The 144,179-nt window shown below is 39.8% G+C and overlaps 1 protein-coding gene across 8 annotated transcripts; it reads left to right on the top strand.

Annotated features, from left to right (window-relative positions):
- The first annotated feature begins 38,907 nt into the window (after positions 1–38,907).
- Positions 38,908–109,736, top strand: Wac (WW domain containing adaptor with coiled-coil). 8 transcript variants are annotated; one of them, XM_028873162.2, is made up of 14 exons: positions 38,908–39,144; positions 40,181–40,217; positions 41,677–41,872; positions 80,532–80,638; positions 85,251–85,366; positions 86,369–86,481; positions 91,585–91,893; positions 98,010–98,255; positions 99,335–99,457; positions 100,468–100,616; positions 102,453–102,571; positions 104,020–104,206; positions 104,571–104,698; positions 107,068–109,736. In XM_028873162.2, exons 3-14 carry the CDS (start codon positions 41,734–41,736, stop codon positions 107,135–107,137), a joined length of 1,806 nt encoding a protein of 601 aa, XP_028728995.1. In that variant the 5' UTR covers positions 38,908–39,144; positions 40,181–40,217; positions 41,677–41,733; the 3' UTR covers positions 107,138–109,736. The 8 variants fall into 8 exon arrangements, with proteins under 8 accessions (XP_028728995.1, XP_028728987.1, XP_028728979.1 ...); XM_028873154.2 differs by lacking the exon at positions 38,908–39,144 and adding an exon at positions 39,393–39,779; XM_028873146.2 differs by lacking the exon at positions 38,908–39,144 and adding an exon at positions 39,393–39,779 and having other exon boundaries at positions 41,659–41,872; positions 104,023–104,206.
- Positions 109,737–144,179: the final 34,443 nt, after the last annotated feature.

Raw genomic sequence — 144,179 nt, 5'->3', positions numbered from 1 at the left:
AAACAAATACTCTCTGCTTGTGTCCAAAAAAAGCAAAGCAAAACAAACAAATAAAAAAGAATAATAAACTGAGGGCCTAGGATATGGCTCAGTAGTAGATAATTTGCCTACTATGACTAAGATCCCCAGACTAAAGTAGAAAGTAATCGTGCATTCATTTTTACTCTCCTTAAAACGTTATTATAACAACATTTATTATAATAAATAAATAAATGTAATTATGCTGGGGCTGGGAGAGGTGCATGCTGCTCCAAGACTCCAGGACTCCTACCAATCATACAAGTCTCTTCCACAGATGTGGCAATTGGGACAGAAGACAGCTTATGGGACAGAAATAGTGAGCAAGCAATGAGCACATTCAGAGAGTAAAGAGTTGTTTCCACAATGCTGAGCTTCTCAGAACTCCTAGGGAATGGGAGCAACCTAGATGTCCATCAACAGACAAATGGATAAGAAAATGTGTATGCACAGTGGTAATCAAGACTTTTATAGGAAAATGCATGGAACTGGAAATTACTATATTAAGTTAAAAAAACCTGAATTACCAAATGTTTTCTCTCATATGTGGAGCTTAGACTTCTGTTTGTGAGATGACACTAGAGAAGTGACTGGGAAGGGAGACAGAGGCCTTACCTGGGGGTCAGGGGAACAGGCAGGGTAAAAATGAAAGCAGAAGAGAGAAATGGTGTGTGGGGAGGAGCGGGAGCAAAGGAGGAGGGTAGATGGAGCACCCTCCGCACCAGGAGGACAGTGGGGAAGGAGGTGAGTTAGAACAGAGCCTAATGGTGTGTATGCCTAAAAATGCTAGAATGAAATCCATTATTTTGTATGCTAACTTGAAAAAAGAGACCCTGCTTCTGTGTCTAAACTTGAGAGATGCTGCCTGTGTGCAGAGTCTCTAATGCTGCAAAAAACACCACTCAGAGGAAGAGATAATTGCCGTGTCTCAGAAAACATAAATTGAGTATGAACATTTTTCAAATGTAAGAATCAGCTTTGAGGTTGGGGATAAGTTGGTGCACTGCTTGCCTAACAAGCACAAAGCCCTGGGTTCGATCCCCAGCATGGAATAAACCAGGCAGGTGGGGGATTTCTTAATCTCAGCACTTGGGGGTGGAGGAAGAATGATAAAGAGTTAAAGGAGTGGGTTCTAAGGCCCACCTGGGAAACATGTGGCCCTGTTTCAGACACACACACACACACACACACACACACACACACACCAGCCAGCCTTCCTGGCTAGGGTATAGTCTGGGCTAGAGTGTTTGCATATTGTATAACATGCACATTGCCTTCGACTTAATCGTTAGCCCCTAATAACAACAGCAAAGGAGGAGGAGAAGGAAGAGGAGGAGGAAGGAGGAAGGAAGGGGAAGAGGAAGGGCAGGGGAGAGGAAAAGGACAAAACCCAAAAAGAATAGTAAAGATCAACAAAATTCCCTCTATTAAAAAAAAAAAAAAAAGTGTTGCTTGTCAGGCATAGTAGTACAAACCCGTAATCCCAGCACTTGGGAGATAGAAGCAAGGGGGGGGGGGGGAGATGAGGAGTTCCACATTAGCAAATGTGAGGCCAGCCAACACTACAGGAGAGCAAAATGACAACAATAAACAAACAAACAAATCCAAAACAAAAACCTGAGATCCTGTCCATTGACTTAACGTTTTGTATTGCACCAAGTATTGCTTTGCAAAAAGAAGTTTGCAGAAAAAAGTCTGAATTGCAAAATGAGGTGAAGGGATCAGAACTCTGTCTGGGAAGTACGCAGCCGCTGCTAGGACATTGCTGTGACTCTGGCCATGTGCAATTGCGTGATTCATGAGGTGGACAACTGGTGCTACTGTTTGGCGGTAAGCCGCTGGCACAACAGGCCTCGGGCCTTCCCTTTCTGTTCCAACACGCTTTTGTACTAATTTCTAGAGTTGGGAAAGCCCAGCCTAATATGGGGACACAGAGGAGACAGGTTTGGATGTAGTCCTGGCTGATCTGGAACTCATAAGCTTTCCTGCCTCTGCCTCCCAAGTGCTAGGATTACTGGTATTCACTGCCATGTCCAGCCAGTCTTTCTTAATGTGTAAGTAATAACAACTACAATATGCAAATTGCGTAGAATACTGTGGTTGTATGAGCAGAAACCAGTTATCTTGAGAATCTGTGCTGTGTATCGGATTATCCATTTTTATTGTGATATGGCCAGACATCATTTTAAGTCATGTAGATAATTTTTCACCAAACATTTTAATTGTGATATAATATATAAAACCTGCGGCAGGTGATGGCACACACCTTTAATCACAGCACTGAGGAAGCAGAGGCAGGTGGATCTCTGTGAATTCAAGGCCAGCCTGGTCTACAGAGCAAATTCCAGCACAGCCAGGGCTACACAGAGAAACCTTGTCTTGAAAAACCAAATACACCTTGTGTGTGTGTGTGTGTGTGTGTCCTAAAATGCACCATTTAACTGTCCAGTATAGTAGCATCACTGTGCAGTCACATGGCTATACATCATTTTTACTATCCAGATCTATAACTTTTCTCATCATACCAAGCTGAAATTCTGTTTATTCAATAAATACCTTCAGTCTCCTTCTTCCAATCCTTGGCAACCACAATTTTTCTTTGTCTATAAATCTGATGACTCTAAGAACTTCATATGAGTGGATGCACACAACTCTCTTTCTCCTACATTTTTAAAAAGATTTACTGATTTGTGTGTGTTCATGTGTCTGTATGTATGCCTGTGCATGTGTACATATGTGTGTGGGTGCCTGTGGAGGCCAGAAGAGGGCATCAGGTTCCTTGGAGCTGAAGTTACAGGCGTTTGTAAGGTGCCCACTGTACGTGCTTGCATCCAAACTCCGGTTTTCATGGTTGAACGTCAAGCACCCTTAACCAGTGAGCATCTCTCCAGTCCCAAAGCTGCCCTTTTGTTAGTAGATTATTTCACTTATAGTGTCATCAAGGTTCTTCCACACTGCACACTCCAGTATGTGTCTGAATACCCTTCCCTTAAGGCTGACTATTCCTACATATGCAAATACCACACTGATCATTCATTTATCCATCAGTAGACATTTCCATTGCTCTTGTGACCATCACTGCTATGGAGATTGGAGTACAGATCTCTCTTTAAGTTCTCCTTCTCTTTGGGGGGCAGATATTTGGAAATATACTGCTGGATCAGATGGTAATTCTCTTTTGAATTAATTGTTTTTGCATTGCCAGAGATTGAATCCAGCATGCTAGGTAAGCATTCTACACTGGAACTACCTCCCCAGTCCTTATTTTTTATTTCTGAAAGAACTGCCAAACAGCTGTTCACTGTCACCACATCTTTTCAGACATCTGTTCGCAGTGTTCAAGGGTTCCAGGCTCTCCATAAACCTCCCATACTCGCTTGTTTTGTTTTGTTTGATACTAATTGTTTTTGTGTATGGTTCTTTTCTTTCTTTTTTTTTTTCATCACTATACTAAGGAGAAACCTTAGTTGAGGAAATATTCCCATATATTGGCCTGTAGGCAACCTGGTGGGATGTTTTCTTGATTGATGATTCATGTAAGAAACCCCAGCTCATTGTGGACAGTGTCATGCCTGGGAAGATGGTCCTGGATTGTCATAAAACAACCTTTTCCTATGATGGAGAATTTTGTTCTTGTTGGTGATAAATAAGAGATAAGGTCAAATAAAGATAAGGTGGGGGAAATAAATCCTTTCCTTCTCAAGTATCTTTTGATCATGATGTCTTTATCACAACAACAGAAATCCTAAATAGTACAACAACCAATTAACATGTGTGAAGTGGTATGTCCTGTGGCTTTGATTTAAACCTTTTTACTGATCAGGGATGTTGGGTGTCTTTTCATATGTTTACTGGGCATTTGTACATTTTTGTAAAACATGTGTTCAAGTCTTTTGCTTATTTTTTAATTAGCTTCTCTTTTGTTGATGTGTCGTAGAGGATTGTAGATATAACCAACTGTCTTATTAAATAAGAAACACGGAACCAATGTAAAGAAGAAAGCCAAGAGATCAGAGCTAAGAGCCTTACCTGCCTGCTGAAGCTAGCCAAGAGACCTCTCTGAAAGGGACCTACTTCCTGTGTGTTTGTCTTTATATAGTCTTTCTGTTCTGCCTTCTCATTGGTTGCAAACCCAAACATGTGACTGCCTCGTCACTGCCTGTAAGTACAGCTCTCCAGGTCTCCAATGCTGGCTGTATCCCTGAACACACAGAGACTTACCTAGTTCTGCCTACCAAGTGCTGGGATTATAAGCATATGCCACCACCGCCCTGCTTTCCTATGGCTTGCTAATAGCTCTGACCCCCGGGCAACTTTATTTATTAACATACAATTAAAATCACATTTCAGTACAAATAAAATACCACCATAGAGGATTCTTTATGTATTCTGGTCACTAATCTCTTTTGGACTTACAATATCATCAACACTGATTGTGTTTTCCAGGGGAATTCAGTGTGCAATGATGGCTGAGAAGACAGTGAAGACCCACAGAATTAATCCAGCGTCCTTCCTAAGGGCCAAGGCCAAGGGATTTGACCTCATACTTTCAGGCAGAGCAGCCCTTATTCTTAGTGTGGGGTCTGGAACTACCCAAAGTCTTGACTTACTTTTCTGAGCCCCAACATTCCATCAAAGACCAAACTTAGACATGTTAGTGTTTCTCAGACCTCTCTCACTGAATAATTTTTACCAAATTTATTCAAATACCTAAGATTTTTCTAACTCTCTTTGTTAAATCACTCCAAGTTGAATAATTACATTTATTTTAAAGCGAGACTTTAAAATGAGTATTGTAAACAGATAGCCAGAATCAGGCATCATTCCAGCCATAGGTGATTACAAATGGGAGTTACTCTTCACATCTAGACCTTCACTGATAAGCCTGTCTATTGCCTAACTGCAAGTCTGGTTACTGTGAGGTGAATGGTGTTAATCTTGCTAGAGGAGGATAAGACCACTACCACAATTTTTAGTCAAATTTGAAGCAAGATTTAATTAAATACTGGCTAGGATGATGAACTCTGGCCAGGTCCATTCCCGGGTTCCCAGAAAATGACCACAAGTCACATTGTGCAGGGGCTTAAAAAGGCAACCCCATAAAGCCACTGTATGTCCCATCAGGTTCAATCAAAGGCAAGCATATACTTCCTGCCTGTGTATGTCCCACCTACATCCAATCAGGGGCCAGCATACATCTAGAGACATATTTCCTGCCTATGTATCTCCTACCTACAAGTGATCAAGCCTATACAGTGGAGTTGCATCAAACAAATTTGCTTAAAGGGATTGGAAAATACGTGGCTTGTTATCTCCCATCAACAATAGCCTCCAGCATTTCGGGAAGCTATCTGTCCTTGGACAAGTGGGCTCACAGGTTAACGTTGGTTCTTACAAAAGGCACCATTTGCGGCTTGAGCTGGGTTTAATGTATAGTGTGCATCAGTGCGTAAGTTTGTATTAAAAGTGAGTTAATGTCTATTGTCCTTCCAAACCATACATTCATATCATCTCAGATGTTCTAAGTATATTTTAGGGAACACTGCTGCAGCCTAGAAAATGCTTGTCTCAGTCAGCTTTCTGTTGCTATGGTAAAACACCGTGACCAAAGCAACTTGGGGAGGAAGGGGTTTATTTCAGCTCACAGCTTGTAGTCCAGCATGAGAGAAGTACAGGAACCTAGAGGCAGGACCTGGAAATAGGAATTGAAGCAGAAGCCACGAAGGAATGCTGCTTACTGGCTTGTTCCTCCTGCTTTGATCAGCCTACTTTTTTTATTTAATTGAAAATAGATTTCTTTTCTTAAGGTATACTCTGATTATAGTTTTCCTTCCCTCAGCTCCTCTCAACTCCTCCTCACTTCCCCATCCACCCAAATCCACAGCTGTAGCTAGAGTTTTCCTGCCTTGCCCACAGTCAGGACAAATCTTTGCCACCCACCAGTCCCACAGCCGCTCAGACCCAACCAAGTAAACACAGAGACTTACATTGCTTACAAACTGTATGGCTGTGGCAGGCTTCTTGCTAACTGTTCTTATAGCTTAAATTAATCCATTTCTATAAATCTATACCTTGCCACATGGCTGGTGGCTTACCGACATCTTTACATGGTGCTGGTCATGGCGGTGGCTGCAGTGTCTCTCCGCCTCAGCCTTCCGCTTCCCAGAATTCTCCTCCCTCCTTATCCCACCTACTTCCTGCCTGGCCACTGGCCAGTGTTTTATTTATTGACCAATCAGAGCAATTTGACATATAGACCATCCCACAGCACTTCCCCTTTTCTTTTTTTTAAAAAACAAGGTTTTAACTTTTACACATCTCCAAAGCCAGCTTGGTATATGGGAATTTGGGCGTAGCTTCTCTTACTACTTCCTGCTGGAGGGGGGCGCTGTATCTTATGCGGACACAAAGAAAATTTTAGGATCATGGAGTAGTCAGTGAGACTGTATTGTCTGAGCCAGTTGCCTTGAAATGATTCTGGATGTTGGATCATCTGGGCCATGGTGTCATCGGAGACCTTTCAGGTGGTCTTGGCTGGTCAAACCTGATGTATCTTAATCTGGAACAAATCCATAGCCTCTGGCTTTCTGTAGAAACAAAAGCAGAGCCTCTTTTCCAAAGCAACATATCCTTATAGCCAAATTTTGAAGTCAAGGTACCTTTAAAATATACATTTTGGCATAACTCAACAGCTTTTGCAATCAAATATTTTTCTTCAGTTACGAATATCAAAGAGAACATAATCCAGATTCTCCGTGTGGTAGCCATCTTTATGTGGCTTATGTTTTATATTTCCTTGCGCCTATTGCTTTAAACTGCAGCCTTTTAAGCCTGAAATGGCGCTGTGGCTGCTGGCTCCACCCACTTCAGCTTCCCAACATGGCGGTGGTACGTTTTCCGCCAGCTCTGGGAGCCATTAATTCTCAGAAATAGTGGGTCTACGCTTTTATCCAAGCAGCGTGTAGCCCAGAAACCTCTTTTTTTGTTTTGTACTAGCAAAGGCTAAATCCACCACGCAGCTTAATGTGCCACTTGCAGAGGCCTCATTCCCGCCATACTGCAGATCCAGCGCACACGCCAGGAACCCGCCAGGAACTCAAACCGGCAGCTGCCGCTCATTTGAGAGAGACAATTAGGAAGCTGTTTTTAAGCTCCATTTTAGAATCTTTTCTCAGGTTTTAGGTAGAAACTCTTGCCAACACGTTGGGCGCCATTTGTAGCTAGAGTTTTCCTGCCTTGCCCACAGTCAGGACAAATCTTTGCCACCCACCAGTCCCACAGCCGCTCAGACCCAACCAAGTAAACACAGAGACTTACATTGCTTACAAACTGTATGGCCGTGGCAGGCTTCTTGCTAACTGTTCTTATAGCTTAAATTAATCCATTTCTATAAATCTATACCTTGCCACATGGCTGGTGGCTTACCGGCATCTTTACATGCTGCTGGTCATGGCGGTGGCTGCAGTGTCTCTCCGCCTCAGCCTTCCGCTTCCCAGAATTCTCCTCTCTCCTTATCCCACCTACTTCCTGCCTGGCCACTGGCCAGTGTTTTATTTATTGACCAATCAGAGCAATTTGACATACAGACCATCCCACAGCACACAGCCTTTCTTTCTCTCTCTCATTGGAATATAGACAGGCAATAATATAATAATAATGATGATGATGATGATGATGATGATAAAATAAAAAAGCCAGAATATGACATGCATACAAATGTTGAGACACACACATTTGCATACACAAAAAAACCTATAAAATGAGCAAAATAAAAAACCATAATATATAAGCAAAAGATCAGTGAAGTTAAAAACAAAACAAAACCCCAAAATGCTCAAACAGAGCACTGTGAGAAACAAACAAACTCCCAAAACACCATTGAGTTTGTTTGTATTGTCCATCTAGTGCTGGGCATGAAGCCTGTCCTTAACAGGTGGTCAGCATAGTTTGTGAGACTCCATTGGATAAAACAAATTTTTCCCTTTAAAGTGGTTGTCCAGGGCCAGGCTGATTTGGGTGGCCAGGACTGTCAACTGGGGCCATGCTATTATCCGGACCAGGGCTGTGGCCAAGGGCCATATCTGAATCTGTGGCCCTGTTGCTGCCAGGATCTGAGTCGATGACCAGGGATCTGGTTGTCAGTGACGGCCATGCAGATGACTGGGGTTTGATGGGCAATTCGGACCATGTTGGCGCCTGAGGGCTATCCTTCTGCCGTAGCCAGGCTGATCTGGGTGGCCTGTGCTGCCACCAGGGCTTTGGTGGCATCTAGGCTCAAGCTGCTGCCAAGTGTTACGTCTGAGTCCGTGGTCCTGCTGCAGCTGGGTCTATGGTGATGTCCGTGACCCATTTCAGCACAGGGGGTGTTGGAACCACACTGTGGTGAGCCAGCTCCGCCTTTCACTGGCCCTGGGATGGCTGGCCCTGTCTTTTGATGGACACTGCAGCAGGCTAGCTGGTCCTATCCCTCAGGAGAGAGCTCGCTGGCACATGGGAAAGATGGCCCCAGCCCTCACCTTAGGCATGCACCTCACCTGGGCTAGAGCTGACCCTGTGAGCAGAAGGGCTGACCCTGCTCCCCCTCGTCTGCCATGTGGTAGCATGGGTGAGGGAAAGATGTCCCTTCCACCTCTGCCCTTTGCTACCTGTGGCAGGTGACAGAGCTGGTCCTCCGGCCCTGAGATTGAGAGAACTAGCCCTGCCCTACACCAGCTGTAGCACACAGGAGAGCAGGCCCTGCACCCCTCCTGGGCAGCACACTAGAGCTGACCCTGTTGTCTGGGTCATGCGAACAGGAGAGCTGATCCCCACTCCTATATGCCCCTTGTAGCAGTCAGGACAGAGGGCCCTGCACCTTGCCTGGGCAAAATAATAGAACTGGCTCTGGAGATGTGAGTGAGGGGGACCCAGATCTGAGGGCCCGAGAGCAGGACTGACCTCATTCTTTGCTGTAGGCCATTGGGTGAACTAGTTGAGGCAGTGCTGGAGAGCTAGCCTGGTTAGTATCAATAAAAGAAACTAGTGAGCTGACCAACTGAGCTACCTACCACCCAGGCCCCGCAAGCAGGGCTGTGAGTTGCCCCACCCCAACATCCACTGAATCTATGAACTGTTGGAGCATATGAAGGGGATGAACCTACAGATCCAAAACAGCAGGATCTCCATGACACAGGACAGCAACAAGATCTCCAAGAGGAGCCCCAGTGAGTGCACATTATTGATGGTGCAGCAGAAACTGGAGGCCTGGAGGCAGGCCAATGATTGATGGCAATGGATGTGACAAGTAAAGATGAATGGACTAAAGAGGAAACCGTGTGACTCAACAGGCCACACTACAGCTTCCATAACAAGATTATCTCCCCCTCCCCCTCTCCTCCTGCCCTGTTTGTTTCTTCCACTTGTTTGGTTTTGATTGTGGAGGGGGGAGGTTGCAAGGACAGAGGGCAGATTCGAGGAGACAGAGATAAGTGGGATCCGAATGCATGACGTGAAATCCACAAAGAATCAATCAATAAAAGTTTTTTTTTTTTTAAAAAAAAAGTGGTTATCACTTGGAGATAGCTTCTGGGTTAGGAATGGAGGCTCGTGTCCACTTCGTGCCTCAGTACTGGGACCCCACCTAGCATAGACCTGTGTAGGCCCTGTGCATATGGCCACGGTCTCTGTGAGCTCTTGTGAGTATCAGAACCACTGTGTCCAGAGACCTTGTTTCTCTGGTGTCCTCCACCCCCACTGGCTCAATCTTTCCATCTCCCTCTCCATACAGTTCCCTGAGCCCTGAGGGGAGGCTTTGATGGAGACATCCCATGTAGGACTGGGTGTTCCAAGGTCTCTCACACCATGCACTGTCTATTTGTGGGGCTCTGTATTTGTTCCCATCAACTGCAGCAGGAAGCTTCTGTGACGTGTCGACCTGCCTTCCTATAGAAGTCAGGACCACTTGCCAAGTGTGGGCCAGACTCTCCCCCATCAATCATTAATCAAGAAAATGCTCTCCCAGACTTGTGCACAGGCTAATCTGGGGGGAATTTTCTCAGTTGTGGTTCTTTGGTTCCCTCTCAGATAACTCTGTGTCAAGTTGACAGAAAAACAAAAACAAAAACAAAAACAACCAAAATGCCTTTGGAGGCTTTATTTTAGTGGGGGAAAGCCAAGATAGCAACATGTGTTCTGCTTAGGTGACGGAAATTGAAAGCAGGGACAGAGCCCCGTTGACCCAGCTTTCTCTTCTCTGCCGATGAGTCTTTAATTTGGTAGCTTTCAAACTCTGTGGTCTTGGGTACTTTTTAAAAATTATTCTTAAGTTTTTAAAAAATTATTGAAGTCTCAGAGTTTAACTTAAATGTTTTATTCTATTAATATCTGTCATCTCAGAAATTAAATCTTAGAAAATAGAAAAACATTTAATTCCATTAAAGAATAACCCAATCATCTGTTAACATACTTCTGTAAAAATCAAACAAGGGCCGTTTGTTTCCTTGTTCCGCAAGTCTTAGTAGTATCCAGCCTAATTTAGAACCCAGCCGGAGACTCTTGTCTGCTCCTGCAGCATTGCATGTCATGTGACCTCCGGAGACGGCAGGAGAGCAAGAGTTCAACAGTTCAAGCACCATTTTTGCAACATTATGAAAAGATTATCGCTGATCTGAAAGGCCATGCCAGACCGTGCTTGAAAACATTGCTTTAGTTCATCGGCAAGGAGAGAGGACCGGAGCTGGGCTGCTAAGTCTGTATCCCAGCTCAGACCAGAGCTGGGCTGCTAAGTCCTTTTCCTAGCTCTGTCCTTTTCTGAGCTGTTTGACTTTGGCTAAGTCTTTTAACTTGGTTAGTTTTCTTATTGATGAAAGGGACATAATAAGGTGATGTACACTGGATGTGTAACTGTGACATCAGGAAAAGGAAATAAGAAGGCATATGTAGGTACTCAGTTTAATTATAAAATGGAATTTCATTCTTATTTTTCTTATTTTATATACAAAGGTGAACATTCATCATTGGTCATTTGTCTTTCTGCCTTTGTTTATTCAGACAGGTCTCTTATAAACAAGGCTGGCCTTGAGCCCTTGATTCTTCTCACCACCTTCCAAAGGATAGGACTACAGGTGTTTGCTATCATGCCTGGCTCTATCTGTATTTTTTTTTTTTAGTTTAAATTATCTTTTGGTGTATTTTGTCAACTTTCTGTGAAGTTATTGGTCTTTTTATTAACTACTAGAGCTTTTTATATGGTGTATGTATTAACTTCATCACTGTTTTATGTATTGGTATTATTTCTCTATATGTCTGTAAGTATAATGTTTAAATTGCAAAATTTTAAAACTCTGACTCCATAATCTTTTAACTTTGTCTGTGCTATGCTTTTCCTGATGAGGAAGTTTTATATTTGTGTGAGGTACAGCAAAATTGTTATGTAGAAGAGAAGTCCAAGGTGATGCCTACTTTACAGACTGTAAAGAGAATATGCTACCTGGGCTGGCTCAGCCTGAGTTCCATCCTCAGGATCCACAGGGTCAAAGAAGAAAACTATCTCTCCCTGATTGTTCTGTCACCCCAGCATCACACATGCATGACCTCACATAAAACAAATAATATTTTAAAATGTTTAAGAGGATGTGTCATTCTACATCCAACAATACAGGGACTGGAGAGATTGCTCAGTGCTTAAGAGCACACACTATTCTTGTAGATTATCAGAGTTCAGTTCTCAATACCTACATTGAGTGGTTCACAACTTCCTGTACCTCCAGCTCCAAGGGAACCTATACCCTCTTTTGTCCTCTACATTCACCTGCACTGACATGCATATATCTATAAACATACATACATACATTGTGGTGATATTTTGTTGCACTCTAATAAAATTTGCCTGAAGATCAGAAGACAGAGTCAGCCACAGAGTTAAATATAGGTCAGGCAGTGGAGGCACACACCTTTAATCCTAACACTCAGGAGGCAGAGATCTGTCTGAATCTCTGTGAGTTCAAGGCCACAGTGGGCTGCATGAGATTGATCCAGTCCAGGAGAGAAACAGAGCCAGGCAGTGGTGGCACATACCTTTAACCTCAGTATTTGGGAAGCACACACATCATTAATCCCAGCACTAGGAAGGTTTAGTTAGGAAGTGAAATGGCTGGGCATAGAAAGGCATATAAGGTGTTAGGAGACAGGAACTAGAGCCCTTTTGACTGAAGACTCAGATACATAAACACAATTTTAAAATTATAAAAATACAATCTTAAAAGAAGAGGGAGGAGGCTGGAGAGACATTTAGTGGTTAAGAGCACTTACTGCTCTTGCAGAGGACCCAAGACTGGCTCCCAGCACCCATGTGGAATGGCTGCAACACTGTCTGTAGGAAGCAAAATAGTCAGTGTAGGAAGCAACTGAGCAATAATCTAGGTGACAGATGCTAACCCGGAGCAGAGTGCTAACCGTTAGAGACCAGGAAGTGGTCAAAGGTAGGGGCTAGGAATGTAGCTAAGGATACAGTGCTTGTAGAGTCTGCACACAATGAAGTGGAAATGAACAAACATCCAAGGTAGAGGAGGCAGAATGTCCTGTTAGAACAGATGTGTGATTCAAAGGAAGTTGTTAGTTATACCAACAAGAAGGACTAGTGAACACGAGTGAACTCAGTAAGGTTAAGGCTAACGGCCAGGAGTTTGTTTTGGATGTAAGTTGGACACAGACATCTCCTATAGAGATGTTGAATAAGGAGACACAAGAGTCTGAGTTGAAATAGGGAAATCAAGCTACATATAAATTAAGGAGTTATCAGCAAATGAGTGTACAGACTGTTCTGCAGTAGAAAGCACAGTGAGATAGAGTGTGCTCTTTTGTCGAGAAATTTAACTGAAGGCCATATATCCAGAGGGAGAAAGTAGTTCATTTTGTTAAACGGTGCTATGGTGGTTTGAATAGGAATGACCCCCATATACTAATGTTTTTGAATGCTTGGCCCATAGGGAGTGGCACTATTAGGAGGTGTGGCTTTGTTGGGGGAAATGTGTCACTGTGGAGGCAGGCTTTGAGGTCTCATATGCTCAAGTTATGCCTAGTTTGGGACAGCAGTCTCCTGCTGCTGCCTGTGGATCAAGATGTAGAATTCTAGGCCGGGCGGTGGTGGCGCACGCCTTTAATCCCAGCACTCGGGAGGCAGAGCCAGGAGGATCTCTGTGAGTTCGAGGCCAGCCTGGGCTACCAAGTGAGCTCCGGGAAAGGCGCAAAGCTACGCAGAGAAACCCTGTCTCAAAAAACAAAAAACAAAAAAAACAAAAACAAAAACAAAAACAAAACAAGATGTAGAATTCTAGCTCCTTCTCCAGCACCATGTCTGCCTGCATGCTGCCATGCTTCGTACCATGCTGATAATGAACTAAACCTCTGAAACTATAAGCCAGCCTGTGGTAGCCTGAATGTAATTGACCCCCAGAATCCCAGAATCTCATAGGGAGTGGCACTATTAGGAGCTGTGGCTTCGTTGGAGTAGGTACAGACTTGTTGGAGGAAGTGTCACTGTTGGGGTGGTCTTTGAGGTTTCATATACTCAGGATGCCGCCCAATGTGTGAGTGGACTTCCTATTGCCTGAAAGATGTAGGACACTTGGCTCTTTTTCCAGCACCATGCCTGCCTACATGCTGCCAGGCTCCCTGCCATGAGGGACAGAACCTCTGAACTGCAAGCTGCCCCCTCAATTAAATGTTTTCTTTATAAGAGTTTCCATGGTCATGGTGTCTCTTCACTGTTGCTAGAGTTTTCCAGCCTTGCCCACAGTCAGGACAAATCTTTGTCACCCACCAGTCCCACAGCCGCTCAGACCCAACCAAGTAAACACAGAGACTTATATTGCTTACAAACTGTATGGCCATGGCAGGCTTCTTGCTAACTGTTCTTATAACTTAAACTAATCCATTTCCATAAATCTATACCTTGCCAAGTGGCTGGTGGCTTACCAGCGACTTCACATGCTGCTGGTCATGGTGGCAGCGGCTGGCAGTGTCTCCCTGCCTCAGCCTTCCGCTTCCCAGAATTCTCCTCTCTCCTTGTCCCACCTACTTCCTGCCTGGCCACTGGCCAATCAGTGTTTTATTTATTGACCAATCAGAGCAATTTGACATACAGACCATCCCATAGCACTTCACAGCAATAGTAAACCCTAAGACAGGTGCCAAGGGTCAAATAATAATAGACTTGCAGAGTGTCTGTTAGGATGAGCATGTGGAAATGATTTGTGATCATGATGAGGGCATATGCTTTAGTGACAGGGGAGAAGACCTGAGTGGAGTGAGTTCAGGTACAAATTAGGACTGGACTTCAGAACAGTACAGACAGATTATTTCTAAGTATGGGTTGCAAAGAAATAGAAGAGTCAAGAGGAATGGCATAGAGACTTTTATTACAATTACATTTATTTATTGAGATAGAGTGTGTTAGTTAGGGCTTCTATTGCTGCAACAAAACACCATAACCAAAAGCAAGTTGGGGAGGAAAGGATTTATTTGACTTACACTTCCACCTCACAGTTCATCACTAAAGGAAGTCAGGAGAGGAATTCAAGCAGGACAGGAACATGGAGGCAGGAGCTGATTCAAAGCAATGGAGGAGTGAGTGCTGCTTACTGGCCTGCTCCCCATGGCTTTCTCAGCCTGCTTTATTATAGAACCCAGGGATGGCGCCACCCACAATAGGCTGGCCCTACCCCCATCCATTAAGAAAAAGCCCTAGAGCCAGATCCTATAGAGGCATCTTCTCAATTAAGGTTCTCTCCTTTCAGGTAACTCCAGTTTGTGTGTCTTGTTGACAAAAGTCTAGCCAGCACATGAGGAGTGGTGTGCATGTAGGTCACAGGACAACTTTGGAGAGTCAGTTCTTTCTTTTCAACACATGGGTCCTAGGAATTGAACTCAAGTTGTCAAGCTTGGCAGCAAGTGTCTTTACCTGCTGAGATGGGGCTGGCCCTTCGCTTGTTTTAAGGGTGTAAAAATATCCATGCTTGACTTGTGGTGGAGGCAATCCGAGTTGGAGGGAGAACTGCACACTGGTCCTGAGCTCTCATGAGGGACAGGATCTGGGATGGAAATCAGAAGGGATTTTATTGTTGTTTGTTTTCTTTTGTTTTTCTGTGAAGGGCCAGACAGTATTTTAAAATTTGTGGGCCACATCCCATCTCTGTTGCATATTTTTCCACCCAACAATTTAAACTTACGAAAATCATTCTTAGCCATGAAAAAAACAGTGAACAGGATTTGCCTCCCAGGCTACAGTTTGCAGACTTCTACCTCAGGACACAAGAAAGCAGCTGACTTTAGATAAGGTCACGGAGAGCATGCCCAGTTCAGTTTGCGCTGGTTATCAGTAGGCTGGAAAGCTCTGTGTGAGAGTTCAGATGCTGATAAGGCTGTATAAGAACAGCAGGTCTCTTTTGATTGCCTCAATTTTCTCTAGGAAACAGGGAAAAAGTTATCACTGTGAGTAAGGCTGGAAGTTAAAAGGGCTAGATAAGCAGGTATGGCGATAGGTGTCTTTAAAAAAATTGTCCGGGGTTGGGGAACGCTCCTGTGCCGCAGTGACAACAGCGTTCTCAGGGCCAAACTCAAGTCGCCAGGCTTGGCAGCAAAGATCTGTATCTGCTGCGCCATCTTACCAGCCCAGAATATGATTTTAACTCCAGTCCCCAGGAATCTGAGGAGAGAATATTGTGAATTCAAAGTCAGCCTGGGCTATAATGGTAGGTTCCAGCATGTCTGAACTATATATTGAGACCATGTCTCACAACAAATACACAAAAAAGTACTAAGCATGTATAGAAGCAAATTAAATAGTCCAAGTCAGGGTGGTGCTGTGATCTGAGTCTTTATATCCTCCACATGTGTGTTGGAATCCAAACTTCTAAGGTGGGGCTTCAGGAGATGATTCGGCCCTGAGGATGGAGCCCTTCTGATTTTAATGAGGAATGGCCCGCTAAGAAAGGTCTTGTGTAGCTAGAGTTTTTCTGGTCCTGCCTGGCCCACGGTCAGGACAAATCTCTCTCACCCACCAGTCCCGCAGCCACTCAGACCCAACCAAGTAAACACACAGAGACTTATATTGCTTACAAAATGTATGGCCACAGCAGGCTTCTTGTTATCTAATTCTTATATCTTAAATTAACCCATTTATATTAATCTGTAAGTTGCCACGTGGCTTGTGGATTACTGGCACCTTACATCTCGCTTGTCATGGCGGCAGCTGGCAGCGTCTCTCTGCCTCAGCCTTCCACCTCCCAGAATTCTTCTCCTCCTTGTCCCGCCTACCCTATCCTTCCTGCCTGGCTGCTGACCAATCCAAGTTTTATTTATTCACAACATACAGGCCATCCCAGAGCAGTCTTGAACTGATGGGGGAATGGAGAGAAAGTTAAGGCAGGAGTGTAGAGGGCAACATGGTCAAAGTACATTGGAATCTTATATGAAATGTACTTATGACACCTAGTGCTAGCTATGACAAATATGAACTAATAAATGTTTTTGTTTTGAAAGCTTTCATCACTAGAATCTGGAAAATGGATTATTTCATTTGTTTGTTTGTTTGCTTTGTTTTTCTAGACAGGGTTTGTCTGTGTAATAGCCCTGGCTGTCTTAGAACTCACTTTGTAGACTAGGCTGGCCTTGAACTCACAGAGATCCACTTGCCTCTGCTTCTGAAGTGCTGGGATTAAAGGCGTGTGCCACTACACCCTGGTCTGAAAAATGTATTCTTATCACCAGATGGTGCCTTGATAATGGATTTCTTACTACAAGAAATAAAGTTCTTGGGGGGCAGGAGGGAGGAGAACAAGGGAATCTGTGGCTGATATGTAGAACTGAATTGTATTGTAAAATAAAATAAAAAAAAAAGAAAGAAAGAAGGTAGAGCAAGCCATGAAGAGCAAGCCAGTTAGAAGCACTAAAAAAATAAAAAATAAAAAAATAAATAAAATAAAATAATTCATAATCAAACTTCAAGCTCAAAATAAAAAAAAATAAAGTTCTTGGTCAATGAGATAATTCAATGGACAAATCCACTTGCTACAAAAACTGATGATCTGAGTTTGATCCCCAGCACCCAAATGGCAGAATGAGAGAACTTACTCCTATAGACCAATCAACAGGCACAGACACACAGAGAAACACGCACAGACACATACAAATAAATAAATGTAATTTTAAAAAGAAGTTCCTATTGTTATTAACTACACAGTTTTTGCTAACTAGGACAGGAAGAATGAATAAACTGGAGAAAATCAGCTGGCAGTATTTTAAGAGTGCATGGGATTTGTGCCTCTGAATTTAATGTACATTTTCCCTTCCACTCATGTTCAGTTACACAAGAGCAAAGTGGAGTAGATAAACCCTGACTGGAGTTACAGGTTTGTCTACATGCATGAGGAATCTGGAAAGGAAAATGAGGAAATATCAAATAGTGTGATCACTGACTGACTGTGGGACAGTCAAACAGTGATAAGATCAACACATCAAATTCCCAAAGAAATGGAATGATCCGAATCTAGGGGAAGTCAGTAGAAATACAGGAGGGAATGCTCTGAGAGAGCCACCTATGAGGGGAAAAGCAAGATGGCTCAGTGGGTAAGGGTGCCTGCTGCCAAGTCTGAGGTCCGGAGTTTGATTCCTGAGCCCACATAGTAAAAGGGGAGAACTACTGATTGCTACAAGTCATCCTCTGCGTGCACACACATCTCAAATAAAGAAATGTTTAAAACAGAGCAGTGTATGAACTCGAGACAATGGAGGGTTTTCCAGTTATGAGGAATAAGATCAGTGTCTGAGATGCTGGAGGTCAAGGCACGGCAAATGGCATCAATGTTTGCATATTAAAGTCAGCAAGATAGCACACATATTATCCCAACACTTGGAAGTCTACAGCAGGAGAATTATGAGATTGAGGCCAGCCCTGACTACATAACAAGACATAACAGCTATTTCATTCTCTTGTTCCACCATGTAGGTCCCAGGAATCAACTCAGCTTGTCAGGCTTCGTGCGTGGGAAGTGTCTTTCCTTGCTGTGCTGGCTCCCCTGCTGATTTCATTGAATTTTAATAAATGTGGAAAGCTCAGCGATTGGAGGCCACACAGTGACCAAAGACGGTGACATGAATGAGGCTAGCAGTGTAGGAAAAGCAAGCAGATGAAACGAGTTATTTAGGAAGTCAAATCCATGGGGTCTGTATTGTGTACTTCCTTGCCACCAAGACCAAACGTCCTCCTACAGAAGCAACTCCAAGGGGGTGTGTTTGGGACCATAGCTTCAGCAAGCTAGGCCTGCTAGGATGGCTGGGCTGTCATTCCAGCAATGAGGCTAAAGAAGAAGATCATGGTGAGTTTGAGCCAAACAATCAGCAAACAAACTCCCAAAGGTTAATAGACAAAAGGTTTTTTTTCCCTGTTAACATGCAGTAATAAATTCTCATCATTTCAGTGCACAGTCCTATGACTTGAATACATTTGCCATGTTTACAACCATCACCACTTGAGTCTGAATGTTTTTACCACTCAAAACATTCATCTCATGCCATGTAATGAGTCTATTACTGACTTTTCTTAGGCCCCAGAAACTGCTAATCCATGTCCTGTCACTATAGATTTGTTTATTCTAGACAATACTGGAACAAGAATGGATCACACACTATTTTGCTTTTAGTGTCCAACTTATTTTCACATAGGATGTTTTCAATATTGATCCATGCTGGAACACAAGTACTTCATTCTTGTTTAGAGTTGAGTAATATTCCATCATGTGCATATACCACAATTATCTTTTGATTGGGGTTTACAGTTTTCAACTATTACAAGTAATGATACTATAAACACACGCAAGCTTATTTCCTTCTTTTGTTATTCGGTGTTTGAACATAAGGCCTTGAATATGCTAGGCAAATGCAATCTTACTGAGGTATATGCCAGCCTTTACAAGTGTTTTTTTTTTTTTAAATTTTTTTTTCTCTTTTCTTGTATAGGTATTTAGAACTTCTAGGTCCTTGAATAAACCCATTTAAATATTTTATTTTTATTCTTTTTAATGATGTGCATGTTGGGGGAGGTCTGTGCACTATACTCAGAGGCCAGAGGCATAGGAGCTGGAATTACAAACAGTTGTGAGATCCAGATATGAAGGCTGGGAACCAAACTCGGTTCCTCTCCAAGAGCAGTGTGTGCTCTTAACTGCTGGGCCATCTCCAAAGCCCCAAGCAATACTTTTTAAAAGTCTGAGAAGCCACAAACTCTTTTGCTGTGGGATGTCTTTCTGTATGCTGTGAATGTGTGATTCTCTGATCGGTTGATAAATGAAGCTGTATTGGCCTATGGCAAGGCAGCTTAGAGCCAGGCAGGAAATACAAGCAGACAGACAGGAAGAAGAACAGCAGAAGGGAAGAGATGCGAACCAGCCACCAAGGAGCAACATGTAATGAGACACAGGTAAAGCCATGGAACATGTGGTGATACATAGATTAATAGTTATGGGTTAATTTAAGATATAAGAGCTAACTAGAAAGAGGACTGCCATAGACTAGACAGTTTGTAATTCCAGGAAAATCTTTTATTACTAACCCCCTACCTCACTAGTATTGCTATTTCTTTTTGAGTCTGAGTCTTGTTTTGTGTGCACATGTTGGTGTGTGTGAGTGTCTATGTACGAATACACCTGCACGTGTGTACATGCATGTGTAGAGCACAGGACAACCCTGGGCATCATGCACTCTTTCTTGAGACAGGCTCTCTAACTGGTCTGGAACTAACCAACTAGGTTCTCTGACTACCACACTCCAGAGACTTGCCTGTCTCTGCTTCCCGGCTCTGATAGTAAAGGCATCAACTACCATACCCACCTTCTTAAATGTGGGTTCTGTCACCAAAGTCAGGTCCTCGTGTTTGTACACTTTACCAGCTGAGCCATTGCTCTAGACCTGAGTCAGCTTTGATATTTTGTCTGCTTCTAGGTATTTTCTCAGTACAGTCAAGCAGTCTACTTCATGAGCCTGAGCTTTAGGCAGAAGTGATGGATTAAAAATTGGAACTTTTGCCAGTCAGTGGCATGCCTTTAATATCAGCACTCAGGGGCAGCTGGAGAGATGGCTCAGAGGTTAAGAGCACTGCCTGCTCTTCCAGAGGTCCTGAGATCAATTCCCAGCAACCACAGGGTGGCTCACAACCATCTATAATGGGATCAGATTCCTTATTCTGGTATATATATAAAATATACGAGTAAATAAACCTTTTTTAAAAATAGCAGCACTCAGGAGGTAGAGGCAAGCAAATCTCTGAATTCAAGGCCAGCTTGGTCTACTGTGTGAAGATGAGTCACTGTGACTGGTTTAATAAAGAGCTGAATGGCCAATTGCTGGGTAGGAGAGAATGGGGGGGTACTTTCTGGCAGAGAGAGGAACTTGGGTTGAATCTAGGCACAAGACGGATGCCAGCGAGACACTGAAGAAATCGGACATATGGTACAGAGGAGAGTAACCGAGGCACATGGCAGAATGTAGATTAATAGAGACAAACTAATTGAAGTTGTAAGAGCTGCTGGGGAAAAGCCTAAACTAAGGTCTAAGCTTTCATAACCAATAATAAATCTCTGTGTCATTATTTGTGGGCTGGCAGTGTGAAGATGGCAGAAGCCATCTTCCCAAGAAAGTCCAGTGAGAAAGCTTGCTACAAGAAAACAGTGACCCCAGGAAAGTCAGTAGCCTCTTAACTGGTTTTCTTCATTCCTTCACCATGTATTCTCAACAGAGATGCCATCTCCCTACTCAAGAATCATCTTCCCCAGAACAGAAGCCAACCATCTCATGACATGTCAGGTGCCTATGATGTGTTTGTCTGCTCCTCCTTTAACCTTAAACTGGCTTCCCAGCAGTCTCCACCTCAGTTTCCATCCTTCAGACACCGCTTTAGTATTACTGAATGCAAGAGGCACATGCCTTTACTTTTGTTGTTCTTATTGCCCACAATATTCCTCTTCAGACCTTCAGACTTGATAATTACTCTATTTAAAAAAAAATATTAGCCCTAAATCCCACACATTCTTCCACACCACTGTTCTCTATGCCATTTTACTTTGAGGGGAGAGGAGAGGAGGGGAAAGGAGAGGAGGGGAGGAGAGGGGAGGGGAGGGGAGGAGAGGGGAGGGGAGGGGAGGGGAGAAGAGGAGAGAGTGTTTAAATCCACAAGGGCAAAGCTTTTTTCTTGCTCATTGATGTAGTCTCAGCATATGGGAGATACTTAATAAGTGTGTTGAATGAACACAGAGAGGGGTGTAGACAGATGAGAACATTCATTGCTAACTTGACTGGATTTGGAATCACTTAGGAGAAATAATCCCAAGGTCTATCTGTGAGGGTTTCCATAGAGGTTCATCTGAAGAGGGAAGATGTGACAGGAATATGGGTGACCCCATCCCATGGAGAGTTGTCACAGACTGAACAAAATTGGAAGAATGAAGAAGCTAGCTAAGTAAGCATCAGCAATTTCCTCCTCCCCCTCCTCCTCTCCTCCCTCCCTCCCTCCCTCCTTCCCTCCCTCCCTTTCTCCCTCCCTTCCTCCTCCTTTTTAAGACAGTGCCTCTCTACATATCCCTGGCTTTCCAGAAACTCACTCTGTAGGCCAGGCTGACCTCGAACTCACAGAGATATGCCTGTCTCTGTCTCTCAAGTGCTGAGATTAAAGACATAAGCCACCACACCCAGCTTCTCTCTGCTTTTTGAGGGCCAGATGCAGAATATTCAGTCACCCCTGAGTCCTGCCACCACATGGACCAATCCTCAACATGATGGGCTGGCTATATACCCTTCGGCTTGTGAACCAAAACCAACCTTTCCTTGAGTTACATTTGTCAGACATTTTGTTTCTGCAATAACAAGTCACTCATGCAGTAAATTTGCAAAGTGAAAGGAAAAATTCTCGGCATCCTCATTCAGTTTGGGATGTAGGGAGTGACATTATCTTCTGAGAGTGAAGACAAGTTAGTAAAGTGAGGAGATGGTTGTAGGGAGGATAGGAATTTGAAAAATACCTTGGAATGGGTGAAAAAAGTTGAAAACTGAAATGGCTACTCTGGAGATCCATTTGCTATTGGCCAGCATGGCCTGGCTTTTTATGTTGTATTGAGATCTGAACTCAGGTCCTCACGCTGGCATGGCAGAAACTACCAAGGAAGCCATCTTCCCAGCCCAGATCTGTTATTGTAGTCTGCAGTAGCGTTGCTGTTTATGTGCTGAGAGGATGAAAAGCTGCATTAATTTGAAGCTTGGCTGGCCATTAGTATTTATTATGTGGAATAACTTTAAAGAATGACCAGTTTGGCAAATCCAGCACTTATCCTGACTGCCAATACATGAGTCATGAAGTAATCCTCCCATGGCCTCTTAATTACATTGCTTACTTTATTCCTGTCCAGGATACATCATCATACTGATCCACTGCTGGCCTAGGGGTTTTTAATTTCCCTTTACTAAATAGTAATTTTGTTGGTGTTATACTGAATTTACTGCTAATTGAATCACCTGAGAAATTAAAACCTCTTCTCCTAGTTATATAGTTGAAATATAAACTCCACAGAAGTTGAGACCAAGTAAGTGTTGCCTAACAGTGTGCTCCTAAGATGTGCTATGCAAATGCCCAGCAATGCTTAAGGCTTTCCTTTGCTTCATTTTGTTTTGTTTTAACTGGGCATAGCACCTTGTACCAGTAAGCCTAGCACTAAGCAGGCTGAGACAAGAAGTTCAAGGCCAGTTGGGGCTATAGTGTGAATTGTTGTCTCAAAAAAACAAATAAGGAACCCAAAAGCTTATTTTTGAAAGTGAAGAGATGACAACCACAAGAAGTAGAGTGGACCTGTATGACAGCGGCCATTAAATTTATTTATCTAATCCCATGCACTTTTCACAAACAAAATGATACCCTCCTTGAATTGAGTTTAGAGATAAGAAAACTGCCAAAGCAAAAACACAGTTCAAAGAGAATCAGAGTTCTCTCACTTGCATTTTCTCTCTCTCTCTCTCTTTCCATATGAGTGTTTTGTCTGCATGTATGTATGTGCACCACATGTATGCAGTGCCCTCATATGCCAGAAGAAGGCACTAGACCTCTTACAGGCAGTTATGAATTGTCATGTGGATGCTGGGAATCAAAACTGGGTCCTCTAGAAGAGCAGCCAGAGCTCTTAATTGCTGAGCCATCTACCCAGACAGAGATAGATTTAAACACAATCCATGTTTCCAGGCCATATGAATATGAATATGAATATGAATGATGATGGTCTAGAGACATGGATTGTGTTTGTTTCAAAAGGTTGTTCCAAAAGACATATTCCACAATGGAAGGGGTTATATGAAATTTTATTGTGTAACTTCAATAGTTACACAACAAAGAAAGTTCAAATTAAGGCACTTACCAGATATATTGACATATTATAGTAAAACAGGGAAACTATTATAAGTTTCAAATGCTGTCTGGTGCTATTTGTAGATTTTGGATTCATGGCTTGTGGACTGTTAAGAAAACATAATGGTTTTGAGAACCACAAAGATTTTAGGTCAAACACAGGTGTGGGTATAAAATGGCTTTCAAAGGAGCTAAAAATGGCCAAGATAATTTGTCTCTGGTCTACAACATTTTAGCTCTCTTAGTCATTTGACTTGTAGAGTCTCTAACACAGGTGTGACTTCTCCTTTTTTCTGAGAATTTCCCCTGTTGACCAATCATCAAATTATATGTATTTTATGTATGTAGGAGCCAACATTCTTTTGTGTTTCATGGTGCTGAGAAGGCTCATTCTTAGGGTTTGATACAAATGAAGCTGAGTAGGCAGTAAAGCAATCTTCAAGAGAGAGGAACAGTGGGCCAAGCCATGTTGGAATAAATTCCTGGATCATATCAAATTTATAAGCCATTATGATATGGGTCTGACTTCTCTTTTTCCTCCCCTCTGCATCTGACTTAACATTCACCTGTGACATAACAGGAATATTAGGCCTAAAATACAGTAACCAAGAACACAGTATGACCTAAAGAAGTAAAAGTAGCAATTGAAGGGAACAGGCATTTTAACCAACCATCCAACCAATCATAATCTTTAATCAGATTGACTGTATGTTTCCCTTTGTGTCTACAGGTATTTGTACTCTGAAATATTTTATTTGATGTTAGAAAGATAAGTTTTTATCATTTTTTAGGGGGGAAGGGGTTTATTTCAGCTTACAATTCCAGCATATAGTCCACGATACCAGGGAAGTCAAGGCAGCAACTTCAAACAGCTGGTCACAGCCAGCACATCCATAGTCAAGAGCAGAGGGAAATGAATGCAGACACGTTCACTGGCTTGCTTACGCCCAGCTCCATCTCTCCACTCTTACATGGCTCAGGAGCTACTGCCTAGGGAATGGTGACGCCTGACCTCTCTCCTGGTCCTACACTTCTGCACTTTCCAGAAAATGGTACAGACAGTAGGGGAGTATATATTCCTTTGCGCTTCTTCCACGCTGTAGAGAGCTTGTAATATTCCTACGTGCAACTGTGTGGAGGAAGGGGTTCGGGGGATGTCTGCTCTGCCTAATGCTCTGGTGTTCCTCTGTCACACTGAAACATGCCAGCTTGCTTCTGGGCAAGTTTCAGAGGTTCAGTTCATTATCATCATGGCAGGGAGCATTGTGGTGTTCAAGTAGACATGGTGCTGGCTACATCTTGAGCAGAAGACAACAGCAAGTTGACTCAAGCTATTATCTTTCAATTCTCACTTTTCTCCTGGCCAGTTTGATTCCAGAGCTATACTCTCCTGTGATGGCTAGTTCTAATTTTTAGGAGAGACTGGTTTTTTTTTTTTTATAGAAAAATTACTGTCACTTGTGAAACACAATTTTTTGACAAGCTATTATTTTGTTACCACATTAGGTTCCAGTATGGGAAAATAAATAATTACATTACAGAAGAAATCAGAAAACCTAGTACCATTTTAAATTTCTTTTAAACAAAATTATCCTTTCCCAGATATCAAATATTAATGACAGAGATGGAAAGCGTAAACTTGTGAGAAGTCATATTTTCCATAGATTTTTGTGGACATAGCCAAATCATATTTCTCTTTTTATAATCAGAAAGGAACTAAAACTACAACAGGAGTCATTGGTAACATTGCCATTTACTTTCATTCACAAAAGATAAGAATTGTTTAATTTTTAAAAAATTCTGGAGCTGGAGAGATGGCTCAGCTGTTAAGAGCACTGACTATTCTTCCAGAGGACCCTGGTTCAATTCTCAGCACCCACATGGCAGCTCACAACTGTCTGTAACTCCAGTTCCAGGGGACCCAAAACCCTCACACAGACACACATGCAGGCAAAACACCAATGCACATAAAATTAAAATAAAGATAAATTATTTTTTAAAAAGCTGGGTGGTGATGGCACACTCCTTTAATCCCAGCACTTGGGAAGCAGAGGCAGGCAGATCTCTATGAGTTCAAGGTCAGCCTGGTCTACAGAGTGAGATCCAGGACAGGCACCAAAACTACACAGAGAAACCCTGTCTCAAAAAAACAAAACAAAGCAGGGCGGTGGTGGCACACACCTTTAATCCCAGCACTCGGGAGGCAAAGCCAGGCAGATCTCTGTGAGTTCAAGGCCAGCCTGGACTACCAAGTGAGTTCCAGGAAAAGGCGCAAAGCTACACAGAGAAACCCTGTCTCGAAAAACAAACAAAACAAAACAAAACCCAAAAAACAAAACAAAACAAAAATTCAGGGTAACTGTGAAACTCTAATGACTCAACCAAGAAATGTGGACTCTTATGGATAAACAAAAACAAAAACAAAAACCAAACCCACTATTAGTGTTGTTATCATTGGAGATTTTCTGTTAAATTTGAATAAAAAGGTCAACCCAGGGCTGGAGAAGTCTCAGTGTGTTAGGTTTTTTTGAATTTGTTTAATCTAACATTTTAATATCCATGGTGATACAGTAACCCAATTAGTTGGACCCAGTTATTATATTTCTTTTTTCTTAGAAGGAAGTAGGGTTTTCCCCACCTCTATACATTTGTGTTTAAAATAAAGGTATACCCAAAATGGAGTTCCTTTTGGAAACTTTAAAGTAAGTTTTTGACAATTTAAAAACTGTTCATTGCTGGGTGTGGTATCGAATGCCTTTAATCTCAGCACTCAGGAGGTAGAGGCAGGCAGATCTCTGTTAGTTCAAGGCCAGCCTGGTCTACAGAGCAAGTTCCATGACAGTCAAGGCTACTCAGAGAAACCCTGTTTCAAAAAAAACCAAACAAACACAAAAAAAAAAAAAAAACAAAAACTGCTTATTAAGGTCCAAATTACATTGAGTGATGAGAAAATTATTTTATGAAGGCAGTGAGAGATTTGAATTATTTAAACATGAAGACGTGAGTTAAGTAAAACACGAGATCTTGGTAAGATGCCAGAGCAAAAACATGATTAACTATCATTTGTAGTTTTACTTAAAACAAAAGCACTGTTATTTCTCTAACAATAGGAAAATATGCCAAGGAAAAATGTAATGATCTCATTCTAAAAATATCTAAATAGAAAAGGATTTAAGAGATATAAAAAGTGAGTGTTAGTGATGTAGTGGGAGATGACTCTCACCCAGACAAGTCCACGTGGGTATGTTTTCAGAAGCTGGCATAAGTTAGAAGTGAGAGATGCAAATCTAGGAGTTTATGTATTTCAGTTTTCTAGCACAGGGGTGGTTAGAAGTACCCAACAGGATGCTTTCCTCCAGGCTGCAGGGATTAAAAAAAGATGAAAACATTTTAAATCATGTCTCGGGGTGCTGTGGATATCGCTCTATATTAAAAAAAAAAAAAAAACACTGATGGCCAGTGACCAGACAGGAAGTATAGGCGGGACAAGGAGAGAGGAGAATTGGGGAAACAGGAAGAAGGGGGGGGGGAAGACACTGCAGCCACCGCCAGGATAAGCAGCATGTAAAGACGCCGGTAAGCCACCAGCCACATGGCAAGGTATAGATTAATAGAAATGGGTTAATTTAAGATATAAGAACAGTTAACAAGAAGCCTGCCACGGCCATACAGTTTATAAGTAATATAAGCGTCTGAGTGATTATTTTATATGTGGATTGTGGGACTGCAGGGCTTGGTGGAACTTGGAGAGAAGCCCTCCAGCAACATCGGGGTGTCTGCCTGTGGATGTGTACACAGAGTTCAGGTGCTTGTGGAGGCCAGAAAAGGGTATCAGGTCCCCTGATGCCAGACTTATCAGCAGTTGTTACAGGCTGACATGGGTGTTGGGAACTGAACTATGGGGTCAACTGCACTGATATTTAATATACATTATTTAATATATATTAGTATAATAAATGTATACAATATATTAATATATAGTTCATATATAATATACCATATATATTTGTTTTGTTTTTTTTTCAAGACAGGGTTTCTCTTTGTATCCCTGTCTGTCCTGGAACTCACTCTGTAGACCAGGCTGGCCTCAAACTCACAGAAATCCACCTGACTCTTACATCTAAATGCTGAGACTGAAGGCCTGTGCTACCACTGCCTGGCTGATTGTTAATATTTTTAACTATGGTAAACTAGTCTATGTGTCCCTTTATAAGTAATTTTTAATCTAAGTCTTTTGTAAACTTTCTAATGACATAATTAATCTAGTTTTTTCCCTTTTCTGTTAAAAAAATCTTTTATTTTAGGAAAGAAAATTTACTTTACCATAAAAACCTCCATATTAATACCATGAGACTGAGCAACACAGTAAGAAAATTTACTAACTTAATCCACATTATGAAATAATCTAACAACCAACCTAGGATAACCTATTCACGTATGGTTGAACTGTTTGTTGTAGGACTTAGTCAAACTTTATTGCTGCCTAGATTTTTTATTTTTACTTTTTATACTTTTAATTTTTTAATTCTATGTGTATGGATGTTTTGTCTGCATGTGTGTATATGCACCACATGCATGCAATGCCCACACAGGCCAGAAGAGGGCACTGCATCCTCTGGGACTGGAATTACAGATGGTTGTGAGCGGCCAACTGGGTGCTGGGAATGAACCTGGATCCTCTGGAAGAAAAATCAGTGCTCTTAGCCACTAAGTCATCACTTTAGCTCCTGCTTAGATTTTTTAAAAAATGATAAAGATTTTTTAAACTTTTTTTTTTTTTGATCTGCCAAGAACCTGAGAGTTATAGAACATTAAATTTTAGGAGGGTCTAGCTGAGATAACAGAGGACTTTAAACAATCATTTTATTTTAGAAAAGGCAGGAAAAATCATAGCTAAATATCTTCAAATGTTAACACTATAATTAGTTTTGGATACAAAAGCTTTCTGTTCCTTTGAAAAACTAAGGGAGTTAGCAAATGGTTAATTTTTATTCTCCAAGTTAGATAGGAGTCTGTCTCTCTGTTGGAAACAGTGGTTGCAGACCAGACCTACAGCATTTGTATATTTATGTAGGTTTTAAAAAACGGCAAATTTGAAAATTAAAAAAAAAAATCATTTCCTATGGCATTCTATCATGTTGTATATGTCAGAAGCCCATTCATATAGCGCTGTATTACATATAACACAAGAACATTTTCCACTAAAATAAAGATATATTTAATTTCTTTAAAGTTACTATTATTGTATATATAATATATGTATGTGAATAGTGTATGAGAATGCCATTGTTTCTGTGTGAAGGTCAGAAGACAACTTCTGGGAGACATTTCTCTCTCTCCTTCCACTGTGGTTCTGGGGATAGAATTCAGGTCTGTCAGATTTGCACAGTAAATGCTTTTACTTGCTCAGCTATCTGACCATTCCTAACATAAATATTGAGTTTAATGATTTAATGAATATAGAGTCTTAAATCCAATACTGTCTTTTTGTAAATAATACTGGTTTTATCTTGATAACTTTATTATATATACACACTAAATATTAAAATATATAATTTTATAACACTTACAATAGAATGCACTAACCCTTAAGAATGAATTAATGTTGCGTAATGTTTTAGTTGGCTTTCTATTGTTGTGATAAACATGACCAAAAGAACTTGGAAGGAGCCCAGTGGTGCTTGTGCAAGCCTTTAATCCCAGCACTTGGATCTCTGTGAGTTCGAGGCCAGCCTGGGCTACAGAGTAAGTTCCAGGAAAGGCTCCAAAGCTACACAATCTCAAAAAACAAAAAACAAACAAACAAACAAAAGAATTTGGAAGCAAAGGATTTATTTAAGTTTGTATATATATATATATTTTTTTTGGTGTGGGTGTGTGTGTAGTGTTTTTGTTTTGTTTGTTTCCTTTTTTGAGACAAGGTCTCACTCTGTAGCTCTGACTGTACTGTAACTCATTATGTTACGCTACCACACGGGTTTCAGTTTGTACTTTATAATCCATCACTGAGAGAAGCGGAGCAGAAACTGGAGGCAAGAACGGAAGGAGAGGCTGTGAAAGGGTACTGCCTACCGGCTTGTCCCTCATGGCTTGCTCAGTTTGCTTTATTATACAGCCTGCCCAGGGAAGGCACTGCCCCCAGTGAGATGGGCCCTTGCAGATCAATCATTAATCAAAAAAATGCCCCACAGACTTGTCTACAGGCAATTTATAAAGGCAGTTTCTCAATAAAGGTCCCCTCTTCCCAGATGACCCTAGCTTGTGTCAAGTGACAAAAAAAACAAAACAAAACCAAAACCAAACCAAAACAAAAAAGAGCCACAAGTGACAAATTTATCATCCAAATAACAAAAATGGCGATCTCAACCCTGAAAAAAAAAATACATGCATGGGGCAAAGCCCAGAAACCATGTAAAAATGTCTCTACATACAGGCTGGTTCTTTCATTTCTCTTTAAATCTTGTAAATTTATATTTTAAATTTGCCTAGAAAAGAGCATCTTGGAAATTTCTTGAGCATTTAATAAAGGCATGTTTTAATAATTTAATCAATCTTTAAGTACAAGATATTAGTTATCTCTCTTGTAAACCTGTAGTAATTTTTTTCATAGTTTTTCCAGAATTAACATTTGAAAATGCCAGATCCAAACCATTCTATCAAGAAACTAAAAACTAACATTTCAATGTCTATAATTTTTGTTAGTTCTGACTGAGGTAAATTCTTTACATAACCCAGATTTTACAGTTAACTTTTAGTTGTCTGTATTTTAGTTAGGTTTGTCTAAGGGCCTGAAATAACTTTTTTCCTCCAAGAGACAGGTGCGGAGGGGAAGGAGGGACAATACAGGTAGACAAGTAACAAACAGTCCATATACATTAATGCCATGTTTACAGTTCAGAAATCCTAAAAATGTTTATAGACACACACACACACACACACACACACACACACACACACACACACACACACACAAACTCCTATCTTAAAGAGGCATTCCGAGTATAGTAACATTAGTGCATAGTAAGATAAAAATACAAAACTAGGGGTGTAGCTGGGTGGTGGTGCCACATGTCTTTAATCCCAGCATCCAGAGGCAGGTGGATCTCTGAGTTCAAGGCTAGCCTGGTCTACAGAGCAAGTTCCAGGATAGCCAGAGATACACAGAGAAACCCTGTCTGGAAAACAAAACAAAAACAAACAAAAAACCTGGGGCTGGAGAGATGGCTGAGTTTAGAGCATTTGCTGCTCTTGTAGAGGACCTAGACTCAGTTGCTAGTTAGTACCCACACATGATGCTCACAAGTATCTATAACTCCAGCCCAGGGGACGTGATGCCATTTTGGGGCTCTGCACGCACCAGGCATCCTGTCATACATACATACATACATACATACATACATACATACAGTATACATATGAAATGAATCATTTTTAAGAAAGTACAAAACTGAAGTGGAGAGAGCTTTGTTGCTCAGTTATTTTCAGAAATTTTAAGGGCCGCTTTAAATTTTAAAAAATTGCCAGAATACAGGTATCATAAACTCAGAAAACACAACTACACTAAGCCAGCATTCACAGAAGAAATAATGTAGAAATTTATGCAACTTTTGCAAAAGCATACGGTGACCAGGTGAAGCTTATTATGTAGACTTTGATCAAAATCTATTTTTAACAGTGGCTTGGCAGGAAGGGCTGCCCTTACAACTGCAGATTTAATGAAGTCAGGAAACTCTGGCTTGTGCAGTAATTGGGTGACTCAAAGTTCCTTGAAAATTCTACTGAGTCCAGGTGTGACTCAATTTTTCAGTCTAGGTGTGAAAAACTTAGGATCCTTAGAATTTATCTTTAGTTTGACAGTCTATAAATTTTTCTTATTTCCACTATTTTTTTTTTTTTTGATAGGCTGGTCTCTATGTAGACCAGGCTGGCCTCAAACTCTAAGAACTCTGACTGCCTCTGTCTCCTGAATGCTGGGATTAAAGGTGTGAGCTACCACTCCTGACCCCTCTCTAGGTTTTATTAAGAGGTACCATAAAAATCTGCTCCTTGTGAGAGAACTGTTCTGTTTGGGCATCATCTGAGAAGAGTGTGAAATGAGCTAGTGATACAGTGGAGAAGTTTAAGCTTTCTGGTGGAGGAGACGAAGGCAGAGAAGGGTGGATAGGAGAGGTCAGAAAAACTTAGGTTCCTTACCGTTTATTTTTAGTTTGACAGTCTAGATATTTCATCATTTCCTATCCTTTAACATCTTTCTTCAATTCTGGTAGTTTCCAAAACTCTTTTACTAATCTCTTGCAAGTTAGAAACTTGGATCATTTCTTCTTGGATGCATTTACATTCCACATGAGGCACACTGCTTAGTCATCAGCTGTAGTTCAACTACAGAACTTCCTGTTCAGAGTGCAAACACCAAATCAAAATGAGAAAACACTAGGAATATTAAATAATCATGTCATTTTCTTCTGAAAATCATGAGCTGTTCTGTTAGCTGGAGATCTATGTTTTGGGTAAGAATCATGTGCTGACAGTCAATTCAGAACAAAGCAGTACACTGTCAGCCAAACCAAGGGAGGGCCAAGCACCACAAAAAACAACTCACTTATGACCACCTGAAAAGGTAGAAGGGCCCCATGCTGGCACCTGGACCTGATCTAGGTCAAAGTGAGTTATCACCGGGGCTCTATGTTTAGGTGCCCAAACTGTTCTGGCATGTACATAGCTCTCGCCTCAAAGTGCATAAGTGCGTAAGAGATAGTTTATTCTTGGGCCAAATATTGACCATGATTCAGGAACACACGTGTAGATGGCTCTGAAAGACATGTTTCACTGTGGAAAGAATTACACGAGAGTTTATTAGTTACAGAACAAGGGAGATCATAAATCAAGGCACTAACCAAAATTATTGGTGGGGACCAAAAGTGGAAAGTTTGCAGTTGTGGAAGGGAAGCTCTACCACCCAGATGCTATCTGGTGCAATTCTTTTTTTTTTTAAATATATATATATATATATATATATATATATATATATATATATATATATTATTTTACAATACCATTCAGTTCTACATATCAGCATGGGTTCCCCTATTCTCCCCCCTCCCACCCCCTCCCCTTACCCCCAGCCCACCCTCCATTCCCACCTCCTCCAGGACAAGTCCTCCCCCGAGGACTGCGATCAACCTGGTAGACTCAGTCCAGGGAGGTCCAGTCCCTTTCTCCCAGACTGAGCCAAGTGTCCCTGCATAAGTTCCAGGTTTCAAACAGCCAACTCATGCAATGAGCACAGGACTTGGTCCCACTGCCTAGTTGCCTCCCAAACTGATCAAGCCAATCAACTGTCTCACCTATTCAGAGGGCCTGATCCAGCTGGGGGCCCCTCAGCCTTTGGTTCATAGTTCATGTGTTTCCATTCATTTGGCTATTTTTTTTCAATAATTGAGTAAAATTGAAATTTATTATAAGCCACAGTCGTCCTAGGGACCTCCATGCTATATATATAGCCTCTATGGTTCTATGGGTGTGGATTAGTGGAAGATAATTTTAAAGCTCTTATCACAAAAAATGTTAGGTCAGACCTAGGCAATGACTGGCTTTCAAAGGTCCTAAAATTAGCTCAGCTAATGTCTCTGCTCTGCAACATTTTAACTTTCCATAATCAGTCTTTTGGTCTCACAGTCTACCACAGGTACAGCTTCTAGTCAATGTGTGTGTGTGTGTGTGTGTGTGTGTGTGTGTGTATGTGTGTGTGTGTGTGTGTGTGTGCGCGTGTGTGGCCACTTTACAAAATATAACCTCTGCAGAGGTACCAAGGTCACATTACTAGTCAGTGATATAGACAGTAGTCTGCTTTATGCATTTGATATGAAAATGTAAATTTTTAACCAATGTACTATATAGTAAGTCTGAGAGAGAAGAACACAGGATGAAGGTAAATGACAGGAGACAGTTAAAAATTGAGGGGTGGGGTGGGGGTGGGACTGGAGATATGGCTCAGTGGTTAGGAAGAGCACTTGTTCTTTCAGAGGACCTGTGTTCAATTCCCAAAACCTACATGATGGCTCACAACCATCTCTAACTCCAGTTCCAGAGGGTCTGACATCCTCTTCTCGATTCCATGGGAACCAGTCAAACAAGTGGTACACATATATACATGCAGGCAAAACACGCATACTCAAAAACAGAGAGGTAAAAAATAAACATTTTAAGCTGTCAGGGGCACATCCTTATGTTGTGGACTGTCTAAAATTATCGAGTCTTTTGAAGGTTCTTTTCACTTTTGGATCACCCCCCACCAACAGCATCACATGAACCAGCCACACTTGTTCTTTCCCTCTGTGGGCTGTTATGTGTTAATCTGCCGTTGAAAATAGGGGGCCATATTAGTTACTGTTCCCACTGCTGTTAAAAATACCTGGCAGAAACAACTTAACCAAGGGTTTATTTTGGTTCACATTTGAGGGTTCAGTCTATCATTGTGGGGAGGCCACAGCAGCTGGACCTAGGAGCATCAACCGCAGTGCACCTGCAGGAAGGAAGCAGAGAGAGAGAGAGACGCTGATTGCTGGCTGCTTCCTCAGTTATTCAATCTGGGACTCCAGCTCATAGGGTGGTATGCCCCATGGCCAGGATAGAACTTCCTTTTCTGAAAACACCATCACACATGCACCCAGAGCTGGGTTTCCACAGTGATTCTAACTCCCCTCGAGTGGACAAGATTAATCATCACAGGGTCTTTGTTCACTCTTGAACTTTATTTTGAGACAGAGTTTCATTATGTAGTCCAAGCTGGCCACAAACTCGGAGATCTGACTGCCTTTGCCTCTCAGTGTTGGGATTAAAAGCGTGTGCAGCTCCAACCAGCTTCACTCTTTAACTTTTCATCTCAGGTTGAGTGATGCAAATAGTCAACTTAAAATGTGCCATGTATGAAAACTGATGTGTGATTTCTAACATAACCTGCTGCAATACAATTTTTACCTGTTAGTAATAACCCATCTTCTCACTGTCTTACTTCTAAGGGCAATACTGGCTTAGTAATTGTTTTGGGGGGTGGGGGAGGGTCTTTATGCAGCATAGGCTGGCTCCAACTTGCTATCTAGCCTAAGATTACCTTAACCTCCAATTCTCTAGTACTGGGATTACAAGTGTGGGCCACCACACCCAGTTCTCTATTGTTCTTTTAAAAAAATGCAAAAGACTTAGAAAACTTCCTCTTGAGAATTCCAACATTTTGCTACTTTCTTTTTCTAATAATATCACTTTTCACTCAGCTGGGCAGTGGTGGCTCATGCCTTTAATCCCAGTACTCGGGAGACTGAGGCAGGTGGATCTCTGTGAGTTCAAAGCCAGCCTGGTCTACAGAACAAGTTCCAGGACAGGCTCTAAAGCTACACAGAGAAATCCTGTCTTGAAAAACCAAAACAACAACAACAAATCACTTTTCACTCAACAAATATGTAACAGGTAGCTTTCATTTTAGTGTAAAACAATAATATACATTGTACAGCAAATGGTGTAAAAATAGAAAAGTTTCGGTTGTAGGAAATGAATCCTGGGGCACTCCAGGCTTTAGGATTGAAGAAGTGTAATGATGTAAGGATTTTCTCAGAAAAGATCATCAAAGACCACAGGGGGCTAATAAGAGCTAAAGGGTAGGCACCAGTGTAAATGTCCTGAGGCAGAGATGTACTTGATACATTGAAGAAGTAGAGGGAACAGTGTGAAGGAAAATGAATCAGCAAGTGAAAAAACAAAACAAATCAGATGACAAGCCAGAGGCAGCACAGATGGGGCAGTTTACATAGCATTTGTGCATTATGAAGTGTTAATTTCTGAGATAAACACCCACTGGTGTGTGTTAGGCTAGGAATGGTACAAAGTTGTCTTTTTTTTTTTTTTTTTTTTTGAGACAAGGTCTCATTATGAAGTTCTGGTTGGTCCAAGAATTTGCCATGTTACCCAGACTAGTCATATATTTGTGATCCTCCTGCCATAGTCTAAGTGCTGAGATTACAGGATATTAATCTTTAAAAGGATCACTTTGATTACTGTGTGGAAGGAATTAGATCCTGTGGGCATGCAAAAGAAATAAGGAAATAAGAGAACATTCTCATGGTCCAGTGGTAAGGTGATGGTGGTTGCAAACAGAAATCCCATGTGGAACGTATTTGGATGTTACTGTTGGTAGAATTTGCTAATGGAACTGACATATGAAAGAATCAAAGATGACTCCAAAGTTTTAGCCTGAACTAGAAGAATGGACTTACCATTCTATGGGAGATATGGATTCTCTGGGGGAGGGAGGGGGGAGAGGGAGAGGGAGAGGGAGAGGGGGAGAGGGAGAGAGAGAGAGAGAGAGAGAGAGAGAGAGAGAGAGAGAGAGAGAGAGAGAGAGAGAGAGAGAGAACTGACCATCTGGAGCAGTATCCAGAGGTGAGGGTCTAAGAGAGAAATGGAAAACATATGTGAAGGAGTCCAGTAAAGGATTTCAGACAAACAGCCAACCAACCAACCAACCAAAAAACCCCAACCAACCAAAAAACCAAAAGTTAATAAAATAGTCTTTAGAGCATTGTTTTTCAATCTGTGAGTCTCGGCTACTTTGGGAGTCAAATGACCCTTTCATAGGGGTGGCCTAAGACCATCGGAAAACACAGGTTTCACATTAGGATTCATAACAGTGGCAAAATTAGTTATGAAGTAGCAATGAAAATAGTTTTATGGTTGGGGTCACCACACTGCAAGGGTCACAGCATGAGGAAGGTTAAGAACCACTGCTTTTAGAGGGAAATGCAAATCAATACCCCACCTCTTCCACAGATGGTAGTTAGTATAGGACATTTTAAGTTGACTTAAGTGATCCAACTCAAGGGGTAATATAAATCAGACAATTATGTGTAAGTGGCAAGTTTGTTTTTCCATAGGACAGATTACAGTTACCAGAGTGTTGTGTTGTATTCAGATGTGGAAAAGCTGGTAGTTTAGGAGTAGGCAGAAATTTTTACTGCTTCCTAATTTCTGTTGTTGGGGTAAGAAGCAAGATAATTGCCTTTGAAAAAGTATTGGTATGTTTAGAAGAAAGATGTTACCACAGCTGGTTAAGAGGCAGGATACATACACTAATAGCCCTAGGGATTTGCTCGTGTGCACCTTGGCAGTCAGGAAAATAACTTCATCCTTAGCATGGCTGGCTGATTTTTTTCCAGCCAAGTTCAGCTGTTCTGTCGAAGGTAGACACTGTAGTGAATGAGCCAGAACTGTACCGTGAGCAGCTAAGGAGGAAAGGACTGAGAGCATTTTAGATTCTGTCTAAGCACTCATTTAAGCTAGGCAACCAATTATTTACTTTTTTTTTTTTTTTTTTTTGGTTTTTTGAGACAGGGTTTCTCTGTGTAGCTTTGCACCTTTCCTGGAACTCACTCTGTAGCCCAGGCTGGCCTCGAACTCACAGAAATCTGCCTGGCTCTGCCTCCCGAGTGCTGGGATTAAAGGCGTGTGCCACCACCGCCCGGCCTACTTATCTATTTTTACAGGTGTTAGGAACAGAGCTCAGGCCCTCTGGAAGAACAGCTAGTGCTCTTAACCACCGAGCCTTATATATCTCCAGCTACAAGCAATGGATTTTAAAAAATGAATATAATACTTGTTTATTAGTAAACACATGGGACCTTTGTTATTTGTAGCAGTTGTTAAAGTAACCAGGAACACTGACTGCCCTTGAATAACAAGGTTAAGTCCTGTAAGCTTCTGGTTCTGTTTTCATCAACTAACTGGTCAATACATAAGGTAATTTTATGTGTTTTTTTAAAGAGATGTTCTTGAAAATAATTATTATAAACATTATTTACAGGACACTCATAGCCAAAAATCACTAGTAGTAAGCCTGAAGGAAACTAATCTAACTAAACGAATCTTTTTTCTCTAAGACTTAACAGACCTTATTGCGTTTAGAAATACCAGGCAGCGTCCAGCCCTGGGGGACATTTAAATAACAAAATCACCAAGACAAAAGCCCAAGAATTGTGAAAACCATGGCATTACATATATAGTGTGAATGCAGTTGTTTTCAGTATGAGAGATCAACTCATATTGAGAGGCAAGGTAGCATTCAATCCCGGCAGAGAACAGCTGTCAGGCACATTAACATGCCCAGATCTATGTACCTTGGGTGGATACAGATGTGGGGGCGACAAATGAATTTTATTGCATAACTAAATTCGCAAATACAAAATAATGAGTATCAGTGGTACATCTGCAACATTTCCTCCCACAGTTCCATCAAAGGGGAACAAGGGCTAAGGATATCAGCCAGGCGGTGGAGGTGAACGCCTTTAATCCCAGCTCTTGGGAGGCAGAGGTAGTCGGATCTCTGAGTTTGAGGCCAGCCTGGTCTACAGAGCGAGTTCCAGGACAGCCGGGGCTACACAGAGAAACCCTGTCTATTGAAGAAAGTCTTCAGGATTTCTGTGCAGGACATGTAATATCTTTGTCATCTTCTTAGTGTTTGGGACTGACTACGAACACTCGAGCATTTCAATTGCTTCTTGTGTTTCATTTTTGCGACAAAATGTTAGAAATGATCTCTCCCTCTAGCCCTCCCCTATTCCTTCTCCCTTTTCATTTCAGGCACCGACCTTTTTTCTTAGTTACTGAGAGCTTCTGTGGGCACTAAGCAGGCTTTTACTGGTTCTCATAATAATCTTAACATTTGACCCGTGGATCTGACAAGCCCACAATATCATTATTTAAAAAATTTTTTTTCCAGTTGTGAGTTCATGGTCTCTTCCTATGTTACACTTATTACACTTGACACTGCTGTAACTTGTTGGATATCAAATTATCTTCTCGGTGCTTTTTTTCGTTTCTTGAAGGGTTATTATTATTATTATCATTTTCTTTCTGATGTGCATCTTGTTCTCTTCTGCTACCACAATCCTTTCTTGTCAAATCCATGATCAGGCGACCAACCAACCAGTCGACTCTCACCAAGAAAGGGTCGTCGCTGATATTCTTCCTCCCCGCGTACCCCAAGTCATTCACAGCCACTTCACTTAGCAGTCCGCACGCTCTCTTTCCGCCCGCACCCTCCGGGGAATGCCCTGCCAGGGAGAGGAAGAACGAGGAGGGGAAGGCGAAGCGGCGGCGGCGGCAAGGCTCGGTCCGTTCCGCCTCGCGGCCCGGGCACTTACGTCTCCAGCGCCGAGGCCTGCGCCCTCGCCGTGCGTGCGCCCCCCGCGCCGGGCGAGCGGCTGCACCCGGCCGCGGTTCCGGGTTGCAGCGGGCCGCCGAGGTCGACTTCCGCCGCGGCCCGCCAGGGCTCCGCGGCAACCGTCCGGGCCGCCCAATTAGGGGCTTTCCGACCCCCACGCGGAGCCCGGAGGGCGGGGGCCGCGGCCGACTCGCGGAGGGCACCCCGCCCCCGCCGCCGTTGCGCCTCTGGGCGCACGCGCAGCTGCCGCCGCTCCGCATTTAGTCCGCGATGGCGTCCCTCGCGCCCCACGGTGCTCCTCCCGCAGGCGGCTCCCACCCCGCGCAGCCCGGAGGCCCCGGGGCCCGCCTCTCGCAGGCCCCCGAGCACGACTACCCCTAAGGTGGAACGGGAGTGGCCAGATCCGAGAGCGAGGAAAGCAGCAACCGGAAAGGGCTTGACGGGTCGCGGGGCGACGAGCCCAGGCCTCAGAGGAAGAGGAGGAGGGCGGGAGCAAGCCGAGGTTTGCCGAAGGCGGCGTTCTCAAGCCGCGCGGGGTGGGGAGGAGGGGTGTGTGTGTGTGAGTGTGTGTGGCGGAAACTGCCGAGCTTTTCCGAAGGCGGCCGCGTCCGAGTTGCCCGGATGTAGTTGCTGGAACGGCGGCGGCGGCGGCGGCGGAGGCGGTGGTAGCAGCGGCAGCGGCAGGAGGCGGCGATCAGGACCCGGCGGCGGCGGCGGCGGCGGGGGGGAGGAGGGCAGGAGGCGGCGGCGGCGGCGGCAGAGCAGCAGCAGCAGGAGGAGGAGGAGGGGAAGGTGCTGGAGGCGCTCGCTCTCCGCGGGGACCCGAACACGGCCTCTCGCCCCCCTCCCCCCGGCTCGCGCTGCCGCCGTGTAGTTGGCGCCGCTGCCCAGGCCCGACCCTAAGCGGTGGTGACGGAGGGACATGGCCCGGGGGCGCCGGCGCCAGTAACGGGGAGGTGCCGCGAGCCGCCGAGGGCGCGCCGAGTCCTGGTGCCGGGGCTGCCCGCTGCCCGCCCGCCGCCCGCGCGCGCGCGCGCCCGCCCGCCTCGCGGCCGCTCTCCCCCCCTCCCCGACACACACACACAGCCGGGCATTGATGGTAATGTATGCGAGGAAACAGCAGAGACTCAGTGATGGGTAAATCGTCTTTTCGTTTCGGGCCGGGCCGGGCCGCGGCGGAGGGCGGGCGGGCGAGCGGGCGGGCGGGCGGGCGTCCTTATCGGGAGCTGGCCGCGCCGCCATTTTTGTTGTTAACCCCGATCGGGATCGGGCGGAGGAGGCGGCGGGCCGGGGCGGGCGCACGGGCCGGCAGCCGAGGTGGGTCTGGCGGGCGCCTGCGAGCGGTCTGCGGCTGCGGACCGGGTACCGGCCTGGGCCTCTGAGCCCGGGGATTGTCCGCGGCGCGAATCCGCTCCGGTACGTCTGGTCGGCGGCCGGCGGGGAGGGGCGGTCGGGGTGTGTGTGTGTGTCGGGGGGGACACCCTCTTTCTTCCTTTCCCGCGATGTCTCATGCCACGGTCCTTCTTACTGTTTTTCAGCTGTCACGACCGGAGAGGGGACTCGCAGCCTTTCCAGGTACCAGCCGATCCCGGGGTCGAGGGATTGGAAGGGGTCGGAGGGGGAAGGGAGGGACTGCTACTCGAGCGCAGGCTTCAGAAGTCGCTACAGGCCCTTCGGTGCAACAGATCCGAAAGTAGCACGAGTGGGCCGCTTAAAATTCGGTATTGGGTTCCATTAGCACTCTCCAAACACGGCTAGGGACTTACCGTGAGAGGTGGCTAGAGGAAGTTCAGGGTTTTTCTTTCTTTCTTCTTCTCTTTTCAAAGGGAAAATTATTCGCAACCAGGAAGACCTGGTTTGTTTTGAGCGAGAAGAAATCGCTGGGGTGTAGTGATAGGTGACTTCGGAGGCACATTTACTTGCTTGGATTGGGGAGCCAAAAGATACATGTGAAGGTTTTAAATGTAGATGAAAGGAAGAAGTACCGAAGTGAGTTACAGTTGTAAACTCTACCCTTGCTGTTTTGTTTATTTTTTTGTTTTAAAATTTTCCCTTTCAAGGGAAAGGTTTTGTTTTTGCTTGAGTTAATTTAAACCTTCTGTGACTTGGGTACTTCATGCTAGTAGAAATGACCCTGGGTGTCTATTGTTACTGAAGCTTTCGCATGTAAAGTTTTAACCATTTGCTGGCGTGTCCTCGGGACAGTAACTAATGACAACAGAAGCAAATAGGAGCAGGTCTATCTCTCAAGGTTCTGTGGGCCAGGCTGGCTTCCAATTTTACTTCTCTCTCAGTCTTCTGAGTGCTGGATTACACGTGGGAGCCACCCGCCTGGCAAGAGAGCCAGCAAGTTTCTAACCTGATACTTGGGTTACTGTATAGGCGCTTCCCTATTTGCATGTGTCAAACATTATTGACCCCTCCCCCATGTGACTACTCCTCCTGAAGGACTGATACATTGTGTTCATCTTAAGACACCTGCAGAGTACAACCATTATTTTAAGGGCATTTAGAATTATGCCTTCTTAGAAGCATTGCTCATGTATCAGTTTGTTTTGGCAAATATTACAGCTTAAGAGTTTTATCCCCAAAAGAGCTTGTAAATTAGGGTTGGTGCTTTATTTGAATCAAAGAAATGGAAAAACTGTTGTCTTTTTTTAAACTATGGTCTTAAAAATATGCTTATTTATAGATGTGCCTGGATGCATTAGTTGAAGAGTATAAATGGATTCTAGTTTAAGCTTTCAAAAAGTGACTTTAGTTTCAAAGTGTGCCAAGATACTTGTTTTTTAAAGTTTACATAATAGGATTTTTTTCCCCTCCTTTTTGTTTTTTGTGGTTAGATTTGTTATCAGGAGTTGCACTGTAACTCTTGAGCATTTAGATTTTCTCTGTGAATAAGGGAAGTATTGAAAATGAAAATAAACGAGTTTTGATGTAAGTGAAGTTAACACATCAAAAATTGTAATTTAAATAGTAGTTGAGTTTAAAGTTTCAACTTTTTCTCTTCTTTTGGGGGGGTGATGTTTTACAGGCACTTAAGTATTCGTCAAAGAGTCACCCCAGTAGTGGTGATCACAGACATGAAAAGATGCGAGACGCCGCAGATCCTTCACCACCAAATAAAATGTTGCGGAGATCTGATAGTCCTGAAAACAAATACAGTGACAGCACAGGTCACAATAAGGCCAAAAATGTGCACGCTCAAAGAGTTAGAGAAAGAGAAGGTGGTGAGTAGCTTTCTGGCCTGAACTGTCATGTGTGTGCTTTGAGAGTTAACGAAACCGTGCATTCAGCATGTCCAGCTTAAGGAAGGCACTATGTGCTGATGTTATCAAGTTTGGATCCGTTTTTAAATTCAGCAGTCACTGTGGGGAAATGGTGTTGGCTTAAGCGTAGACTGCAGTGTTTGATGATAAAGAGTTCATCTACAAATACAGTCCTCTAAATGTTTACTAATGATAGCAGTGTCCCTGGACAGTTTTCTAAGAAAGGAACTTTGAGTTCTTAAGGACTTTGGTGTAGTTTGAAGTCATTGGTACTTCAAATTATTTCCCTAAGGTGTTCAAGTTTTTATTGTAATTATGAATTATACGTTTAAAGAGGAAGTTTATCAAGATAGCTACCACTATTCAAAAAGCTTTTTGTGATTCGGGAAATTAGTTTTTGTTGTAACCATTTAAAATTTTATGTCCTGTTTTTTTCCCCCCTAGGGTCCTGTTAATGTTTAATTGAAACACTCAACTTTAAAGATAGTCCTTTTTTAAAGTTTTTATTTTGCTTTTTGAGATAGGGCCTCATGTAGTGAGGCTGACTTCAATGAACTATTCAGCTGAGGATGATTAAGTTAGCCTTATTTCTTTTTTACAGTGCTGATACCTTCTTGTTACCTGCTCAAACTGTAGTGGGTACTGGGAATAAGTACATTTGCAGAGTGACTTTGCTCACAGTTTATAAATGTAACCATTTGCTTCTAAAGTCTACATTGTGGGATAAAATAATTTCACTAAGGTAATTAAAAGCCGTATATTTTTCTTTCACAAAAAGACCTCATATTACTTAAGTAGATATAATTTAGACCAGTATTAATTGAAAACTGGAGGAGCTCCACAGTAGAATATCATGGGCTTTCTGTTTTTGTTTATGATTAGTTCTTCATGCCTTTAATCACTTTCAGAAAATATTTTGCATCTTCTGTTTTACTGTTTACTTTTTGCCTCTTAGGGTAGAATCAGCTGCACTCATTGTGATCATGTATTGAGAAACATTGGCCTCTACATAATTACTGGGTTGAGGAATTATTAATGGTCAGAAGATTACTTTGGGATAGAGTAATTGGATGGGAGGAAGGGAGTTGTGTGGAATATGGCTGTAGCTTTGTTCTGCTTATGCAGATAAACTACGTGTTTGTAAGAGTAGCAGGTTAGCAAGTGTTAGAAAATCTTGGGTACCAAAATGATTGTCAGTTTCATGGGTTACTTTTCTGTAGTATTTCATATATTCTAGGGTAATACTATTGATCAATCACTCTTCAGTGTTCGTTATACATGTTATACATTGTACTTTTAGTGTGCTTTATTTTGAACCATTTTGATAATTGACACAAAAGTATATGGTACTAGATTTGATAGACTTTCAAGTTTTTGTAGCAACTGGACCCAATGAGGCATCCATTCCAAAATCCATTAAAAAATTAATTTTACACACTCAAGAAAATGTCTATAAATGATTTTATCTATACTGAGGCAGTAAGTTACTTTAGAGTTGAAATAATCCTCACCAAATTCTCTTCCTTATTCATTCAACAAATGTTGGACATACATCATGTGCCAAGAGTTGTCTGATAGTCTTAGAAGTCAAGCTCTGATATGATCCTTTGCCTGGAAGTATTCCTTAAGAGTTTGGGGTTTTGACTTGACACTTAGGCCTAGTGGTGGTTGAGTTGCTTGCCTTTTCTGTATTTGTTTTCTTCACTTTGATTTTCATTCACCTTCATAAATGAACTCATAAGTACTTGGCTTTTGTTTCTTTTTGATTTATATTCTTGTTGATTAATAGTTCCATTTGCAAGTATTTTGTTAGTCATTTTAATCTCTAGTCATTTGCTAATTTATACCTCACTTTGTAATTCACTTCCGTCACTTCCATCTTCTGGAGCATAGCAGATAACCATAACTCCATTCTTTCTTAGTCCTCTATACCAGGAGTGAAACTTACCATAAAATAATCCCCCCCCCTTTTAAGATTTTGGTTCTTTTTTTTTTTTTTTTTTTTTTTGGTTTTTCGAGACAGGGTTTCTCGGTGTAGCTTTGTGCCTTTCCTGGAGCTCACTTGGTAGCCTAGGCTGGCCTTGAACTCACAGAGATCCGCCTGGCTCTGCCTCCCGAGTGCTGGGATTAAAGGCGTGTGCCACCACCGAAGATTTTGGTTCTTTGAGAGGGTCAAAAGGTCTCACTGTAGAACTGGCTAGGTTGGAATTTGATATGTAGACCAGGCTGGCCCCAAACCCACAGAGACCCATCTGCCTCTCATAAAAAATCATTCTGATATTCAGAGTTTGTCTTTGCAGTCCATTATACTTGTGTATGTAATGTAAACTCTTTTCTTTTGGTCATACTATTGATTACCCTACTGCCTCTGGCTCTTGAGTTTGGGGATTAGAGGAGTGAACCACAGTTTTAGATCAGAGAGAAAAAGAACAATTTTATATTCATTGTGTTCAAAAACAAGAGAAAAGCAAGCCTTGAGGATTCTTAGAGTATTAAATAATTTAAAAAAGAAATGTGATGGTACAAATAATTTAGAGTGTTATGTCTTTGTAGAGATTCCATGAAACTTCACAGAACTTCAGTCTTGGGATATTCTTTCCTATCCTCCACGAAGTAGTGTGAAAAAGCACACACACACACACACACACACACACACACACACACACACACGCGTGTATATATATATATTTTTGTGAGTGAGGTCTCAGTTGAGTATGTATTGGTTCCTGAATTTGTGTGAATTTAGTAAAATTACGTATTTTGTTACTTACAGTTGGAAATTGTTTTTAATAGAAAAGAAAACTGCATGTTTTGGAGAGTCAGTATTGCTTCTGAGGATTTGAAGTTTCTAGGTATATGATGTGTTTTATCCCATCAGTTCTAGAAATGTTCTTGTAATATATTCACTCTGTATGTTGAGCATGCCTCATCAGAAAATCTGAAATCTTGTCAAAATGTTGAAAAGCCTTTTGACTGATGCATGTTTAACTGGTAGTCTAAAGAGACACCCCAAATCTTAAGAGATACTGAACATTTTTGTGTAACACTTAACATATTGAAGAATTACTCAATCTGATCATTAGAAATAATTTAAATTTTCTAGATAAAATTTAACATCTTTTTTTAAAATAATAGATAATATTTAGTGTGGACTTGTTCTCATTCATAGAGGTACATCTTAAACAGGGTTTTGAATTAACAGTGGGAACAACCACTGAGATATACTTTACCCTCATGTTGACACTAGAAAGTAGCACAAATAGTATCTGTATTTTCACAATTTTACAAAGAGGGAAACTTCATTCAGCTTGCCTCAGTGGTTAGTTTTTACCAAACTAATTTGTAATAGCTAAGTTAGGACTGTGGGCATTATAGTACAGTACACATGTATAGCTCTAGGCCAAGTTGTTCTATGCTAGTGCTTTCTATTTTAGAAGATGTTTCATCTTTAAGTCATTGTGGTGATATATTGTGTATCAAGTAAAACTTGCCTGAAGATCAAAGAGAGACAAAGGAACAACCAGAGTCACCACCTCTTACCAACTCCTCAGCCTGAAAAAGCCTCTTAATTCCTGTCTCCTCACGCCTTAGTGTATCTTTCTCTGTCCAGCTATCACTTCCTTGGATTAAAGGTGTGTGTGCCTCCCAAGCAAAGGCACAGATCTTAAGTGCTGGGATTAAAGGTGTGTGCCACCACTGTCTGGTTCTTCTCCTAGACCCAATCAATCTCATGTAGTCCAGGGTGGCTTGGAACTCACAGAGATCTAGACAGATCTCTGCTTCCCGAGTGTTAGTATTAAAGGTGTGTGCCACTACCACCCGGCTTCTATTTGTTTTTACAAAGTGAGAATTTAATGTACTACTATTTGAATTTTAATCATTTGATTAATGGGTAATTTTGGTTTAATGAAAACAAGTTTCCTTTAAAAAATCATGTTTTATAATAAAATAGAACTATATTTATTGAATTGTCTTAGGCGGGTATAAACAGGAAATATTTTGTCATTAACAGTAAGGTTGAAAGATAAGCAATCTAGTCTTTTCTTTATTGTTTTGTTTTTGTTAACACAGGGTTTCATTGTAGTATCCTTACCCAGTCTTGATCCTCCTGCCTTAGCATGCTGGATGCTTTTTTTTTTTAAACTACATATTTATGTATATGTGGTATATGTGGAGGTCAGAAGTTCTTTCTTTCCTATCATGTGGTGCCTGGGGATCAAACTAGGCCAGGCTTGGCAACAAGCTCCTGTACCCTCTGAGCCTTCTCATCAGCCCCTGCCTAATGCCTTTTTTTTTTTTTTTTTTTTTTTTTATCTTTTTGAGACAGTGGCCCATGCTTGCCTTGAATTCCTGGTCCTCCTGCCTCCACCTTTGAAGTACTGGAGCGTATCAGCAATCCTCAATCTTAATGTCCCAATATAATTCAACTTTGGGACTTTTTCCTTTAATTTTAGAAAACACCCAGGCCTCCCACATGGTCTAATGATGTGTGCTTGTGATTTTTAATAATTATAACAAGTCATTTGTTTTAGAGCTTTCTGTCATGCTGTTATTTTTACATTTCTGGTTTGCTTTTGAGTGAAATCGCTGTTGAGTTATTGTTATTGCATTTCTATTTTATAATACATTTGGGTGGTCCACTTTGACTGTTTAAGATGGTCTTAATTGACCTAATTTCTACTTAGCTGGATTTAAAAAAATAGCTGTGGCTAAAAAAATTCTGGTGTAACATTCCTAGGGCTTCTCTATAAGTTACAGGAAAGTCATGATTGTTCTATTTGCTGAAAACATAACTCTACTAGCGTGTGCATGCAGTGTGGTTTTGGGGTATCAGTTTGATGAAACAGTGAAGATGACACTGAACAGGTGACTTTGAGACACTGGAACAAGTGGTGTGACACTAATTCCCAATCATTCCAGAGCCTGGTGTTTCAGGTTTATATGCCCTGTCTCTTTTAAGGGCTTCTGGATTTCTGCCCTCAGATTGTACTTCCTATTACCTAGACTAGGATGGTTTTTGTGCTCACTGCCACCTTCTATGGTGATTCTATAAGAGACCCTGAGTATTGGTTTTTCCTTTTTGCCACATAGTTATTTCCCGTACAAGAACTAGAGTAACCTAATTAAGAAAGGTATTGCACAGCTCATGCCACTCTGAGGTTTAAGAGCTCTTTACTGACTTCAGATTCTTAGTCCTGTTCTTCGTATCCTGAATGGATTTTGTTTTTAAGATGGGGTCTTACACTTTAGCCTAGGCTGGCCTCTGATTCATGGCAGTTTTCCTGTCAGCTTCTGAGCTAGGGTTAACTGCCATGCACTCCTGAATAGTGGCATATCTGAAGAGCTAGGTTTACTGCTTTTTCTAGAGGTAGAAAGGAAAGAGGTGGATAGCTCAGTAAAGGAGAGCTATATAACAGGAACTAAGCATTTGTTCACATCCATTTTGCCATTCCAAAATTTGGGGAGTTGATGTGGGTGTTTAAAAATAAAAACTCAACAGGTGTGGAGTATTGGTAACCAAATTTGGCTGCTGACAAGAAGAGCTTGCAACAGCTTACTTTATAACACCTGAATTACTCTGAATCAGAGCATAGAAAATGGAATTTTAAATAAAACTGGTTTAATGTGGGTATTTGTAATCTACAGCTCTAGAGAGTTTCCAGTTCTCAACTTGGCATCAGGAGGAATCTTCACATGAGAGTGATTATTTGCTAGAATGTAAATTCTGTAATTTTTAAACTTTAAGGACATCCCTGTCACCTTCTTATGCTAATAGACATCATTATAATTTGTATGTATCTTAAATAGACAACTTAATGTCCTGTGGCAAAGGCATCTGGCTAATGTCTTGCACTAGAGAAGTCTCTGTTAGCAACTGCATAGACCACTGGATATACTGAATTTGGATAATTGTAGCCACTGTTGTGTAGATAAAACTATTTTAAGCTTTAAGATGTCTCAACTCATGAAGTTGTCTGGGGATGGTTCAGTAGTAAACTTGAGTTCTTGTATGCTTGAAAGTCAGTCACACAAGTCAGTATATTTATAGTAACCTCAGGTGCTACCTATTTATTTATAAAATTTATTTACATGTATTTGTGAGACATTGAGATGGCTCATCAGATCCAAGCACTTTGCTGTACAAGCCCGACAGTGAACTTGATCCTGGGAACTCATGGTAGAGAGAACCAAGTCCTGGAAGTTGTCCATTGACCAGGACACTTAAGGTGTAGCATGTACCTGGACTAACATAACACAAACACAAACACAAACACACACACACACACACACACACACACACACACACACACACTCTTTTCACAAACAATATTTAAAGGATACTTTAAAATGATAAAGTATCCTTATTGTTGATAAATTAACATAGGCCTAGATTTTTTTTTTTTTTGGTTTTTCGAGAGAGGGTTTCTTTGTGTAGCTTTGCACCTTTTCTGGAACTCACTCTGTAGCCCAGCCTGGCCTCGAACTCACAGAGATCTGCCTGCCTCTGTGCTGGGATTAAAAGCATGCGCCACCACCGCCTGGCTTAATTCTTTTTTTTTTTTTTTTTTTTTTTTTTTAAATATTACCTGCATGTGTTCAGGCATGCCAGAAGAGGGCACCAGATCTAACTACAGATGGTTGTGAGCGGTGCTGGGAATTGAACTCAGGTCCTCTGGAAAAGCAGCCACTGCTCTTAACCTCTGAGCCATCTCTCCAGCCTGGCTGCCTTAATTCTTAATTTGTATGACAACAGCATGTTCTGAAAAGTTTTGACCTGTTTTATCCTCAGAACTAGTTTATTCTGGTAACAATAAAAGCAATATTTGTAAAATATGAGAGTTAGAATATTTTTGCCTGCTATGAGGAGGGGATGCATAAAACATTTTGTATTTAATATTTGTGATTTATAAGGATAATTTTGAATATTAATACATAACAGGCTGTTGTGCCTGTTGGAGACGCTTGAATTGTAAAGACCCTTGAGGGATGAGTAGTAACATTAATATTTGGATATAATGATAAGAGACATCCTTTTGTTTTGTTTGATTTTGGAGACTTTTTCTATGTAGCCCTGGCTGTCCTCAAAATTGCACTGTAGACCAACCTGGCCTTGAATTTACAGATCCTGGCTGGGAATGAAGGCTTATACCACTATGCCTACCCATGTTTAAATTTTTTTTTTTTTTTTTTTTTTTTTTTTTTTTGGTTTTTTCGAGACAGGGTTTCTCTGTGTAGCTTTTGCGCCTTTCCTGGAACTCACTTGGTAGCCCAGGCTGGCCTCGAACTCACAGAGATCCGCCTGCCTCTGCCTCCCGAGTGCTGGGATTAAAGGCGTGCGCCACCACCACCCGGCTCCATGTTTAAATTTTTTGAGACAAAGTCTCTATGTATACTTGGCTGGCCTAGGCGCTTGCCTCTGATTCCAGTGCCCTGGAATTAAAGGTGTGTGCCATCACGCCTGACTGAGATTTTTTTCTTTTCTTTTCTTTTTTTTTTTTTGGTTTTTCGAGACAGGGTTTCTCTGTGTAGCTTTGTGCCTTTCCTGGAACTCACTCTGTAGACCAGGCTGGCCTCGAGCTCACAGAGATCTGCCTGCCTCTGCCTCCCAAGTACTGGGATTAAAGGCGTGCGCCACCACCGCCCCGCCGAGATCTTTTCTTAAATGACCACTAAATACCAGTGTTGATTGTGCTTTGAAAAAGTAGAATAACGGTGTAGACTAAGAAATTTGGGCCAGACTTACTTTTTGAGACCTGGTCTTTAGTAGGCTAGGGTGGCCTTGTCTTGATCTACTTACTCCACAAAAGGCCACTTTCCTGCTTATTAGTGAAACATAAATTTAAAACGTTGCCTCTTTGTTCCTATTGTATAGGTTTTGATTCAGAGTTCAAGAGTTACCTTGTTTTTCAATTCAGACCTTTGTGATTTCAGTTTGCTATTTGGCTCTTGTCCACATGAACTAGTTTTATTTGTCTTTTTTGGCCCGTGTCTATATGAACTAGTTCTAAATTGTCATTATTATTTAGTTTTCTTTTTGTTAAGCTTTACTGGCTTTTGGGATTTTGATTTTTTGCATATCATAGATTCCCTATTATTCTAGATAATTTTTGTGTTGGAACTGACACCCAGGTAGGGCCTCATGCTAGGCAGTCGCTCTACCACCGAGCTGTTCCTTTCCTTACAAATATTTGTTTGGTGTTTGAAAATAGTTTTTCTTTGGTATGATTTCAGCAAATAGATCAAGCCCTTTGCTTAGTAATCTTTTGTATTAATTTTTACTTGATCTGTGGTTTTCCTCACAGTGTAATAATTATGCAGTTTTCATTTCTCAGTTTTTAAGGTATATTTTGATAAGTGTATTCTATTTTTGAGTAACGACTTAAGCTTTTTTGTGGATGGCAGTGAGACAGCACGTAAGGAAGGCTTTTGCCATCAAGCTTAAAAGAATGGTTTGGTTGAATTACATTTACCTTGTTTTTAAATTTTAAATTAATGAATTAGTTGATAGTTTTTGAGCCAGTTTTGCTGGGTAGTTTTCCTGGAGTTCATGTGTGTAGACCAGGCTGGTCTCACACTTGGGGCAGTCCTGCTGCCCTCCCACAGCTGGGATTCCAGGTGTGTGCCTAGTAAAATATCACTTAGCTACCAGTTATTTTCTCCCCAATGAATGTCTAAATTAATGATGGTGTGTTGCCACAATGTGACCTCTCCTGTCAAATGTAGTTCTTACTTATAAGTAGATAATCATTGGGATGGATGTTTCCTGCTTTTCAGTTAGGATTCTTGAGTTCATATTACTTAAATGCAGGATATAGTTTTAGTTGTATGTAAGTCTCTAGACATTTGTATGTATGTTAAGTGAAGCTATGATTACTTTCTACAACAGTAACAATGTGCTAGGAAGGGCTAGACAAATACAAATTAAGGAATAGAGTTGTTTTTCCTGAAATCCCAGGCTATGTTCCTTTGGGCCACTTAGAACAGGTTGTGCTCCTTTCCTTGTGAGGACACTCAGTGCCTCACTTTGTCACAGCACTAGACCTGCTTAGCCAGCTTAGCTTTTAGGATCAGCTTGGTGTTTGCTATGAATGTAGGGGGCCTGGGTTAAGAATGAGGTCAGCAAGAGATTGATCATAGCCAGAATCCAAGAGGGTCCTCAGCAGTTCTGTCAGGCCGTGATACAACTCCCACTGCTTTTGCCTTTTCCAAACGTTCCTTCTCTCAGTCACCCTTATTTGTCTTTATACTGTTGTCTCTTTGTGTTTATAGCCCAAACTGCTGTTTTGCTACTCTAGCCTCACTTTTTTCTTGGCTGACCTCTTACTAAAAGATAGTAGGCTCCACCCCCCCCACTCCCCCACCCCCTCACCCCCGTTCTCCTCTGCTTGTGTGTATGTCTGTGTACCACTTGCATAACTGGTGTTACAGAAGAGGAAGCCAGAAGAGGATGTCAGATACTCTGCAACTGGATGTAAAGATGGCAGTTGTTATGTGAACCCATGGCAGTCTGTTAAAGGATCTCAAGAATTTATTAAGATATAAAATGGGGATAATACAGTCAATGATACAGAACAAAGTAGATGCTGACCCTGCTTATCCAGCTATTGTTGTCCTCCATTCTGCCCAGGGGCAATGGGTACCAACTGTCCTGCCTCGTCCACCCAAGAGAAAGCATACCCCTATTCCTCTGCTCTTAAATGGTTACGTAGGCGGGCAAACCTCAAAGCCATTGGCTGAACGGTAGAAATGTATAGTGCAATATGGCAAAAATATCCTTAATTTGCATCAGTATACAAAACATTCTAAACAGAAGTAGAACATACAGTATAAACAAAAATGGAACTACAACCAACAAGAAAAATACCACACAAGAAACACATACTAAATGTCCAGACCATAGATAACTGGCAAATAAGAGAGATTACTCCAAAGTAAAGAATCTGAATCTTGTACCTGATATGCTCTTAGCTAAGATAGGAGAGGATTATACTGTAGCTATCTAATCTTCAACCCCATCAAAGACCTGAGAAGGAAAATAGTTTCTGAGTGAGCAGGAAGTCCATGCAAGCAGCTTCTGACAATGTGAGAGATGACAGACATCTGGCTACCTGGACAGTCACACAAGGTTTTTCTGTAGCAGTGGGCATCCACTTTTGGCTACAGGCCTAGAATATCTGACGATTTTCAGAAGCAGGAAAATTTGAAAGATGTCCTACCCTGGCTTGGCAAGGTTTAATAGTCGCTTTTCCTTGTGTCCCGCTGTCCAGGTTGGACAGCATGCTTACTGTCAGCAGTTGAGGTAAAGGCAGTTCTTTGACCAACAAGCCAGTTTTGCCAAGGAGAATACAAACTCCATAAGCCCATCGTCCTCTTGGGAGTAGATTGATGCTGCCAGGAGCAATTGTGTCTCATCTATATTCTCTAGGTCTTTGAAGTGTTTGAAGATTATACCTATCCATCTGAATACATCTGCATGTCTAGAAAGTCTGACTAACATGTCTATAAGTTTGACAAACATGGGTGACTATTAATCTGTAATACTTATAGACCTATATAGCTTAAAGACTAAAGCTTCACATTATAAAATAATTTTTTTTTTTTTTTTTTTTGGTTTTTCGAGACAGGGTTTCTCTGTGTAGCTTTGCGCCTTTCCTGGATCTCGCTCTGTAGACCAGGCTGGCCTCGAATTCACAAAAATCCGCCTGCCTCTGCCTCCCGAGTGCTGGGATTAAAGGCGTGCGCCACCACTGCCCCCCATAAAACAATCTCTATAAACAGATGTACAGCTTAAGGACAATGACCTTGAAGTTGTGACAGTATACAAAAATACCTTAATCGGAGGTAGAAATGTACATACAGTACAATATGGCAAAAATATCCTTAATTTACATCAGTATACAAAATATTCTAAACAGAAGTAGAACATACAGTATGACAAAAATAACTTTACATTTATATCAGTGTACAAAAATAAACAAGTAGGAACATATGTACAATATGACAAATATAGTTTTGAATTTGCTACCAATATACAAATTATCTTAAGAATAGAAAATAATTGTACATTTGTATCAGCATTCAAGGATCCATGCCAATGCAAATTATCTAAAACTGATAGTTGCTTTTTGATTTACAAATAGATATAATAATCTATCTTATTCTATCCTATCTATCCTTTTCCAAATGAGATTTCTGAGTCTGTATTGTTCCAACCCCTAAAAGATGACAATTTATCTATAACCCTAAGGGAAAAGAAACCTGCTGGGAGAGGAGTCTGTTGTTTCCTTAGAATTGCTTCTTGCTGTTTAGGGCACAATGGTATCTCTGTGGGATCCTGTAAAAACCTAAAACAATGGTTAAGTCTTATAAGGACTGTAACATTTTAAGCCAGGTTGAGAGTAATGGGTAAAGGTTATCTGAAGTTCTGACTGGAATAGTGTAAGATGGTGGACCATCTCAACTAGTCACCTTGGATTTGTCCTGAGCAGTTTGTAGTCCAAAGCCAATCTTTGAATGTTGTTTATCAGCTCAATGGCATTATTATGAATCCGATAGAATCGTTATTGTGGGGCCCCATCATCCTTCTGGAGACTTCAGAGATCGCTCTTAGGAAATTTATTATTCATTGTAGAAAACTTAAACATTATTAATATCATAATGGAAAGTTTAAATTTTTTTTTTTTTTCGAGACAGGGTTTCTCTGTGCAGCTTTGCGCCTTTCCTGGGACTCACTTGGTAGCCCAGGCTGGCCTCGAACTCACAGAGATACACCAGGCTCTGCCTCCCGAGTGCTGGGATTAAAGGCGTGGGCCACCACCGCCCAGCGGAAAGTTTAAATTTTAAGATAGCAATATATCTAAAGAAAGGTTCTAAAGAGTCAAAAATTCAGTATGGGGAGGAAGAGAATTGTGACAACAGTGGCCCTAGATTTTTGTTTTGTTTTTAATAAAGGAAGGGTCTGATACAATCTTCATTGGTTTCTTTTTATTTTATGTGGACATTTGTTTGTGTGAGGGTGTTGGATCTCCTGGAATTGGAGGTACAGACAGTTGTCAGTTGCCATGTTGGTGCTGGGAATTGAATCTATGTCCTTTGAAAGAGCAGCCAGTGCTCTTAACCATTGAGCCATCTCTGCAGCTGAGCTAGCTCAGTCGATAGAGCATGAGACTCTTAATCTCAGTGTCCTGGGTTTGTGCCCCATGTTGGGCTCCACTTGTTACATGAACCAACTAGAGTTTGTTAAAGGATCTCAAGAATTTATTAAGGTATAAAATGAGGATAATATAGTCACCGATACAGAACAAAGTAGACACTGCCATCGTTTCTTATCCAGCTGTTGTCCTCTGTTCTGCCGAGAGGTGATGGGAACCAACCATTCACCCAATAGGAGCACAGTTCCCTATTTCTCTGCTCTTAAGTGGTCATGTAAGCAGGCAAGGCCATGCCCTGGGGCTTGCTGCCTCAAAGCTGTTGGCTGAAAGGAATGAATTCCCACAACAGGTTATAAGCTGCTATGTGGGTGCTGGGAATCAAGCCTAGATCCCCTAGAAAGGAAGCCAGTGTTCTCTACTGCTGTGCCATTTTTCCAGATCATTAGTGTTTGTTTCCATTGTAGAAAACCTATTTTTGATCTTTTCTCTATTTTACATTATAGTTGTTTTTTGTTTGATTGTTTTAGTATTTTGAGATGGGCTCTCAGGTAGTGCAGGCTGACCTTGACCTCACTGTGAATCCTTGAAATTCTGATCCTGTCTTGAGTGCTGGGCTTACAGGTATGCATATTACCACAGCTGTTACATATGTTGCTGGTAACATGACTGTATGGCTTTATGTATGCTAGGCAGACACTTCACCAAGTAGGTGAGCTACATCCATGGCCCCTATTATATATAGTACTTTACATATGTGATTTACATTCTGCAGTATAGGTTCTGGTAGTCAGAGATTGTTGCTGCATTTTTGTCTATCCCTAAAGACGTTGACACATTTTGCTCTATAATCTTCATTCTTGAGAACCACTGTTCTAATTTAAACTAGTGATTTATTGTGTTGGGATTTTATTCCTGAAATGACTAAATGTTAACTGAAAGTCCTCTTGAATAGGGAAAACAATGAGAATGTCAGTACTACATGGGCAAACTTTTGTATTTTTACAATAAATTGACTTTTGAAAGTAAACCCATTGAAAGCGTAAAAGCTCTCCTCATTTAGTAGTGGCTCAGTGTTTAAAAGTCTTGGAGACTGATTTGAGTGATTATGTTTCAAAGCCACTTGGCAGATAAGTCGATGTCTCTAGTCACATTTGAGTTTACACCATGGTAAAGCAAGTTGCCTTCTGTTTCACAGTCTTTTCATTGAGTTCATTCTTTTCAGTAGTTAGACCTGTTCTTAGTGATAAAGGAGTTAGGTTATATTTGAGTGAATGTTACAGTCTTTCAATTGATTTTTTTTTTCTTACTGTTGTGTTTTGAAGGAATAGTTATTTGAGAATTGGTGTCATCCTCCAAACCATCGTTGTGTTTGTGGTTCTTCACTACTCTTTTGAATCTTAATGTAGTAATACTTGCTTCTGAAAAATTAGCACACCTTTCCAGTATTTTCCTGTGTGGCCTTAAAAAAAGCTGTTTTCTGGGTTTGAGAAGCAGTCATTTATTTTTAGTGGTGCTGGGGTGGTATGTCATGTTGCAATTGCTTTTCTCTTACTAAGCTCATAATTGACCAAAATCATGTTTAGAAATTCAGGGTAATTGACTCATCGATCCTTAGGTTTTGGTTTGTTAGCCATATATTACTTGCCTCTTTAGTATTTGAGAGTTTCGTATATGAATATAATGTACCTTGATCAAATCTCCATCCCTGTTTTCTCCCCTTCTGTGTTCCTGCTTATTCTTCCTCTCAACTTCATGCACTGCTTTTGACTCAGTTCAAATAGTGCTGACTCGTATGTGCATGGGGTAGGCCATCTCATGGAGGGAGCAAGTATACCTACCTTTTCAGAGCCTATCTATCTCTAAAGAAAATTGTCTTTTCTCCTGATTCCATCATTTGCCAAAAGTTTCTGAGATAGGGATAGGACCTTGTGAGCTCTTCCTCATTCATGTTGGGATTTTGCCTGGCTTCACTTGTGCAGGTCTAGTGTATGCATTCCCAGCCACTGAGGGTTCATGTGTATAATGGTGCTGTTTCACTTTAATCAGCTACTCCCTCTAGCTTTAAAAGTATTTCTGCCCCCTCTTTCAAGTTGATCCTAGAGCCTTGGTGGCAGAAGTTTGTAATTAAGATAAACCATTTAGAGGTGACTATTTCAGTCTCTTTATCATCTGCAGTTGTAGGTTTCTGATGAGGGTTGAGAATTGCACTTATCTATGGATATAAAGATAACTTAAAGTAGCAGTTTAATACTGTGTGTAATTAGTAAAACAATAATAGGTTCTCCCAGGGTGCCTATGACTTAGCCAGCCATTGTTTTTGATCCACCTCCCAACCCCCTCCAGCACTTGTTATGGTTGTGGGTGCCAAGTTAACCCTGTCAAGTATGAGTTCTGACCTGTCTTTAATCCATTCAGAAAGTGGTTGGTTATTCCCATAATATTTGGGCCACTATTGCACCAGTGGACATATTATTATGCCCACTTAGTCAATATTTTAGTATACAGGGCCATGCTTATTAAATAAGAATTGACTTTTCCCTCCTACAGTGTACAGTGAAAGCTAGCCAATAGGTATGAAGATTCCCTGTTGGTCCTAGCTTGGTTTCTCTATGTTCTGTGACTCAAATATGTGATGTCTTCATCAATAGTGGGGTCTTAGCATTGATGTTTGGGGGGCAAAGAGGGGCATTTTTTGTGGATCCCACTGACCCAACAACTCAGAAGGTAATCCATACCTGTCACTGGCAAAATTAAAGAAGATATCCTATCTATTTTATATTTGTCAGTTTAAGGTTTTATGTCTAACTTTTATCATAACTAAGGAAATGATAACTGTTTAGTCTTTAACTACATCAAAGACCTCAGAAGGATATATTACCTGAGAAACTGGAGAAGGACGCAAGCAACTTTCGACTTTCGAGAGTCTTGCGAGAGTAGACAGAGATAGCTGGCAACCTGGACAGTCATCCAAAGTTTTTCTGTAAAGTTGGGGCATCTGTCTTTAGCCCACAGGCCTAGAGTCTTGCAGTTACTTTTCTCTGTGTCCTGTAGAATGTCTGGCAGTTTTCCTCTGCGAAGCCAGAACCTGAAGAAGGACCATTTTGTCAAGCAAAGTTCAGTAGTCATTTTTTTATGGGTCCTGGTATGTCCAGTCGATACATTATTTTGTCAAACAGTCTTGGCAAGAACAGTTTCTTGCCCAAATGGCTATTTTTGTCAAGGAGGTGGTAAACTTCATATAGAGTGTCTTTGATGTCCATCCTCCTCTCTGAAGTAAATCGGTGCTGCCAGGAGCAGGCATGTCTCACTATCCAGAAAGTCTAAATTTTTAAAACATTTTAAATGCCATATTTTATAGGTCTTTGAAGTGTTTGAAGATTACCTACCTAATTGAATTATATCTATGTATACCTAGAGAACTTAATATGACTAAGTTTGACTATAATAGAAGACTAATTATTAATTTGTATTTTTTAACTATTCATTACAATCTAAATGAGTTACATAAACATAATACCTCAAACGAGAGTAGAATGTATATATACACAGTATAATGAAATTAAGTTTAAACATATCAGTAAACTAAAATCCATAGCAATGTAAAACATTTAGTCCTGGCTCTTCACTAGTTCTCTGATCTCTTTGGCTATTACACTCTATTTGGCTCTGTGTTTCTTATTTAAGAAGACTGTTTAGAAATTTCTCTACAGGTTACCTCCCTCAAAATGGTAATTTCTAGTTCTATCCATTTACTTGGAAATTTCCATTTTCTTTTCTAGGTAAATAATGTTCCATTGTATATGTAAACCGTATTTTCATTTTTCATCAGTTGATGGGCATCTAGGTTGTTTCCATTTCCTATCTATTGTGAATAGAGCAGCAGTGAATACAAATTAGCAGCTCTCTCTGTAGTTCCTTTGGGAATATGCACAGGAGTGGTAGAGCTGGTAGAGTCCTTGGCCCCCTCCCAACTTTGGAAGCTGCCTTTTCATTCAAGTGATGATATCCTTTGTTTATGGAAGCCTTTTAGTTTCATGGGGTCCTGTTTGTCCATTGTTGGTTTTAACATCTGCACTACCAGTATCCTCTTAAGAAAGTCCTTTCTTGTGACACTAAATTGAAGCACATTTCACATTTTCTATGAGATTTAGGCTATCAGTAGCCCTGCATCTTTGATGTAGTAGATATTTTAGCTCTTTGTTCAGTATCATTTCTGTTGGAGTCAGTAGAAGAAAATAAGGAAGCATATTGGATATTCTAATGGTCTTTGGGTCTGTAATGTATATGTCAGAATATTACATTTACGAATGACCAGTGAAGAAGAAAATGTCGAAGGGCTGAGGGTCTGCTTCAGTGAGAGAGTACTTGCCTGGTACTTGGTGCACAGTATTGGGAGCAGGGGAAACTCGTGAGTACTGAGTGGGAGTCTAAGGTCTCTGAGAAGTATCCTTTTTGAATTTGGCAGTGTGTGTGGAGGTGAAGAATATCAACTGGAAATCACACTTAGGCATACCTTAGTTCAAATTTGGAGGTTAAAGCTTTGCTAGATTTTAGCATTTTGACTGAACACATGACCTCTTTTTCTTTTTATTAAGGCATTTTTTTATTCATTTTACATACCAATCATAGATCCCCCTCCTGTCTTCTCCCCCTGCCCAACCCACCCCCCATTCTCTCCTCCAACAAGGTAAGGCCTCCCATGGGGAGTCAGCAGAGGGTCTTGGCCCTGACTCTACTGAATGTACCAGGCACATGACTTCTTGGTTACTATTTACAAAGAACCAAATTGAAATTTATTAATACTCCTTAAAAGTTGTGTAGGAGAAACTGGTGACTTTTGCAGGAGTCTGCTATATATCCTACAAACACACGCTAACTGAAATTCCCAGCCAGAAGGATAGTGTAGGAACCTTGGTCTCTTCTGACAGCAAAAGAGCCACCTTTGATGTTTAAGTTTAAATTGAGGAAGGCTGAAGAATTTCAAGAATACTGTAGACCGAACTCAGTTGTACTATATATACTAAAGGTGCCAAGTAAACTAAAAGGACTGAAAATAGTCAGATTTGGGACACATTCTGTTAATCCCTACATTGTAGAGGCACAGACAGTGGGTATTTGTGAGTGATACTACTTTAGTTAATTCTATCAGTGTGGCTTCTAGTTTGTCTTAAGTTGTCTATTAAATTTACTGTTCATTTTCAAGAACAGACTTCTCTGAGAAAAAAACAACTAGATCCAGCTACAGTTCCACTCCTGAGCATACATCCAAAGGACTCTAGTCTACCACAGGGAGTGTTTTTAAATTTGCAGTTTAAAAAACTCCACAGAATTGCATCATTTTCCCCCTACCCGCTCTTTCCTCTAATCCTTCATAGATCTTCCACCTCTAAGCTCAATTCAGATTCATGTCCTCTTTCCTTAATTGTGTAATATTTATATGTTATGTGTGTATATATCTATCTACACACTCATACACACACACTCATACACACACACACACACACACACACACACACACACACACACACGTACGACTTGCTGCATCCATTTAGGGTTGTTTGTATGTTTGCAGGACTTGATGTTGGATTAGGAGCTTATCCCTGGAGAAGACTAAATCTTCTCGCAGCAGAGATTGTCTACTCTGAGGGTGGGACCCATGAGAGTTTTAGCATTTCTATTGGTGTTGTCCTTCCTCAGGTCTTGCTAGGAAGCCATATTGCTGAGACCTGTGTGTGGCTTCCCTGTCATTTCCAGGAAACACAGTCTCACAGCAGACTTCCTGGTCTGGGGTCTTACAATCGCTTCTGTCCCCTTTTCTGGATGTTTCTTGAATCTTAGTGTATGGATCATATTGTACATTCATACTAGTTGGGACTGGGTACCCTATGGTCAGTTGTTCTCTGTATTTTTACCAGTTGGGGCTTTCAGTAGTATGCTCTACCCCCTGCAAAGAGTAGCTTTGATGAGAGCTACATTCTGTTACCACAGATTCTTGCACATCCATGTTTATTTCTGTTCCGTTTAGAATAGCACGGAAATGGAATCAGCTTAGATGTACATCAGCTGATGAAAAGGTGATAAAGTTGTGGTTTCTGTGTGTAATGCAGTTTTACTCAGTCATAAAGAAAAATGAAATTTTGAAGAAAATGGATGAGCGTGGAAATACTAAATGAAATAACCCAAACTCGGGAAATGAAATAACTGCATGTTCCCTTTCATATACGTATCTTAGATTTTGTATTTTTCTCACTTCCTTGGAATTCTAGTAGATTTCCTTGGGTGGCCAGCATCTGCTTGTTTGTTCCTTCCAGCTGTGTGATCACAAACTCAGACCACAATGTCCTTTTTTAAAAAACATGGATTCTGGAGTAGAACTTGAGTCCTAATGCTTGTCCAGCAAGTACTTTACTGACTGATGGATCTCTTCAGTCCCAGATCTTAGATTTTTTTTATGTGTATTCGTATCATTGATTGTGGTCATGAAACTATAAGGGAGAGAGGGAAAATAGGTCTCCAGAACGAGATGGGGAGGGTCATAAAAGATGCCTATGACATGAAAACCGAAAAAGTTTATTGAGGATGGAAAGGTGTAAAAGAGAGGGAATGTGGAGGAAGGATCTTAAAAAACAAGTTGTATTTTAAAAATACCATAAAGAAACCTCTAACACTTGGTATGTTAATTTAAAAAATACTCAATATCATAAATTCTTGGTATTAATTAAAATACTAATTTTTGTTACTAGTGGGTTAAATTTTAAACTGAAAATACTCAGCTGGTGGTATGTTTCAGAGAGCGAAGGTACTTGCCTCCTAAGCTTGATGACCTGAGTTCAGTTTCTAGGATACTTATCATGAAGGGGGAGATCTGATTCACAAGTTGTCTTCTGGAATCCACATGTACACACAAAAAAGTAATTCTAATTAAAATAAATTATAAAAAGGCATTACACAATTTTTATAAATTATTTGAGGATTTTACACATGAGAATGCTGTACTGCATTATTTCCTTGGCTACCCCCTTTGGCTCCTTCAATCTTTATATATTTTTTAGATTTTTATTTTATATGTATAAGTGTTTTGCCTGCATGTATGTATGTGTATCACATGCATGCCACATTGGTGCTGGTAATCGAATTCATGTCCCACAAAAACAGCAAGTGGTCTTAATCTCTAAGCCATCTTTTTGGCCCCAATATTTATAAGTTTATTAAAGTTCAGGAAAAATTACCTGAGGATGTTATACATGAGTAGACTGGATTGGCATATTTCTATGTCATTCCAGTTCCTTCTGTATTTCCCAACCACTTCTAGAACTCATGATTTATTCTGTCTTTTCTTTATACACATCAATACACACATACACACACCCTTTACCCTACTGAGTCCAGTTACATTGCCTTTACTTGGATGTGTTTAGGGCTGATCACTTAGGATTAAGATCAGTATCTCCCAGAAAACACACGTTAACTTGTTCTTCACTTAGCTGCCTTTGACTTCTTGAATCTCTGTCTCAGTTATTCAACCTTAAAGTGCCATTTAGGATTGATGAAGAGGTATGTTAACTTTCTAGGTTTAATAGAATGCAAATGGAGTGTGAATAATAAAACCTAAGTTTTATTATTGATTTCTAGAAATGGAATTTGCAAATATCTAGAATTAGCATAATCTGTAGGCCTCTATAATTGAGTGAAAGTATTGAGGTTTAATGAATCTTATTATCTTGCTTTTTCTTTACTTATTCTTTCTTAGCTGGCGCAAGCTGGCTTTATAGCTAAGGTTAGCCTTCATTTGCCCTCTACAGCCATGCACCACCACATCTAGTTTAAAAGATCATGACTTTGATATCTTTCTTTGTCCATAGCATCCACCGAGTCTCCCTGACCCGTTTGAAGCCGCTTATAAGCACCTTTTCCATGTTTGACAGTATTTTTTGGCTGGAATTAGATAGTTGACATACGCTTCTCTCTTCCCTCACAGGTTGTTCTCAACACTTTATCCACTATCACTATGTAGACCAGGCTGGCCTCAGTCACTTTTTATAGAAAGCTAATTTGTCAACTGTACTATTTCAGTTACTTCCTGTTGGCCTTGAAATAAAGCACAAACATTTCAAGGAGTAGCTAGCTACAGCCTTTCTAACTTTCCTAGCTTGAGTTCTTTGTTCGTGGTAGATGTCCAGTCTTTGGTGTATTAGATGTTATTACCTCTTCTGGCCTGGTTTACATATTTATACTTCTTAGGTGTGAATTTGCAAGCTACTTTCTCTAATTGGCTACACCCAGCCTACGGATTATTCAGCATGTCCATTGTGGCATATATCTTGTCTGTGGTGTGTGTGTGTGTGTGTGTGTGTTTGTTTGTTTTTGTTTTTTCAAGGCAAGGTTTCTTTGTGTAGTTTTAGAACCTGTACTGGATCTTGCTCTGTAGACCAGGCTGGCCTCAAACTCAAAAAGATCCACGTGGCTCTGCCTCCCGAGTACTGGCATTAAAGGCGTGCGCCACTGCCGCCAGGCTTGTGGTATATATTGTACTGGATATACTGCGAATATATTGTAATGTCTAAACGTGGCTGCTTGTTTTGCTGTTCCATTCATAATTGTTAAATGATGAAAGGCATCTTCTGTTTTTCAGGCCTGTAATACTAGCTTGTGTTCTCTTCTGCATCTTCATTCAACTCCTTAGTCACGTGTGGCTAGCAGATTGTTACCTTGTGTAAAATATGCTCTTGGTTGTCCTATGGCTACCCTCAAGACAGCTTATTTGGTCCTCCCCCTATTTTGTCTCTGGAGTTTTAGCCACACTGTCCTCGTAATTCTTGGAGTGTATAAGTCAGATTCCTACTTTAAAGTTTTTTCTTTCTTTCTTTCTTTCTTTCTTTCTTTCTTTCTTTCTTTCTTTCTTTCTTTCTTTCTTTCCTTCCTTCCTTCCTTCCTTCCTTCCTTCCTTCCTTCCTTCCTTCCTTCCTTCCTTCCTTCCTTTCCTTCCTTCCTTCCTTCCTTCCTTCCTTCCTTCCTTCCTTCCTTCCTTCCTTCCTTTCTTTCTTTCTTTCTCTCTCTCTCTCTCTCTCTCTCCCCCTCCTCCCTCCCTCCCTCTCTCCCTCTCTCTCTTTCCCTCCCCCCCTCTCATTTATTTATTTATTATGTATACAGTGTTCTGCCTGCATATGTTCCTGCAGGCCAGAAGAGGACACTGTATCTCAATCCAGATGGTTGTAAGCCACCAATGTGGTTGCTGGGAATTGAACTCAGGACCTCTGGAAAAGCAGCCCAGTGCTCTTAACCTCTGAGCCATCTCTCCAGCTCTAAGTTATCATTCTTAAAGAATATTTCATATATATCCTGTCATTTCAGAGTTTTGAAAATGATGAATAATTTTAGAGAGTAGTAACAATTTATTGAAATGCAATAATCAAAAGAGTTACAGTGGCTACTGTTTTAATCACGTTTTGTATTCATGATAGGATCAAAATGGTCAGCGCTTGGTTTTCCTAGAATCTTTCTTTATAAAGTACTTGAACATAATTTCCCCCTCTTCAGAGGATTTAACATATACAGCCAGTGATTTTAAGTCTTGTCAGTTTTTCAAAAAGTGCATTTTTGTTCACTCGGTTTCAGAGGCAGCCCTGTACTTTTCATTTTTTTGGCATGACCAGTAACATTGTACTATGGTTTTCAGAATTTGGTTTATGATTGCTTGAAGTATATAGGAATGCCTCTAGACCAAGTGTGTACAAACTTGTGGGTGGTGGGAACTTGATGATATGCAGGATTATCTATCATGCTGCAAAAGTCTGAGGATTTACACAGAAGTTTGCAAGCCACTCTTACATGGCTTAGGAATTGTGGAGTTCAGGAAGTAAGAATTGTGATTAGTGGTGGGAGATCTGGGATAGACATTAATAAGTTAAAGCCTAAAAAAATATTTAAATATGCTTGAAACTATAATTTTGAGCCTTGATGATAAGGAAACCACAGGCCCTTAAAATCTAGAGAGATATAGTTATCTTGGTGTTCTGGCGATTTTGGTTCTGTGTCCCTCTCAAATCCATATCTGCCATGTTTAAGGCCTATATAGAAAGTATATTTAGGATACCATATACAGGTCATCTGCAGAATATTGGTATGTAGTACTGTGTAACATTGATGTGTAGTGTAGTACAGTATCCTAGAAGTAGTTGCTATGCTGTCCTTTTGAAATGGTAGCAAGAAAAAGTCTGCATGGGTGTTCAGTGTGACTCTCCCAAGTTTTAAAAAACATTTAGTTTGTGTGTGTGATTAGAGTATGCTATGATGTGTACGTGTGGGATTCAGGACAAGTTTTGGGGATTTCTCTCCTTCTATTTTGGATTTCGGGCATCTAGATTACTTGGTAAGCACTTTTATCTGCTGAACCATCTTACTTATCCTTACCCTCAATATTTTTGTACTATGATTGGTAGGATCCTCAGATAGGGAGCCCCTAGATACTGAGTTTTGACTGTATCCCTTTTTTCCTTTTTGTAAGCAATTCTAATGAGATCTAGTAGGACCCATATGGAGTTTGTAGTGCTCATTTGCCTCTGAAGTCTTAGTGACATTTTGTGTCTTGAATCGTAAGAGAACCTTGGTGTTGTCAGAGTATTTGGTTTCTTATATATTGTAGGGTATTTTTACATTGTAGAGTATGTAGTATTTGGATGCTCATATATTGTAGATGTTTAGAATCCCCTGGGTATTTGGTTTCAAAACCATTCTATCTCATTATTTAGAGTTTTTCTTTCTTTAAAAAAAAAATGAGAGTTTCATACACGAGTACTATTCATTTCTACCCTTTCCTTTTCCAGCACTTCCCATATTCCTGACTCCCTCTCAGATTCTTGACCTCTTTGTTGGTACATGTATTAGACATACACGTACACACACGTTTATGTGCTCTGTCCATTAGTATTGTTTATATGTTATGTGTTTAGTGCTGCTCATTTAGGACTGGGTAGCCTATATAACCTATCAGGGGCTTATCCCTGGAGAAGACTGACTTTCAGCAGTCATTGCAGCTCTTCAAATAGGATTTTCCCATGTTGATTGGCACTGTTACCTGGTACTGTGCAGGTCTTGTTTAGGTGTCTATGTTAACATAGAGATTTCATGAGTGGAACTTCTCTGGTAAGTCTAGAAGACACATTGTTGTAGTGGTTGTTAAAGTCTTTTCTGCTACCTCTTCTGCAGTGTTCTGTGAGCCTTAGGTCCTAGTATGTAGAGGCTATCTGATGTCTGTTTTGGGACCTCACAGTCAGCTCTCTGCATTTTGACCAGTTACTGACTCTCTAATGGTCTGTGTCTATTGCAGAAAGAAGCTGCTTTGTTGAGTGAAGAGGTCTACAATTATCTGTAGACATATGTGGAAATGTTTAGAGTGCAGTTAGAGATTGTACTGGTTTAGTAAAGTTGTGCTGTGCCCCAGCCTGGGCTGCAGAGGGAGTTCCAGGAAAGGTGCAAAGCTACACAGAGAAACCCTGTCTCGGAAAACAAACAACGACAACAACAAAAAAACAAAAACAAAAAAGGTTTCTTGTAGTCTGTAAAGTCACCACAGGGTAGTGGTCCGGATTTATATTACCAGGCATAACTCCCTTTTATTGACAAAGCCTTCAATCCAATTAGACAGCTGTTGGTTACCCCAAGATACACTTGCTACTATTTCACCTTGAGGGATATCTTCCGTTTCTGATTATTGTTGCGGTTCATAGGCATCCCAACTGGTAGAACTATTGTTGACTTTTCTTCCTGGACAGCTTGGATAACACCTTTGGATGCTGTGAGAGCTAGTCCTCAGACAGGAGGCTTTCAGGTCAGCTCCAGCTTGATTCCTCTAAGAGCTGTGTCTCAAGTGTGTGGTGTCTTCAGCAAAGGGGTCTGTCTTACCTCCAGGCTCTGATAGGCAATGAAGGGTGAAGGCAGCAGCCTGTAAACTGGTTTGCTAGTCTCCTCAGACCTCCTGATCAACAAGTTGAAGGGAGATTTTCCATGCCTAGCGCTGTGTGTTATTTATGGCTTTTTGAGCACATCACTTACCACCTGATGTGGGGTATCTTTTTCAAAGTATGTATACTAACGTGTTTTTAAGCAAGATGTTTCCTTATGTCTTTTTCAAACTTCCTTAGTGTTATTTATCCCACCCTCAATCCCTCTCCCTTTGAATTTTCCTGCTTTCCACTTGTGCAGTTAAAATAGTGTCACACCCAGTTTTTTCCTATTTTCCCATCATAGAACCTGTGTCCTACCATCCCCCTCTCTAGCGCTCCTTCTACTCCACCCCCACCCCAGCGTCTTCACTTTCCTGGTTTCTGCAGTTAGCCCAGCTTCTGTACTCACAGAAAGATCACAGGCTGGGATCCTGTGTTTCATTCAGTGTTTATTCTTCTGGTATGGATGACTTGATTCTGTGTATGATACATTCCTCGTGTATTTTACATATTTGGACCTTACGAGGTTCTTGGATTTAAAGCATTTTCTCCCATTTTTGTAAGACAGCATCTGCTGCGTCTATATAGATGCTTTTTGTGCTGTGATCCATTTATTTTTTATTTTGTTGTTTGTGCTCTGATGTCATGCTCTAATTATCACAAAGACCCATGTCAATGAGATTCATCCATATACTTTGTTTTAGAAGTTTCAAACAATTTTAGAGTTTTTATTTAAGTATTTCATCTTTTTTTGCATATGTTGTAAAATGCCTCAGTTTCCTTCCTTCTGCTGTGGATGTTGAGTTTTCCCGTTTAGTGTCCATTCCTTATAATGTATTCTTAGTAGCATTGTCCATGATTCTTTGTGTGCTTGTTTTGTATATGTCATAGTAGCAGAACCATACTGGTTAGATAGTAGACCTTTGTGAAATAGTTTTAGAATTGAGAGTGTGGTAACTTGAACTTTCTTATTCTTTCTCAAAGTGGTTGTTTAGTATGTTTTATGGATACATCCAAATTTTCAAAGGTTTTTTTTGGGTATTTTTGTGTATGAAAGGATGGTTGATGGAGTATAAAGATTATTCAAGATGAAATGGCCTTTGTCTAATAAACACAGGTAGTTTTTACATGAAAATGCCTGTGTAATCGATTATGATAAATAACTAAAAGCCAGGTATATAGCTGATAGATAATCTTGACTGCTCTGATTAGGGCTTTTATGTCAACTCCTATCTGTGTCATTCTCTTCTCCCAGTCCTTTAGACTACATCGCCTGATTTTCAGAACTCACAAATGGTTACAGTCTGTAATCAGACTTTCTTTGTAACATTAGCTCCTGAATTGACATGGAGGTTTAATAGGTATGAAAACTTGGCCTTAGCTTAGATTTGTTCCCAACTACCTCTTATAACTTTTAACCTGTTTATATTAATCTATGTTCTGCCACATGGCTTGTTACCTGTCCTCCATACTATATATCCGACTTCCTCCGGTCTCCTTGGCGAATCCCCCGCCTCTAAAATTCTTCCAGAGTTCCTATCTCTGCCTGGAAAGTCCTGCCTATCCTCTCCTGCCTAGCTATTGGCCATTCAGATATTTATTTATTTATTTATTTATTTATTTATTTATTTATTTATTTATTTATTTTTATAACTTACTTTCTTTCTTTTTTTTGGTTTTTTGAGACAGGGTTTCTCTGTGTAGCTTTACGCCTTCCTGGAACTTGCTTTGTAGCCCAGGCTGGCCTCGAACTCACAGAGATCCACCTGCTGGGATTAAAGGCGTGCGCCACCACCGCCTGGCCATTCAGCTCTTTATTAAACCAAACAGAAGGTGCTTTGGCAGGTAATGTAAAACAGTGATGTGCTCAAAAAGCCATAAATAACAGCATACAGTACTCGCATGGAAAATCTCCCTTCAACTTGTTGATCAGGAGGTCTGAGGAGACTAGCAGTTTACAAGCTGCTGCCTTCATCCTTTGTTGCCTGTTTTCATTTTTTCTGGATTCCCTTTTGTTAACCACTCTATTCTGACTCTGTTCCTATACTGTTTTTTTGTTTGTTTGTTTGTGGGTTTTTTTTTTTTTTTTTTTTTTCCAGGACAGGGTTTCTTTGTGTAGTACTGGCTGTCTTGGATCTCACTCTGTAGACCAGGCTGGCCTCGAACTCACAAAGATCCACCTGCCTCTGCCTCCCGAGTGCTGGGATTAAAAGGCGTGTGCCGCCACCGCCGCCGCCGCCACCCGGCCTATGCTGTCTTTTCTAACAGGAGCTACATTTTATAATTGACTGATAAACTTTTAGGCCATAACTGAATGTGTTTTCAGTGCCAACAGTATGACAGTGTAGTAGCAGTACTATGAAACTAGCAACACACAGTGTCAACGTTAGCTGTATGAACAATAAGCAGCCCAAATAAAAACTAAAGGAATAGCTTCAAAATGGTCCGGAGTTCAGTAAAATATTCTTTTGGCCTATTTTTCACCTTTTTTCTCTGTCTGCTCCCTTACCTTACCCAGAAGAGTGCAAGATGGAATGAGAGATATAGGGTTACTCTAAGAGATTTTGAGTACTCCAAAATGAGAAACTGGCCTGTGGTGCATGGTTTGATAAAAGTTGAATGATGACCCTATTTTTGAAGGAATCATCTAAAACGTGTAAACAATAACTCTTGGAATTTGAACCTTACCATGTGTGCTGCGTTCAGAGAAGTTGGAAGAAACAGAGACATTGAGGTGGGTTTTGTTTGTTTGTCTTACATTGGAGTGTTTGGTTTAGCAACCAAATGGAGATATTTAGGTAGATTGGTAAGGAAGAGTCTGGAATTGAAGGCAGAGCTTTGAGATGGATTTGCTAGCGCAAAGATAGAACTTGAAAGAATCCACTTAACTCTAGAAAGTAAATGAGTACTAGGAGTTTGCAGACTTTGTAAAGGCCAGATAGTAAATTGCGGTTTTGTAGTCATTGAGTCTTTCAAATAACATGCTGTAAAATATGATTAAGTCAAATGAATTGAGTGTATCTGTCTGAGTTGTCCTATGTCTGACTTGGAGCTACAGATGGATCAGAATCCTACCATGTACTGATACCCGGGAAAAGATAAATATTTGAAGTATAACGTCTGCTGAATGAATGTTGCTTTCACGCCATTGTAAAATCATTATTGCAACCATTGCTAGTGTTGGGGAACTTGAATTTTGCTATTATTGCTAAAGCAACCATATGTAGGAAGGATGTAACCAGATTCAAATAGGAAGTTGCCAATACCTGTTGTACATAAAGAAGAAGTGAAGCCTGGGGAATTGCCATGAGACTTAAGGTGTGAGGAAGAGATTTAGCACAAGAGATTGAGGAGTTATTGGCAGAACAAGAAGAGTACCTACCAAGAGTGTCTTCTGGAGGTTCAGTGAGGAAAGCATTCTAAAAACTGTGGGTGGGTCAGCCCATGTCATTGGCTGCAAAATGTGGGCCACAATTGAGAGTAGGAGTAGCCTTTGGCTTGTTAAACCATGTGTCCCCCCACCCACACACCTGTGTGTGTGTGTGTGTGTGTGTGTGTGTGCGCGCGCGCACGCGCGCGCACGCTAAAAAATAAGTACTTCAGTCCCTGTCAAGATTCTCTTAAGATATAAAGAAAAAACCATGTTTTTATCATTGTCTAGCAATTCTTAACTGTGTGTAAACTGATAACTTTGTCAAATTGGTCCTGTTTAATGATACTTTGTTTCAGTGAAAAGTCTGTTTGGATTTAGACATAGGAAGGTACGGATATTCAAAATGTTTCCATGTATTTATTTTGTGTGTGTGTGTGGATGTGTAGTCATCTGCATGCTGTGTAGTGATTAAAACACAACTTGTTGGGGATGATTGTCTCTTTCCATCATGTTTGCTTAGGGGATCAAATCAGTCCATCAGTCCTTTGACCTGCTGGTCATCTCAGTGACCCCAGGTTTTTATTTAAAGGAGATGTTGTCTAAGCCTGTATTCTCAGCACCTAGGTGGTTGAGGCAGGAGAAGTGTCTGCTTCTGTAGGCTGTGTCAGAACATGACCAAAAGCAGCTTGGGGAGGAAGGGGCTTACAGGTCAGGTCTCAATCCATCATGCTGGCAAGTCAGTCAGGAACTGACTGAAATAGAGACCCTGGAGGAACGCTCTTGACTGGCTTGCTCTTCCTGGCATCCTCAGTTTGCTTTCCTCTTTCATTTGTTTCTTGTGTTTTTTTTTTTTTTTAATTGAAAATAGATTTTCATACAGTATATTTTGATTATGGTTTTTATCTCCCCCAGATTCTCCAATTCCACCCAAATCTAAACCTTTTCTTTTTCTTATTAGCAAACAAACATCTAAAAGTTGTGTTTGCTCTCTTGTGCACACAGCATCACCTGCCCAGGGATGGTGGTGGTGCACTGTAAATTGAAGTTCCCAATAACTCCAGCTTGTGTCAGAAAACAAGGACAAGGACTGTGAGTTAGAGCTAGCCTGGGCTATGAGGTGAGACCTATCTCAAAATCAAATAAAATAACAAACCCTTTCACAATTAGTTTATCTTTTATTAGCATTATTCTTTTCAAATAATTTGATTGTCTTTACTAGGACTTTGGAAGATTTAATTATAAATAACCTCTAATATTTTTGTGGGCTTTTTTGAAGTTTGTCTTATAACCAAGCTTGATGATTTTGTTCAGAGAGATAAAACAAGATTTGGGTGTGGTAGGGTCTGCTACAGACATCGTATACATTGCTCCTTATTCCTAAAGCAAATTTCAAGATGACATCTGAAGAATGACATCCAAAGTTGTCCTCTGGCATCCTCATGAACATTGCACCCCTACACACGAGTGTACCTCCATATGAATACACATGCACAATACAAATTGAAGATTAGGAGCAGTGAAAGTGTGAAAATGTCTTCGTGTTCATTCATATGACTGATTTTTGTAGCTAGAGAGCAAGTTGAATTTGGGAACTGAAATGGGCTGATTCAAGTGTCAGGGAAAGAATAAGATTCAGAAGAGCTATTTAAGTTAAGAGTTCATTAAGTAGGAATGCTTAAGTTTAAATGGTGGAGCAGAAGTAGTTAGGAGCAGCATCTGTAGGGCACCAGAAAGTGTCCTGTCATTAGGGGAATTAAAGAACAAAAGCACACCACTTGTCTTGTTAATGTAAACACATATGCTGCTTTTAGCTAGTCAGCTTTGGTTCTGTACGTGTGTTTTTGTGGAGCCAGAGGACAGGTGTAGGGGTGTACTCTTTCCTTCTAACGTATGGTTCCTGTGGCCCAAACTAGGTATTTAGCCTTGGTTGCATTTGCCTTTACTGACTGACAAAACCTCTTTTTTAAATTACATTTATTTATTGATAAGGTGTAAATGACAGGATAATGTGCATGTGAGTCTAAGGATCTGCCTCCTGGTCTTGTCTTGTCTGTCCTTGAGCATTAAGCAGTTTTAGATTTGCCTACCATCCTAGGACTTAATGCAGTCAGCCTAACTTTCATTCAGTTCTACAACCATATAGATTGCTAATATTTTTATCTATTAGCAGTTTAATGACTGGTGATACTCATGTATAGGTGTCTTGTGTAGATAAATACAAAATATCCTCAATGTTATCAAAATCAAGCTATTTCATTATTATTACCAGTGACATAATTTTGTTGTTTTTGTCCTTTCTAATCACATTGTCATTATGTGGACAAACATTTTTCAAGGAAAGGAGTTCAGTTATTGGTGTTAACTAAAAGCAGCAATATTTGTTTCTAGTATGGAATGACATCAAGTAGACCACATTTGCTTCTCATTTTGCTCATAAAATCTGAGCCTCTCTGCCTGAATAATGTGCATTTTAATATTTGGTCATCACATACTGTAGAACAATTACAGTATATGTATATATAATATACCAATGGCAATTTTTAAATTTTGAACTTCTAAGGTTCTTGAGCTACTATTTTCCGAGGTACATATTGTTGCTGCTCTGTATTTCTACGATAAACTGAAAGAAAGCAAAACACAAAAGTAGTGATGATACAGTGTCTGACATTTATAGCCAAGTATATACCTAGACCATCATTGTGAAAACAGACTCCTAGAACTAAGAATAAAATGCAGTTCTGGATTTTAGTCTGCTTTTGAGTATATTTCGGGGACTTGAAAAGGTGGTGTAGTATATTTTGTAGTTAAAGTGGACATATGGTTCCCAAACCTGGCTGTCAGAATGAGCTAAGCAGTTCAACATAGACTCAAAAGGCCTCAGGTTATCAAGAGCCCTGAATTGGAACTATGCCTACCCCATTGTGTTTTGGAAATTAGATGAAGCTATATAAATGAGAGACGTCTTTTACTCTGTTGGTTTCTTATAGGAGTTTCAGCACGTAATAACTGTCCAAAGATTAAGTGATTGTTACATGAGAAGAGTGTTCATGTTAAGTGTGTGCTTGCTCTTGCATGTGGAGGTATGCAGGGTAAGACAGGTGTGACTAATAATATATAACAATAAAAATGTATAATGAGTATATTATGGGGTAAATTAATATGTGCTCAATAATGTCTGTCATTTGGCATAGAAGAATGCAATAGTCATCAAAACAGGCAGTTGGTAACTGTAGAGTGGGTGTTGATCCCACTGACTAAGCTGATATGTTTAGCTGGTTTTGACTACTCCACCCAGTAGAGCTGGCAGTTCTGCAGATTTCTTACTTTGAATTTTCTTTTCTTTTCTTTCTTTCTTTTTTTTTTTTTAAGATTTATTTATTTATTATGTATACAGTGTTCTGTCTGCCTGTGTGCCTGCAGGCCAGAAGAGGGTACTAGATCTCATTACAGATGGTTGTGAGCCACCATGTGGTTGCTGGAAATTGAACTCAGAACTTCTGGAAGAGCAGCCAGTGCTCTTAACCGCTGAGCCATCTCTCCAGCTGAATTGTTTTGTTTTTCGAGACAGGGTTTCTCTATGTAGCTTTGGAGTCTGTTTTGGAACTTGCTTTGTAGACCAGGCTGGCCTCAAACTCACAGAGATCTGCCTGCCTCTGCCTCCCGTGTGCTGGGATTAAAGGCGTGCGCCACTACGCCCGGCTAAGCCCGAATTTTTTTATTGTTTGTTTTGTAGTTTTCTTTGGCCTAAATTATAGTTGCTTCAATTTTGAATTCTTATCTCCTTAGTGCTATAGCTCATGTGATACACTAGCTTAAAAAATAATTGTATGGGGCTAGCCAGGTAGCTGAGCAGGTTTTTCAAGGTGCTAGCTCTCAACTCTGACCATTTGAATTTTGTCCTTTGGAACCACAGGGGGAAGAGATTTGATTCTTACAGAGTTGTCCTTTGACTTCCACACTTGAGCCATGGCATGTGTGCACTTGCACTCAGACACACACCTGTACATATGTACAAATAAATGCAATAATATTTTTAAAATTCTGTAATATTTCCCTCTTAGCACAAGACCTAGTGGATGATATGCTACCTTCTGGCATTAAGCTATGATCAAGGTCTCAGTTGCCAGTTATATATAGCTTTCCTCTGCATAGGTGCTCTTAAAATGTTTAAACTTAAATTTAGCAGGTTCATTGGACTATGAAGATGAGTGTCATTGTTGATTGGAGTTTTACTTTATTTTAATATTTGATGACCTCTTGCATTCACAGAGTCAGATACTTATTTCATAGAGGTTCATTTCTAAAAATTATATCATTATATTTATGTTCTGCTTGTGCACACATTATATTTATAATCTCCAGTTGCTATACAGATTGGTTTAATCTTTCATTATCTGGCATTCTAAAATTCTGTTTTCTGTTTGCGTTTTTGAGACGATGCTCTAGGTGACCTGGAATTCACTAGGTCAATCAGACTGGCCTTGAACACACAGAGGTCTGTCTGCCCTTTCCCATTTGTCTGTATATGTGCTTTGTGATTTCTTGATCATATGTTTCTTAGTGACATTGCTGTGAGTGGTGTTCATTTCTTCATTCATTCCATCTCCCTTCCCCAACAATTCTTTGACAGTTTCATATATGTATTCAGTGTTTCTTGACTGTATCTACCCTCAACTGGCACTCCCCCATTATCTGTGGATCTGTCCTCCACGAGTCCCCTTCACACACACAGACACAAACACACATGCACACATTTGTGTGTGTGACTTTTGAAGTCTAGTAGTGCTCCCTGCTGGAGTGTTGATTGATCTTGACGGCTTGCGTGCTCTTTGCCATGTTCTGTTCACAGCGCTCTTCCCTATCCTCTTGCTCTTGCATTATTGCCTTCTCATGTTCTGTGCCATTCCCTGAGCCTGAGGTGCTTGGTATAGATGTCCTTGGGACTGAACAATCACTTGTTCTCAGCACTCAGGCCAGGCTTGTGTTTCTGCATTACCCAGTGCTGCTTGCAGAGAGAAGCTTCTTCAACAAGGTTGAGAAAACACTCACTCTGTAGGTAGAAACACGAATACAACATCTGTTTCACTGACTGGCTTTTCACAGGCAGAAGTAGATTTGTCTGCTTGGAGCTGTGACCTTCCAGGCTGTGGGCTTTTGAGCTGGTTTATAGAGTGAGTTCGTCCTGTGGAAGCAGGTGCCAATCGAATCTGGAAGTGGTTGCTTTCCCAGGACCTTCTGAGTGCCTGACAAGCAGTGACAATTTTTATTTTTATGCTGTCTTTTGAACTATCTCAGAATAGGAACATACCCTACCACCGACTTATGTTTTCCCAGCCCTCTTTGCTTATTTTTAGTGTATTGTTTCTTTGATAGTCATTAATTTGTGGAGGAAAAAAAACCCTGTATTTTTCAAGATTTCTTTGAAAAGTATTTTCTTGACTAGTTTATATTGTGTACTCCTTTGGTCTCTGCTTTGCTGGTAAAATTATGTGTACTTCCTATTCTCTTGGATATTTAAATATATTTGCATATAGTGTAATTTGGTTGCCTTTGATTCTTATCTATCTATCTATCTATCTATCTATCTATCTATCTATCTATCTATCTATCTAGGTTTTTTTAGAGACAGGGTTTCTCTGTAGCTTTGTGTCTTTCCTGGAACTCACTCTGTAGCCCAGGCTGGCCTCGAACTCACAAAGATCCGCCTGCCTCTGCCTCCCCCTCCCAAGTGCTGGGATTAAAGGCATGCGCCATCACCACCCGGCTAAAGTTTGTTTTTTATAATTGTTTATAATCTTGTATACAAATGCAGAAAGAAATATGATAAAATTTTTTGGAGGGGAGTGCCAGGTGGAGAGATTGTTTTTTTCTGGCGTTTCTGGTATTGATGAATTATTTTCTCAGGCAAAGACTTAGGCTTTCTTCTGGCTCAGGAAGCTCTTCCCTTATTAGACTTAAAAAAATCTTTGGAGACAGTTCTTATCTTCACCTTTAGCTTGGGGTATGTATATCTTGGGTCTGTCATTCAGCAGCCATGTGCTTTTTTGTGTATCTTCAAAGTTTTAAAATAAATATGTAATGTGTATGGATGTTTTGTCTTCATGTATGTTTGTGTACCGCATGCATGCCTGGAACCAAAGGATGCAAGAAAAGGGCATTGGAATCCTTGGGCCTGGATTTGCAGATGGTTGTGAGCTGCCATATGTGTGCTAGAAATCAAATCCAGGTCCTCTGAAGAGCAGCCAATGTTTTAAACTTCTGAGCCAGCTTTCCAGGCCTTGTTTCCCTTGATTTTCAAATTGAGCTCTTTAGTTTGTTTGTTTATTTTACACCAACATGTAAAATTTGTTATTAGCAGATCAAAGTCGTTTTTTGATACTGTTTATGATTGTAAAAGATGTCATATCCATCCTTCTTACCTAAATCTAGATACTCAAGTCTTTCTATAAATATGGCCTACATTTCATCTTCCAGATGCTTCAGACCATCTTCTGTATCACCTATAATTTCTGCTATTCAAATGCTGTGCAACTAAAATAGTTTTTACCATATATTGTTTTGTTATACATTTAAATGATCGATATGAGAAATGACAGTGTAATATTTTGCATTCTTCTGATCATTTGATTCCAATGTAAATATTGTATATATGATAAAAGCTCAATTCATGACCGTTGTTTCAGAGGTTGTGACCATTAAAATGGTCATTGATCCAAAAGTGACCACTGACTATCAAGTACAGTCTCTTGTTAATTTATCTTGTAATTCATTTGTTCTCCTCACTTAAGAGACATTGTCTGGGGCAGTGTCAGTTTTGCATCTCACTACTACTTAGCTGGTAAGTAGTTTGTAAATTTCAGTATAACCCATAGTTAGCTTAGCTTGGTTCATGCATCGAAACTTCTTTTTCAAGCAGGGAGAATCAGAATAGCAGAAGTATAGGTATAACATTCAAGTAGCAAAATGCAAAGGTTATTGTTTACCCTGAAAGCAGTACAGATTCATGTTTCTCTATTTTATGCTTCTTAGATAAATGTTGAAGAGAGTAGAACCTTTAATTTACTCAAAATACAAACATAAATGTCACAAAACCCATCCCCAGCATTGCCCTGTAAAGAGACATTTAAGGTGATTTACTTGTTCTAACTTTGATTTTTTTTTTAAACGGTTTAAGCTTGAATCACTAAACACCCAGTCTTCTCTTACTAAAGCTGTATCGGGGAAATATTTCATTAAAGCAAGCTGAAGTTTTATTAGTAATGTGCCAAAGAGCTTAGAGAGGACACTAGACCGTATAAGTAGCTTGGTTTCATTTGCTGAATTGGGGAAAACACTGTGGAGATTATCTGAGTGCGTATATATTACCTGTTACTGTTCACTTGAAAGGTCACTCACTGAGTTCTGGGTATAACTGAGTTGAGTTGTGATGGCCCCTGCTCTTTGGTCATGTTGTTCCCCAAACACTCATTCTTTCTGTTTGCCTTAGTTGTTTGTTACAGTAAGAAAAAATATTTTTTTCCTTCTCACTCTGAAAATATGTAAGTTGATCATAGGGTTGATAGAGAAGTAAATAGAGATAAAGACAAATGAGATTTCATAAAAGTTGTGCCTGGCACTATTTGGGGGTAGGACTCAAGCTTTACATCACTGCTGCCATTACCCTGATCTTGGGAAATTTGCTCCTCTGCCTGTTGTATCCTCTTAAGTTTAGAAAAGATGATACGCAGAAGGTAAAGCTCAAATAAAATGCTCCCTACAAATTCTTTACTAAATTAGGGCTTTATTGGTTACCTTTGTAAAACTTATCCTTGCCGGGCGGTGGTGGCGCACGCCTTTAATCCCAGCACTCGGGAGGCAGAGCCAGGCGGATCTCTGTGAGTTCGAGGCCAGCCTGGGCTACCAAGTGAGTTCCAGGAAAGGCGCAAAGCTACACAGAGAAACCCTGACTGGAAAAACCAAAAAAAAAAAAAAAAAACAAAAAAAAAAAAAAAAAAAAAAAACTTATCCTTAGGCTAGTGGGTGTTGATGCTTACGGTGTTGGATTTTTGACATGCCATTTGAAGGTCTGTATTCCTTGACCTAAAAGCTAACTGATAATCTTTTGTCAGTCATGTAATACTTAGGTTTTTAAGGGAAGAAGCTTATCAATTTAGTGGAATGTTTGCCAATATTTGAAGTTTCATTGATAATCACTACAAGTAGATTTTTGGGTTTTAACTTTATGAGAGATCAGTAGATTCCACCTATAAAATACTATGTCCATAGTGTAAACCGTGTGTCTTTAGCAAGCCTCTTATGAGCAAATAAATGTCAGAGTAGAGCATCTCCTCCAACCTTCATTAGTAGGTTCTTTTGGTGGTGTTCATTTCAGACAACATCAGTGGTTTTTCTTATTATAGACATTGTTGTGTGAAAATCTATGGGAGTAACAACTTGATGAATAGTGTAAAGACATTCCAGTGGCACACACTAATTGTTACATGATTTGTCTGCAAGATAGGAAATTAGGATATATCCAAGTCTTTTAATTTGGTGTAATAATTGTTGACGATAATTGTAGTAACCTTAGGGCAGTGGTTCTGAGCCTGTGCAAGGGTGGTCTACGACCATTGGAAAACACATCTTAATATTTTCCTTAAGATCTATAACAGTAGTAAATTTATAGTTATGAAGTAGCAATGAAAATAATTTTATGGTTTGGGGTCATCATAACATGAGGAACTGTGTGAAAGGTCTCAACATTAGGAAAGTTGAGAAACACTGTCTTAGGGCCCTTAATATCATGTCATTGTCATTTATTTGTTTTGAATCCTTAGGATCTAATTTGTAGTCCTTATCATGATGTTGATTTCCTAGAGTATAAAGAGCCACCTGGTGCAGTTTGGAGGAGTCCAGGACCATGCTTCCCAGTGTTTTCGAACTAGTAGCCTGTGAAAAATACCCTTCATTCTTCTAGCATCAGGTTTTGGTAGTAGCTCTGGAATGCTATCTCTTGCAAGCTCAAATTGGATTTAAAATTAGCTTGGAGTAGTTTTGCCCATACCTTCTGCCTAGCACATAGAAAATTCAGACTCTTGGTGGGAAAGTGATGTTCAACGCAAGCTGCATTTTGTGCACACAGATAATGGTGAATAGCTCTTAGAGTTAGGAAATTCTTCTGGAACATAGGTTCACTCATGAATATGAACTGTTGAGACAAGGTGGCGTGAAACTTGGAGATCTGCCTGCCTCTGTTCAGCTTTGGGCTTAGTTTTGATTGGTTTCTGATTTTATTGCATTGTTGGATTTATTTATTGCCTACTTTATTTAGAAAAAATGATTTAATACCATCCAAGATTAAGTGTAATAAGTAGATGCAAAAGCCATCAGGCTTCTCCACTGTGAGACTTTTGGGTGAATTTCTTTTTATCTAATTACCCACATTGATGTTAGGTTAACTGTTAGCCAATCTAATAGTTAATTATCTTTTATCCTTTGTGACATCAGTAGCTTTTTTGAACATTTGAATCTGTTCATAACTTCACTTACAAAAGGCTCTGTAATGAAAATTCAGTCTTGGTTATAGCTGTTGCTGATTACTGTTTGTTAGTGGCCAATGTATGTGTATGAATTACCAGGCCAAGTTCATCTACTTTTGACCTGTAATGGAGGATTGGCAGTCTGCATTTATACACTTGCTCCCTTCTGTTCTAGCTTTGAATAGATCAGCTGATAGTTTCCATTTGGACCCATTGAATCTCAGGAGTCATCACCATCTCTTTCAGTTCATCTTTCTTTTTCCTGTTAATTCTTAACCCTTCTTGTTCTCTACTGCAATTATAATTGGTAATTCGTGGCCCACAGGACCACTACCTAACCCATCTCAAACACCACTTTTAGTTTTTATTCATCATAGTTAGCATCCATACTGTCTCCAATACTTTCCTTTAAATTGCCAGTTACGGCCAGGAAGTAGTGGTGACTCTCACCTTAAATCCCAGCACTGGGGAGGCAAAAGCAGGAGGATGTTTGAGTTCAAGGCCAGCTTGGCCTACAGAGTGAGTTCCAGGATGAACAGGCCACACAAAGAAATCTTCTCTTGAAAAACCAAACATATAATTAATAATGAAATGCCGGTTATAGTGGCTTTTGCCTGGAAAATGGTGAAAGTAAATGGAAACAGACATTTGTTGGCTCTTTTTACACCATTTATTGGTGAGTTTTTACACATCTAGATGGATGCACCTTGGTTTTTATTTTATTTTCCTAGTGCTAGAAATTAAACTTGTCTTTTGTGTTGGTATGAGTGACAGATAATCTTGTACTGAGCTATGCTCCCAGCCCTCCATGTGAACTTTTCCTAAAACAGTAGTGAAGAAACTGTTATCCTTGGTGACCTTTGGGATGTGTATTGGTGAGACTTGGGTCATTGTTTAGAACTTTTAGGTAGAGTTGGCCCTGCCAGGAGCAAGCTTTTTATGTCACCTTTACCAACTTGAATGGGTTCCTCCCTTGGATTTTAAACACTTAAAAACTTGATGTTATTTTAGTTTAAAAAATTTTCAAGTCTATTAAAGAGCACATTTAGGGATTATTTTTAAAAATCAAGATAATTTCAGAAATAATGGAAACAGCAAGTTCTCTGTGGTCTCTTGTCCTAAATCTTTTGAGTTTTCACATTTCTTCATTTTCTTTGAAAGGAATTTGACAATGTGGTTCCTTTCTTTGTTTTTGTTTCTTTGTTTTTTGTTTGGATTGGTTAGGTTTTAGGAGAAGTCTCCATAATAGCCCTGGCTATCTTGGACCTTACTACATAGACAGGATGGCCTCAAACTCACAGCCATCCTACTGGTTTTGCCTGTAGTTTCAGGATTGGAGATGTGCACCATGATGCTCAGCTCTGCAATCTTAGTTGTAAGCCGGGTCTATCTGTAGTAGGATCAGACAGTTCCTGTAGTATAAAAAGTGTGAGTTGAGCTCGAAGTTACAGCATATACCTATAATTTCAACGTTGATGCTAGGCTTAATGAATTCAGTGCTGCTCTGGACTAAACAAGGATGACATGTTTTTTTCTGATATTCATAGGATATGATAGTCAAATGGTATTTACAGTGGTGTGGCTTAAAAAAAAATAGATTACAACTGTGGTTATTCTTTATTCTTTCTCTTTAAGGGACCAGTTACTCTCCACAAGAAAATTCACACAACCACAGTGCTCTTCATAGTTCAAATTCACATTCTTCTAATCCAAGCAATAATCCAAGCAAAACTTCAGATGCAGTAAGTATTAAAACAATGTTCAACTGGCTAAAAAGCTGTCTGTCAAATGAAAAAGCACACTGCAAATATTCTTAGACGTTGTCTTTCAATTTTTAAAATGTTTGAACTGGAGTTGATAATGTATTTTTGGATGTATTGTTCATAAAGCAAGAAAAATTTGTCTTTGCTATATATGAAAGTGCAAGTATTATCAACTTTTCTAAAAGTATTTAAGGCGTGTGTGTGTGTGTGTGTGTGTGTGTGTGTGTGTGTGTATGAGAGAGAGAGAGAGAGAGAGAGAGAGAGAGAGAGAGAGAATATGAGAATGAATGAGTGAATGATACATAAATTGCTTATTTATTCTCTGCTCTGAACTTGGTACTTCACCAAACGGTGAGGACAGTATCCTGGTCCTAAAAGGCATAAAACAAACAACCAATAATTTAAAAAAAACCACCATAATTTTAAATACACTGGAAAGCTTCCATTAATAAAATAACTAGATATTTCAGTGTGGGTCCAAATGAAATTTCTCATGTATTGATTTAGCAGCAGAATACCTTAATCAGTTGTATGCTAAATTATTGTCTAATTTAGCTAAGTCTACAGCTAAGACTATGTATTTCATTTTCATGGAATTTGATAGTGTGTGGTGGTGACAGAAATGCTAACAATTTAGAATGTTGCTAAAGCTGTTTGGGGATTCTTAAGATGACCTCTCACCTCACCCAACTATATAACTTAGCTCGGTGAAGCGAAGAGGTTTAGTCTTCAGAGGTACAACTGCACTTAAAAAGACAGATGTGTGGAAATTGATGGACATAGTGGCGCAGGACAGTAATCCCAGAACTTGAGAGCCTTAGGCAGGAGCAGAACTGGGGGAATTAGCAAGAACTTGTCTTTAAAAAGAAAAAAAGCATAACAAGGATTTTTGATAATTTGGGGAAAAGGAACTGTCCCCAGACTAAAAAGTCAGACCTGAATCATAAAATAGTGTCTGTGTTAGCAGAGAAAGTGAATTTCTTCACAGAAAAGCAGTGGAGAGCCAGTGAAAGATGTTAGTCAAGTGGCTGTAGACTTGCAGGTTTAAAGTTATCACAAGTAGGACTGTCAAAAATGCAGGGAAGAGTAAAGAGTGAAGCCTTTGGAGAGCTCAGAGGTTAAGATAAGCACATGCTGATCTCCCGATTACCCAAGTTCAGGCCCCAGCAGCACCACTTTGACAGCTCATAACCAACTGTAACTCCAGTTCAGGGAATATGGTGATGCCTTTTGCCTTAGTGGGGCATCTGCTCTGCACCTATTGTACATACATACATGCAGACAAAACATAAAATATGAATCTTAATATATTCTTTGAGAATTTCAAATAAGTCAATAAATTTTACCTTAGGTATTTTGGATGATTACCATGTTTTAGTTGGCATTGAAAGGTAGATGTTAGTATTGTATTTTCTTTTGTCAAGTGGGTGGAGCAGTACATTTTTGTAGGAAATTGTGACAGCAAAGGTAATATTTAGTTCAGTCTCATAAATTTGTAAAATGTAGAGTAATTATTGTACTGGGTCTGTAAAGGAAAGAAATCATGGTAGTTTTTATCACCAAGATTCCAGTACGTGAGTATGTAGACTTATTTAAAACCAGGGCTCCGACTTTGCTCATTTAGAAAAAAAATTGGGCTGGAAAGATGATTCAGTCTTAAAAGGTCAGACTCAGAACCAAAAAGATAGAAAAAATGTATTTGTACTTAGAAACCAGCAGTATGATAGAGGGCTGGAGAGAAAGCTCAGTAAATAAAGCATGTGCTGTGCAAGCCTGATGAAGATCTGAGTCTCATCCCTGGCACGGGAAGAAGGAAAGGTGAAGAGACAACTGCTCCCTAGAACCCCCGATCACTCACAAGCTTGTGTGTATGTATGTGTGCACAAAAGTGTAATAAAAACAAAAGGAGAACACTATATTTAAATGCCGCCCCCTTAAGTATTCTACCCTAATTTGAGTAGTTGGAAAGTGCTTTAAACTCAAATTTAACTTTACATTCACCTAAGTGGCCTTTGATATTGGGGAGTTCATTTGAGTGTACTATATATTTGCAAACCTTTGGAGACAGGGTTTCACTGTTTAGCTCCACCTGGCCTCCAACTCATGTAGACCAGGTTGGTCTAGAACTCAGAGATCCATCTGACTTTGCTTCCTCCTGAGTGTTGGGATTGAAGATATGTGTTGCCATGCCTATCTCTGCAGCCAGTTTTTCCTAGAGACATTCTCCTTAATTTACTAAAAGAAAGATGTATCAAAGGATTATTAGGATTTCATGAAATTCTTAGTTAATAGGGAAGCCTGTCTTTGTTATTTAATGAGCTATTAATAACTCATGAGTTAATTTAAGTATTATCACATTTCTGTAGTTTTAGGAACATTGATAGTATAAACAGTTGAGAAATTGGAGATAATTTTTTTTGAAGAAACAGCAACATTCATGTAAGAGATCTAAAAGGTTTGAATTTAAGGAGAGAGTAGATAGGTATCTTGGTAGAAGTCCCTTTTGTGGGTTTCACTGTGTAATCTTGGCTGGTCTGGAACTTGCTGTGTAGATCAGGCGGGCCGCAAAGCGTAGATATCTGCCTGCCTTTTAAAGGCCCCATTTTGAAGTCGTGCATTCTCATACGCTTTTCTTAGACAATTTATTTAACTTGATGTTTACTATATTGCAGATAAAAATAAAACTTGATTTAAAATGCCAGTCAAGCCCATTGTATGTTAATATGTGTAACATTTTAGGGAAAAAGTAACCTTTCTAAAGAATATCATAGATGTCTCCTATCAAGGTTTTTTTGTTATGTTTTGTTTTGATGTGGCGGGGGGGGGGGGGGTGTCACAAGTCCTGCATGGCTTCTGGGTAGATGTCCCTTTGATTATGATAGATTACAGAGGACAAAAGGAAACTCATTTTAGTGATTTTAGGAAATAGTTTGAGTCATGTGGAAGAAGTTCATGTTTCCTCAAGTGTTTGTAATATAATATTCCTTGATAGCTGATTGAGTCTGGCTACATGTTAAGCTTAATTTAGAAAATATGAAATGTATGCAGGACTTCAGTTAGTTAATTTTAGATTTTTTTTATTTGTTTGTTTGTTTTTAAAGACAGAGTTTCTCTGTGTAGTTTTGAAGCCTGTCCTGGGACTGGAACTCACAGAGATTCGCCTGCCTCCACCTCCTGAGTGCTGGGATTAAAGGTGTGCGCCACCACTGCCCAGCTTAGATACTCTTTTTTTTTTTTTTTTTCAAATCAGAAATGTTGGCTCCTGCCATTTCACATTGGTCTTTTTAAATTACATCATTATTTGAAGGATCTTTATACTTGACTCCTTAATAGAAATGGGGTTGAGATGATGCTCATTGCTTAGTGATTGGGAAAGTAACTTGCAATTTTTTACAGTAAGATTCCTCTTGTACAAACGGAGATTTGATACTAGTGTTGTATGTAGACCCTTATACTTCAAGGCTGTGATTGTTGTGTGGTGGGAAGACAGGATTTTACTGTATAGCCAGTGAGGAGATTACATGTTCTGTGAACTTCCAGGTTTTTTTTGAGATTGCATAAATGTAAACTGATGCTCTAAAATGAACATTGTTGTTTAGCATACTGGGCCCCCTACCCATACCCCCCATGCACCTTCCCTGACAAGACTTATGGTAAAAGAAATGCTGAGCGTATATATTCTGATACAGAATGTTGTTTGCCTTGAGACAGTGGACAATTTGCAGACTGTTAGTTTGAAGAGCACTGGTTTAGACACTGGTATCTGTTTATTCTGCTCAGTGTCTGTTCCTTTGACCAGTCTCAACCCTCTACTACTTGACTAATGTTCTCCTTGGAACAGACACTTAGAGGAGAACAGCTAAAACCAAAGCACTGATGGTTCAGACAGCTTGGGGTTGATGAACCAAGTACTCACTTTTACCGCCTCTTTTAGTCTAGACACCAGTGCCATGTAACTACTTTGCAGATTTTTCTAATTTCATCGTGATTTACACGGCCTGCCTAATACCTGCCTGGGATCAGCTGAGAATTTTAAGTGCAGTGTTAGTTACAGAACTATACTGCTGCCTTGTGTTCTCCATGAGACAAGATTCTACTTAGTACTTAGTCTATGACATGAGCTTGAAAGGCAAACCAAATTCTCAGCTTTCTGTTCGTCTTGAAAAACTTGATTTCTTTTTCACTAAGGAACAGCAAATACTGGTTGACTACCTTCCAATACTGTTGATTGTCTTTTGCCTTCTGAAAGTAGGAAGTAGAAGTAATAATTTTATGCCTTTATGTCAGTTGAGAACAGCATGACCCCCTCCCATATGTCACTGGTTTTACTAGTTAAAATACTACTTAAGGGGGTCTCTTATAAAGCTTTCTAAATTCAGGATATTAATAATCTCATGTTCTTCCCAAGCCTAATAAACTAATACTATAATCTTTCTAGATATTCTTACTCATAAAGGTTTTATTAGACCCTGTTCATATATATATGTATTCACACACATATACATGTTTGTTATAAAAAATCATTGAAATTTTTAATATTTGTATCAAATAATTCAATGGCATTTTGTAACTATTAAATTCTATTTTTAAGCCTTATGATTCTGCAGATGACTGGTCTGAACATATTAGCTCTTCTGGAAAAAAATACTACTACAATTGTCGCACAGAAGTTTCACAGTGGGAAAAACCAAAAGAGTGGCTTGAAAGGTATTTGCTTTTAATCTAGTAATACTCCTTACTTAATTCTGTAGGTCAGCATCCTGTGGCATTAAACAGTATCTTTAGGTTCTGTATAGTGAAACCATTTATTTCTTTTTCAGTTTTAGTAATGGTCCCATTTCTGTGTTTTCCCTTCATGTAAAATAATTTCTTGGACACATGTAGGCAACCATCTATGGAGGCCTGTGAACAGTCAGTGTATTTGATAAAATACTTAGCAATCTGTCATTTGACTTTGTAATAGAGATATTTGTTTGTTTGTTTAGAGATGAAGTTTCATACTCAGGCTTGCCTAGAATTCTCTCTCTAGCCAAGGCTGGCTTTGACCTCCTAATACTCCTGCCTTTATCTGCCATACCCTCCTTCTGCCTTTTTTTTTGTTGTTGCTTTTTTTTTTTTTTTTTTCAAGACAGGGTTTCTCTGTGTATCCTTGGCTGTCCTGGAACTTGCTCTGTAGACAGGTTGGCCTTGAACTCACAGAGATCTGCTTGCCTCTGCCTCCCAAGTGTTGGGATTAAAGGCGTGTACCAACACTGCTCCTTGACTTTGTTTTTTTTTTTTTTTTTTTTTTTTTTTTTTTTTTTTTTTTTTTTTTTTTTTTTTTTTTTTTTTTTTTGGTTTTTCGAGACAGGGTTTCTCTGTGTAGCTTTGCGCCTTTCCTGGAACTCACTTGGTAGCCCAGGCTGGCCTCGAACGACTTTGTTTTTTAAAGGAAGTCTTTATGTGAAAACTTTACCATTTATTGAACTATTATTGGGAGTTTAGTCTGGAGTTAGTATGAATAGCTGGTAGTTCTGCTGTAAGTGAGAAACGTTCTTAGTCTTCTCTTTGCTGTATTCTGTCTTGAGACCAGTTTCAATTGTAAACCACGTTCCCTTTTACTCCTTGTACTGTTTTGTTGAATGAAGATTTGGTAAGAAAAGTTATTACAGACTCCAGTACTTCGTGTAATTTTTATTCATAAAGTGATGTTTGATCTTTTACTTCTAGAGAACAGAGACAAAAAGAAGCAAATAAGTTGGCAGTTAATAGTTTCCCAAAAGATAGGGATTACAGAAGAGAGGTGATGCAAGCGACAGCCACTAGTGGGTTCACCAGTGGAAGTAAGTGCTCTTTTGTTGCCTTTCAAAGTTTGTTTTAATTTACCAATCAATAAATTCCATCTGCATGTGTAAATTGACATGAAAATATATGTGATTTCTATTATCAACTTCCTCGATTTTTTTTTTTTTTTTTTTTCCTGGAAAGGGAAATGGGTTCAGGGTGGACTAGTGGTATATGTGGTTCTCATTACTCATGCTGTCAGTAATACAGAATTGGTAAAGAGCAAGATTTCACTTTGTAAAGTACTAATAATTGAGTCCTAGAGCACTGCTGACATTTTATTACTAATGAGAAGCTATTAGTATGTAGATGGTCTCCAAAATTGGATTTTGTTTGACATTACAGTGATGTGAAAGCATATTTAAATAACTCTTTTGTTTGTCACTGTCACTGTAATGTTAGAAAAATCACACCAGATAGTAACACTTTATTAGAAAGTAAATTTCATGAGAGATGTTTTGCCTGACTATACTGAGCTCACATATGTAGGCTAGGCTATACTCTTATTTCTGTAGCTTACATGTGATCATGTGTTTTCAGTGTATCTCTACAGTCGTATTGCTGGGAATCTAACCCCATTATCTGTACTTAGAAGTTAATTCTATGTTTAGAAATCTGTATAAGCTGTGGACTGAGGCTTCACAGAAACATTAACATTTTTTGCAGAAACTGTTCTTCAACCCTTGTTTAAGGTACCTTGAGCTATAAGACAAACTGGTCATACCATAACGTTTTCTTGAGATTCGTCTATTGATGTGTGCAACTGATTCTCAATAAGGGGTATTGATTCTTTGATGGGAAAAATGACTTAGGGTGAACTTGTGCATAGCTTCAAAACATGAGTAAAATTATACTTAGTATAATTTAGTATTAAGTTAGAGAATTTTAGTACATTTCGTTTTGAGGCGTAAAATGTGGATTTTAGGTTGGGTGGCGGTAGTTGCACACCTTTAATCCCAGCACTTGGGAGGCAGAGCTAGGCCAGCCTGGTCTACAGAGTGAGGTCCAGGACAGACACCAAAACTACACAGAGAAACCCTGTCTTGAAAAAAAACAAAAAAATAAATGTGGGTTTTAATCCTGTGTTGCCCTTTGTGTCAGGTAACTACCTGACTTTGACCAAGGTTTTTTATCTTGAATTAATTAAATAGCATATAGTTTGTTGTCTCATGCAGTTGATGGACAGGGAGGAGGAGCATGAAGGACTGCCACATATGGGCTAGAAAAGAAGTTTTAAAATCAAAACATAAGGAAAATCTGTTGTGCTTGTGAACTAGGTCCTAGAATTATACAGTACTGAATTGGGCCAGCTGATTTTAACTAGGTTTAGGCTAGTAGTTCTCAAAAGAGGAAAGGCTATGTCTCCTAGCTTCTAGAATAATGGGTGGTTTTCAGCCATTTCATGCTGAATTCCTGTATATATAGTCCATAGGTCTGTAGCTGAATTCGTGGGTATATATATTTTGTTTACTTATTTTTAAAAGTCATTCTTCTCCAGACTTCAGAGTTTATAAAGTAAACTGGTGTGGACTTCATGGTGACCATTACTGCTTGGCAAAGTTCCAGCATTTCAGCATTGCAGACCACACTCCTCCAGCACCTTTTTACTTTCAATATTAATGCCTTTCCCTTTGGGAAATTTATGTGTGCTTTGGTAAAGGATAAAAATGTGTACAATGGTAGCCTCTCCAAATATATATATATATATATTTTTTTTTTTGGAAAAAAATCACCACCACCATGGATTCAGGAATACCATTGTACCTTCCTAATTACATCAAGAATAGGAAAGTTTGAGATGTACTAGACACACTTGATCCCAAGGATGAAATGCCTACAGTTCAGATTCAGAACCTGAGTTCATGTAGAGAAATCAGAATGGTACAATAATGGGAAAAGAGTGAGACATCAGGACCTTCCTTTTGGGGAGCATTATGAGGGAAACAGGCCCATAAGAAAGACTAAGAAACTATAGTATAGTGTTTGCTCTCCAGAAGTCCTTTTCCCACGGTTAGGTATTTGGATAAGGGTTTTTATTCCCTTTGGTACTTGAGGAAAATTCCTGCTTAATAATAAAGTAGTCATTCTTATCTCTAGCAGGAGGAACTTGTGGCCCTTTTATTAACATGATTTAGTGCCTATTGTCAAGGTCAAGGCTAGCTTCCTCAGCCCCTGATATCCAGCCATACCCCAGCTCACAGCCCCTAGACTACTGGTCAATCCTATGTGCAATTACAGAGTGTCTTTTCAATTGAATGCACTGGTAGCCAACCTAATTCACCCTTAGATTGTGACCATCTCCCCATCTCTCCTTCCTCCCCCCTACCCCTCAGAAATCCTCTTTGGGACCTGAGCCCCCTGCCGAAACAGGTCTCCCGCATTAAATGCCAAGATCTAATTCTGAAGCAGTGATGGAAAGGGGTGTGTGTGTGTGTGTGTGTGTGTGTGTGTGTGTGTGTGTGTGTGTGTGTGTTTTATATATTGGCATCTTGTTCATGATTTCAGAGTAAGGCATGTTTCTTTTTTAAAAGTTTTTTAAAAGTTAAAAAGGCCTTATATGGGTGGGGTGCACTCCATTAATCACTATACCAGGGAGGCAAACACAGGTGGATCTGTATAAAAAGTTAGAATGCTAAACTTTTAATCTCTTGACCCAGGAACTTTTTGAGGTGTATGCTTTGTTTACTATACTTGTGTGTATAGAAGTCAGACATGTTTCTATTTAGAGCCCAGAATGAGGTTATTTATTGTTTTAGCCCATTTCTCTTCTTGTTCAGTAGCATTTCAGGGATCTGCTTCTGTGTCAGTTTGATTCTACATCTGTTAAATGATTGCCTGTACCATTCTGCTTCAGTGTACTATTACTATTACTTTAAGCCTTCTGCTGTCTCTCAGCCATTTCATGTTCTGTGATTTATATCCGCCCTTTTACTTAAAGTAAATTCCTGTATGTGCAAATAATGAATCAATGAGTCTGGCAGTTTTAAGTAATAGTTGAGAAAGAAATTTAGCTATATTGGGTTTTATTTTTCCTGTTTAATTTTTCCACTAAGTCATATAATATAAGGTACTATAGTAATAAAATCAGTATTCCACTTAATTATTTGACATTGTCAAATATCGTTCTGTGTTTATTGGCATTTGAGTAGAATAATGCTTAGAGTGTGTTCCTTTCAAGAAAAAGGAGTAGGAAGATTCTTACAGGTAGAGAGATGGTGGAGTTTTTAACCTCAATCTGATACTCAGAATTGTATGGATACAATTTTCTTTTGGTATTAACTACTTCTGGATTATTTCTTTCTGTACTTAATATTATATAATAATTTCACCAATAGATTCCTTTAAATATAGAGAAACCTCAATTGGGATCTCTTATTGTACTAGGGGTATTTTGGATTTGTCCATTCTTTGTTGGAGATACTGCCCTGTTCTAAATCATTATTATACCTGCTAGATTATATGCTAGTCATACACCTCCCACCATGGCATTCAGAAAAGTCTGGGGAGCTGTGGTGCAGGTAGAGATAATTTAGTAAATGCCTTCTGTTTGGTGATTGTAGGAGCATTTTCTGCTCCGTTTTCCCCAGCTCCTACTCTGCTGTCTTTTTTACCTAACAAGTATTTGAAGTATCATTTTAAATTTTCATCTGAACATTTTGACCTTATTTTATGTTTTATTTTTAGCCATATAGAACTAAAGGGGCTTTTTTTTGTTTTGTTTTGTTTTTTGGTAAAGAGAAATAAAAGTTATAGGTAATTAAAGTGGTAGGGTTTGGCATGCTGTTATTCCTGATGCACTTGTCTTTGAAGGTTTCTGTTATAGTTGTATCTTCTTATGAACAAACTAGATAAAGATTCATATAGTTTTATGTTCATCCAAGATTGTTATTTGCTGATGTGTCTGTGCACGATTTTGTACAGCACTGTAATAAGCCAATCTGTTTCTGTTATTGGTACATTGTGTAATACACTGAATCTATATTTTAGATAATTGAAGAGTTTCTTTTGATATAATTGAGGGCTTTGGTGGCAAACCAGTGTCTTGAGTGTACTGTGATAGTTGTAGAGTGACAACCTTAAAATTGACTTACAGCTTGAGAGTCTTTCCTTTGTACGTTTTTGACATTAAGAGTTAGAAGAGCCCGTGGGTTAGGAAAAAACATACTCAACAGTGGGCGTATATAACTGTCAAGATCTTTCACAATCATTTAATCTTAGGGTGTTTATTATTTAAATGTTTCTTTAGGATATTAGAGATTTTTTTTAAGTTAAATTAATGACTTTTGTCCAGTCCACATAATTGTTTTGTTAAAGATTTCTCCCTTTGTATTACTTTGTAGAAGCATAGTATCAGAATTTAAATTGTTGGAAGAGTTTGAACTATTTCCTATATTTACTTTGTGAGTTTAAATGCTTCTGATGTAATTGCTGGTGATAAGCTCGTTTTTCTGATTATGCTTACATACGTTGGAGTTCTTTTCAGAGTAGCATGTGAATGTGAAATATGATTATTTTACCCTGTCAGTGTTATTCAAAACATTTCACTGATTTATGTGTGTGATGCACAATACAGTATGTTAATCCATCTTATATCATTGAAAGCCCTAGACTAAAACACTTAAGATCCCACCCTAGCTACCAGCTTTTATATTCAAAAAACTGAAATTGATGAAGCCAATGTTCTTTTGTAATTGAACCACTGGATAATTCCATGAATTATTTGAATCTATGATTCATATTTTAAAAAAAAGAAAACGTCTGCCTTTTTATTTTTGGAAACATAGTTTTTGAGTAAAATGTTACAACTATTTTTAGAAAGTTTTTTGGAATACAGTTTAATTTCAAAGAATCCATTAAACGAGTTTACCTATTGATTCTAAGTATAGATTCGTATTTATAGTTGTTAAAACTCTTGCCATATTGATATCTATATGCCAGTGTTAAAACTGCAGCTACTAACTGGGCTTGCAGTTGTATGAAAAGGAACATAATTACAGTTCTGTTGCTCAATTAGCTGATGTTCACGACACCGGATTCTAACAGCATCTGTTTTTCTCCCCTTCTGCCATTCCAACACCTCTCTTGCGAACTGTGAACTACAGTGGAAGACAAGCATTCCGGCGATGCCAGTAGTTTGCTCCCACAGAACATTTTGTCTCAGACAAGCAGACACAATGACAAAGACTACAGACTGCCAAGAGCAGAGACTCACAGTAGCTCTGCGCCAGTACAGCACCCCATCAAACCAGTGGTTCATCCAACCGCTACCCCCAGCACTGTTCCTTCTAGTCCATTTACGCTTCAATCTGATCACCAGCCAAAGAAATCATTTGATGCTAATGGAGCATCTGCTTTATCCAAACTGCCTACACCCACAGCTTCTGTCCCTGCACAGAAAACAGAGAGAAAAGGTATGCTGTTATTACTAGATGCTGCACGTTGAACTATATAGTTTGTAAAATATTCTTTCCTTTGGCTCAAATAAGACTTAATTATAAATTCTTTTTCAGTCTTTTAGAGTGTTATTAGGTAGACTTAGGTCAAAAATTAGTCATTCCATTTTTCTTTTATAATTCTCAGGACTCAATGTTTTGTTTGTCTTTGACACTGAAACCAAGTATTTAGTTGTTAGCACTTAGCAGTCAGTGGTTTTAATAACATGTCAAATTCAGATGGCACAATGCATTACTGCTTGGATAAAATACTTCAGGTTTTGTGGCTATTATCTAGATAGCTTGGGAGATGATCTCCATTTTCTCTTAAAGACATGTTAAAGCATGGTTTTCCACTTCAGGCAGTTACTGGCCTGAGCTGGTATATTAGAAAACTAAGGCATGAAGCAGAAAATAAACAGAATCAGACCTCACTTCTATTAGACCACAGATCTGAGAGCTGTGGGGACACATTGCAACCCAAATTGTCATCATACAACTTACTATAATATCTAAAGCATGCTCAAAAAGTTAAAGTTGTGGCAAGAGCTGCTTGGGGGTGTTAGACACCATAAGCAACATAATAGGTGTCCTTGCACAAGGCATTCATAATTCAAGCTTGTAGCTCAGGATATGGTTTTTAATCTCAGGGCAGCAGAAGGGAATCTAAACAATCCCACTTACATCTATACTACAAATTGCTGATTCACATGAGGATGAAGTGTTGGTCTGTGGTGGTGTGCTGTATTAAATGATGAATGAGCAACATCTTTGGTTTTCTGTCCCTCAGTGATGCTCCGTCCCTGGGCTTTGACAGACAGTAAGACATTTGTGGTTGTTGTACAAGGTGGGAGGGGACACCGGAAATAGTGATAAAAATGTGTCAGAGTGGGAGAAACACCTCATTGGCTGATGTTTTTAAATGTACTTGGAATAAGAGAAGACTATGTGCCATGCATCTAATTAAAGGATCTCACAATAGGTGTATTTAATGGAGAGAGAGCAGTTTGTGTCTGCTTGAGGGACCGAAGTGTGGGGAACCGTGAACCTCAGCAGTTTTGCAGGAAATACTGTTGGTGTTAGTGTGAAACGGTGTCCTAATGTTTTATCTGTACCCGTTGAGGTGACTGCGAACAAACATTTCTTGGTTAGCTTGTCTTATCATACAAACAAATAATAGACAAATGTTAGATATATCAGAAATGCAAAAATGTTTTTATCAATTAGCCCCCAGTGACCTTTTTTAACTGCTGTAATATCCTTTCCAGTTGTAAAGTCCTTTCTAGAGTTGTGAAATCACAAAACAAGCAAATAGATGTAAGTCCTTGTACTTTACAAGGAAGCCCGCATTGGAAGAGTTCAGTGAATTTAAATTATCAAACTTTTCATTTAAAGGCATGACTCTCATTAAGGCATGACTCTCACAAAGCAGCTGTGGAAGCAGAGCTGCTCAAAGATCTCATGCCAGCTCTTAGCACATCTCCATCACATAGCTAACAGTCTGTTGGAGCAGTCGAGCAGGCAGTCATTCATTAATACTCACGGGGAGTCAGTTACCTAGCCTAAAGTTCCTTAGTCTGTTTCAGGTATCCCCAGACTAAGTAAAATATGACTGAGCCCCCTAGACTTTATGTCTAGGCAGTAATGGCCTTTTGTTGTTGACATAAAATGGACATTAACTGTCTAAAGTGGGCCAACCTCAGCATCCTCTTCCTTGTTTTAAGTTTAAGGATACTGACTATCTTCATTTTAAAAAAAAGAGAGAGAATGGTTTAGAAAGAGAGACAAATAATTGCTGGGTGTGTGTGTGTGTGTGTGTGTGTGTGTGTGTGTGTGTACTAGTCAATGTTGTAAAGTATGTCTTTTTATAATCAGTTTAAATTTGCCCAACTTAAAAAAATTATGCTTAATTCCTATAATTTTGTTGGCATTTTGAAAAGTGTAACAGAAACAACCTTGTAAAAAGAATAATAGAAAATAACTGCTCATAATATGAGCATGGAATATACCAAAATGATTGTTTACCTCTTTACAAATTAGTAAACTGCACTGTTACACATTTTATACAACTCTGTGACAAATGAAAAAACCATGATTGGGAGATAAGTATCAAATTAGAATAACGTATTTGTGAGGATAGAGAGTTGTGAATATGTAAGTTTGTTCTTTTAGTGTGGCAGTTTGAAAAAATTCTTTTTTAACTTCCCCCATTGGAGGGGAGGGGTGCTAGGGATTGAACCGAGGACCTCACAGTAGTAAGCACTCTCCCTGTCATTGAGCTGTATTGACAGCCATGCTTAACTTGCTTTACTTTGTGCAGTAATGTGCAGATTTTCTCAGTTGAACGGAAGTAACAATTGCAAACTATTTGTGTATGTTTATACATGTGTTAGAAAAAAGACATTTGTGCTCACACGTGTGCATGTTTGTGTTGATAATAGCTGCTGTCACTTACCATTTGGTTTTTATGCTGTATGTTGGTCATGAAACAAACACTTCTTTATTGGATATAACAGTTCTATGATTGCCATGTGTCTGTGCACCCTGTTGTCAGAATACCACAGGGAATTAATAAGTATTATTCTTACCTGAGTCTTAAAATCTTATTATATGCCAGAAAGGAGTTACTTGTCAGACTAGAAAAGTGCAGATCAGAAATACATTCTGACCTGTTTTTTTCTCTGAAGGGTTGTTTGGAAGAGTTAGTGGTAGAACAGATAGATTTCTTTTCCGGTTTAGATGTGGGTAAGTTTCTCCCTCTTCTGGCAAAAGTTGGAAATACAAGTCAACAATTTATAAGTAAAAGCATAAAGGATGGGGAGTTATTATCTCTCTTATGGAAAGTGGAGTGTGCCCTGCTTTGTATTACAGTATGTATTATATAACCTAAGCAATTATGATAAGCAGTCTATTAAGTGTTAACACTCAGAAGCAAACTTTTGTTTTGCACCTTTTTTTGTTGATGTTTTCATGACAGTGTTTCTCTGTGTAGCCTTGAGTGTCCTGGAGCTCACTTTATAAACCAGACTGACCTTGAACTCAGACTTGCTGTCCTCTTTCCTGAGTGGTGGGTTAAAGGTGTGAGCCACCACAGCCTGGCTTTGTTTTGCACTCTTCTGTCTTTTCTTTTGTCAATCTGCCTGCCCTGAAACTCAGAGATCCACCTGCCTCTGCTTCCTGGGATGAAGGATGTTCTCTACTGGTGTACTACACTCTAGTCTCCACTTTCTTTCTTTATGGCGATAAGTACTAGTGTCATTTTCTTGCTGAGTTTTATTTATTTGGTGTAAGGGGCAACACTTCGGAATTTTTAAGTTCTAACATTTCAAGGCTCTTGATTAGACAAAGCAGCATCAAAACAAAACTGAAAACTTTTTGTACCTTTACCAACATTACCCTGCCTATCAAGGTGACAATCTCTAAAATGAAAGAGGATAATGCCGTAATATATAGGTACTGATTTAATAATTCATGCAGTAAATAAAATAACATTGGTTTCTCTCTGAAGAAAGTAAAAGAAGAATGCTTTTAAGGGACAGTATCTTTTTAAAAAGTTACAAATAATTTGTACAAATAAATTTTAATGAATACAAGTTAGTATAAGGTGTAACAGACTTTTAAAGTAAACCAGAGTAGGTGACAACAGATTTTCCTTTAAAAAATTATCATTAATAATGTTTCTTTTATTTGTCCATGACCCCAAACCAGCAAAGCTGGAAGGAAGTGATAGGCAGTCTCCTGAACTCAGGGTTTGAAAAAGTATTTAAGGACTTCTGAGCTGATAGATTTGTTAGCATGTCCATGAGACATACTTAAAGTAGTTTGAAATCCATACATTAGAAAGGTATTATTTCTAATTCTTTGACCATGGAAGTGAGGTTGTGGAAAGACTGATGCCCAGCATGCTTAGAGTAATTTTCCATTTCTCTAGGGCCATGAAAGTTGCTTGTTTAGTTCCTAGAATTAAATACAGATGTTTAAGATCATGTTAACAATGCAGTGGTTCTTGACTCTTAACACATGGACTCATGGCTTCCTGTATGCAACTTTAGCAATCATAATATGTATATTATTTTAAGTGAGTATATAGAGAAAGTGTTGCTTTAGCAAATGTTCATAGTCTGTTGAGTGATTGCTTGGTATTTGAGACAGGGTTTCTTCTCTGTGTAGTCCTGGCTGTCCTGGAACTCACTCTGTAGACCAGGTGGCCTTGAATCCACCTGCCTTTGCCTCTCAAGTGCTGGGATTAAAGGTGTTTGCTACCACTGCCCTGCTTGCTTACCAGTTTTGACCTAAAAGAATTGTGCTTAGTTCAATGATTGAATGTGTATGTGTACATACATACATGCACATTCACACATAAATATAGGTAGGGGTGTGTGTGTGTGTGTGTGTGTGTGTGTGTGTGTGTGTGTGTCACAGTTTCTGTGAAGGCATATATCTAAGAACAGTTGTGGTCATCGTGGGGGAGCCTAACCATATCTGTGGGGTGCCCGCTCCCACTTTTTCCCCAGGGTACTCTTGAGGGAGGAGTGAAAACTATTTAGATAGAAAGATAGAGAAGGAGAGAAACAGATAGAAACACAGGATAGCCTCAGGAGGGCCTGGATATCTATCCACCAGCCCCTCCTGTCTCTTCTGAAGGACCCTTTTATAAGGAATGCCAACGGGTGGAGCAAAAGACCTCCCCCTAGCTAAGTGCAGACCCTTCCAGTCACCTGGTAACCACACATGTGGTCAAGCAATCCTTTAATGCTGCCCTGCTGGATAAAGCAAGCTCAGATCTCACTAGGAAACCTCTGTGGGCCTCCACAGGTCATGAAGGAAGTTTATCTTTACCTTTTCTAGATATCATGAATTATAACTATAGATATTTAGTGTGGCTGAGTTTTAGTCTCCTTCAGAATTGATAAGTAAATACTTCTGTTAATCTATAAGCATCTAGTATATTGTTAAGCTTAATTTTTGCAAGTGTGATGAGTCTGTTTTTCTGAGTTGACCTTTTTCTATTTAATGAAATCTAGTGATTTTTAGAAATTCTTTAAAACGTAAGAGTCTCATTAATGTTGCCCATGCTGGCATGAAACTGGGAATGTTTCTGCTTCATGTTTCCACCCAACTTTTAGAATTTTAAAGACACACACAGTCACACAAGTTAAATTGGGTTATTATTATTATTAGTCTGGCTGGGAATGTCTTGCCGGATGTATTCTCATTCTTCAGGAATTGATAAATTTTTAATATTTCCAATTTGTTAAATACTATAAAGATTATGCTATTGGTGCTTTGTGTTTAGGTGCATTGAATATACACATAGAAGTGGCAGCTTTCCATACACATTCATACATCTTTTATTTTCAAATAATAGGAAATGGGGCTCTCCTTTATGTTTACTACTTAAAGGGCCTGTTGAGAAATATTTTACAACTTAATTACAACAAAACTTGTCCCTAGTCTTGTCATTTTGTTTTTAGCTCATTTTGGTCATGACTGGCCTGGGCCTACCTGATACCTATCAATTAAGGCCGTTATGTGCGGGTTATTGCTGTGCACATAGGTGTTTTTGACCTCATTTGATATGGCACCTAATTCCTGTAGTCTTGCTATATTCCATCAAACTCTTTGTATATGTGTTTGGTGTATAGCCATATAGCAGTGTGATTTTTTTTTTTTTTTTTTTTTTTTCTTCCGAGACAGGGTTTCTCTGTGTAGCTTTGCACCTTTCCTGGAACTCGCTTTGGAAACCAGGCTGGCCTCAAACTCACAGAGATCCTCCTGCCTCTGCCTCCTGAGTGCTGGGGTTAAAGGTGTGCGCCACCACTGCCCGGCAGCAGTGTGATTTTTAAATCACACATAGAGATAATTGATCAGCTTTTTAAATTTAAGCAACTAGAATTTGCCATGTTTCAATTTCTTACTGATAAATAGGGATGCAAAATTATCTGCCTCATTATATTATAGTCAGACATCTATTTCCTGAGGATCAAATGCAGTTTGTGTTAAGTGCATAGCACATGGAAGATGTTACTGTGATGCTGTTCATTTAGTTTCTGATGTTGAGACAATTTTTTGAGCCTTATCTCCCTTTTATTTAGAATCTGCTCCAGGAGACAAATCAGTATCACATTCTTGCACAACTCCTTCCACATCTTCAGCCTCTGGCCTGAACCCCACATCTGCACCTCCAACATCTGCTTCAACAGTACCTGTTTCTCCTGTTCCACAATCACCAATACCTCCTTTACTTCAGGACCCAAATCTTCTTAGACAGTTGCTTCCTGCTTTGCAAGCCACGCTACAGCTTAATAATTCTAATGTGGACATATCCAAAATAAATGAAGGTTAGTAGTCATAATAACAATTTTGAACATTATTATCCGAATTATACAAAGTTATTTACAAAATTTTCAACTCAGCAATGATTAATGATGTTTCTCTCTTCAAATTCATGTGGGGTTTGCTGCTTTGGGGTTGATACCTCTAATGCCCTTGGATGTATAATTGAGTTAGCAGTGTTTGTGTATAGCTTTCAAGTCTGTTAATAGGAAGATCTTAGAAATTCTAAGAGAGGGGTAGATGTAGGTGAAAGTGCTAGTGTTTATTTTTATTAGTGTTTCTGTTTTGTTTGTTTAATCATGTCCATTTTAATCTGATTTTTCGTTTTCTAAAGTATTTGGACCATCTCATACAAGTCTGAGCAAAAATGGAACTAGTTTAAATTTTAAGCTATTAAAATTCAGATGTTTAATCATAAAAATGCAAATAAATTTAGTCTCTATTTGTGCATTTTCTCTTAACAGTAGTATTAAATGATTTATATTCACCCAAATGGTAGCGCAGTCTCAAACCGGTTAGTTTTCTTGTTACTCTGAACTTCTTGGTGTTTTTATTTTATTCTGCAAGATACCTGTAACTCTTCAGTTTTGCAGACAAATATTTTAACTAAGTAGTCTGAAATTATGTAAAACAGTCTGTAAAAGGCATTCTAGGGCATCACAAGTACACGGTATTTCTAAGTACTAGTTGTTTTGGTATTTAAAGCATGGTGAGTATTGTTATACAGGGTTTGGTTGGCCAGCTTGTTGAAAAAAAGCAGTCAAGTGAAATAGCAACCATCTCTTTAATTGATTGCCAATAATGTACTAAGCACTAACTTGCGTTGGCGCTTATTGTTCTTGACAGCATTACTAGAATTGAGGATATTATTGGCTTACCTTTATTGTGAACCTGTTCTCTTCTTCTGATCATTTCAAGTCTTTACGCCCATTATGTTACTGTGTGTGCCAAGCTTTCACGTTGAAAATTTTATGAAACCAATTTGTTTTTTTTTTTTTTTTTTTACTATTGCTATTTGTTATCTATAAGTTTCACGTTGTTACTAATAATGCCAAACCAACTTCTTTATTGTGAATGTTTTAAGTTCTTACAGCAGCTGTAACACAAGCTTCCCTGCAGTCTATCATCCACAAGTTTCTTACTGCTGGACCATCTGCTTTCAACATCACCTCTCTGATTTCTCAAGCTGCCCAGCTCTCTACACAAGGTATTCTTTCTTTCTCTTAAGTTATTTATAAGATTGTCTTGTATTGTTCTGTCATTAAGGGAAAGGTTTTAGTTTGAGAAAATATTACCTATAATAGTGATTTTGTTTGACTTTTAGTATTGGTATGCTCTTGGATATGTTTATTTCCTTCATTTTATACTTTGGTACTCATCTGACTGGATCAGTGTATTTGTAATACATCATATATTTTAATCAAAATATAAATTATTGATAAGGCCTTTTATTTAATGCCAAAAGCAAACTATACTATACTCTCAGTCATTTCTAAAATCTCTCACACACTTGAGGACTTGGAATTTTGCCTTGGGTTGTTGATAACAGTTTTTGACTATAGGATGCAGAAATAACTTTGGCCTTTGAGTTGGTTTGTGTCTCTTTTCCTCAAACGTATGCAGAAGAGGAGATGCAGCAGCACTAAGTCTGTCGGAAAGTCCACAGAGAAAACAGACACAGCATGTTGAGCAACAGAAGTTTAATGGTAGAAGTCCATTTGGCAAACTGCATGAGGCAAGGGACTAGAGACAAATCCTGAGCCTAAGTGGAGAATAAATAAGAACTAAGGATGATGAACTAAGGCTACTGTGTGGGAATTAGGTTCCCACTTAGCTTTGCAGTATCAGGAAGGAAATTTGATCTCACTGTAGGCCTTGTTCCTTTAGTGAAGATACCAAATTCTGTTAAGATTCACCTGTGTATCTTTGCAATGTGTAGAAAAACACAGCAAGCCGGGTGATGGTGGCACGTGCCTTTAATCCCAGCACTCGGGAGGCAGAGGCAGGTGGATCTTTGTGAGTTCAAGGCCAGCCTGGTCTACAGAGCAAGATCCAGGAAAGGCGCAAAGCTACACAGAGAAACCCTGTCTCGAACCCCCCCCCCCAAAAAAAAAAAAAAAAAAGAAAGAAAAAAGAAAAGCACAGCGAACCTCACTACATATACAAAAAAAAGTGGTTTGGGGGTGATTTTAAATTAATTGCTTCATTCTTTCACAGCCCAGCCATCTAATCAGTCTCCGATGTCTCTAACGTCTGATGCTTCATCCCCAAGATCCTATGTGTCTCCAAGAATAAGCACACCTCAAACTAACACAGTCCCTATCAAACCTTTGATTAGTACTCCACCTGTTTCGTCACAGCCAAAGGTAGGTCACCTTTGTAGGATTACGGGAATGGCTGACTCGTAGAAATGGTAGTATTTTAGAAAATAGGTTTCGGGAAGTGTCCTTTGAGAACAAGGTAGCAGTGGAATGAGTGGCTAGTGGGTGACATTAGATGGGTCAGTGTGGATGAGCAGACTTGAGTCTCAACTTCTTCTGTATACTGTGTGATTTTGCCTGATTATTTTGGTGATTGCGACATGGAATTCTGGATAAGCAGGATCTATGGGAGAATCTTAATATTTATCAAATTTCTCTACTCTGTTGTTGGGTGTTTGTTGTTTTCTCTTAAAATTTCCTTTAATTGTGAACTACCTTCTCATAAGAATTTGATGTTTTTTAGTTTTTGCCTAAGAATAACATGCTGTTTGCTTCACTTAGGAAATTAAATTTTTGTGTAAATCTAGTTTTTGTAGTAGAGTTATAATTAAAAATGAAGGTCCTTCTGAATGCAGAGAGCATTTTTCTGAGCATCACTCCCTGTGTTTAGGTACAGAACCACAGCTGTAAATATACCTGGAGTGCAGACTCATTTTGGCACCTGTCCCATGTCTGCATCTTGACACACTCCATAAGTCAGTGCCAGCTGTTTTGACTCTCTTTTTACATGTAGGTTTGTGTACACACACACACAGTTTTCCTCCACCTGATTTATCTTTCAGTTGAACTTAGATTATGAGTAAGGCTAGCCTTTTTTTTTTTTTTTAAGAACAATTCAGCAAAATAAAATGAAATTCCAGTTTATTGTTCCAACATTGTTTCACATATACATCATCCAGATCAAAGAAATAAACAGTAACTTCATAGCCAAAGGAAGAAGAAAAAAGAAGCTTTCTATCTTTGGCCTCTTTGACCAGTTCATACAAACCAACTACTTATGTAGTGCAGCTAGATTCATACACAAACAAGTTGCTGAAGGCTAGCCATTTTGATCTGGGATCCTGCCCCTGCCTGGTGAGTGCTAGTTTTCTAGGCTGGCTGGTATTTACGTAAGGGCTCTCAGTCCTGTCTTTGGTTTGTATAGCGAGGGCTTTCTCCACTGAGTCATCTCTGCTTTGTTTGGTATCCTGTGAGTTAGTGAGGGTTAGAGCTTGCTGAGTGGAAAAGTTGTGGGCTTGTGTTTTTGTTGTTCTTTGTTGTTAATAACAAAGGGAAGAAATTTTCAGAAAATTACTAAAACTTCATTTTCTTTGACTATGACATGAATATATATTTGCAAACACACATTGATCGGTTGTTGAAATCAGAGTATTTGTGTTCCAGTAATGTAATGTGCATTTTTATAGAAATCTAAAAAGAGAAATGCTATCGTATATTAGAAAACTGTTGAATAATAGTTTTTCCTGTTGGTGTTAGTAATGTGGTTTGGTAATTTTTACTATAGGGCGTTTTATAAAACAGTTCAAATTTTAATTTTTGGGACTGACTGATGACTAAGTTGTTAAAGACTTATTACTGAAGAGATGGGAGTTTGGATCCCACTACTCAGTATGAGTGGCTCACAGATATCTAGAACTAGCTCCAAGGAATCTAGTACCCATTTCTCACCTACATGGGCAAGCACGCATACAAAATAAAGCTCCTTTAATTTGACTTTGTGAAAACAGCTCATTTTAAGCTTATTGACTAGATATGTGGGTAAATATATAACTAAGAGCCAAACAAACATCACCATCAATATTAGTGTAATGAAACAAAATTGTGACGACTTTGTTAACTATTGTAGAACTTCAATGGTATTAGAATTTTTTTGCTTATCTAATTTTCTTGCTATTTGCCTGTGTGTATGAAAGCTTGTCTTATCAAATTTTGACATTTTAGGTTAGTACTCCAGTAGTTAAGCAAGGGCCAGTGTCACAGTCGGCCACACAGCAGCCTGTAACTGCTGATAAGCAGCAGAGTCACGAGCCTGTCTCTCCTCGAAGTCTTCAGCGCTTAAGGTTAGTTGGTGTGTTGAGATTTTTTTTTTCTTTTAATATGGCATCTTGTGTTGTTTGAGTAGGATGTGCATGATAGAACGTCATCACAGAAGAAGTTATTAACAGATCCATGAGTGGCTTTATAGAACCAGTCACAGTTTACAAAAACTGTACAACAGTTATGACTGGATTATTTGTAGAAAGTGGCTCCTTTAAAATTGAGCTAGTCGGAACAACAATATGTGATGCTCATACTAGGAAAGCACATGGCTTCATGTGTGGAGCTATATTTGCTTTTTAACCTACTCAGGTGTTGAGGTAAAAACAAAAGCCCTCACCTCTGAAGCTGTGTGTTGCACTTTCCTAATACCTTCAGATCTGACCTTTCTTATACATATCACCTTTAATAATATTATATAGGGTTGTATTGTATTTGCTCTTTTCTGTGTTGATTATAATACAATTTCAAAGGCCTTTTTTTTTGTTTGTTTGTTTTGGTTTGGTTTTTTGAGACAGTTTCTCTATGTAACAGTCCTGGCTGTCCTGGAATTCTCTTTGTAGACCAGGCTGTTCTTGAACTCACAGAGATCTGCCCACCTCTGCCTCCTAAGTGCTGGGAGGAAAGGTGTGCACCACTATTGCCCAGCTTCAACTGTTTTTGTATTCTTTTCAAAACAAGCATTTAAGAATTTATACATCCAAATGAGACCTGTTCCCTTCAGCGTAATCACCTTTGGAAGATGGCTACTTCAGCAATATTCCCATTGTTCAGAGAGTAACTCTTCTAAATATCCTTAGAAGATGCAGTATTATTAAATATATCCTCAGTGATGAAAACTCTTCATCCTTTGGGAAATTTACTTTTTGGAAATAACTGAAATTCATTCAGCAAGCACCAAGTCTGTTGCAGCTAGTAGGAAATCAACTTGGGTAACTGAAATTTTGGTTTTACCACCATGTGTCACCACCCCGGCCCCAACCATTCAGTTTTAAAGGAAGACAACTAATTTTAGTGTGTCACTTTTTGGCCTCATTTTATCAGTGTGCTCACTCAGAGTTCTCTATTGAAATACCCGTGTTTTGCCTGATGTTATTTCACCCTCTGATTCAAGAATATTTTGATATTGAACATACACATACCTTTCTTTAATTAGATGTTTCTGAAATCAAGTATTCACATGTGCCTTACATTTGTGACTGTTAAAAGTTTTACCCTTGCTTTATGTTCGTCGTATCTGAAGTCACCTGTTTTGTTGACGTTCTGCAGTTTCAATTTTAATTTGATATAAACAGTAATTAATGTTCCAAAGACTATTCTCTTAATATATTTTGAATCAGCAATTCTATTTGATAATTTTAAAAAAATTGTAAGAATTTGGATATTTTTAAAAGTGAATACACATTGTTTCCTGGTATTATCTAGAAATTACTTTGAGACCTGCTAGGCATTCATTTGTTTTCTCTTGCAGCAGCCAGAGAAGTCCATCACCTGGTCCAAATCATACTTCCAGTAGTAATGCATCAAATGCAACAATTGTACCACAGAATACGTCTGCTCGGCCTGCGTGTTCATTAACACCTACGCTAGCAGCACACTTCAATGATAATCTCATAAAACACGTTCAGGGGTGGCCTGCGGACCATGCAGAGAAACAGGTATGTCTGTCCCCTTTCCTGTCTCCTTTCTCTCCCTTCTTTTCTATTTTTTCACTTCTCCTTTCTTCTTCTGTGTGATGCTGGTCTGAAATTTACTGTGTAAATGCAAAGCTGGCTCGGAACATAATATCTTATCACTTCCTCAGGTAGAGTGCTAGGAGGATAGGTCTGTACTAAAACCATACCTAATCTGACTAAAACTATGTATTTTTAAGAACTCGGTAGGAAAATTGAAAACACTTTGGACCGTTAAAGAAACTTTTGTGCTTCTGTATGCAAAGTTTGATTCTGTACTTTTAGTGTAAGTTCTTACTTTTTTTGTGTAAGTTCAGATTCTATGTGAGCTTCATTTCTTTAACTATAGGCATCAAGATTGCGTGAAGAAGCCCATAATATGGGAAGTGTTCATATGTCAGAAATATGTACTGAATTAAAAAATTTGAGATCTCTAGTTCGAGTATGTGAAATTCAAGCAACCTTGCGAGAGCAGAGGTAAGTTACTCACTGGTGTTTGTGCTTTTCCTAATGAGGAACTCCCTGCAACAGTTTTACTTTGGTTTGGAATGAGGGAGCTTAATATATGCGTATTGCAAACAAAAGTAAAAGAAGAAAGCAGCAGATAACATCGATAAGAAAAGAGCAAATCAGGTGATGAGTTCCTGGTTGAGATATTTTTTCAGGCAAAGCACTGTTCAGACCCTGGATAAGCTTCTGCCTTCCATTCCTCCACAGACATTTCACCCCTATGGGAAAAACAATAAGTCACCTGCATTCAGAATGACTACCTACTAGTTCTTTAACTGGTTTCCTTATTCTTAGTCACGGGATTGGGAATTGGCCTGCCTCATGAAAGGGAAGACTCAGACACTTGAAATAAACTTGTTGATAGTTAAAACAGCACACGACAACCAATATAACGTTTGTTCCCCCATCCCCATGTGCGTGTACGTGTGTACGTACCCGAGGCCGACTTCTGGTGCCTTCTCAGTTGCTTGGCACCTTGTATTTTTGAGGCAGGGTCTAGCTGGCCAGCAAACCTAGAGATCCTCCATCTATGCATCTGCAATACTGGGATCACAGAGACATGTTGTCTGTCACACCTGGCTTTTTTACATGTACTCAGGGAATACAGACTCAGAGTCTCAATTTGTGCAACAAGTGCTTTCTTGACTGAACCATTTTTCTAGCCCCTTAAATAATTGTCCTTACAAGAATTATGTATGGTGTTTTTCTCCCCATGTCTGCTGGAAGTATATTTTAAGACCACCATTAGATGCCTATAGCTGGTTAGTAGCAAACCCCTAAATGTTATGTCTTCAGTGGTACCTGGGCAGTATTAATTTTGTTCCTAGCTTTTCCAGTTTGAGTTACAACAGTGGAGTTAGCTCAATTTTCTAGAAGGAAAATTCATTCTTTCTAAGCCTTAGCAACTTGAGTTTCTGATTTTTTTTTTTTTTTAATTTGTTAAGCTTCACCTTTTTACTTACTTAAGGAAGCACTTTGTGACTTGTCAATGTCATGCTGGAGGTTTCAGGATCTCTATTTGTAATGGGATGACCAACATCACAGCCTGTGTTAGGGTATTACTTAGTAAATAATGGTTTGTTGAATACAACCATTGGCAATACCATAAAGGTCAGTCTGATAAGAAAAGGACTAAGTGATTGGGACAACCACATGCAGATTCTTTATACTGTACAAGATGATGCTTCACACCCTAGGGCAGGGCAGGTCAAGAAAGACACGAGACTCATTTAGCTAAGAACAGTACAGTTTAAACTGGGGAATTGTTCATTTCTTGAGCTTTTCAAATTTCAGGTGAACATAGAAGGCCCGAGTGACTGATTGAGAGTTGCTTGACTAAGGCAAAGGTGTCCTTGTTGGTGTCAGTTTCTAACCCTAAAGAAAGAACAACGCATAAGTGTAGAAGGAACTCAGATGAGATAAGATGCAAGCAGGACTATAGTGGAAGGATTGTACCCTTGTCTATTTCAGGAAGGGGAAGTTCTTCTGGTTTTAGGTCAGACGTGGGAATTCCATGAGTCAGATTGTTGAGATCTTCATGATCTGTAATTGTATCATATTCTAGAAGTATTTTTATAATTTAGTCTGCCTGCTGAGTGCTGTGGTGCCTTGGCTTCCCATTAACTCATAGTCTCTTTATTTGGGGTTTTCCTCTTAGGTTTGCAACTCTGTACTCCTTGGTTTATAGCTGTACTTCACAAGGATCCATTACTTTAAAAATGAAATGTTGATGGCAGCTAATTAGAGCTGCCCCTCTTGATTTATGGTTATGTTGGCTCAGTTAAAATCTTAGATTGATATTTATATTTTTAGATCCTTTGAGCTAAAGACAATGTTATATTGTCTAGCAAAGTTGTGGTGTTTCTGAAATCTTAGTATTTTCCCCTGTGCTTATTATTCTGTTTATCTGACATTTAACATAGATAAGATTAGGTAGCATAGGTATATTTGATACACGTGCAACTTTGAAATGACAGATTTTATTTGGCATAAGTTTTATCTACATCTGTAGTAATTAATTGTAGTTTATTGGCTTCTTGTCTGTTTAATTCTAATCTGAGCAAGAAATGCAATATAGCTTTATCTCATAGTTATTACCTACCTTTTTAATGCTTATACTACTTATAAATTTTAAATCATTCTGTATATTTGAAAGAAATGTTGAAAATTGCTAGGAAATTAAGGAATTTTCCAGCTTTTCCAATGTTTTAATGTATGACGTGTTAAGTGCTCTTAACTATAAGCTAAGACGTTTTAACCACTCAGTATTAGTATTCATTTTATATTTTCATAGTTTTTGTAACATACAGATCTTAATATCTGCTCTTATTTTTCAGGATACTGTTTTTGAGACAACAAATTAAGGAACTCGAAAAGCTAAAAAATCAGAATTCCTTTATGGTTTGAAGATGTGAATAATGGCACATGGAATCCTACAGGAACTGTAAATCTATTGCCCAGTCATAACATTTTGAGCTGCATTTAAGTAGACTGTGGACCGTTAAGCTGGGCAAATGAAATGACAAGGGGACGGGGGTCTGTGAGAGTCAATTCAGGGGAAAGATACAAGATTGATCTGTAAAACCCTTGAAATGTAGATTTCTTGTAGATGTATCTTCACGTTGTAAATATGTTTTGTAGAGTGAAGCCATGGGAAGCCATGTGTAACAGAGCTTAGACATCCGAAACTAATCAATGCTGAGGTGGCTAAATACCTAGCCTTTTACATGGAAACCTGTCTGCAAAATTAGCTTTTTTAAAAAAAGAAAAAAATTTGGGGGGTTAATTTATCATTCAGAAATCTTGCATTTTCCAAAATCCAGTGCAAGCGCCAGGCGATTTGTGTCTAAGGATACAACTTTGAGCAGTGTACAGATATCATGAGACAACTGTTCCGCACTTGCACCTGATCAAGAGCAGTGCTGCTCCATTTGTTTTACAAAGAAATGTTTTCATTTCCTGTATGTTCCATTCCCTCAGAAGTCCTTGGCCTGATTTTATCCATTTTTTAAGGTGCCCCTTCTCCTTTCTAGGGCACTGTTGCTGTGGCACTTTTCTATAACCTTCTCATTCCTGTGTACAGTAGCTGGAAGTTGCAGTGATCGAGCATAACCCACATGTTTGTATAAATTATTGAAATCCATTTGCACCCTGTAAGAATGGACTTAAAAGTACTGCTGGGCAAGTGTGCTGAAAGTACATTGACTGCTCAAGTATAAGGAAGTGGCCCAATGAACATGGTTGTGGGAGGGGAAGAGGAAACAGAGCTAGTCAGATGTGAATTGTATCTGTTGTAATAAACATGTTTAAACAAATACATTTTGTTACTTTCTTTTCCTTCGGTCAGTGCATATTAGAAATTGAACTACATGGGGATTCTTTATCAAAACTATTCTTGTTGAATATTTATATCTTATTACAGTAATTCCTTAAAGGGAGGTTTTGTTTAAAGCATATTAACAATAAATTGTGCAAAAGATATTTAATGAATGTGAAATTCAACAAGAATGATGAAGTCACTTCCCAAGTGGTATCATTTGTTCAACCTGGTTTTCCTGTCTTGCTATTATGACACTTCATTTTGAAGGATGTTTGTGTTGTAGCTAACTGTTCAAGTCTGGTGCTGACTGCTTTTTCTTAGCCATCACAAAATGCTCAGTTTGTGTAATCAGAGTTTCCTGCTGTTACACAGAAATGGTGGGAAAGCTCAGCTTTGTATATTGTTTCCTAAAGTATATTAAAATAAAAAAAGAAACTATTGCTACTATAAAACTACCTTGCCTTTTTTTCCCCTTTGCTTAAAAATATTAGTCACATGGCCTTAGCATGACACTGCCGGTGTTGTACCAAATCACAGGAGTTTTTGTATACAGAAAAGTCTTTTAACCTTAAAATTGTAACTTCTGGCTTAAGAGGGGTTGTTTTTGTTTTGTTTTGGGTTTTTTGGTTTGGTTTGGTTTTGCAATTGTTGGGGCAGATGTGTGCTTCCAGTTTACCATCACCAAGGGCTGAGTTTTGCTCCAGAATCAATGTTAACTTTCTGAAATACTGAATTCTAAAAATTACTTTTGTAATTTTTGCTTTAACTATATTTATTTAATTATATTTAAGCTACAGAGGGTAACATTGAAACTTTCTCTAACTTTAATCAACCAGTCTTAAATGATAGTATTGGTGTTTTCTGAAACAGATGTTGTGGTGTGATAGAGGAGGGATAGCCTTACCCTGGAAGCTGACTTCCTCCAGTTATTTACAAGTACTTTTTAAACACCAAGAAAAGAGACATGTCAGGAGTTACGATGAAATGTTCATACCTGTGGAGTTTTTACCAGCTGCTGCACTGTGTTCATATGTGTAAATGGAGTCCTGAAGACTGTCAAGCTAAAACCCAGGCTGTGCCTTTTTCAGCAAATGGCTACAGATTTGTAGTGGAAGAGATGACCATTTTGTGGTCGGGTGCAGCTTGACTTGTGTGTTGCATAATTGATTTTTGTGGTCAGTACTCCATTTATCTGTTATATCACTCTATTCCTAAGGGTTTTAATATTTATAGCCTTAAGTAGATTAGTTAAATATATTAGAAAAATGCTTAATTTGAATTTTTCTTGTGGAAATACTTTGTAATTGATCAATTGCATTTTTTATGGTTTTTTTGCACTTTAATACACATGCTGTGTCTGGCTCCTAACCTCCTGAGGTGACTAAGGCATATCTCTTAGAGCAGGTGCAGTATCCTGGGTTATCCTTAGTTGCCATGAATTTGAACGTGTAACTTAATTTAAAGAATTTGAAAAACAGAAATTCTAGATAACTCTAGAAGACCTTAATCCCCCACCCTCCCATTTAAAAAGTAAATATTTGAACTTTGTAACTACTGTTACCACGTGTGTGGTGATACATCTATTAGAAAATCATCCCCTAAAGAGAACTGGCCATCTCTGTTAAGTCTTGTCTTGGTTTCAAATCTTGGGGCTGTAAATTAAAAAAAAAAAAAAAAAAAAAAAAAGCACACAGAATACTCCATACTCAAGTTTTTTGTTTTTTGTTTTTTTTTAAGATTTTTTTTGGGAGGAGGAGAAGGGGCCCCTAAATGGGCAGCTTTATGTTTGTTTCATTCTGGTTTGTAAAATTATCTTGGGGAGGAGGGGCTTAAAAACTTGCAAGTGAGATTGCTTTTCCTATTTCATGTTCTGTCTATAAACACCTTAGCTCTAAGGGAGTCCTTTAAAGGGGAACATGCAGGAAAGACCATTTATTCTGCCTACCAGAGTCTTGAAGTTCCTTCTTCAAGCTACTGTAATTAGGTGCTGGGTTTAAATATCCAGAGTTCTTTTCGACACCTGTAAATATGCCTATATTCTTGTATTTGTACAGAAGTGTACAAAATGATAAAAGTAATAAAAAATGTTTTGACTCTATTGTGCAATTATTTCAGAAATGTGTGAAAACAGTCTTAAGGGCAAAATTGTGTGTTTTGAAGGAAATTTAAAATACTTGTACTAGAGAGCCACTTAAAATGTTAGTGGTTGGGTTTCAATGATCTAAGTGAAAATTCCAAGAGCTCTAGACATGCATGTCTGGCACACTTCACTCTCCCAAATGTGTAAATCCAGGTTGATTTTGGGATTTAGGCCCTATTGTACTTATTGTTTGCTCCTGGTCCCTGAGAGTTGAGGGGGTCCTGCATGCAGCTTGCCTAGATGGTCTCTGAGATTCATTTATATTGAGATTTCCTCTGAACTGCTCTGTGAGTTCCTGACAACACTCTATACATTTGCCTTGATGAGTTGAGTACCTGCAAAAGACTTGTTCTTTATAATTGGTTCTCTGTGGTTGTTTAAGACTCGTCCAGTTGTTTTGTTCCTTGCCATGCATAGCCCACCCTCCAGCTTTGCCTTTCAAAATGCGTTCATTTCCACCCATTACTGACCACAGCAGTCCACTCTGGTGCCATCAGTCAAGGTGCTGGCACATCGTAACCTTTCTGCTTCTGCTTTAGGTTCTCATAGGCTCCTACCTCTTATCCTATGCCGCTATACATCACACTGCCCATTAATCTGTGCCCTGTTTCCGTAGAGAATATGCCAGACTTACTGCTCAGTTAAGTCTGAAGCACTGTGTCTGCATTTCACTTTAAGCCTTAGAAGAACTCAGTTCCTCCCCTGCACATTGCAGGCCATACCTACTAAATAGAAGTAGGAAATCTGGCTGTCTATTCATAGTACTCCAGTTCTCTGCACTGATTATCTTCAAAACAGCACCTCATAGTACCCCATGTCTTGAGTACATAATATTTCCTTACTGCTGAATGAATTACAGCTGTCACAAGGCTTTGAACAGAACCAGAATTTAGAGTTTACAAAGGTAAAGGAAATTGCTTTCTTTATGCTTTCATTTTATGCACTCAATGCACACAAAATGCCTGCATTTTGTGCAGGCAGGAAAGGAACAACAAAGAAGGGAGGTTTGATAATAGTTGAGTCTAATGAAAACAACCATATTGTTAACTCCCAAAGGGCATTAGTGATTAGCATGGTGAAATGTTAACTCATAAGGCCAGAAAAGTCAACAGAAAAGAGCAGAATCCTTTAACCTGAGTAAGTTAGCTGATGAGAATTAAGACACTGCTGGGACCATTCTGGGGGCATGACCTAGGACAACCTGTCCCTGTCCCTGAGGTAGACTTCTGTGAGGCATGGAAGGAGGCAGTGGTTTGCTTAGTGGTCTCTAATGGACATATACCTTTGCTTAGGTGATTTCTCATTCACCTAACCAGATACTAATGACATTTTAGCACAAGAACGAAATACCCAGCCATACATTAACTAGCAAATGATTGTAATGTGAGAATTGCCTGCCCTTGAAGTAGGTCTGACTCTGTAGGTGCTTATAAGCAACTGATTCTTCCTGGTCAGAAACTTCTGGACAATCATGGCAGGATATAAGCACAGTGGTTTTTAATCTGTGTGTTGTTTCCATTCTCTGGAGGAATGTGGTGGATGCTATTCAAGTGTCTTGAGAGTGAAGTCTGTCTTTGAAATGTTTGCCCTGTATTTGCTCAATGTTTTGGAAAATATTTAAAATTCATTCTTAAACAGAGTCATATACATATTCAAACCTCAATTCCACCTTTGGTCTTGGACCTTTTAGATTTAAGTCAGGAACAGAAAATACAGCTTCAGAACACTCACTGCCAATGCTGTTTCCAGCTGAGTTTCTGTGAGTTAGATTCAGAAGTGGGTTTCCAAAAGTCCTACCTAAAATAATTGATAATTAATGAAATTGCAAAAGATGGCCTCAGATTTTAAAAAGGGAGAACATCCCTCCACACACATTGAGAAGCACCTAGCCCCCGTCTAATCCAAGAAGTGATAGCCACAGTGAAAGGAATGTAGAGCATGTGAGTGCATGGAGCATATTTCCTAATTACTCTGAGTCAGTCCTGTGGTTTTAAGTGGGGAAATGAGAAGGAAATGGGGCCTGTGGGTAGGTAACACATGAGGATGAAAGTCACTAACCAGGGTGCCAGCTGACGCTGACAAAATTCTGTCTTTCTCCTTTCCTCATTAGTACCTTTGCAGAACTTGGGTGGAAGCTCTGAGGCATTTTCTGCAACACCAGAATAGAAGAGATATGTTTTTAAAGTGTATTTTGCTTTTATGTTAGTGTAAAGGAGGATTTCATGACAATCATACATGCCATTATACCTGCTTGGTTATTCATCTTTCTATTTTCCTGCTTGTTAACAGGATATTTAATCACACTGTGACCCCCAAGATTGTGTTATTTAAATAAAATCAAACATAGGTCAAGAGGTGGAGCAAGTAACCAGTTGGCTGAAAATAGAGTGAGGAGAAATCGAGAGGTAAGGGAGTTGGGGGGAAAAGCACAGGAAATAGAAGGGAGGGACATGTGGTTGGAGGAGTTTTGTTTCAGAGAGCATAGGAGAAAACCCGATAGAAGAAGGTCAGTCAGCTGCTTTCTCTGCCTCTCTGAGCTAGCAAGTTATCACCCCAGCATCTGGCTCCTGAGTCTATTGGCAAAACAAGAAGATACTTAGTTAAAACATTTGCCTCCCTACATGGAGGCAGTTGAGGCAGCAGCAGCAAGGCTCCCTAAGGCCTCAGCATCAGCAGCAAGACTGCAGAGGTGTCAATAGCTAAGGCAGTGATGAAATCAGGTGCAGCTGCTGTGTCACAGGTAAAGATCAACGATTGTCACCTCAATGTGAGGCATGACCTACCAACATCAGAGAAACTCATCTCCACAGAGAAAAGATTTAAAGCCTGTTGTTAAATACCATACAGCTCTGGATGTCATCAATGACAGAACAGCTTCAGTAGGTAAAACATTCAGGAGAGGCCAAAACAAGTATTTTGGCAAATTGCTATAAATGATCAAAGACCAAAGTTAAGAAAATAATAATAAATGACATTGAAATTGTAGGGTTATTAGACACAGGTGCTAATGTAACAATAATTTCACCAAAATCTTGGCATCCAAATTTGTTTCTTCAGAAAGTAAATGTTCAGCTTCTAGGGATTAGAGCATTATCTCAGGTCAAACAAACTACAAGATGGGTTGTGTGGATAGGGCCAGAAGAACAGCTAGGAAAGTTAAAGCCATATGTTGAAAGTACAGCAATGAATTTATAGGGATGTGGTTTTTTGCAGCAATGGAAAACACTGAAATTCCTCCAATCTGGGAACCAAACCATAAAGAATGCTTTGGCTGAGCGGTGGGGGCGCATGCCTTTAATCCCAGTACTCGGGAGGCAGAGCCAGGTGGATCTCTGTGAGTTTGAGGCCAGCCTGGGCTACAGAGTGAGTTCCAGGAAAGGCACAAAGCTACACAGAGAAACCCTGTCTCCAAAAACCAAAAACAAAAAACAAACAAAAAAAAAAATTGAAGTTGTATATAAGCAGGCCACAACAGCTGTTGGATTTTCAAAAATCCTACTTTTAAAATGGTTAAGTGACAAACCTGTGTGGGTGGAACAATAATAGCCTTTGACATCAGAAAAGTTACAGGCACTTCAATATGCTCAACATATTGAAGAATTGACCAGATCTTGAAATTCTATATTTGTTATTAAAAGTAAATTTGGGAAATGGAGAATGATAACAGATCTGAGAGGTATAAACAAGGTGATTTAGCCAATAGGCTCTTTGCAGCCTGGAATTCCTTTGCTTTTTTTTTTTTTTTTTTTTTTTATTACCTAAAGTATAAAAAGTATTGTCTGTTAAAGTGATTAATTAAAAAGACTGCTTTTTTACTATGCCTTTAAAAGAACAAGATAAAGAAAAATTTGCTTTGACAGTGCCTACTTATAATTCCCAGTTAAAAGGTATCAGTGGAAAGTTCTTCCACAAGGAATGTTAAACAGCCCCATCTTTGACAATATTTTGTACAATAGCTATTGAAAATAATTTGTAAACAGTTTTCTTAATCTATAATTTACAATTATATGGATGATATCTTACTAGCTGATTCAGATGCAGATACCTTAGAAAAAAATATTTGATGAAATAAAGCGAATTTTGCCTTCTTGGGGCTTAAAAATTGCTCCAGAAGAAATACAAAGAGGAGATTCTATTACTTACATAAGATATAAGATATATTTACATAAAGTTTAACCATAGAAAGTACAAATCAGGAGAAATCAATTGCAGACTCAATAATTTTCAAAAATTGCTCAGAGATATTAACTGGCTATGGCCCCAAATTGGATTAACTACTCAAGAGGTATGTAATTCATTTCAAACCATACAAGGTGTTAAGGACTTAAATATCTCAAGACATTATTAACTGAGGCTGAAAGAGAATTGAGTCTGGTAGAAAAGAAATTGCATTATGCACATGTATATCGGTTAGATCCAGACCTTGATTGTATCCTGCTCATGCTACCTTCTACCTTCTACTCATTCTCCTACAGGAATTATGCAGAGAGAAGATAATATCTTTTTTTTTTTGGTTTTTTCGAGACAGGGTTTCTCTGTGTAGCTTTGCGCCTTTCCTGGGACTCACTTGGTAGCCCAGGCTGGCCTCGAACTCACAGAGATCCACCTGGCTCTGCCTCCCGAGTGCTGGGATTAAAGGCATGCGCCACCACTGCCCGGCGAGAAGATAATATCTTAGAATGGATATTTTTTTAACCACACAAACAGAGGAAGAAACTAAAGACCTACTTAGAAAAGGTTTGTGAATTGATTCTGAAAGGAAAATTGAGACTTCATCAATCAGCAGAAATTGTAGCACCATTTACTAATGCTAAAATTGCCTCATGATGAGCAGAAAATGAACATTAGCAAAGAGCTTGCAGTAATTTTTTTGGGAGAGATTAGCAACAAATATCCTAAAAGCAAGAGAATTTAGTTTATAAAAAGAACTAATTGGATTCTTTCTCATTTTGTGAAAGGAGCACCAATTTCTGGAGCCCCTACATTTTATACTGATGCAAATAAATCATGAAAGATAGGTTAAAAGTCAGGAAAACTAAGTAAAATGGTACAAAGCCCTTATGATTCAGTTTAAAAAAATCAAAACTATATGCTATTCTCATGGTATTAGATTTTTCCAGAAACTCTTAATATAGTTACTGATGCTCAATATGCAGAAAGTTTTTTTTTTTTAATTTTATTTTGCCATTCAGTTCTACATATCAGCCACGGGTTCCCCTATTCTTCCCCCTCCCACACCCTCCCCTTACCCCCAGCCTACCACCCATTCCCACCTCCTCCAGGGCAAATCCTCCCCCGAGGACTGCAATCAACCTGGTAGACTCAGTCCAGGCAGGTCCAGTCCCTTCCTCCCAGACTGAGCCAAGTGTCCCTGCATAAGCTCCAGGTTTCAAACAGCCAACTCATGCACTGAGCACAGGACTCAGTCCCACTGCCTAGTTGCCTCCCAAACTGATCAAGCCAATCAACTGTCTCACCTATTCAGAGGGCCTGATCCAGCTGGGGGCCCCTCAGCCTTTGGTTCATAGTTCATGTGTTTCCATTCATGTGGCTTTTTTTTTTTTTCAATAATTGAGTAAAACTGAAATTTATTATAAGCCACAGTCGTCCTAGGGACCTCCATACTATATATATAGCCTCTATGGTTCTATGGGTTGTGGTCTGATTGTTCTTTATTTTATATCTAGAATCCACTTATGAGTGAGTACATACCATGACTGTCTTTCTGGGTTTGGGTTACCTCACTCAGGATGATTTTTTCTAGTTCCATCCATTTGCCTGCAAATTTCATGCTTTCATTGTTTTTCTCTGCTGAGTAGTACTCCATTGTGTATATGTACCACATTTTTTCCATCCATTCTCCCGTTGATGGGCATCTAGGTTGTTTCCAGGTGCAGAAAGTTGTTTTACATATTGAAAACACTGAATTTATTCCAGATGATTCAGAATTAACTTTGTTGTTTATTCAGTTACAACAAATAATCAAAAACAGAACACATTCCTTATATACAACACATATCAGATCCTATATAGGTCTTCCAGGCCCACTAGCACAAGATAATAATGAAATTAATCAGCTATTGGTAGAAAATGTGCTAGAAGCCTCAGAATTTCATAAGAAACATGATGTTAATAACAAAGGTTTGAAGAAAGATTTTTCTATCACTTGGCAACAAACCAAGGAAATTATAAGAAAATGTCCTATTTGTGTTTTGTATAACTCCATTACTTGTAGGAAGTAACCCAGAAGGTACTCAAAGAAATGAAAATTGGCAAATGGATGTGTTTCATTTTGCAGTTTGGAAAATAAAGTCTTTGCACTATGCCATAGCTATATATTCAGGATTCCAATGGGCAACTGCTTTAAGTTCTGAAAAGGATAATTCTGTAATTATACAATTATTAGAAGTTATGGCCATTATGGGGATATCAGTACAAATTAAGGTTAACAATGCTTCACCATATGTTTCTAGTAAAATGAAACAGTTTTTTTGCATATTACACGTATACCACACAATCCTACTGGATATACAGTTATAGAAAGATCTAATCTCACTTTAAAAGATATACTTAATAGACTGAAAGAGGTAATAAAGACATACCCCCCGAGACAGATTACACAGTGCTTTACTAACTTTAAACTTTTTAAATGATGATGAAAGGACAGCTGCAGAAAGACATTGGATAGTGGGGGGTAGGGGTGGGGAACTGCTGAATTAAATCAGCCTGTATATTTTTTTAAAATATGTTGACCTCAGAATGGAAACCGGGATATGTGCTATGTTGGTTAAGAGGTTTTGCTTTTGTTTCCACAGGAGAAGATAAGCTACAGATATCAAGATTGATAAAGATTAGATTCAAACAGGAGAGACCTCTTGATTAAGGATAGGTACTAGTTCATCAAACAGCCTGGCCATTCAAGCCAAAGTAACTTATAAGACTAACAAATGCTTTTCATTTGATCAGAAATGAAAAAAATTAATTTTAAAGATAATAGTTTTTCTGTTGCCAAAACCCATTTTGCCTTAACAAAAATATTACCTGAAAAAAAAAAAGAACTTCCCATAGTTAGGGTTGGGTCAGGGTTTTGTTTTTGTCTTTCCTGGAGAATAAAAGCATCCAACTAAGATACCTAGAGACTATTGACAAATGAGACATCTTAAGAAGGATGAGTCATGAAGAGAAAATGTCCCAAGAAAATGAACAAATTAGCCTAATGGTATATCTCACCTCCAACAGTAGACTTTCATAAATCCTCCCAAATGCTTGTTTTTTGCTGCTTGGTATAAACATAAAAGGCAAATGGTCTTATTGTGGTCCCAATTCAATTAAAACGTAAAGCTAGCTTTGGCGGTAGGGTGTGGTTTTCTCCTCTAAACCCATGCATGCTTGTTAAAGGAAAATCTATAGTCTCTGCTCATGTTAGAAGAGCCACCTGATATGGGACAGAAGAAAAATGAAAATGAAGGAACTATTCCATTGCTACTAATTTCATCATCCTTTGGTTTTCATTTGATTTTTTAAACTTTTTCTTAAGGTAGAAATATTATCTCAAAAATCTATAAGATTATTATGTACATATAAACTTTCTGACATGATATTAGTGGTCATATAGAGTACTAACTAATTCTAGAAATCACTGGGCCAAGAGAGGACCCTGAAGACCCGAGATCCGGATGCACTGGCTCTCTTGGTTCCTGGACCCTGGACCCTAGAGGTAGACTTCAGAGAACACTGCCAGATTGTGCTACACCAGATCTGTCTGCCTCTGCCTCCCGGGTGCTGGGATTAAAGGCATGCACCACCACTTCCCGGTGATAATTGTTCTTATTGTATATAATTTTACTGTGATAGAGTAAAACCTTCCCTTTTTATTTAGACAAAGGGGGGGGGGAATGTTGTGGGGTATTTGATGACATTGTGAACCCCAAGACTGTGTTAAATAAATAAAATCAACCTTAGGTTAGGAGGTGGAGCCAACAACTAGTTGACAGAAAGTAGTCATAGAGAGTCAGAGGAGTCCAGAAAATGGATAGAGAGATGCACAGAAAGTAGCAGGGCGGGGTGGGGGGTGGGGAACTTTGAGTGTGGCAGTCTTTTTTTATTTAAGGTGGTGGAAGGATGTGATGCTCTTTTTTCTGAGACACCAGCAAAGGAGGAAAGTCAGGTAGTTGCTCCTCAACCTCTCTGAACTAGCAGGTTTTCACCCCAGCCTCTGACTCCCAAGCCTTTACTGGTAAAATTATAAGATATAAATTCAGATAAAAATAACAGAGGGGAGGTTGGAGAGAGAGAGAGAGAGAGAGAGAGAGAGAGAGAGAGAGAGAGAGAGAGAGAGAGAGAGAGAAGCATGGGAAGTAGAATGGTGGGACATCTGTTTGGAGGAGTTTTGTTTCAGACAGCATAGGAGAAAACCCTCTATCCGAGACAACAGCAGAGCATGAAGGTCAGCTGGCTCTCTGAGCTAGCAGGTTTTCACCCCAGCATCTGCCTCCTGGTTCTTTATTGGTTAAAAAAAAAAGATGGAGACTTAGTTAAAACAACATTTGCTTCCTCACGTGGAGGCAGCTGAGCATGAAGGCTCCCCCAGGCTGCAGCATCAGCAGTGAGCTGGCAGAGGCTGCAGAGGCGCCGTCAGCAGCTGAGGCAGCTATAGGATCAGGTGTAGCCATTGTGCTGACAAAAATCAGCAATTGCTCACTCATTTTTTTTTTTCATTTTACCCCAGGTAGTGCCCTTTTGTGCTTATGTATTTCACAACTCTCTCTCTCTCCCATATACACAGAGACCACTCCCTTTCCTCATATTATTATTAGGTTTGCTTATGAGCCTTTAAGGGCTAAGCCATCTCTCCAACCCTAATTACTGCCCCCCTTTTCAATTTGTATTTACTAAGTTGTATCTGGGTACGCAGTGCCATGGCACACATGTGGAATACACCATTTTGGTGCCTGTTCTCCCCTACCTTTATGTGGGTTCCACGATTGGAATTCATATCATCAGGCTTGTGCCACAAGCACCTTTATACCCTTTGGGGCATATTCTCCCACCCTCCATTTTTTTAAGCCAAACAGGCAAATAACCTGCAGTTCAAACCCTGACCTCTACCAGAAGAGAGGAAAAAACATGCCTAATTTGAAACATATTTATTTTTATTCTTTTAAAAATTTAGTGCTGGTTAAATTCAGTAGCATTTTTTTTTATCTAATTCTATTTTTTTTTATTGCTCTGATTTATGTGTGTTTGTATGTGGAGGTTAGAGGGCAAATTAGGGGAGTGTGTTCTCTCCTACTCCTTGAGTCCTAGCGGTCCAGCTCAGGTGGTCAGGTTTGGCAGCAAGCACCTTTACCTGATGAGCTGTCTGGAGGCCTCCTCTCTTGCCTTTTTCTTGTGGACCGTTTCTTATTTGTGTACAATATGTTGTGATCACACTCCTCCCCCTATTGCCTTCTTGTATTGCCCCTACTATACCTATGGACCCCTTTCTTTCTCCCAGTTAGTCCAGCTCTTTCCTGACCAGTGTGTGTCCCAGTCTTGGGCAACATCTTATAATGCTCCTCTTTGTCCTGTGGTGTTTGCTCTTTCTGCTTCCCAGTGCCATCCTGTTTCCTGAGTCTCCAGATGATTGAAGGTGGCCTATTTAAGGCTGAGCACGCAGCAGTTCCTTTTTCTAAGAACTTATTTAGCTTAGGATTCTCTGCTTTGACCTTGCCCTTCTGTTGTAAGAGGGTTCTCTGCCTCTGTCTGAGAGGCACGCCAGTCTGTGGGTATAAATGTAACTATTTAAAAATCAGTTTCGTGTCCTGTTAGCTAAACATTGGTAATAGCATCCCTACAGCTTCCATGACCTCCCTCCCTCTAGGTTTTTGACAAGTTGACAGTATGAGGACCGTATTCTCTCCCATGGAGCAGGCCTCCAATCCAACCAGAAAGTTGTTGGTTCTCCACTAAGTGGTGTTCCCACTACCGCACCAGTGCAGTGGGAGATCAGTGCTCTAACAGGGTCTGCTGCTAGGGAAGTGCTTTGATGACTTCTCCATCAGCAGCCTGCAGAGCACCTTCCAGGGACGAGGTATGCCAGCCATCAGGAAGGAAGCTTCCCGCTCGGTTCCACCTGGATTTCCCCACAGCCTACAACCGAAGTGTGTGTTGTTGCCAGCAGTAGGGTCTTACTTTCTTTGCAGGAGATGCCAAGAGCAATAACAATACCCTGTATTATGTTAGAATCTTCTCTGAGCTCACTAGCAACACATAGGCAGTTATGCATTACCTTGTACTGGAGTTTTCATTTAAAGACATGGTTTCTGGGATCAGCATTATGAACCCATTGTGAACCTCTGCTCAACCTATTTTTTAAATTATATTTTTTGTTTATACTGTCCCATGTCTTTCTATACATCCTTAGTTTTGTGTACCTTTTCCACAACCTCTGTCTAATGTTTGTCATTGGTGTGCAGGATCTCTACTGGTTTTTAAATATTAATTTTTATTTTCCCACTTTGCTGAATGTGCTTGTTTGTTCTAGGGAGTTTTTTGCTAGGGTGTTCATAGTCTCTTGTAGAGAATCGTCATTTGCAAATAGAGATATTTTGACTCTGTCCTATTTGCACCCCTTGTATTCCCTTCTCCATTTAGAGTGCAGAAGGTGGACATATTTGTTTCATTTTAGTGGAATTGCATTTAATTTTAATCCATTTAACGTGGCATTGGCTGTGTGTTTCACACAGACACACACCTACGTGCATGTGCACATGTGCACGTGCACACACACACAGCTTTTATTATGTTGTAGTATGTTTTCTCCATTTCCACTGTCTTCGGGTTTTTATTATTGTGCTCTAACCTGATGGCACTGTGTTACTGCCTGCTTTACCCCAGTCATTAGAGACACTTCCCCCAGAGTGCTCAGACCTGTGTAATAATAATAACCTGAGTTATTTACATATAACTCCCCTGCGATGGCTAAAGAAACTTAATCTGGGACCAGGCATCCCTTAAGGGCTGTTGACTTTTGCCCTGGAATGCCAGTGAGATCCTCATGGCCTCAAGAGAGATAAGAATAGGATAATGGTGATCCAGCTGTGAGGTATTTAATCACTGGCCTTTTGCTTTTGCAAACTCACTTTTTGTTGAGGGACTTGGATGGAGTGTTCTTGTTATTATTATGTCATGGAAAAGAGAAAGAACTGAGGGGAGTCGAACAAGTTTCTTGTCCAGCTGTGGACTCCACAGATAATTGTATTGTCCACCTTTGCTATCACCTTCACAAGCCCTTCCTTGAGCCCCTCTGGCATGGCATGCTATTTGACTCTAAGGCTGCTGTCCCTCTGCTAGCAGTAAGAATAAATGCATTTAATTTAAATTTGGATGGAGTCTAAATCTTTGGTCTTTTTCAGTGGATTCAAACAACACAACATTATGAAGGGAGGAATGTTGTTGGATTTTCCCAAAGGCTTTTTGGGGATCTTTTGAGATAATCATGTGATTTCTGACTTTAAGTCCATTTCTATGATTTATTTTATTTATTGATTTGTGTCTGATGATCCGTCTCAGCATCCTTAGGATAAAACCAGCATGATCATGGTGAGTGATCTTTTTCATGTGGTCGTGATTTAGTTTCCAAGTACTTTATTGACAATTTTTGCATCTGTGTTTATCAGTGGGATTGGTCATAAGCGTCCTCATTTTATTTATTTTTATCTGGTTTGATGTCAGTTTAATGCTGTCCTTTCAGAGAAAGACTAGAGGCGTTCCTTCCTTTTCTGAAATACAGGATAATTAGAGAAGCATTCTTTTTTTTTTGTGATATATATTTTTTATTTTACAATACCATTCAGTTCTACATATCAGCCATGGGTTCCCCTATTCTCCCCGCTCCCACGCCCTCCCCATACCCCCAGCCCACCCTCCATTCCCACCTCCTCCAGGACAAGTCCTCCCCTGAGGACTGTGATCAACTTGGTAGACTCAGTCCAGGGAGGTCCAGTCCCTTCCTCCCAGACTAAGCCAAGTGTCCCTGCATAAGTTCCTGGTTTCAAACAGCCAATTCATGCAATGAGCACAGGACTTGGTCCCACTGCCTAGATGCCTCCCAAACTGATCAAGCCAATCAACTGTCTCACCTATTCAGAGGGCCTGATCCAGCTGGGAGCCCCTCAGCCTTTGGTTCATAGTTCATGTGTTTCCATTCATTTGGCTATTTTTTTTTCAATAATTGAGTAAAACTGAAATTTATTATATGCCACAGTCGTCCTAGGGACCTCCATGCTATATATATAGCCTCCATGGTTCTGTGGGTTGTGGTCTGATTGTTCATTTTATATCTAGAATCCACCAATGAGTGAGTACATACCATAACTGTCTTTCTGGGTTTGGGTTACCTCACTCAGGATGATTTTTTCTAGTTCCATCCATTTGCCTGCAAATTTCATGCTTTCATTGTTTTTCTCTGCTGAGTAGTACTCCATTGTGTATATGTACCACATTTTTTTCATCCATTCTTCCGTTGATGGGCATCTAGGTTGTTTCCAGGTTCTGGCTATTACAAATAGTGCTGCTATGAACATAGCTGAGCATGTATCTTTATGGTATGTATCAGCATTCTTTGGGTATATGCCCAAGAGTGGTATGGCTGGGTCTTGAGGTAGTTCGATTCCTAATCTTCTGAGAAACCGCCATACTGATTTCCACAGTGGTTGTACAAGTTTACATTCCCACCAACAGTGGAGGAGTGTTCCCTTTGCTCCACATCCTCTCCAACATTGGTTGTCATTGGTGTTTTTGATCTTAGCCATTCTAACAGGTGTAAGGTGGTATCTCAGAGTCGTTTTGATTTGCATTTCTCTGATGATTAAGGATGTTGAGCATTTCTTTAAATGTCTTTCAGCCATTTGTAGTTCTTGTTTTGTGAATTCTCTGTTTAGCTCTTTAGCCCATTTTTTAATTGGACTGTTCAGTGCTTTGATGTCTAGTTTCTTGAGTTCTTTATATATTGTGGAGATCAATCCTCTGTCAGATGTGGGGTTGGTGAAGATCTTTTCCCAATCTGTTGGCTGTCTTTTTGTCTTATTGACTGTGTCTTTTGCCCTGCAAAAGCTTCTCAGTTTTGAGAGGTCCCATTTATTAATGGTTGTGCTCAGGGTCTGTGCTGTCGGTGTTTTATTTAGGAAATGGTCTCCAGTGCCAATGCGTTCAAGAGTGCTTCCTATTTTCTTTTCTATTAAGTTTAGTGTAACTGGATTTATGTTTAGGTCTTTGATCCACTTGGACTTGAGTTTTGTGCATGGTGACAGATATGGATCTATTTGTAATCTTTTACATATTGACATCCAGTTATGCCAGCACCATTTGTTGAAGATACTTTCTTTGTTCCATTGTATAGTTTTGGCTCCTTTGTCAAAAACCAGGTGTTCATATGTGCATGGATTAATGTCAGGGTCTTCAATTCGATTCCATTGGTCCGTATGTCGGTTTTTATACCAGTACCAAGCTGTTTTTATTACTATAGCTCTATAGTAGAGTTTGAGGTCCGGGATGGTGATGCCTCCAAGGGTTGCTTTATCGTATAGGATTCTTTTAGCTATCCTGGGTCTTTTGTTTTTCCATACTTTATTGACAATTTTTGCATCTGTGTTTATCAGTGGGATTGGTCATAAGCGTCCTCATTTTATTTATTTTTATCTGGTTTTGATGTCAGTTTAATGCTGTCCTTTCAGAGAAAGACTAGAGGCGTTCCTTCCTTTTCTGAAATACAGGATAATTAGAGAAGTATATAGTGTTCTCCCTGCATGTATGCCTATACACCAGAAGAGGGCACCAGATCTCATTCTAGATCATTGTGAACCATCATGTGGCTGCTGGAAATTGAACTCAGGATCTCTGGAAAGGCAGCCAGTGCTCTTAACTTCTGAGCCACCTCTCCAGCTCAAGAAGCCTTTGTTTTAGTTCTTTAAATGTTTGGTAGAATTCTGCAATGAACCCGTCTGTGTCCGGGCTGTTTTAGTTAGGAGAATACTCCTGTGTCAGCTTTATTGCCTGCTGTAGGTCTGTTTAAATCATTTTTCTCATTTTGATTTAAGCTTGGTATATCATATGCATGTAGAAATATATCCATTTCTTGCCAGACGGTGGTGGCACATGCCTTTAATTACAGCACTCGGGAGGCAGAGGCAGGTGGATCTCTGTGAGTTCGAGGCCAGCCTGGGCTACAGAGTGAGTTCCAGGACAGGCTCCAAAGCTACACAGAAACCCTGTCTCAAAAAAAAAAAAAAAAAAAAAAAAAAAACCAAAAAAACAAAAAGCAAAAATAAAAAAATAAAATAAAATAAATAAAAATAAATATCCATTTCTCTCAGAGTTTTCATTTAGGTATAATTATTATTTTTAAGGGGTGTTATGATTTTCTGGGTTTCATTGTTATCTGTTGTCTTCCTTTTATCTGTAATTAATTTGGGCTTTCTGCCTCTTGGTTAAGTTGACTAAGGGTTTGCATCTTGGTTATCTTTTTTTTTTTTCTCCTCAAAGACCCCACTCTTCATTCATTCTTTGGGTTTTCTTTATTTCTATTTTATTGATTTATGTCCTAAACTCAATTATTACTGTCTACTGTTTGTTTTTGTTTTTTTTTTGTTGTTGTTCTTATTTTTTTTATAAATCCATGAGATGTATCCTTAAGTTATTTGAGATCCCTCTCTTTTTTATTTAGACCCTTAAGAGTCCCACTTGGAATTGCCTTCATTGTATCCCGTAGTTTGGTGTGTTGTGTCTTTATTTTCACTCAACTCTAAACTCATTTTATTTCCTTCTTGATTTCTTTCAGTAACCTATTCATCATTTAGTAATATATTGTTTAACCTTCATGAGTCAGTATATTTTGTGTGGTTTCTCTTGTTGTTGACTTCTAGCTTTTATTCAGTTGGGATCACATATGTTTAGAACTGTAAGGTTCTCTTGATGGATTGTTCCCTTAGTTAGCATGAAGTGGCCACTTTCATCTGTTTTGGCAAGTTTTACTTTGAAGTCCATTTGGCCAGATATTACAGTAGTGGCACCCCTCTTGTTTTCTGGCTCCATTTTCTTAGAATATGCTTGTCTATACTTTGACCCTAAGATACTGTCTGTTTTTGATGGAGAGATGTGTTTCTTGGGAGCAACAGCAAGATGGGTTCTGTTTTCTGATCCACCCCTAGATGTGTTATTCATTGCAATACTGGCCCAAAGGGATCTTTGTTTGTTTGGTTTGGTTTGTGTTTTCAGATGGTTGATCTGAGATCATTAATACTTAGAGTTACTGTTTAAAGATAGCTAGCACTTCCTGTCATTTGCTGATTTGGCAGTGTTTGGCCTTAGTAAGTTTTAGCTTAACAGTTGTCCTGGCCGAGTTTTTTCTCTTGTAGAGTTTTGGGTGTGTTTTTCCTCTTCAATCTCATGTATTCCTTTCAGCACCCTTTGTAGACCTAGCTTATTAGCCAGAAATCCCTTTAGGGGTTTTTGTCACTAAAGGTTTTGCTATTTCCTTGGGTTATGGTAGACAGTTTTGCAGTGTATCGTAGTCTGGGCTGGCAGCTATAGACTTTCAGAACTTGTAATGCATCTTTCTAAATCCTTCTGGGTTTTTGAGTTTCCATTAAACCGCTGCTAATTTGGCAGGCCTAGCTCTGTGTGGGGCTCGGCCCTTCTTCCTCACAGCTTTCGCCATGCTGTCTTTGTTCTACACAGTCATGTGACGTGGGGAATTTGCTGCCATGTCTATCTGGTGTTCTCTGTGTCTCTTGTACCTGGATGGGCATCTTCTTCCCTAGACTTGGACCTTTTTCTTCTGATGTTATTGAAAATATTTTCTATCCTTTGTCATGAAGTTCTTCTTCTGTGCCCATACCAATTCCTGCGTTCTAGTTATGCATTTTGAAATATTTTCTTTTCCTTTGATGAATCCAATATTTTTCTACCTGATCTTTAAGACCTGATACATGGTCCTTATGTTACACAGAGCTCTTTATATGATATATTGACATTTTCATTTCTAGTTCGGTTTCAGTTTGGTTTTTCTTCAGTTTTTTATCTCTTTATTTAATTTTATTTTTGTATCTTGGTTTTCTTATTTCCTTAAGCTGTTTTGTGTATGTTCTCTAAGAATTCATTCAGAAGTTTATTCCTATTCTTTTTAAGTTCATTCAAGAGTTTATCCATGTTCTCTTTAAATTCCTTTTGCTGTTGTTGTTATTTTACTTTTTTTTTTTTTGATTTTTCGAGACAGGGTTTCTCTGTGTAGCTTTGCGCCTTTCCTGGAACTCACTTGGTAGCCCAGGCTGGCCTCGAACTCACAGAGATCCGCCTGCCTCTGCCTCCCGAGTGCTGGGATTAAAGGCGTGCGCCACCACCGCCCGGCTGTTGTTGTTATTTTATATATGGTATATTTGTATGTTTGTGTATGGTTTGTCTCCCTGTGTTTGCATATGTGTATGTGTGGTCCTGTGGATATCAGAGGACACTGGGGAGTCAGTTCTCTTCTTCCAGCATGGTTCTGAGTGCTGTTGTTTGTTTTTGTTCTTTTGGAGGGCCTGCCACCCAGCTCCCAAATAAAACACAAATGGAGGCTTATTCTTAATTATAAATTCCTGGCCTTTGCTTGGCTTGTTGCTAGCCAGCTTTCCTTAACTTAAGTTATCCCATTTATCTTTCGCCTCTGGGCTTTTATCTTTCTCCCTTTCTGTATGCCTTTCATTATTTCTTACTCTGTGGCTTGCTGTGTAGCTGGGTGGCTGACCACTGGAGTCCTTCTCCTTCATTGGCCACTTCCTTTCTTTCCCAGATTTCTCCTATATATTCTCTCTGCCTGCCAGCCCCACCTATCCTTTCTCCTGCCTTTCTATTGGCTGTTCAGTTCTTTATTAAACCATCAGGTGTTTTACACAGTCACAGTAACACAGTTTCGCAGAGCTAAACAAATGCAACATAAACGAAAGCAACACACCTTAAAATAATATTCTACAACACATGAGCATGCATGCAAATGTTTTTACCCATTGAGTCATACCACTGACCCCTCTTTGAATGCTTTGAACATATTTATAAATGCACTTTTGGATTATTTGTCTAAGTGGGTCCTATTGGGGCCATTACTAGAGTTGGTAAGTTTGGAGGAGACAAATTAGCTTGCTTCTTTTTATTCCTTGTGGTCTGCACTGGGACTTGCACACTAGAATTATTTTGAAGTTGTGTCCTTCTGGGTACACCTGAATGACAGGATCAATGATTGATGTTTTCTTAGCATAGCTGTTCTTGGCTTAGCCACATGATGTTTAGAGTTTGGTTAACTCATGAGTGAAATAGTTGAGGTGATCCTCATTTTCCAAGAGGGAACACAGCCTCTGATCTCAGGAAAGGTCTGTGGGGTATTTAGGTGCTGGGAGTACAGTTTTGTGTTGCTTCTGACATGAGTAGCTCTAATCTTTCATCAGGTCTCTGTATGTGTAGACTGGGCATGAACATTGGTGTGGTGTATTGTGGGGCTGTGATCTCACATGGGGTCAGAGCCCCTGTGGTTCCCAGTATGAGCCTGGAGCTGTGCAAGTGGATAGGGTCATAGATCATAGATGTCTGATCTTATGTGGCATCATCCGGAATCCCCACAAGTCCCAGTGAGACCCAGGAGGTCTTATTTAAGATGTACAAATAACCACAGCTGCTTTGAGATCATGTGTGCAATGTCTATGTCAGGTAAACTTAGTTACTTATAGCATTTTACATCCCTTCCTTCCATGTTTCAGTTTTCCTGTCTTTTCTCCCCCTTGTAATATTTTCTGAAACCAAAAGGTGATGGTATAAATGTTTACAGCTGAACATTAAACTATAGCTTCTTCTAAACGTCTTGAGAAACTATTCATCTCTGTGTCCCTTGCTGTTCACTGTAAAGAGACACTTCTCTGATTAATGATGGGAATAGTGTTTGTTTATGGATATAAACAAAAATATTTAGATTGCAGTTTGGAATTGCCTCTCCCAGGAAAGAGCACCCTAACTGGATACCCTGAAACTGAATCCACACAAACAACAAAACAAACTGGGAAGGTTGTATTTATCTATCTGTGCACATACACATACATATGTGTAAAACAATAATAAAGAAAAAAAATGTGTGATACTGGAGGGTAGAAGGAAGGAAAGGGGGAAAGGAAGTGATATAATTGTATTTTAATAAAAATGTATTTAAAATAATAAAAAAGTGAATAATAATAATAAAAGAAGTCCAATGTGTGTTTCTTCATAGGAACTAATATTCAAATGGTGTAGCTTTCAGCACATGTTAAGGGCTAAGTCTGGTTACTAGTTGGTCTGTCATTTATTAAATGGGACATCCATATCAATCTCCCACCCCAAACTCATGGAACATCAGAGAAGATGGAGTAGGAAAGAATGCAAAAGCTGAAGGCTGGACAGGATTGCTGTGAAAGCTGTCTCCTGGAGAATAATGGCGTCTGTGCTTGGGAACTCGCAGAGGAGCTGGTTATTTGGACAAGATAAAGGGAGTCAACATTCCAGCTGGGATCTGGGAAGGGCTCATGAGGCCTTACCCCTAAGGAGCTACTAGTAGTTGGGGGCAACAGCATCTCTAGGGGATCCTGAGAAATGTGGGGTAATGGTCAAGTCCTGGGAGAGCTAGCTGTATCATTTGTTGTCCAGGCTCCGTGTGACAGAAAAGTGCAGGGCTTAAGTGAAGCCCTGGCTAGAGTCGTCTGTGAGGCTGGTCCACTTTAGTTAACTGCTTTGAAGTTGTCCTGGATGCAGAACTCTGAGGAAACTGCAACAGAGGCATTCTGAGAGGCTGGAAAATCTGGGCCACCCATTTTTATCAGCGTCTGGTCCCCTTGCTCTGAAAATATAAACTGAAAACATACATATCTGCATTAACACAAGTATGGAATGTACAGTGTGCTAAAGTCAGTTAAAGATGATTTTTTTTTGTTTTATGTTTGAGCAGGTGAAGGGCATCTGTTAACTTTATAAGTCCATTTGGACTGCAGAGCCAAAGTGTAATATAAATCTCTACACATGCCATATGAAAGGATGGCGTGTAATAATAAGTCATGAGGACTCAGTAGCCAACAAGATTTATCATGTCTCATCCAGTCTCAGAGCTGTTCCCATGTAGAGGGATCAGCATATATGTCACCTGTTTTGTAGTTTTTCTTGGTTTATTCCTTCATGTTTGTAGCCAAGATTTTTAGGAGGTTTTCCCCAATCGAGTCTGATATTTATTAATTTCGAAGGAACCCAGCTTTTCATTTCCTGTGGAAACAAAGGCATAACCTTTCTCTCAGCACAACACATTTCTTGACTTCCATTCTGAAGTTAAGACATCCTTAAAATATAGAGGCTGGTTTAATTCAGCAGTTTTTTCCAATGTCTCTCAGCAGCTGTTGGTTTTTACTTCTAGCATTTAAAAAATTTAAAGTTAATAAAATACTACATAGGGTCCAAACACCCTGTGTTATGATATTTCCCATCCTTAAGTGGCTTGTTCTTTTTATATTATTTTACTGTTTAATTAAAACTTAACTTTATTATTTTCAAATTATTTTTCTCTTTGCCAGTCTATAGCCATTTTCTTTTCTTTCTTCAGCACCTATGCACATTTCCAAGCAAACTGTACCTGTTCAGAGGTTTTCTCCGTCTGGATCTGACTTCCTGGATACCTGTAGCCCATTTATGACTATGTGAGCCAAGCCTTAAAGGGCCAGGCCACCCCTGTGTGTCTGTAGGCTCCTTCTGTGGCTCTGCTTAGCACTTGGCACTGGTGACAGGCTCCATGCCCCTCCCCCCCATGTCTGTTAGAGTTAAGCCTCACACCTGTGGGCATCAGCCTGGAGCCTAAGAGACTGCAGTTTCTAGGAAACCACATTCAGCTCCTTTTTTTGGAACTTTTCTTAGCTTTCTGGGGCCCTATGATGTTTGGATGTACATGCCCCATGTTGGGTGCCAAATATAAGAGGTCTTTCTTTGGATTTCCAGCTCCCCAGTAATGGCATGGAGACTTTTTATAAATTGTGAAAGCTTGGCATTATTCTCACCTAGCTCTTAAAACCTAAATTAACCTGTCTATAGTACTCTACATTCTGCCATGTGGCTCAGTACCTCTCCTCAGTACTATACGTCTGACATCCTCTGAGTCTGGCTGGTGAATCTCCCGTACCTCAGATTCTTTTCCAGAGTTCCTGTCTCTGCCCAGAAGTCCCATCTACCCTCTTCTGCCTAGCTATTGGCTGTTCAGCTTTTTATTAAAACAATTAAGAAGTGACTTAGGCAGATGAAGTAAAACAGAGACACATCTTCACAGTGTACAAAAAGATTATCTCACCATGTTTCCACTGAGAGTTAAGTGTTATTCTAACAGGTCTGCCTTTCCATGTTTTTTGGTCTTTTTTCTTTGCAGAATTTTGTAGACGTAACCAACCGTCTTATTAAATAAGAAACACAGAACCAATACAGAGATGAAAGCCAAGAGGTCAGAGCAATAGCTAAGAGCTAAAAACCTTACCCTTCACTGTCACTGTTGCCCTACCTCTCTGAAAGAGACCTACTTCCTGTGTGTCTGTCTTTTTTATAGTGTTTCTGTTCTGCCTCCTCATTGGTTGTAAACCCAACCACATGACTTCCTAGTCACTGCCTGTCTGTACAGACCTCCAGGTCTTCTATGGTTGGTATTGAGATTAAAGGCATGTGTCTCCATGCTGGCTGTATCCTTGAACACACAGAGATTTGCTTAGCTCTGCCTCCCAAGAGCTGGGATTAAAGGCGTGCATCACTACTGCCCAGCTTTTGCTATGGCTTGCTAATAGCTCTGACCCCTGGGCAAATTTATTAACATACAAATCACATTTTAGTACAAATAAAAAATCACCATAGACTTTAATGTACTTTCTGTGCTTGGTAGATTTAGTGCTTTGATTATTATATGTTGTGGGAAATTTCTTTTCTAGTCCAGTTTATTTGGTGTTCTGTATACTTATTGCATCTTGATTGGCACCTTCTTATTTAGGTTATGGAATTTTTCTTCTATGGTTTTGTTGAAAGTATTTTTTATGAGTTTGTCCTTGGTTTCTTCTCTTTCCTCTAGTCCCACTCTTCTTAGATTTGATCTTTTCACAGTATCCCAGATTTCCTTGATGTTTTGTGCCTGGGTGCTTTTTTAGACTCAATATTTTCTTTGATTAGGGTATCCATTTGTTCAATCTTGTCTTCAATGCCTGAAACTCTCTTCCATCATTTGTACTCTGTTGTGTACAAATGTGTGAGGCTTACTGCTGAGGATTTTATGGAACTTTCTGAAATTTTCATTTCCAGTTTTACTTCATTTTAGGTTTTTTTTTTTTTTTGTTGTTGTTGTTGTTTTCCGAGACAGTGTTTCTCTGTGTAGCTTTGCGCCTTTCCTGGAACTTGCTTTGGAGACCATACTGGCCTCGAACTCACAGAGATCCGCCTGCCTCTGCCTCCTGAGTCCTGGAATTAAAGGTGTGCACCACCACCGCCTGCCTCATTTTGGGTTTTTTTTAGTGATTCTATTTCTACTTTCATGTCTTGAACATATTTCTTCATTTCATTCCACTGTTTGTATGTTTGTTTTCTTATATCCTTTTTAAGGTTCTTGAACTTATTTATACTAGCTATTTTCTAGTCTTTGTCTTGTGCTTCAGCTACATTGCATTTCTCAGGGGCTACTGTAGTAGAGTTGATGCATTTTGGTGGAGAAATATTGTTCTGTCTATATTTGATTGTGTTTTTAAACTGGTATCCAAGCATCTGTTTTGGGGATTGTTGTAATTCTAGGTGATTATATTATCTGGTCTTTACTTTGTTAGGTGGTGTCCCATTCCTTGGTTTCTATTGCTCTCTTTGGACCTTGGAAAAATATGTGGGTGTGGGTTGTGTAATGGAGATTGTGTCTGGGTTCCTGCCAGGTGTGATCACTGGGGTTCCTGTGTAGAATGCCTTTCTAGGTATTGGGGGATGATAAAAAAAAAAGAATGAGGATAAGCTGGGGGAGGTGAGAGGGTCCACAGGAGGGAGGGACACTAGGTCTACCATGAGGTTCTATGGAGTCCCCAGGGAGCGGAAGCATCAAGAGAAGACAGGCTTCTGCAGATGGTCTGCTACAGGGCTGGGGATGAGATTGGGGAATTGGAAATGGAGGACAAGGAGAGTGAAACGCACCTATCTGATTTTCAGGTTGGTGTGGCCAGTGTGTTCCCAGGTAGAGAGGGTTTCTGGGTATTGTTGGCTGATGTCAGGGGATGGGGTGAGGGAGGAGGCCTAGGTCTCCTAAGAATATCTGCAGAGTCCCCAGGGAATGAAGGCAGATGGTGAAGACAGGCCGTGCAAGTGGTCTGCTACAGGGCTGGGGATGAGAGCATGAGAGCCAGTGCTTCTCTCCAGAACCTTCTCTCTAAGGTGCTTCTGGTTCTGGGTTCTTGGCATTTTCACTTTAGTGACAGGTATTAAAGTTATATTTACTGTGTGGCCGGGTGTGGGGGCATACACCTCTAATCTCTCCACTGGGCAGGAGGCACAAATACATGGATTTCTGTGAGTTCAAGGCCAGTTTGGTCTACATAGTGAGGATCAGTTCAGTCACAGCTCCATGTGAAAACCCTGCTTCAAGAAAAAAAGGGGGGGATTTTTTTTTAATTATAACATGATGTAGTGAGGTTCTTTTCCAGACATGACTGTTGTAATTCTGAATGTCTTTTCTACCAGCCTGCCCATATATTTCCTTGAATCTTGGGATATTTCTACTATTATTTCACAGAACATGTTTTCTCTACCACAAATATCTCTACTCCTATCTTCAAATTTACTTATTATCTTCAGTATAACCTAAAGATTTGGGGGCGGCTGGGGATATGCTCTTATATGGAGCTTGGGCTGGCTTGAATCCATGTTCCTTTCTCAGTTTACCCAGTACTGGGATTAGAGATAGATAGGTACCAACAAACCTGGCTTAGATAATTTAGTGCTTTTCATACTAGTCATAATGAATGATTATTTACTTTTGTAAACTATAGTAAGAATATATAGTAATGTCAGATTGCCAAAACTGTTTCCAAAACTATACTTTTAGTTCAGGTTTAACCAATTTTTCAGATTATTCCCAGTCAATATAATTTGAGAGAACATGACAGAAAAAGAAGAAAACTGTCATCTACACAGTAAGAACTTTGTGGACATGATCAAGTTGACACATGTTGTCAAGTAGAAAATACATTGTGTGGCAAAAGCACAAAAGATAATCTAAGTGTAGATGTATAAATACATGCTTAAAAAAGTGGTGTGAGGGAACTTTTGAATCTGGCATTGAAGCAGGGGCACAATCGTCAAAGAAGGGAGGCACTGTTCTGTGTGGAGGACTGAAGAAAGAATTCTGGTAGAGGTGTCATGGTATTTGTGTTACAGGAAGGAAACATTTCCTCAAGATATTTTAGAATTCAAGAACCTACAAATGCTAGCACCACGTAAATGTCTTCTGGGTTCCAAATCTGGAACTTTTGGGGTAAACCCTGCTTTATTCAACATACTGAACCCTGACAGTTCCAACAGTGGAAATCAGGGTATTGGCAAAGCCCTTCTGAAATACTGTTCACAATCAGAGTCTTACACATGAAAAAGCTGGCTGGCCTTAAACAGTCTCTCTAATACTAGAGGTATACAATACTTGTAAGAGTACCTAGTTCTACAATGCAATGAATGAACGGTGTTTGGTGTGAAGCCTCTTTAGTCACAAAATATAAAAACTCATCACAAACAACTCTTCAATAAATATGAGCTTCACTGGTGGCATGATTACTTCTGGACACTTGGTGGCAGTAGAAGCCAGGTGATGACACAAGCCAACTGCGACCCACTACTCAACTGTAGTCCGCTTCAAGATTTAAATTTAAGAACATAAGAATATAGAGTAAGGAGGGGAAGAGGTAGAGAAGGACAAAAAGAGAAAGAGAGACGGGAGGGATGGAGGGAGGGAGGGAGGGAGAGAGAGAGAGAGAGAGAGAGAGAGAGAGAGAGAGAGAGAGAGAGAGAGAGAGTATTGGCTTTGGCACATTTTAAATGACATGAAACAGCAATTTCAATATCATTAAATCTTGAAAGGCACTATAATATTGTCATTGCAAACATGCCAATCATTGATCTACCCTGTAAAGTTTCCAACCTTTCCAATACTTCTCTAAGCTGGACTGTTACAGTATGTCACCTACCAGTTTGGAGGTCTTTGTAACTGGGACACTGTCAGCCTCTCACCTTCCTGCCTTCCATCACCCTGATTTGAGACTTGGACCTTGAGCTCTCCCTCCAACTTTCTTCCATTTCTAACACTGGGTTTCTCTTTTGGGATCCACCCTATGATAAATCATAACTCAATCCTCAGTGGTGAAATCAAGGAAAGAAGAATGGGCAATAAAGCAAAGCTGTTACTCTAGGCATTCCCATTTTATTTTTCTGAATGTTTCTCTGTCATGTCTTTCTCTCAGATGAAGGGGAGGAGCAATGATATCATAGCAAATCCATCCATTCAATAGTCATCTGACAACAAGGCCCCAACTCTCACCACATCACAATAACCTTGAAGTGAGGAAACCATCAATAGAGTAATCCATTGATTAGGTCTGAAACCTCATAATCCAGTCACCTCTCAGTATTTGATCCACCTGATTGGGAGGGGCCAAGCTTTCAACACATGAACCTTTGGGGGACCTCTCATACAGAAACATAGCAGACAGCTGTCATTAGTCTCCCCACTTGTCAGGTGAGACAAGACAAAGAGACCGTATTTATGCTAATCAGGAGCACACCACTAGTTTGATACAATGGTTGACTTGCACTCTTAACTAGCATGACAAAAAGGGAGAGTGTGTTAGCTACTTTTTTTGCTGGGATAAATACCATAACACAAAGGCAACTTAAGGAACAGTGACTTTCTTTGGGCTCCTGTTGTATGATAGTTTGTGTTCTGAGAAATGAGCTTGCCTAGAGATCAGAGGGTAGAGCTAGCCACTAATTAATCACAGAGGCCAGGCAGTGGTGCTGCATGCCTTTAATCCCAGCACTAGGGAGGTAGAAACAGGAATATAAGGCGGGTGGAGACAGGATCTTGCCCACCTCCCCACATTCAGTCTGAGGATTCATAGAGGTAAGAAGTTTCTAGTGGCTGTTCTGCTTCTCTGATCTTTCAGCTTTTACCCTAATATCTGACTCTGGGTTTTATTGTTAAGACTAATTAGAATGGCACTTCAGTGTAGCTAGAGTTTTCCTGCCTTGCCCACATTCAGGACAAATCTTTGTCACCCGCCAGTCGCCCAGCTGCTCAGACCCAACCAAGTAAACACAGAGACTTATATTGCATACAAACTATATGGTTGTGGCAGGCTTCTTGCTAACTGTTCTGATAGCTTAAATTAATCCATTTCCATAAATCTATACCTTGCCATGCAGCTCGTGGCTTACCGGCATCTTCACATGCTGCTTGTCATGGCAGCGGCTGGCAGTGACTCCTTCTGCCTTCCTGTTCTTTCTTTTCTCCTCTCTGTTAGTCCCGTCTATACTTCCTGCCTAGCCACTAGCCAATCAGTGTTTTATTTATTGACCAATCAGAGTAATTTCACATAGAGACCATCCCACAGCACTTCAGGCTCCAGAGGGAAATTCCACCATGGCTGGGGAAGAAGCCTGGCCACAGGCAGCCTAAGCAGAAAGCTGAGAGATCACTTCTCAATCACACAGAGGGGGCAGGGAGTGACTGGAAGTGGGGCAGCCTATAAACTCTCAAACTCACCCCTGGGAATGGGCTTCCTCCACCTTCTAAGGGTTCTCTAGTGGGTATTTCTAGCTCAGTTGTTAAGATGGCCTCTCACTTAACTTGGAGCTCAATGATTGGATAGGCTGAGTGGCCGGTGGTCTCCAGAGACCTACTTGCCATCATCCCTTTCCTACCCTGTCCCGGGTTTAAAGGTGTGCTGCCATCGTTAGCTGTTACATGGGTGTTGAAAAGCCTAACTCAGTACCTCATGCTTGCATGGTAGATGCCAACTGAGCGCCCCCACCTTTTAAAAATTCTGTTTTAGAATTTAATATGTAGGGGTACAACTAATACAGGCAGCCCAAAGCAAGAAAAGAGTGTGTTTTAAGAAATGAAGCATGCCTCCCATGTACCCCCATGACATTCTTAAGCTGATAGCCTTTTTTTTTCTTTGATTAGGTAGCTGAGAGGGCATGGGGGTGGGGGGAGGAAAGGGAAATGATATAATTCTTCTTCAATTAAAAACATATTTAAAATCTAAGTAAAAATTTAAAAAAATCTTAAAAAACAAAAAGAAAAAGCGATGCATGGCTGCCCTGGATCTGTCACTGTGGTAGAGGAAGAGAAGACAATAAAGAAGAAGCTGGAAGCTGTGAGTTCAGACTGTGAGCAGAGTTTATTAGTTCTGGGACCCACACAGGACTCATGTTTGCCAGCCTACTGTTCTCCTGTATCATAGGAAATGTATTTGTTCCTATCAATATTAAGGTTATGAACTCTGAGATAAAGGACACAGAAGACTTCTTTTCCAAAGAGAAAAGAACTCTCTGTGGCAGTTACGATCAGAAAGAATGCAAAGGAAGAGAGTTCCTTTTTTAGTTAGGGTTCTCCATTGCTGTGCAAAGACACCATGACCATGGCAACTATTTTAAGGGAAACAGTTAATTGAGGGTGGCTTGCTTACAGTTTCAGAGGTTCAGTCCATTAAGATTGTGAAGGGGAGCATGGAAGTATGCAGGCAGATGTGGTGCTGGAGCTGAGAGTGCTGCATCTTCTAGGCAACAGGAAGTCAACTGACTGTAATAACACTGAGTGACACTTGAGAAAAAGATCTCAAAGCCCACCTCCACAGTGACATATTTCCTCCAACAAGACCATACTTTCTTCAACAAGGCCACAGCTGCTAATAGTGCCATTCCCTTTGGGGGACATTTTCTTTCAAACCACCACAGTTCTCTACAGGGTTTTACACATGTAAAATCAGAAGATGTCGACACACCCAGTTATGACTGAACTGACATAACATGGATACTCATTTTGTCCCTCTAGACAACTGATACATTTTACCACCTGGCTTCAGTGAATGGAAATGCACTCATCCTCACAGCTTCTTATAGGTTGTTAGGATATTGTTCATGTCTCTAAGAAGCTAAAGGTGGCTGTTGGCAAAGGAGGGGTGTAAGGGTTTACTTTGATTGCCTAGCTCATTCCAGATGGTGAAGAGCCACCTACATGGCAGGAGACTTAGGAGGGTGAAGTGGTAACTCTCAAATTTTCTTAGAATAGTTTAAGTTGATTTGTCAAAACTAATTTTGAAAGTTCCTTTTTAAAACATTCCCTTTGTAAGTATGTTTAGCCTTTCCTGGCTTTGCTACTAATGTCCTGGCCTGAGCTAAGACACCACAATACATAAAGGGCACTTGTAAGGGTTCCATATTCTCCAAACAACAGCAACCTCCGTGACAGAGGCAGCCATGGCAAGAGGACAGCAGGCCAGGGCTCCACCTGTGCAGGCCACCTCAATGGAAGCTCAATGGAAGCAGGCCTGAGTTCATGTCCAGTGTTCTGCTAGGCACTGGGCTTGGGAATGGCCATGGATCAGTCTGGAATCTTGGCAGCAAAAGTCTTGAATCTTTCCATTTGACTTCATCTAATCCATCCCAGCTACCATGAGAGTCAGTCTAGGCTAGTCTTTCGGGGCGGGGGGTGAGGGGTGCAACTCTTTAAGGAATAGGACCTGAACTACAAAATTATAGATATTTCATTTTGAAAAGTGTTGGGGATAGAATCAGGAGAATGACCCAACTAACTGCATCTATAAGTGATACAGGATGGAAAGAAGCAGAAGACTATGAATAAGAAGCAGGACCAATGGACCAGAAGCATCAATGACACTGAAAACAGGAATCCCTAATAAAGAGGTGACGAGAGCAAGAAGATTGAGATTAGGGAGGACTACGAAATGTCTGCCTCTCCTGCTTCCTAGGTCAGTGCTGAAGGTAGTGGACGGAGTCCAGGGAATGGTGAGGCAGCAAGTACCAATAGGGTCCCCAAAAGAAGGGCTCTGGTGACAACTGAAAAGCCCTAAAGTTGAGGTTTTTGAAGAACTCCTAAGCCCAAAGAAGGATCAGGGTTAATGATGGTCTCAGAAATGATGTGACTCAAAGCTACAAGGAAAATCCTTCAGACTCTTAGGGAAAAGAAAGACGGGACAGTATAAAGTGGCCAGCCACGACCCTCCCTTCTCCCTATAGTCAAATGCTGGCAATTGTAACTCTGCAGATCTTCCCATCAAAAGAGCAATCTGTTTCTTCACCTCCTGAATCTGTGTCAGACGTATGATTTGTTTCAGTGGATGTGCAGAACTGAGCAGAAATGATGGTGGATCCATTGGAACTAAGGCTAGAAAAGTCTGGAATACTTCTTGCCCAGACACCATGCAAAGTCTAGTTTAGGGGGGGATGAAGTCACACAAAGCAGAAACATCATGCCTTAACCAACATCTTCCCATGCCAGATGAGACTAGAGAAACAGCCCAGAAGAAACAATTTGAAACTGCTCCTCTGTAGAATTCTGAACTGAGTAAACTATTGTTGCTATGAGACACTAAGTTTAAAGGCATTTTATGTAGAAAAATCTAACAAATCAGAAGATCACAAGGAAGAATAGAAAACAGAGTAATTAAATGGCTGGGGTCGCAAAGGCCGCCTCTCTTTAATAATGACACAGATCACACCAGCTCTACAAAGTAGTTAGAGTAAATAGATATTTGATGTCATTTCCCCCTTGTCTTACTCTGCTTGTACTGCTATTATAGGCTGTAGTCGGCTGGTTAATTCACAATGCCAAAGGATTAATTTGCCTCAATTGTCCTGGAGGCTGGAAAGCCTGCTTCTGCTGAGGACCATCTTCCTGTTTCATACCATGGCAGAAAGCACCACACAATGAGAGACCCAAGGGAACATGAGAGCTGCAAATAACTGAGCTCCCCTTCATAACAAACTCACTTCCACAACAGTGAACATCTCCTAGCTGTAACTATGTTAATCCACGTAGGAGAACATAGCCCTCAGGAATGAGTTCCATGGAATAGCCTACCCCCCAGCACCACTTCATTGAGAATTACATCCCCAACACAAAGACTCTGGGGGCATGTCCATCATTACACTCCTTATCTGGGGCACTAGGTGACCATATTATAACAAACAATAACTCAAATGTTATACAGATTTGAGGGACTCCAAATACACCTTTGGCTACACAGTGCTCTTTAAAATGTAAAACATTCTTATCACTTATCATCTTCCATAAGATTACAGTGTTATTTGAAAGAAAGGAAATATGTTTTATGTAGCAAGATGAAAGGAGTAGATATGTACTTCTTACAGTTCTGGCCACTGGGAGGTTCCTGTCCAGGTGTAGGCAGCCTGGTGGCGAAAGGCTCTGCCTATTTCCACAATAGACTCAGCTGCTGCCATGTCTGTGGGAATGAAGAAGACCAAGAGGCCTCCCACTCCTGAAAGCCTTTTCAGAAGAGCATCCAGCTTGTCGATGAAGCTTCCTCCACAATGTACCTTCATCTTTACAGACCTCACCTCCCAACATCACTGCCTTGGCAATTACATTTCAGTATGAGTTTTGGAGGATGACAAATTTTCAAAACATTGCATTAAGAAGATCAGCGCTTACAGAAATAAACAAATAATGGCAGCACTACCTCTGGTATTTAAAGATCAGACAATAAGGGAACCATTCTCAACTTATCTTTTTTCATTGAAAGTAATTTTTTATACAATATATTCTCATCACATTTCCCCCTCCCTAATCTCCTCCCCAATCCTCCCCAACCTTCCAACTCCATGCCTTTTCTCTCTCTTTAGAAAACAAACAAGCAAATAAAAGCAAACCAGAATAAAGCAACACAAATTGAAAAAAATGAACAACAAAGAAAAAGCATAAGAAACACATACACACAGAGAGATATACACAAGCACACACATAAACCAATAAAAACACAAAATTGGGGAACCATAATATATAAGCAAGAGACCTTCAAGGTTAAAAAGCAAAAGCAAAAACCAAAAGCAAGCAAGCAAACAAACAAACAAAAAACAAAAAAACCAAACAAAGTATTATGAGACAAAACCCTCCAAAAGTATCAATGAGTTCATTTTGGGTTGGCCATTGAATACTGGGCAGGAGGCTTGACCTTAAGAGTGGTTTGTATATCTAATGAAACTTCATCAGAGAAAACTCATGTTTCCTTTAAGAGCAGTTCATTTGGAGACAGCTTCCGGATTAGGGATGGCAGTTTGTGTCCACTTTGTCTTTCAGTGCTAGGACCCTCTGTAGCTTGGACTTGTGTAAGTTCTGTGCATGTGACTTCATGCATGTGTCAGTCCTGTTCATCTGGAAGGGCCTGGTTATTTGGTGTCTTCCATTCCCACTGGCTCTTACAAGCATTCTGCCTCCTCTTCACATAGCTCCCTGAGTCCTGAAGGGAGAGTTTTGATGAAGGCATTCCATCTAGAACTAGTATTCCAATGTCCCCCACTTTTGGCACCTTTCCAATTGTGGGACTCTGAATTAGTTCTCATCTCCTGAGTGAAGTAACTCAGACCCCAAAAGAAAAAAAAGGTATATAGACTCTTACATGTGGATGTTTGTTTTTAAGTCTTTGCTAAGCAGGCTTCAATCCATGTAACCACAGAGGTTAAGTACAGAGTAAGGGACTATCGGGGAAGGAGGATGTCCCAAGAAAGGAGAAATAGACTATATAGTGATGGAGAGACAATGTGTGTGTGTGTGTGTGTGTGTGTGTGTATGTATGTGTGTGTGTGTGTGTGTGTGTGTGTGTGTGTGTGTGTGTGTGTTGGGGGAACTGAACTAGAAAAAATAAGTTGAGAGGGGCAGGGAAAACGGTGAGGGGAGGAATATGGGGACGGACAGCTAACACTAAGTGCCATTGGAGGGGTGTCATAGAACCCCACTACAGTAGAAACTTCTATAATATACACATATATGAAAGAAATCTAAATGGCATCAACTTATTTTTTTCTGAGGCAAATGTTACCTGATCAAATGCTAAGTGAATTTTATGAAATCAACAGGATTATATTAAACTTTCATGATGAAAATATAAGAAATAGCCAGAATGGCTCTGCAGTATATGAACATGCATAGAGGATTTAGACCTCTGAATTCAAAGTTACTGTAAGGCTTTCATAATCCAGACATTAGGGTAGACATATGAACAGATATATAGCTCATAGCCCATGGTAATAGGGTAAACAGACAGCCCAAGAGACAGTATCAGAATTATGTAAAATTGTATTTTGGGAAATTGTCATCTCAGGTAAATTGGGAGGTCACATTTTACTATCAGAAATTGTTGGAACTACTGAATATCTCTGTAGATAAAACAGACATTTGATTATTATTTCACACCATAGACAGGAAACAGACAGACTGATCTGACTTGCAAACCACAGCTCTCATAATCCTTGAATTAGTGTATGAGTAGTGCTTTGGTTAGAGTTTAGAAAATGAACTCACAGAAGAGAGCATCAGTGAACATTGAACTTCATTAGCATCAAAGTTTGGCTACATGGAACAAACCTACAGAGATAAAACTTCAAGGCACCAACTGGCAAAGACATCTGTGAAGTGTTTATCTCACAGTGTTTCTGTATTCAAGTATGAAACTTTTTCTGACCTGAGAACAAGATAAAGGATGGAGTAAGTGTCTGCAGAAGTTCACGTGGACACTTAACACAATATAAAATGGTACAGCTGTTTGTAAATTAAGATGGGGGTACCTCATAAAGTTAAATACATACTTACACCATGCACAGTCCCACTTCTCAATAATTACGTGCCACTAGGGAGACATATTCTCATGGACTAACATTAGAGTCCTACTTTGACATAGTCCTGAACAGGAAACAGTTATTCCTTCGTTATCGAAGAGATGAGAAAACCATGGAAAGTCACAGCTTCAAAAAGAAGAAAACTGTTTATTACACAATGCATCACTGTAGGGGAGGCCTCAAAACTGCTAAACAAAGAAACCAAATAGGAAGGCTGCAGACAGTGTGATCATATTTGTGCAAATTAAAAATTTGTGTTGACAATTGCTCCTGGCAGCACTGATCTGATCCTGAGAGAATGTTGGGCTTCTTAGACATTTCTGTTTGGAAATTTGTCTTCTTTTTGGTACAAAATGGCCTACTGGACAAAGAACTGCCCATACCTTGACTGCTGAAAGTATGAATGCTATCCTTTTCTGGACGAGCAGGATGCAAGGAAAAGTGACTACTGAACTTTGCCAAGACAGGGTAAGATGGTCTTTCAAAATTCCTGCTTCTGAAAATGATCTATCAGATACTCTAGGCCTGTAGCCACATTGAGTGCCCCAACGATGCTGGGAAACTTTAGGTGACTGTCCATGCTGCCAGCTGTCTCTGTCTACTCTTGCAAGAATTTCAGAAATTGCTTGCTTGCATTTTCTGTTTTCTCAGGTATTAATATGTTCCTTCTCAGGTCTTTGATGGAGTTGAAGACTAGATACAGTTAAAATCCTCTCATATCTTAGCTAAGAATATTTTAGAAACTACAGTTAGATTCTTCAGGATAGGACAGCTATTAGAGTAATCTCAGTAATTTGCCATTTACCTATGGTCTGGACATTTCTGGACATTTAGCATGTGTTTCTTGTTTGATGTTGTTCTTGTTGGTTGTAGTTCCATTTTTGTTTATGTTATTACCCTTTGTTTTTCCTAGACAATACTTATAATCATTCTTATTGTATATAGTTTGCATTAGGTTTGGAACCTTCTTATTTAGACAAAAAGAGGAAATGTAGTGATATTTTCTCCACCCATGACCTTGGGCTATAGGGCCCGAAGGATTTGGTGCTTCTTGCTGTTGCATGTGACCTCTTAAAAGGAAAGAGAGAAGGGCCATAAGCCCCTTCTCCCCGCTTTCTGCTTTATGGTGTGATCGAACTGCCAGGTTGAGTTGCTCCTGGTCAAATTAGAGGATGACTTCAGCTGTCTACTCTGTTCTATATTCGTGAATGTATTTTCTTATTTTACCCTAATAGATTTCCCTAATACTCCTTAAAAAATTTTTGTGTTGACAGTGTACATTCATGATTGAGGTCAAGGCTCAAGGAGAGACCAAAAGCAAGTGGCTATGAAGAAATTTCAAATATAAGGAAACATCTACCTCGTCACTGTCCTGTGTTTAAATAACTGTGTTTCATTACCAAAATCCAAACTGCAGATGTTATTTATAGTATGAAAAAGTCAGTTTACATTGTATAGTGATTTTCAAAGTTTAGTTAGTAGCAGAATCTTCTGGGATATTAAAATTCAGCTATTTATCTTGCAGATTCAGTTACTGCCATCTGGGTGTTGGGCACATGGATCAGGAGTCTGCATCTTTACCATCAACTGAGGGATTGTTCTATGTGCAGATGGCCAGATTATAGTCTTGGGACTGTGGACCCCCTGAATAGAATCCAGAAGCTGGGAAACCCCCTGAGTAAAAACTCACTCAGATTTTCCACTTTAAGGAAGTTTACAAACATGACTGTCTGCACAATAACACTTTGTTATTCAACTTTGTAGAATTTTCAGGTTCAGGGGCACCCATACCTCAACAAGCCTTTGATCCTTGGATTGATGAGTTGTTAGGAAGCCATGAGCTGTGGAGAGCATGTGAGGCAACACGGAGACAAGGGATATCTCACAGGGGTCTCATTTACCTCAGGACCACAGGTGGTCAAAGCCAGCATCTGGAGTGTTCTTGCAAGATGTCTGTGGTGGAGGGAAAGTCAATGAGGCAGCCCTGAGAAGCATCTCTGGTCCAGGACTTTCCATTTTCATCTGTGAACTCTCTCTCTCTCTCTCTCTCTCTC

This window comes from Peromyscus leucopus, chromosome 5 (genome assembly GCF_004664715.2).
Source record: "Peromyscus leucopus breed LL Stock chromosome 5, UCI_PerLeu_2.1, whole genome shotgun sequence".
NCBI classification, from domain to species: Eukaryota; Metazoa; Chordata; class Mammalia; order Rodentia; family Cricetidae; genus Peromyscus; species Peromyscus leucopus.
The sequence above is the reverse complement of the archived record's forward strand: the minus strand, read 5'-3'. Positions and strand labels throughout refer to the sequence as shown.

What these genes read in the sequence shown, in the direction of transcription:
- Wac (XM_028873136.2), top strand. Translation starts at nt 39,739, where the DNA reads ATGGTAATGTATGCGAGGAAACAGCAGAGACTCAGTGATGG. An exon ending in TAGTGGGTTCACCAGTGGAA is followed by an intron (nt 86,482 to 91,584) that starts GTAAGTGCTCTT and finishes TGTGAACTACAG; the next exon opens with TGGAAGACAAGCATTCCGGC. An exon ending in CGAAGTCTTCAGCGCTTAAG is followed by an intron (nt 102,572 to 104,019) that starts GTTAGTTGGTGT and finishes TTTCTCTTGCAG; the next exon opens with CAGCCAGAGAAGTCCATCAC.